General features: G+C 50.4%; 1 protein-coding gene across 1 annotated transcript; it reads left to right on the top strand.

Annotated features, from left to right (window-relative positions):
• Positions 1 to 51,745: 51,745 nt before the first annotated feature.
• LOC133339360 (uncharacterized) lies at positions 51,746 to 110,081 on the top strand. The gene is made up of 14 exons (XM_061547493.1): positions 51,746 to 51,885; positions 57,687 to 57,880; positions 63,392 to 63,485; positions 63,941 to 64,069; positions 65,199 to 65,312; positions 87,231 to 87,362; positions 89,330 to 89,397; positions 89,524 to 89,809; positions 90,167 to 90,442; positions 104,363 to 104,430; positions 104,575 to 104,848; positions 105,057 to 105,335; positions 106,089 to 106,267; positions 108,501 to 110,081. The coding sequence occupies exons 2-14, from the start codon at positions 57,782 to 57,784 to the stop codon at positions 108,663 to 108,665; spliced, it is 2,163 nt and encodes a 720-aa protein (XP_061403477.1). The 5' UTR covers positions 51,746 to 51,885; positions 57,687 to 57,781; the 3' UTR covers positions 108,666 to 110,081.
• Positions 110,082 to 127,661: the final 17,580 nt, after the last annotated feature.

Raw genomic sequence — 127,661 nt, 5'->3', positions numbered from 1 at the left:
CTGGTCCCCTTTTAAGTGTTGCACACTCTCATCTTTTCTTCAAAGGAATTTATATTGCCCCCTTACTCAAGGCGCTTTACGCACTATTAACAATTAGTAAGTATGGATGTGATAATGGTGGTTAGATTAGGTGAATGAAATAGATGTGAGGAAGCAATGGGTGGGTAATCTGTGGTGGTGGTGGTGGTGATGTGTGAATTCGGTGGAAGCGAAATTGATGGCGGTAAATGATTAATGGATTGAATGAATGGGGTTAATGAGTGATGGACATAATCAATTATTCAATCTAGATTTTAAGTTTTCATGACTACAGGGATCCATACTCTTTGGCTCTTTCGGTAAAGTCACGTAGGTATAAAATAAATTAAATTAAATCACGAAGTTACGATGGCAACACGAGCAATCATCAGGTGGGAAAAGCACAGCAATTATTTTTTTTGCCGGCTCCAACAAGGAGCCCAAAAACCGAGCAAAAATATGTCTTGCTGTGGTTTTCCCACCTGATGATGATTGCTTGTGTTGCGATCGAAACGTCGTGATTTATTTTATACCTACGTGACTTTACCGAAAGAAGAGTATGAGAATTATTATTCTGACAGTAAATGATGATGAATAGATTGCATGACTGGGAAATGTTAAGTGAAAAACTGGCTAGGTGTTTGGGCTCCTTGTTGGAGCCTATGAAGGTATTCGTTTTCTGTTTAGGTGGAGATCACCCCCCCCCCCCCCTTGTTCTGTCCTGTCTTGTTTGTTTTCCGTACTAGAGGTTTTTACTTTGGGGTTATATCTTCGCGTGAATATACAGTGGTGTTTCAGTTTTCAGTTTCATTTATTTGGTATAGCCCTGTGAGCCATTCTGCTCTTGAATCAGGTGCAACCGCAACAAACAAAAAACTAAAACACGAACAAAAAACATCTGAAAGTGACCATGCGCAAACAGAAAAATCCAGGAAAAAACTGAAAAGTCTTCCAGAAACAGAAGCGTCGTGCACCAACGCTGTGCAAAAATCCCAGTTTAAAAGACGATGCTTATGTATTATCAGAGCATGTTTGTTTGCTTTTTCACCACAAGTACTTTGTGTGGTTAATGCAGTACAGTAAAACCTTGGATTGCGAGTAACTTGTTCAGCGAGTGTTTTGCAAGACGAGCAAATTTTTTAAATAAATATAAATTTGATAAACGAGCGAGGTCTTGCAATACGAGCAGTACGTGTTTACGCTTTGTCTGCCGAGCGTCACGTGATCACAACTGATACGAGTCCTTTGATATACGAGTGCTTTGGATTGCAAACACGTTTCCGGAACGAATTATACTCGCAACCCAAGGTTTTACTTTACTTGATCCCTTGCCAAAGGTTAATCTATTTGGTGTTTGAACATCTTAACACAACTGCTGTTTTATTGCCAGAGAGGGTGAAAACGTAATCCTATTTTACATACTTTTGATACTGGCAAGAAAGGCATCCCATGATGTAGCTGCTCACGCGGAGCTATAAATGCTCTGATACTTGCATGGTCTTTGGACTGTTTGCCTTTTGGCGTTCTCTGATTTGACACTGGTGAGACATTGTGACAATATTCTTTGGGTCTTTCGGTAAAGTCACGTAGATAGATCGATGACGATCGCTTGTGTTGTGATCGAAACGTCGTAGTTTTTTGTTGATTTAACTTTTTTACTAATTTGAACCTCTCTACGTGACTTTACCGAAAGACCCAAAGAATATAAATTCCTGCAGAAACGAAAGCTTTAAGTCAAGATTTAACATAATATGTTACAATGGATCACAGTTAATCAACATAAGTAGAATGTCCGTAAGTAGACAAGTCCCTGCCAGTATCAAAGGTAAGAAAAATAGGAATATGTTTTAAATTTTAGAGCCATGCTTGTGACGTCTGGTTGTGTGCAGCCCATGGACTTGTAATTACCAACCATGCTGTTCCGTCAAGTTCATTTATTAGGTATAGCCCTGTGAGCCATTCAGCTCTTGAATCGGGTGCAACCGCAACAAACAAAAAACAAAAACATGAACAAAAAACATCTTAAAAGTGAATATGTGACTAAGTGCAAACAGAAAATCCAAGAAAAGACAGCAAAAATATTGGCGCATCATCCACAAAACATAGATGCATGCCCGGTCCAAGCAAGAACATCTGCTGGACTACATCGTGATGGAACAGGGGATGCAGGCCCATGCCCTTGACACCAGGACCTAACGTGGAGCTGATCTGCTCACTGGTCATTGGCTTGGCATCTGTAAGATGCACCTGCCATTCTTCCACGCCGGTGGTGGGTTTACATCGAGTACCCCCATTCAAACCCACAGCGGCGTGGTCTCAGCTAACGGATGAAAGTTGCAAGCGAGAATTTAATCATCGCTTGCAGCTGGGGTTGGCATCGACCCCCACTCTTGATGCCGAGGGGAAATGGGCGAGGTTTAGGACTGTGGCTCGTGTAGCTGCTTTGCGAGCACGGTCCAAACCTCCCCAGAGACCTTTGGTTGAAGGAGGTGTTCCGGCTGGCTGAGAAAAGCAACAGGCCCATTCCCAATATGTACAGCATCCCATGTCCATGAATGAGGAGGCTCAGAGGTGCGGAGCGCCTTGCGGCACTAAGTGCTGGTCGCAGGTTGCTGTGGAGATGGAATCTTCAATAGCCCGCGATGATTATAAAGTAACTCCCACACCGAGCACCATCCTGAGGTGAAAGAAAGGTGATCCAATATTTGACCCCAGCAACAGGTTTGAAGGTTTGCTGAGAATTTCTTGAGATCTTCGGGGAGGGGAAATCCCTCAGCCCAGAAAACATCGTGGGACAAAGTGGGCACGACCCTCCTGAGGCTGCCATGCCTCAAATATGGAAGAAGTAGCGACCCCCTGTGAGTGGCTGGCTGAAGTACGGAGGGAAGGTGGTGTTTGTGTGCAGACTGCCAAATATGGCAACAGTCTGGACTATTGGACAGATTCCGCAGAAATGGAACGACGGCCCTTTTTAAGAAGGGGGGCCGCACAGACTCGCAACTACAGGGGCTTCTCCCTCAGTGTTCCGGGAACATTCCTAGCAAGCATTATTCAATATCGCCTTGCCAGGTATGCTTAATAGAGGATTGTGGAGCCCCAATGTGGTTTCAGGCCAGGGCAGTCCTGCGCAGATGCTATAGTCGGAGCCTTTCCCTGCTCACCTTCGGGCGTGACAGGAATGTCCTCTGGCTCCTACATTTGTAATAAATCAGCTCGACGACAAGCGATTGTGTCTCCGTATGTATTCTTTTGTCTGCTGGACAGCTCGCGTTCCGCTCAGTTCCTCCAGTTCCTCCCCACCAACCGGCGACCCCCCCAGCATAAGGTCTCATTACATCACCCCCCCAGTGTAAAAGACGAGCCGTCCCGGCGAAATTAAGGAAAGTCTATAATGCGAGAGACCTAGTAACACAGTAACAGACAAGTGGAACAAGAGCAACACAACAAGGAAATGGTAATCAACGGAAGGGGTGGGATTTTGATCTGGTACGTGACGCCGGACCATCCCCTACATGACGCTTGTGCCAGGCTAGGTGCACTGAGGCCACGTGAAGTATCGAACGCCTGCTGGCAGGAGGTCACGGGGCAGACCCAGGTGCCACGGGTCGACTGACTGAGACGACTGGCCGATGCACCACCTGTGACCCCACTGCCAACTTGCTGTGCTTTAGCCACCCGGCGCTCCACTCGTTGTGAGCGTCGCTCCTCCGCCCTCTGCTGTTGTTGGAAGGCGACTGCCTCCAACTGCCCAGTAGCGTCCTTCAAGAGCCTCCTCCACAGAGGCCGATCTTGACACCGCTGGTACCGGTCATTGGCAAGTCCACTCAGCTTCACGTCCTCCTGTACCACATCACTCTATCTCTTCTCTAGCCCGTGCCGCGCCCGTTTAGCCCCCTCGATCCGGCTGAACAAAAGCTGTTTAGGCATGCACAAACACTAACACATACATTAATCATATAACGTTCTTAATTACACCAAACGCATATTTTTAGTTAATCACACTTAATTAACTGCATTAACATAATTGACCTAATTTAAAAAAAAAAAATTTCATCTTTCATTTTTACATTTTATTTGTTTTTTAGAACAATGAATACGTCACCCCCGTCACCCACCATTACCTAAAACCTCTGGCATACCAGGCGAGGCAGATAACATAGTTGTATATTGAGATGTCTCTGTAAAGGCTGCTGAATGACTCTCCATTGACGTTCCGTAGATTCCACTCTTTGTTGAATGTTATTTTTCTGTTAAACCTCAAAACACAAAAAAAATCAAAAGACTCACCACCACCACGTATCTATCACCTGGGTGGATAAGCGGGTGAATGGGTGAGTGAGGGAGTGGGCAGGTGAGTGTGTGAGTGAGTGGGTGGGTAAGTAGGTGGATGAGTGTGTGTGTGAATGAGTGAGTGGTTGAGAAAGTGGGTGGATGAGTGGATCGGTGAGCGGGTGAGATAACGGATGGGTGAGAGAGTGGGTGGGTGAGAGAGTGGGTGGGTGTGATAGTGAGTGAGTGAGTGGGTCGGTGAAAGAGTGGGTGGGTGTATGAGTGCGTGGTTCAGTGAGTGGGTGGGCGAGTTGGTTGGTAAGGGGGCGAACAGGTGAGTGAGCGAATAATGGTGTCACAGTTTGCATATCTTCATGTTCCCGTTGGCGTCGAGGACGATAAGGTTAGATTCGTGTATAGTGACGGTCAGGATGTTAACATCGGGCATTGGCTGAGTCCACGCCGTTTCATTCACAGCCCTGCGAGAAGAACAGAGACACCATAGACTCATCATTGCACCATAGACTTAGCACTGCCAAGCATAGTTTCAACACTGCCATCCATAGACTCAGCACTGCCACCCATACACTTGTAGTGGTGTTAACTACTCGCTGTTCGCAAACTGTGAGAGAGCGGATCGTAAACAAGGTTTTCCCGCTCAATCAAACGGGCAGGGTCAAATGGGGTGAGGTAGGATCCAAACGCCAGATTGGGAAGGACCAATCGGAGGGTCCCACAAGGTGGCCTGGGATTGGAGAACCCGGCCACGAACAGGTATAAAGCCAGAGCGCTGAGAGCTCTTGGCCAGTTCTGCTACACGAAGACCCAAGTCGGCCGAAGACATCTAGGACCCTGGACCAAGCCCTCCAGCCCTTATCAGGGCTCGGGCTCAGAGTAACCGGTGGTCGGGGAGAGATCCCCTAGGTCCAGCCAGAGGACGCTGGGATAGCAGGGAGATTAGACAGCCTGCAAGGTCCGGAGGCTGTGTCTCCTCAGGGTAACGGGTGAGGGGACCATATACCCCCTTTGTGTGATAGGGACTGTGTATTAAGATAATAAACAGTGTGTGCCATAAAGAAGTTTAGAAGTCCGTCCTTTACAACACTACACACTCAACACTGCCACCCATAGAGTCAGCACTGCTACCCATAGAGTCAGCAGACACCCATAGACTTAACACTGCCACTCAGACTCAACACTGCCACCCATAGACTCAACACTGCCACCCATAGACTCAGCACTGTCACCCATAGACTGCTACCCATAAACACAGCACTGCCACCCATAGACTCAGCATTGCCACCCATAGACTCAGCACTGCTACCCATACACTCAGCACTGCCACCCAAATAATCAACACTGCCACCCAAAGAATCAACACTGCCACCCATAGACTCAGCACTGTCACCCATTGACTCAGCACTGCTACCCAAAGACTCAGCATTGCATCACAGACTCAACACTGCCACCCATAGCGTCAGCACTGCCACCCATAGACTCAACACTGCCACTCATAGACTCAACACTGCCACCCATAGACTCAACACTGCCACCCATAGACTAGGGGTCGGCACGGTTTGGCTCAAACCACCAAACCGCGGTTTGAACCGAACCAAATCGGTTTGGTTTGGCTCTGTTTGAACTGGTTCGGTTTGGTTTGGGGCTACGAAAACCGACTCGGTTTGGCTCGGACAGGGTGGAACCGGCTCAAACTAGTTTGGTTGGTTGTAAAGGCGACACGAAAGGACATGCTGTAGTTGCCTTTGCCTGCGAATTCACTTTGCAATTGCATCTCCATGGCTCGAGCGGCTCAAGATGGCGCCATCCCCGGCGGCTCCAGCATCACAAGGTATCTCATCCACGACGTGGAAGAGACCAAACACGCCGGTAGCGACGAGGAGCCGATGGCGAGCGAACGTGAGAGCCCGGACGCCACGCGCGGCGACACTGCGTTCAAGGACATTGGGCGTGCCAAGCTTGAGGAGATGGCTGTGGACGACATCGTCGTCCAGTACTTGCTAGTGAATCTCAATATGAAGAAAGCCTGCGTAGAAATTAGCGATTAATACACTTGATATTTGTATTGAATGCGAATATTGTTTGCCGCGCATCTTTTCGGTTCAAGCCAACTCAAGAGGTTTGGTTTAGCTTAGTTTGGTTTGGTTTTGGTTTGGTTTGGTTCAGTCGTCGCTGGTTTGGTTTGGTTTGCTCAATTTGAAACCAGTTTGAGTCGGTTCAAACCGTGCCGACCCCTACCATAGACTCAACACTGCCACCCATAGACTCAACACTGCCACCCATAGAATTAACACTGCCAACTTTATACTCAACACTGCCACCCATAGACTCAACACTGCCACCCATAGACTCAACACTGCCACCCATAGACTCAACACTGCCACCCATAGAGTTAACATTGCCAACTTTATACTGAACACTGCCACCCATAGACTCAACACTGCCACTCATAGACTCAACACTGCCACCCATAGACTCAACACTGCCACCCATAGACTCAACACTGCCACCCATAGAATTAACACTGCCAACTTTATACTCAACACTGCCACCCATAGACTCAACACTGCCACCCATAGACTCAACACTGCCACTCATATACTCAACACTGCCACCCATAGACTCAACACTGCCACCCATAGACTCAACACTGCCACCCATAGAATTAACACTGCCAACTTTATACTCAACACTGCCACCCATATTCTCAACACTGCACCATAGAATCAGTATTGCCACCTAACACTGCCACCTACAGACTCATCACTTCCACCCATAGGCTCACCACTGCCGATAGACTCAACAATACCAATAGACCTCCTTAACCAGTGGCAAAATATAGTAGTAGGTTTTTACCCTTTAAACTGGTACAAAACTGACACCTTTTATACAAGGCATCATGTTTGCAATAACCGCAACACAAGCAGTCAAAATGCAAACAAAAATAAACTCTGATAATGGTAATGATATGCACTGTCCTTGAAGTTGATTGGTCCACACCTGAGACAGCTTTTCTTAGAGCCTAGTCCCCATTGGTGTTGGACCAGATGACGCCAAAAGGCATACAACTAAAAAACTGCACTATCTGATTATTGAGATCTCGGGGTAAGCATTTACACTATGAGACCTCCTTTACCAGTGGCTAGGCTCTAAGGAAAGCTGTCTCGGGTGTGGACCAATCAATTTCAAGGACAGTGCATATCATTACCATTATCAGAGTTCTTTATTTTTGTTTGCATTTTGACTGCTTGTGTTGCGGTTATTGCAAACATGATGCCTTGTATAAAGGTGTCAGCTTTGTACCAGTTTAAAGGGTAAAAACCTACTACTACAATACCAATAGACTCGACACTGGTACCCATAGACTCAACACTGCCCATAGATTCAGCACTGAGACCCATACACGTAACACTGCACCATATAATTAACAGCACTGCCCATAGACTCAACACTGCATAATAGACTCAGTAACTCACTCATAGACTCAGCACTGCCACCCATAGGCTCAACACTGCCGATAGACTCAACACTACCAATAGACTCGACACTGCTACCCATAGACAAGGCACTGCACCATAGACTCAGCACCGAGACCCATAGACTCAACATTTCCACCCATAGACTCAACACTGCCACCCATAGACTCAGCACTGCCACCCATAGACTCAGCACTGCACCATAGACTCAGCACTGAGACCCATATACTCAACATTGCCACACATAGACTTAACAACACAACTCCAACCTGTGGTAGAGTAGCCCATTGGTTCCTTTCAAGTAGAGTCCACCCTCGGAGTCCACCTCTATTTTATAATGATTCGTCGGAGCGTCTGGACCCCTCACCCACGTCGTGTCGGCGCAGTCAACGTTGGACTTATGCCACATCCGTAAATTGCCGTCGCCGACCCAGCATTCGTGGGGCGAGCAATCTATGCCATGCATGTGGGAGTCATTTCTCTGGAGACTTATCGAGGTCTTCAACCAGGATGGGCGCTCGCCGGGCGCAGACGCCTTGGCGCAGACGATGCCATAACGTGTGCCCGTGTAGACGTTGACGTAGATGTAGCCCGGGGCTCCGCCCGTGAATTCTCGTGCGCCATCTGCACACATCCGTTCATATATATATATTTGTTTAGAAAATTCAAGTATATATAGAGTGTACATCATTGGACCTCCTTTGCCAGTACCAAAATATGATAATAGGTTTTTCTCCTTTTTTCTGGCAACAAAACAGGTGTTAATTTGTTAAAAGTCCAAAACCGAAACCTTTTACAAGGAATCATGTCTGCATTAACCGCAATGCTTGTGGTCAGAATGCAAACACCGTTTGAGACGAGGCTAAAAAGAAAGCTGTCTCTGGTGTGGACCAATCAGTTTCAAGGACAATGCATATATTATCAGAGTATTTTTTTTTTGTATTCTGACCACAAGCATTGTGGTTCCTTGTACAAGGTTTCAGTTTGGTGCTTTAACATCTTAAACACCTGTTTTGTTGCCAGAAAAAGGGGAAAAACGTATTATCATATATATGTATACAGGGTGGTTCATATGTTAAGAAAGTTTCGTATGTACTTAATTGTGATAGAATATTACCCCAGGAACGTAACCTCCCCAATTAACATTTATTCCTATGGGAAAGTGGGTTTCACTTAGCGCTGCTTCACTTAAAGTCGCATTTTCAGGTTCATATACAAGGTGCAGCTCTGCCTGTGCATTGCTCCACTCCACTTGCACACATTCATTAATGTGTATATATACGATGTGGTTCAATGTATGTACACAAATATAAAAAAAAAACATTCCATCGTAAATTTCCCCAGGAATGTAACCTGCCCTATTAACATTGTTTCCTATTAGAAAGTGGGTTTCTACTTATAAAGGGTGGTTCGTATATAGGGTCGCCTAAAGTCAGGACGCATAGGAACTCTATGCATCTCTATTAATTCCATGAGTCTCTATGGATCTATATTCATCTCTAAGAGTCTCTATGTATCTCTATGAGTGGTTATGTATCTCTATGAGTGTTTATGTATATCTATGGATCTGAATGTATCTCTATTTATCTCTATGAGTCTGAGTATCTCTATGGGTCTCTGAGTATCTATATCGGTCTCTCTGGGTCTCTGAGTATATCTATGTATCTCAAAGGGTATCTGTTTATCTATATGGGTCTCTGAGTATATATTAGGGCCTCTGCGTATCTCTATGGGTTTCTGTATATCTCTGTGTATATATGTATCCCTGTGTATGTCTATCGGTATCTATGCATCTCTGTCTATCTCTATGGGTATCTGTGTATCTACGTGCATTTGAATGGGTCTCTGAGTATCTCTATGGGTCTTTTGGTATGTCTGTGTATCTTTATAGGTATCTGTGTGTCTCTATGGGTATACGAGTATCCCTGAGGTTATCTGTGTATCTTAATGGATCTCTGTATCTATATTTGTCTCTGAGTAACTATATGGGTATCTGTGTTTCTCTGTGTATATCTATGGATCTCTTTGTATCAACATGGGTATCTGTGTATCTCTATGGGTCTCTGTGCTTCTCTGTGGATCTCTGTGTATCACCATGGGTCTCTGTGTTTCTCTATTCATCTCTAAGAGTATATATCTACTTTTATGTGTCTATGTGTAATATGAGGATGCACCCGGGGGGTAACTGGGCCATGTTGATGGGCTCTGCAGCCCGCAGCCAATGGGACGTCGAGCCAGGGGCGTAGCCCTGTGGCTGCATAGCAACATCTGAAAGGTTCCAGGGGGCGAGGCTGATGCTTGGCTGCGTGGTATCACGTGGGCCAGGTGTTATAAGGGGTGGAGAGGGGCTGAGGATGGACCACGTCTGTGTCACCGGCACGCCAGTGGCCACGTGGCAGGCCGGACGCTGTCTCCCACACACGCCGTCAACCAGCGGTGTGAGGGAGCGAGGCAGCGAGCGAACGCCACGCTCGGGGAACGGAGTAACGGGGGAAAGAGGAACCCAGCTTGTGAGGGAGCTGTGGAATGAGGAACGAATAAAGAAAAGACACGATATCGTCCGGAGCGGATTTATTACATATGTACATCTATCAACGTGCATGTATCTCTATCAGTCGTTATGGGTCTCTATGTAGATTTATGGGTCTCAATGTGTCAATGAGTAGGATGATACAGCCAGGCTAACCCAACAAAAACAGCACTTGACTCCCACACTAACAATAGCAGTGGGATGTTTAGACGCAGATAGAAGATGATTGGTACAGCAGTCTTCTTGGTTCTTTCGGTAAAGTCACGTAGAAGGGAAATAATAAAATAATAAAAATTAAACATAATAAAATACAATTCTCACGACGTTTCATCCACAATGCAAGCAGCCGTCCTCAGGTGAAGAACAGGTCTGTCGGAAAGACAGCGTCTGAATGATCACCACCATGCTTGGCAGCGTATATTCAAGCTGGGTTGGAGGGGGAAGAGCGCCTTGACAAAGGAATTTGCATGTCAAGAGGAATTTAGCATACTTATGGGAAATGCAGATATGGGATTAGTCACTACTTGTGGAATGCGTAGGAGGTGGGGGGGGGGGGGTTTCAAAGTCATATTATGCTCGTGCATTATGTAGGATTAGCAGCATCAAAGGGAGGGAGTAGGGTTAGCAGTAATAGAGGGAAGGAATGTTAATAGTAAGGAGCTGCAGCAGCTAAACCACCACGTAAAAAATTCAAATATAAACTACATCAGTATCATCAATATACTAAATATCCTCTCCAATAAGCTGAGCTACTAACAGTAAGTCATACATTACAATTCTATGTCGCAAACAATATAATATGCCTCCAGCTAAATTTGGGTGAGTGGTTAAGTGAGTGGTTGGGTGAGTGGGTGGGTGAGTGGATGGGTGGGTGGGTGAGTGACTGAGTGGGTGAGTGACTGAGTGGGTGATTGAGTGAGTGGGTGAATAGGTGAGTGGGTAGGTGGGTGAGTAAATGAGTGGGTGAGTGGGTGGGGGAGTGGGTGGGTGGGTGAGTAGGTGGGTGGGTGAATGAGTGAATGGGTGAGCGGGTGGGTGGGTGAGTGGATTAGTGAGTGAGTGGATGATTGAGTGAGTGGATGATTGAGTGAGTGGATGAGTGAGTGAGTTGGTTAGTGCGTGAGTGAGTGGGTGAGTGGGTGAGTGAGTGAATGGGTGGATGAATGGATGGATGAGTGGTTAAGTGAGTGGGTGGGTGAGTAGCTGACTGAGTGGGTGAGTGGTTGGGGTGGTAGGCGAGTGGGTGGGTGAGTTAGTGCATGTGTGAGTGGGTGAGTGAGTGAGTGGGTGAGTGAGTGGGTTGGTGGGAGAATGGGTGAGTAGGTGGATAGGTGAATAAGCGAATTTTAAATAGTAAGGAGCTGCAGCAGCTAAACCACCACGTAAAAAACTAAAATATAAACTACATCAGTATCATCAATATACTAAATATACTCCCCAATAAGCTGAGCTACTAACAGTAAGTCATACATTACAATTCTATGTCGCAAACAATATAATATGCCTCCAGCTAAACTTGGGTGAGTGGTTAAGTGAGTGGTTGGGTGAGTGGGTGGGTGAGTGGGTGGGTGAGTGGATGGGTGGGTGAGTGAGTGGGTGGGTGGGTGAGTGGATGGGTGAGTGAGTAGGTGAGTAAGTGGGTTTGTGGGTGAATGGGTGAGTGGGTGAGTGAGTGATGGGTGAGTGAGTGGGTGGGTGAGTAGATGAGTGAGTGAATGGGTGAATGGTTTGAGTGGGTGAGTGCATGAGTGAGTGAGTGGATGAATGAGTGAGTGGGGGAGTGAGTGGGTGGGTGAATGGGTGTGTGAGTGGATGGGTGAGTGGATGAATGAGTGAATGGATGAGTGAGTAAGTGAGTGGATGTGTGAGTGAGTAGGTGAGTAAGTGGGTTTGTGGGTGAATGGGTGAGTGGGTGGGTGAATAGGTGAGTGACTGAGTGGATGAGTGAGTGAATGGGTGAATGGGTAAGTGGGTGGGTGTGTGAGTGGATTTGTGAGTGGGTGAGTGGAAGAGTGAGTGGGTGGGTGAGTGAGTGAGCGAGTGGTTGAGTGAGTGGGTGGGTAAATGGGTGTGTGGGTGGGTGGGTGGGTAAGTAGATGAGTGAGTGAGTGAGTGCATGAGTGAGTGGGTGAGTGGGTGAGTGAGTGAGTGGGTGAGTGAGTGGGTGGGTGGGAGAATGGGTGAGTAGGTAGGTGGGTGAATAAGCGAGTGACTGAATGGGTTAGTGAGTGAATGGGTGAATGGGTTAGTGGGTGGGAGGGTGAGTGAATGAGTGAGTGAGTGGATGAGTGAGTAAGTGGGTGAGGGGTGAGTGGGTGAGGGGTGAGTGGGTGAGTGGGTGAGTTGTTGGATGAATGGGTGAGTGGATGAGTGAGTGAGTGAGTGCGTGGGTGGGTGAGTGGGTAGGCGATTAGATAACTGAATGAGTGGGTGAGTGAGTGATCTGTGAATGGTTTGAGTGGGTGGGTGGGTGAGTGCATGAGTGAGTGAGTGGATGAGTGAGTGAATAAGTGGATGAGTGAGTGAGTGAGTATGTGGGTGAGTGAGTGAATGAGTGAATGGGTGAGTGGGTGGGTGTGTAAGTGGATGAGTGAGTGGGTGAGTGGACGAGTGAGTGAATGGGTGAGTGAATGGATGAATGATTGAGTGGGGGTGTGAGTAGGAGAGTGAGTGAGTGGGTGAGAGAGTGGGTGGGTGAATGGGTGAGTGGGTGGTGAGTGGTTGAGTGAGTGAGTGAGTAAGTGTGTGGTTGGGGGGTGGGTGAGTGGGTGGGTGGTTGAGTGAGTGAATGGGTGAATAGGTGAGTGGGTCAGTGGGTGGGTCGGTGGGTGAGCGGATGAGTGAGTGAGTGGGTGAGCAGGTGAGTGAGTTGGTGGATGAACGGGTGAGTGGGTGAGTGTGTGGGTGAGTGGGTGAGTGAGTGAATGGGTGAGTGGATGAGTGGGTGAGTGGATGAGTGAATTAGTGATTGGATGAATGATTGAATGGGGGGGATGAGTAGGAGGGTGACTGAGTGAGTGGGTGAGAGAGTGGGTGGGTGAATAGGTGAGTGGATGAGTGGGTGGGTGAGTAGTTGAGTGAGTGGGTGAGTAAGTGTGTGGTTGGGGGGGTGGATGAGTGGGTGGGTGAGTGAGTGAGTGAGTGAGCGAGTGGTTGAGTGAGTGGGTGGGTGAATGGGTGTGTGAGTGGATGGGTGAGTGGATGAATGAGTGAATGGATGAATGAGTAAGTGAGTGGATGAGTGAGTGAGTGGGTAAGTGGGTTTGTGGGTGAATGGGTGAGTGGGTGGGTGAATAGGTGAGTGACTGAGTGGATGAGTGAGTGAATGGGTGAATGGGTGAGTGGGTGGGTGTGTGAATGGATGAGTGAGTGGGTGAGTGGACGAGTGAGTGAGTTGGTGAGTGAGTGAATGGGTGAATGGGTGAGTGGGTGGGTGGGTGAGCGGATGAGTGAGTGAGTGGGTGATCAGGTGAGTGAGTTGGTGGATGAATGGTTGAGTGGGTGAGTGTGTGGGTGAGTGGGTGAGTGAGTGAATGAGTGAATGGGTGAGTGGGTGGGTGAGTGGATGAGTGATTGAATGGATAAGTGAATGAGTGAGTGAGTGGGGGAGTGAGTGATTGGGTTGGTGGGTGAATGTATAAGCGTGTGGGTGGGTGAATGAGTAGATGAGTGGATGGGTGAGTGGTTAAGTGAGTGGTTGGGTGAGTGGGTGGGTGAGTGGGTGGGTGGGTGAGTAGGTTGGTGGGTGAGTGGGTGAGTGACTGAGTGGGTGATTGAGTGAATGGGTGAATGGGTGAGTGGGTAGGTGGGTGAGTGGATGAGTGTGTGGGTTAGTGGGTGGGTGAGTGTGTGGGTGGGTGAGTAGGTGGGTGGGTGGGTGAGTGAGTGAGTGAATGGGTGAATGGGTGAGCGGGTGGGTGGGTGGGTGAGTGGATTAGTGAGTGAGTGGATGATTGAGTGAGTGGATGAGTGAGTGAGTTGGTTAGTGCGTGAGTGAGTGGGTGAGTGAGTGAATGGGTGGATGAATGGATGGATGAGTGGTTAAGTGAGTGGGTGAGTGAGTAGCTAAGTGACTGAGTGGGTGAGATAGGGAATGGGTGAATGGGTGAGTGCGTGGTTGGGTGAGTGGATGAGTGAGTGATTGAGTGGTTGAGTGAGTGATTGGGTGAGTGGGTGAGTGGGTGAGTGGGTGAGTGGATGAGTGAATGAGTGAGTGGATGAATGATTGAATGGGGGGGTGAGTAGGAGAGTGAGTGGGTGAGAGAGTGGGTGGGTGAATAGGTGAGTGGGTGAGTGGATGGGTGAGTGGTTGAGTGAGTGGGTGAGTAAGTGTGTGGTTGGGGGAGTGGGTGAGTGTGTGTGTGAGTGAGTGAGTGAGCGAGTGGTTGAGTGAGTGGGTGGGTAAATGGGTGTGTGGGTGGGTGATTGGATGAGTGAGTGAGTGAGTGCATGAGTGAGTGGGTGAGTGAGTGAGTGGGTGAGTGAGTGGGTGGGTAGGAGAATGGGTGAGTAGGTGGGTGGGTGAATAAGAGAGTGACTGAATGGGTTAGTGAGGGAATGGGTGAATAGGTTAGTGAGTGAGAGGGTGAGTGAATGAGTGAGTGAGTGGGTGAGAGGGTGAGTGGGTGAGTCGGTGAGTGGGTGAGTTGTTGCATGAATGGGTGAGTGGGTGAGTGAGTGAGTGAGTGCGTGGGTGAGTGGGTAGGTGAGTAGATGAGTGACTGAGTGGGTGAGTGAGTGAATGGGTGAATGGTTTGAGTGGGTGGGTGGGTGAGTGTATGAGTGAGTGAGTGAGTGGATGAGTGAGTGAATAAGTGGATGAGTGAGTGAGTAAGTGGGTTTGTGGGTGAATGGGTGAGTGGGTGGGTGAATAGGTTAGTGACTGAGTGGGTGAGTGAGTGAATGGGTGAGTGGGTGGGTGTGTAAGTGGATGAGTGAGTGGGTGAGTGGACGAGTGAGTGAGTGGGTGAATGAGTGAATGGGTGAGTGGGTGGGTGGGTGTATGAGTGAGTGGATGAATGATTGAGTGGGGGCGTGAGTAGGAGAGTGAGAGAGTGGGTGAATGGGTGAGTGGGTGAGTGGGTGATGAGTGGTTGAGTGAGTGGGTGAGTAAGTGTGTGGTTGGGGGGTGGGTGAGTGGGTGGGTGAGTGAGTGAATTGGTGAATAGGTTAGTGGGTGAGTGGGTGGGTCGGTGGGTGAGCGGATGAGTGATTGAGTGGGTGAGCAGGTGAGTGAGTGAATGGATGAGTGAGTAAGTGGATGAGTGAGTGAGTGGGTGAGTAAGTGGGTTTGTCGGTGAATGTGTGAGTGGGTGGGTGAAAGGGTGAGTGACTGAGTGGGTGAGTGAGTGAATGGGTGAGTGGGTGTGTGAGTGGATGAGTGAGTGGGTGAATGGACGAGTGAGTGAATGGGTGAGTGAGTGAGTGCGTGGGTGGATTAGTGGGTGAGTGTGTGAGTGAGTGAGTGAGTGAATGAGTGAATGGGTGAGTGGGTGGGTGAGTGAGTGGATAAGTGAGTGAGCGGATGATTGAGTGAGTGGATGAGTGAGTGAATTGGTTAGTGCGTGAGTGAGCGGGTGAGTGAGTGAATGGGTGGATGAATGGATGGATGAGTGGTTAAGTGAGTGGGTGAGTGAGTAGCTAAGTGACTGAGTGGGTGAGATAGGGAATGGGTGAATGGGTGAGTGCGTGGTTGGGTGAGTGGATGAGTGAGTGAGTGGTTGAGTGAGTGAATGGGTGAATGGGTGAATGGGTGAGTGGGTGAGTGGATGAGTGAGTGGATGAATGATTGAATGGGGGGGTGAGTAGGAGAGTTAGTGAGTGGGTGATAGAGTGGGTGGTTGAATAGGTGAGTGGGTGGGTGAGTGAGTGAGTGAGCGAGTGGTTGAGTGAGTGGGTGGGTGAATGGGTGTGTGGGTGGGTGGGTGAGTGGATGAGTGAGTGAGTGAATGCATGAGTGAGTGGGTGAGTGGGTGAGTGAGTGAGTGGGTGAGAGAGTGGGTGGGTGAATGGGTGAGTGGGTGAGTGGGTGATGAGTGGTTGAGTGAGTGGGTGAGTAAGTGTGTGGTTGAGGGGTGGGTGAGTGGGTGGGTGAGTGAGGGAATGGGTGAATAGGTTAGTGGGTGAGTGGGTGAGCAGGTGAGTGAGTGAATGGATGAGTGAGTAAGTGGATGAGTGAGTGAGTGGATGAGTGAGTGAGTGGGTGAGTAAGTGGGTTTGTCGGTGAATGTGTGAGTGGGTGGGTGAAAGGGTGAGTGACTGAGTGGGTGAGTGAGTGAATGGGTGAGTGGGTGTGTGAGTGGATGAGTGAGTGGGTGAATGGACGAGTGAGTGAATGGGTGAGTGAGTGAGTGCGTGGGTGGATTAGTGGGTGAGTGTGTGAGTGAGTGAGTGAGTGAATGAGTGAATGGGTGAGTGGGTGGGTGAGTGAGTGGATAAGTGAGTGAGCGGATGATTGAGTGAGTGGATGAGTGAGTGAATTGGTTAGTGCGTGAGTGAGCGGGTGAGTGAGTGAATGGGTGGATGAATGGATGGATGAGTGGTTAAGTGAGTAGGTGAATGAGTAGCTGAGTGACTGAGTGGGTGAGATAGGGAATGGGTGAATGGGTGAGTGCGTGGTTGGGTGAGTGGATGAGTGAGTGAGTGGTTGAGTGAGTGAATTGCGGAGTGGGTAAGTGGGTGAGTGGATGAGTGAATGAGTGAGTGGATGAATGATTGAATGGGGGGGGGGTGAGTAGGAGAGTGAGTGAGTGGGTGAGAGAGTGGGTGGGTGAATAGGTGAGTGGGTAGGTGTGTAAATGGATGAGTGAGTGAGTGGGTGAGTGAGTGAATGGGTGAATGGGTGAGTGGGTGAGTGGATGAGTGAGTGGATGAATGAGTGAGTGGGGGCGTGAAGAGGAGAGTGAGTGAGTGGGTGGGTGAGAGAGTGGGTGGGTGAATGTGTGAGTGGGTGAGTGGGTGATGAGTGGTTGAGTGATTGGGTGAATAAGTGTGTGGTTGGGGGGTGGGATGAGTGGGTGGGTGAGTGAGTGAATGGGTGAATAGGTGAGTGGGTGAGTGGGTGAGTCGGTGGGTGAGCGGATGAGTGAGTGAGTGGGTGAGCAGGTGAGTGAGTGAATGGATGAGTGAGTAAGTGGATGAGTGAGTGAGTGGGTGAATAAGTGGGTTTGTGGGTGAATGTGTGAGTGGGTGGGTGAAAGGGTGAGTGACTGAGTGGGTGAGTGAGTGAATGGGTGAATGGGTGAGTGCGTGGTTGGGTGAGTGGATGAGTGAGTGAGTGGTTGAGTGAGTGAATGGGTGAATGGGTGAGTGGGTGAGTGGATGAGTGAGTGGATGAATGATTGAATGGGGGGGTGAGTAGGAGAGTTAGTGAGTGGGTGATAGAGTGGGTGGTTGAATAGGTGAGTGGGTGGGTGAGTGAGTGAGTGAGCGAGTGGTTGAGTGAGTGGGTGGGTGAATGGGTGTGTGGGTGGGTGGGTGAGTGGATGAGTGAGTGAGTGAATGCATGAGTGAGTGGGTGAGTGGGTGAGTGAGTGAGTGGGTGAGAGAGTGGGTGGGTGAATGGGTGAGTGGGTGAGTGGGTGATGAGTGGTTGAGTGAGTGGGTGAGTAAGTGTGTGGTTGAGGGGTGGGTGAGTGGGTGGGTGAGTGAGTGAATGGGTGAATAGGTTAGTGGGTGAGTGGGTGAGCAGGTGAGTGAGTGAATGGATGAGTGAGTAAGTGGATGAGTGAGTGAGTGGGTGAGTAAGTGGGTTTGTGGGTGAATGTGTGAGTGGGTGGGTGAAGGGGTGAGTGACTGAGTGGGTGATTGAGTGAATGGGTGAGTGGGTGGGTGTGTGAGTGGATGAGTGAGTGGGTGAATGGACGAGTGCGTGAATGGGTGAGTGAGTGAGTGCGTGGGTGGATTAGTGGGTGAGTGTGTGAGTGAGTGAGTGAGTGAATGAGTGAATGGGAGTGGGTGGGTGAGTGAGTAGATAAGTGAGTGAGCGGATGATTGAGTGAGTGGATGAGTGAGTGAATTGGTTAGTGCGTGAGTGAGCGGGAGAGTGAGTGAATGGGTGGATGAATGGATGGATGAGTGGTTAAGTGAGTAGGTGAGTGAGCAGTTGAGTGACTGAGTGGGTGAGATAGGGAATGGGTGAATGGGTGAGTGCGTGGTTGGGTGAGTGAATGAGTGAGTGAGTGGTTGAGTGAGTGAATTGCGGAGTGGGTAAGTGGGTGAGTGGATGAGTGAATGAGTGAGTGGATGAATGATTGAATGGGGGGGGTGAGTAGGAAAGTGAGTGAGTGGGTGAGAGATTGGGTGGGTGAATAGGTGAGTGGGTGGGTGTGTAAGTAGATGAGTGAGTGAGTGGGTGAGTGAGTGAATGGGTGAATGGGTGAGTGGGTGAGTGGGTGAGTGAGTGGATGAATGATTGAATGGGGGGGTGAGTAGGAGAGTGAGTGATTGGGTGATAGAGTGGGTGGTTGAATAGGTGAGTGGGTGGGTGAGTGAGTGAGTGAGCGAGTGGTTGAGTGAGTGGGTGGGTAAATGGGTGTGTGGGTGGGTGGGTGAGTGGATGAGTGAGTGAGTGAATGCATGAGTGAGTGGGTGAGTGAGTGAGTGGGTGAGTGAGTGGGTGGGAGAATGGGTGAGTAGGTGGGTGGGTGAATAAGCGAGTGACTGAATGCGTTAGTGAGTGAATGTGTGAATGGGTTAGTGGGTAAGAGGGTGAGTGAATGAGTGAGTGAGTGGGTGAGAGGGTGAGTGAGTGAGTGAGTCGGTGAGTGGGTTAATGGGTGAGTTGTTGCATGAATGGGTGAGTGGGTGAGTGAGTAAGTGCGTGGGTGGGTGAGTGGGTAGGTGAGTAGATGAGTGACTGAGTGGGTGAGTGAGTAAATGGGTGAATGGTTTGAGTGGGTGGGTGGGTGCATGAGTGAGTGAGTGAGTGGATGAGTGAGTGAATGAGTGGATGAGTGAGTGAGTGAATGGGTGAATGGATGAGTGGGTGGGTGAGTGGATGAGTGAGTGGATGAAAGATTGAGTGGGGGCGTGAGTAGGAGAGTGAGTGAGTGGGTGAAATAGTGGGTGGGTGAATGGGTGAGTGGGTGAGTGGGTGAAGAGTGGTTGAGTGATTGGGTGAGTAAGTGTGTGGTTGGGGGGTGGGATGAGTGGGTGGGTGAGTGAGTGAATGGGTGAATAGGTGAGTGGGTGAGTGGGTGAGTCGGTGGGTCAGCGGATGAGTGAGTGAGTGGGTGAGCAGGTGAGTGAGTGAATGGATGAGTGAGTAAGTGGATGAGTGAGTGAGTGGGTGAATAAGTGGGTTTGTGGGTGAATGTGTGAGTGGGTGGGTGAAAGGGTGAGTGACTGAGTGGGTGAGTGAGTGAATGGGTGAGTGGGTGGGTGTGTGAGTGGATGAGTGAATGGGTGAATGGACGAGTGAGTGAATGGGTGAGTGAGTGAGTGGGTGGATGGGTGGGTGAGTGTGTGAGTGAGTGAGTGAATGAGTGAATGGGTGAGTGGGTGGGTGAGTGAGTGGATTAGTGAGTGAGTGGATGATTGGGTGAGTGGATGAGTGAGTGAATTGGTTAGTGCGTGAGTGAGCGGTTGAGTGAGTGAATGGCTGGATGAATGGATGGATGAGTGGTTAAGTGAGTAGGTGAGTGAGTAGCTGAGTGACTGAGTGGGTGAGATAGGGAATGGGTGAATGGGTGAGTGCGTGGTTGGGTGAGTGGATGAGTGAGTGAGTGGTTGAGTGAGTGAATGGGTGAATGGGTGAGTGGGTGAGTGGATGAGTGAGTGGATGAATGATTGAATGGGGGGGTGAGTAGGAGAGTGAGTGAGTGGGTGATAGAGTGGGTGGTTGAATAGGTGAGTGGGTGAGTGGGTGGGTGAGTGAGTGAGTGAGCGAGTGGTTGAGTGAGCGGGTGGGTGAATGGGTGTGTGGGTGGGTGGGTGAGTGGATGAGTGAGTGAGTGAATGCATGAGTTAGTGGGTGAGTGGGTGAGTGAGTGAGTGAGTGGGTGAGAGAGTGGGTGGGTGAATGGGTGAGTGGGTGAGTGGGTGAGTGGGTGATGAGTGGTTGAGTGAGTGGGTGAGTAAGTGTGTGGTTGGGGGGTGGGTGAGTGGGTGGGTGAGTGAGTGAATGGGTGAATAGGTTAGTGGGTGAGTGGGTGGGTCGGTGGGTGAGCAGATGAGTGAGTGAGTGGGTGAGCAGGTGAGTGAGTGAATGGATGAGTGAGTATGTGGATGAGTGAGTGAGTGGGTGAGTAAGTGGGTTTGTGGGTGAATGTGTGAGTGGGTGGGTGAAAGGGTGAGTGACTGAGTGTGTGAGTGAGTGAATGGGTGAGTGGGTGGGTGTGTGAGTGGATGAGTGAGTGGGTGAATGGACGAGTGAGTGAATGGGTGAGTGAGTGAGTGAATGGGTGAGTGGGTGGGTCAGTGAGTGGATTAGTGAGTGAGTGGATGATTGAGTGAGTGGATGAGTGATTGAATTGTTTAGTGCGTGAGTGAGCGGGTGAGTGAGTGAATGGGTGGATGAATGGATGGATGAGTGGTTAAGTGAGTAGGTGAGTGAGTAGCTGAGTGACTGAGTGGGTGAGATAGGGAATGGGTGAATGGGTGAGTGTGTGGTTGGGTGAGTGGATGAGTGAGTGAGTGGTTGAGTGAGTGACTGGGTGAATGGGTGAGTGGGTGAGTGGGTGAGTGGATGAGTGAATGAGTGAGTGGATGATTGATTGAATGGGGGGTGAGTAGGAGAGTGAGTGAGTGGGTGAGAGAGTGGGTGGGTGAATAGGTGAGTGGGTGAGTGGGTGGGTGAGTGAGTGAGTGAGCGAGTGGTTGAGTGAGTGGGTGGGTGAATGGGTGTGTGGGTGGGAGAGTGGATGAGTGAGTGAGTGAATGCATGAGTGAGTGGGTGAGTGGGTGAGTGAGTGAGTGAGTGGGTGAGTGAGTGGGTGGAGAGAATGGGTGAGTAGGTGGGTGGGTGAATAAGCGAGTGACTGAATGGGTTAGTGAGTGAATGGGTGAATGGGTTAGTGGGTGAGAGGGTGAGTGAATGAGTGAATGAGTGAGTGAGTGGGTGAGTGGGTGAGTCGGTGAATGGGTGAGTGGGTGAGTTGTTGCATGAATGGGTGAGTGGGTGAGTGAGTGAGTGAGTGCGTGGGTGGGTGAGTGGGTAGGTGAGTAGATGAGTGACTGAGTGGGTGAGTGAGTGAATGGGTGAATGGTTTTAGTGGGTGGGTGGGTGCATGAGTGAGTGAGTGAGTGGATGAGTGAGTGAATGAGTGGATGAGTGAGTGAGTGAGTGAATGGGTGAATGGGTGAGTGGGTGGGTGTGTAAGTGGATGAGTTAGTGGGTAAGTGGACGAGTGAGTGAGTGGGTGAGTGAGTGAATGGGTGAGTGGGTGGGTGAGTGGATGAGTGAGTGGATGAATGATTGAGTGGGGGCGTGAGTAGGAGAGTGAGTGAGTGGGTGGGTGAATGGGTGAGTGGGTGAGTGGGTGATGAGTGGTTGAGTGATTTGGTGAGTGAGTGTGTGGTTGGGGGGTGGGTGAGTGGGTGGGTGATTGAGTGAATGGGTGAATAGGTTAGTGGGTGAGTGGGTGGGTCTGTGGGTGAGCGGATGAGTGAGTGAGTGGGTGAGCAGGTGAGTGAGTGAATGGATGAGTGAGTAAGTGGATGAGTGAGTGAGTGGGTGAGTAAGTGGGTTTGTGGGTGAATGTGTGAGTGGGTGGGTGAAGGGGTGAGTGACTGAGTGGGTGAGTGAGTGAATGGGTGAGTGGGTGGGTGAGTGAGTGGATTAGTGAGTGAGTGGATGATTGAGTGAGTGAATGGGTGAGTGAGTGAGTGAGTGGGTGGATGGGTGGGTGAGTGTGTGAGTGAGTGAGTGAATGAGTGAATGGGTGAGTGGGTGGGTGGGTGAGTGGATGAGTGAGTGGGTGAGTGGACGAGTGAGTGAATGGATGAGTGAGTGAATAAATGAATGAGTGAGTGAGTGAGTGGGGGAGTGAGTGGGTGGCTGAATGGGTAAGCGTGTGGGTGGGTGAATGGGTGGATGACTGGATGGGTGAGTGGTTAAGTGAGTGGTTGGGTGAGTGGGTGGGTGAGTGGGTGAGTGGGTGAGTGGGTGAGTAGGTGGGTGGGTGAGTGGGTGAGTGACTGAGTGGGTGATTGAGTGAATGGGTGAATGGGTGAGTTGGTAGGTGGGTGAGTGGATGAGTGAGTGGGTGAGTGGGTGGGTGGGTGAGTGGGTGGGTGGGTGAGTAGGTGGGTGGGTGAGTGAGTGAGTGAATGGGTGAATGGGTGAGCGGGTGGGTGGGTGAGTGGATTATTGAGTGAGTGGATGATTGAGTGAGTGGATGAGTGAGTGAGTTGGTTCGTGCATGAGTGAGTGGGTGAGTGGGTGAGTGATTGAATGGGTGGATGAATTTATGGATGAGTGGTTAAGTGAGTCGGTGGGTGAGTAGCTGAGTGAGTGGGTAGATGAGTGAGTGAGTGGATGAGTGAGTGGGTGGGTGGGTGAGTGGGTGGGTGAGTAGGTGAATGACTGAGTGGGTGAGTGAGGGAATTGGTGAATGGGTGAGTGGGTGGTTGGGTGAGTGGATGAGTGAGTGAGTGAGTGGATGAGTGAGTGAGTGGATGAGTGAGTGGGTGGGTGGGTGAGTGGGTGGGTGGGTGAGTGGGTGGGTCGGTAAATGAGTGGGTGGATGGGTGGGTGAGTAGATGAGTGACTGACTGGGTGAGGGGGGGTGAGTGAATGGGTGAGTGGGTGGGTTGGTGGGTGAATGGGTGAGCGGTTGAGTGAGTGGTTGGGTGGGTGAGTGAGTTAATGGGTGAATGGGTGAGTGAGTGGGTGAGTGAATGGTTGAGTGGGTGAATGGGTTGATGAGAGGGTGAGTGAGTAAGTGGGTGAGTAATTGTGTGGGTGGATGGGTGAGTGAGTGGGTGAGTCGGTGAGTAATGGAGTGGGTGAGTAGGTGAGTGAGTGGGTGGGTGAGTAGGTGAGTGAATGAGTGAGAGGTTAAGTGAGTGAGTGAGTGAATGGATGGGTGAAGGAGTGATTGAGTGGTTGGGTGAGTTGCTGTTTAGAATATCATTGATACCGCGGCATACATTCAACAAAGAGTGAGTCGGGGAATGGGTGGGTGAGTGAATGGATGAGTGAGTGGATGGGTGAGTAAGTGGATGAGTGGGTTAGTGATTGAGTGGGTGGGTAAATGAGTGAGTGAGTTGATCAATGATTGAGTTGGTGGATGGATGGGTGAGTGGATGGGTGAGTAGGTGGGTGGGTGAGTGAGTGGGTGGGTAGGTGGGTGAGTCGGTGGGTGGGTGGGTGAGTGAGTGAGCGGGTGAGTGAGTGGGTGGGCGGGTGAGTGGGTGGGTGAGTGAGTGAATGGGTGAGTAGGTGGGTGAGTGAGTAGGTCAGTGAGTGGGCGAATAGGTCGTGGGGAACGGTGGTGTAGCGGTTCGCGCGCTGCGCTATGAACATTGCAACCCCGGTTCGATGCCCGCTCACGGCCACCACCAGTGACGATTATCTGATCCGGTCCTGGGCCTCCCCTACGTCGACTCATCTTTAAATGAGTACCTGGTGCGGTGTGTAAACATCACCACTGGAGATGCAAATGCGGTCGGGCGTGGTGCTGGTCACCCACCCCCTCATGTACCGTTCCTGCCTTCATAGGTGCTCGCTAACAGCACTTGCCCCTACAGTCTGCTAAGGCTATACGGGGGATCTTTGTCTTTTTGTAGGTAGGTGGGTGAGTGGGAAGGTGAGTGGGTGGGTGAGTGAGAGGGTGGGTGAATGAGTGGGCGTATTACTTTTAAATAATCTGCTTGCAGTATTGGTACTAATCATAGTAGCAGCGGCAGAATCAAATCATCATCTCACCCAACACATGGTACCACGCGTATCCGTGGTAGTAGTACAACTTTTCGTCGTTGGTTCTCGCCCATGCGTAGAGGTCTCCGCTCGACGTTGCGGCACCCCGACCTCGGCCACCGATCGATATCTGATCAAACATCGCCCCCATCGATCGCCAAGAGCAACCGGACCAGATTTTGACATCTCTGTCGCTCCCAACGCCGATGAGGATCCCGCCGGGGGACGCGGAAACGTCCTTGAACTTTTTGCTGAATGGAGTAGTGCAGACCAAGGCGGCTGTGGGGATACAACGATGGGTGGGCGGGTGGTTTGAGTGAGTGGATGGGTGAGTGACTAAGAGAGAGAGATGCGTGTGAGCATGGCGATTGCCTAGCCTCAGATATCGGAGGGAAGTAGCCAAACCCTGTGGGTGGGTGGGTGGATGAGTAAGTGGGTGATTGGATGGGTGAGTGAGTGGGTGAGTGGGTGGATGAGTGGGTCGGTGAGTGAGTGGGTGATGGGGTGGGGTGGGTGGGTGAGTGAGTGGATGGATGAGTGGGTGTGTGAGTGGGTGATGGGGTGGGTGAGTGAGTGGGTGATGGGGTGGGTGTGTGAGTGGGTGATGGGGTGGGTGAGTGAGTGGATGATGGGGTGGGTGAGTGAGTGGGTGACGGGGTGGGTGAGTGAGTGGGTGATGGGGTGGGTGAGTGAGTGGGTGATGGGGTGGGGTGGGTGGGTGAGTGGGTGAGTGAGTGGGTGGATGAGTGGGTGAGTGAGTGGGTGATGGGGTGGGTGAGTGAGTGGGTGAGTGGGTCGGTGAGTGGGTGGGTGAGTGAGTGGGTGAGTGGGTCGGTGAGTGGGTGGGTGAGTGAGTGGGTGATGGGGTGGGTGAGTGAGTGGGTGATGGGGTGGGGTGGGTGAGTGAGTGAGTGGGTGATGGGGTGGGTGAGTGAGTGGGTGATGGGGTGGGTGAGTGAGTGGGTGATGGGGTGGGGTGGGTGGGTGAGTGAGTGGGTGGATGAGTGGGTGGATGAGTGGGTGAGTGAGTGGGTGATGGGGTGGGTGAGTGAGTTGGTGATGGGGTGGGTGGGTGGGTGAGTGGGTGAGTGAGTGGGTGGATGAGTGGGTGAGTGAGTGGGTGATGGGGTGGGTGAGTGAGTGGGTGATGGGGTGGGTGAGTGAGTGGGTGATGGGGTGGGTGAGTGAGTGGGTGATGGGGTGGGGTGGGTGGGTGAGTGAGTGGGTGGATGAGTGGGTGGATGAGTGGGTGAGTGAGTGGGTGATGGGGTGGGTGAGTGAGTTGGTGATGGGGTGGGTGGGTGGGTGAGTGGGTGAGTGAGTGGGTGGATGAGTGGGTGAGTGAGTGGGTGATGGGGTGGGTGAGTGAGTGGGTGATGGGGTGGGTGAGTGAGTGGGTGATGGGGTGGGTGGGTGAGTGGGTGATGGGTGGGTGGGTGAGTGGGTGAGTGAGTGGGTGGATGAGTGGGTGAGTGGGTGAGTGAGTGGGTGATGGGGTGGGTGAGTGAGTGGGTGATGGGGTGGGTGGGTGAGTGGGTGAGTGAGTGGGTGGATGAGTGGGTGAGTGGGTGAGTGAGTGGGTGATGGGGTGGGTGAGTGAGTGGGTGATGGGGTGGGTGAGTGAGTGGGTGATGGGGTGGGTGAGTGAGTGGGTGATGGGGTGGGTGGGTGAGTGGGTGAGTGAGTGGGTGATGAGTGGGTGAGTGGGTGAGTGAGTGGGTGATGGGGTGGGTGAGTGAGTGGGTGAGTGAGTGGGTGATGGGGTGGGTGAGTGAGTGGGTGATGGGGTGGGTGGGTGAGTGGGTGAGTGAGTGGGTGATGGGGTGGGTGGGTGAGTGGGTGAGTGAGTGGGTGGATGAGTGGGTGAGTGGGTGAGTGAGTGGGTGATGGGGGTGGGTGAGTGAGTGGGTGATGGGGTGGGTGAGTGAGTGGGTGATGGGGTGGGTGAGTGAGTGGGTGATGGGGTGGGTGGGTGAGTGGGTGAGTGAGTGGGTGATGGGGTGGGTGGGTGAGTGGGTGAGTGAGTGGGTGGATGAGTGGGTGAGTGGGTGAGTGAGTGGGTGATGGGGGTGGGTGAGTGAGTGGGTGATGGGGTGGGTGAGTGAGTGGGTGATGGGGTGGGTGAGTGAGTGGGTGATGGGGTGGGTGGGTGAGTGGGTCAGTGAGTGGGTGGATGAGTGGGTGAGTGGGTGAGTGGGTGAGTGAGTGGGTGATGGGGTGGGTGAGTGAGTGGGTGATGGGGTGGGTGAGTGAGTGGGTGATGGGGTGGGTGAGTGAGTGGGTGATGGGGTGGGTGGGTGAGTGGGTGAGTGAGTGGGTGATGGGTGGGTGGGTGAGTGGGTGAGTGAGTGAGTGGGTGGATGAGTGGGTGAGTGGTGAGTGAGTGGTGAGGGGTGGGGTGGGTGAGTGAGTGGGTGATGGGGTGGGTGAGTGAGTGGGTGATGGGGTGGGTGAGTGAGTGGGTGATGGGGTGGGTGGGTGAGTGGGTGAGTGAGTGCGTGGATGAGTGGGTGAGTGGGTGAGTGAGTGGGTGATGGGGTGGATGAGTGAGTGGGTGATGGGGTGGGTGAGTGAGTGGGTGATGGGGTGGGTGGGTGAGTGGGTGATGGGGTGGGTGGGTGAGTGGGTGAGTGAGTGGGTGATGGGGTGGGTGAGTGAGTGGGTGATGGGGTGGGTGGGTGAGTGGGTGATGGGGTGGGTGGGTGAGTGGGTGATGGGGTGGGTGGGTGAGTGGGTGAGTGAGTGGGTGGATGAGTGGGTGAGTGGGTGAGTGAGTGGGTGATGGGGTGGGTGAGTGAGTGGGTGATGGGGTGGGTGAGTGAGTGGGTGATGGGGTGGGTGAGTGAGTGGGTGATGGGGTGGGTGAGTGAGTGGGTGATGGGGTGGGTGAGTGAGTGGGTGATGGGGTGGGTGAGTGAGTGGGTGATGGGGTGGGTGGGTGAGTGGGTGGATAAGTGGGTGAGTGGGTGAGTGAGTGGGTGATGGGGTGGGTGAGTGAGTGGGTGATGGGGTGGGTGAGTGAGTGGGTGATGGGGTGGGTGAGTGAGTGGGTGATGGGGTGGGTGAGTGAGTGGGTGATGGGGTGGGTGGGTGAGTGGGTGAGTGAGTGGGTGGATGAGTGGGTGAGTGGGTGAGTGAGTGGGTGATGGGGTGGGTGAGTGAGTGGGTGATGGGGTGGGTGAGTGAGTGGGTGATGGGGTGGGTGGGTGAGTGGGTGATGGGGTGGGTGGGTGAGTGGGTGAGTGAGTGGGTGATGGGTGGGTGAGTGAGTGGGTGATGGGGTGGGTGGGTGAGTGGGTGATGGGGTGGGTGGGTGAGTGGGTGATGGGGTGGGTGAGTGAGTGGGTGATGGGGTGGGTGGGTGAGTGGGTGATGGGGTGGGTGGGTGAGTGGGTGAGTGAGTGGGTGATGGGGTGGGTGGGTGAGTGGGTGAGTGAGTGGGTGGATGAGTGGGTGAGTGGGTGAGTGAGTGGGTGATGGGGTGGGTGAGTGAGTGGGTGATGGGGTGGGTGAGTGAGTGGGTGATGGGGTGGGTGAGTGAGTGGGTGATGGGGTGGGTGAGTGAGTGGGTGGCACCTTCACTTCCATCGCCACCACCATCGTCGTCACTACCACCACCAGCACACTCACCATCAACCTTTGTTGTAAAGATGAAGAGAGATCCCATCATCATCATCACCACCACCACCATCGCCACCATCATCACGACCTCAAGATGATGTTCCAGAAGGGGCTAGAGAGCTGAGTGATGAAAATGCTATCGATTTTCTAGAAGGGCGAGAGAAATATCCAGACTTATATAGATGCTTGCAATGAATGTAAATATATGATAACTGTTTCCATTCATACTGAGTAAACATTAACAATTGTCTTTTGTAAACGTGACACATTTTATACTGTTTGGCCGTGTCGGGTGATGGAGGGTTGCGACACGTGTATAAGTAACGCGATCTAACCCAAAAACATTTATTATGAATAATATTGTTGGCGAAAGCCTACGTGTTAAACTGAATCAAGGTGTCCAATAGCGCACGTACACATTGACATTTCAACGTATACATACACACACACGTACGTATACAAACAAAGACAAATATCCGCCGTATTGCCTTCACATACTAAAGGGTTAAGTGCTGCCTCTGAAGGCTACCGGCACTGTGGCACACACAGAGGGGGTGGGTGGCCAGCACCACACACGTCCGGCCAACTTCGTCTTCTCAGTGGCGATGTTTACTACACAACCACTGCACGGGGAGGGGGGGTACTCACTTGAAGCTGAGTCGACCTAGGGGAGGCCCGGTACCGGTTCAGATAAAACGGTGTAATTAAAAAAACGTGTTCCTGGGTAGAGTTATTTCCTAATTACTTATGCCTAAAAAGTATAGAAAATGGCTATTATTCTCCACAAATTAAAATAGGGTTTCTCCTTTTTCTGGCAACAAAACAGGTGTGAAGATGTTAAAACACCAAACTGAAACCTTTTACAAGGAATCATGTCTTCATTAACCACAATACTTGTGGTGAAAATACAAACAAAAAACATGCTCTGACAGTATATACTTTACTCGTTTTGATCGAGAAGAGACCTGATGGCTCGTTGGGACATGCGGTCTACAGGAAAGCCACCCACACGGATGCCTATCTAAAGCCGGACTCCCACCACCATCCAGCCCAGAAGAATCCCCTCATCAAAACACTACACCTTAATGCCCGTTGCATCTCCGACACGCACCACCTAGCCAGTGAATTGGAGCACGTACACCAAGCCCTCAGAATGAACGGATACTCGGACCGTACAATCCGCAAAGCTGTCTCCCTAGCCATGCGGAGACAACCTTCTGAGGATCAAACAAAAACCATCACTTTACCATACATAGTAGGGGTTACCAAAATATTTCCTAAATCTTCAACAAACACAAGATCCAGGTTGGTTTTAATACAGTACACAAAATCCGTGATTTAATCCCATCTGTAAAAGATGTGATTCCTGACATGCAATACCCTGGTGTCTACAAACTGAGCCATGGTTGCGGCAGCAGTTACATTGGAGAAACGAAACAACATGTCTCGGACCGCGTCCGTGAGCACAAGGCAGATCTGAAACACAGTAGGACCAATACCTCTGCCATTGCCGATCATTGATTTAACGCTGTGGGCTCACACGAAATTGAATTTTCCAAGACGGAGGTACTCTGCAAACCTACCGGCTACCTTCAGAGATGTGTTCATGAAGCCATCCAGATATATTAGCACAGACACAACTTCAACCGAGAGGATGGGTACAAACTGAGCAATCATTGGAAAGACGTTATTAACCAGGTAAAGTCTTAACTGACTGTGATGTTTCCATCCAACCTGCCTATGTCAGCTGTTATTTCGACTCTTTGTGTATCTCTCTCTATGCCTCTCTCTTAGATCTCTCATGCTCACATGTCCGTTGCATTGCACTCTCATGCCTCGTCGAGGAGGCCGCTCTTCTTCTCCTTCATTTTGACAGTTACATGCTAATCCCTCACATTAACATAGCCACTTCCATGCCCTCGTCGAGGAGGCCGTTCTCACATTATCATCACTAGCCCCGGCCACTTCTTTATGACCCTTGAGCTACACCCATTTCAAACCTTTCAAACAGTCTGCCTCAGCAGCAGACCATGCTTTCCCACCTGATGGCGGACGCTTGTGTTGTGCCCGAAGCGTCATGATTTATTTTATTCTATACCTACGTGACTTCACCGATAGAACAAAAGAGTATGGATTCCTGCAGTCACGAAAACTTCTAATCAAGTATATGCTTTGTCTTTGAAACTGATTGGTCCACACCAGAGACAGCTTTCTTTAGAGCCTAGTCTCAAACAGTGTTAAACCTATTATATTTTCAGACTGGCAAAGGAGGTCCCATGATGTAGCTGCTCACCACGAGCTCTCATCGTCCTGATAGTGGCATTTTCTTCGTGCTGTTTGCCTTTTGCCGTCCTCTGGTCTAACACTGTTTGAGACTAGATTTCTAAATCTTTTGTAGTGATTTTTTTATACTTTTAGGCATAGGCAATTACATAGTGTAATCATCAACGCCAGTGTTGGTTGTGATTGGGAATCAAACTCGAAGTCGCCGGATTCATAGCGCGGTGCAGCGCTAACCACTACTACACCACCGCTCCCCACGGTGAGTATGGTGAGTACAGTGGGTATGGTGAGTACAGTGGGTATGGTGAGTACAGTGGGTATGGTGAGTACAGTGGGTATGGTGAGTACAGTGGGTATGGTGAGTACAGTGGGTATGGTGAATACCGTGGGTATGGTGAGTACAGTGGGTATGGTGAGTACAGTGGGTATGGTGAGTACAGTGGGTATGGTGAGTACAGTGGGTATGGTGAGTACAGTGGGTATGGTGAGTACAGTGGGTATGGTGAGTACAGTGGGTATGGTGAGTACAGTGGGTATGGTGAGTACAGTGGGTATGGTGAGTACAGTGGGTATGGTGAGTACAGTGGGTATGGTGAGTACAGTGGGTATGGTGAGTACAGTGGGTATGGTGAATACCGTGGGTATGGTGAGTACCGTGAGAGGTGAGAACCGTGGGTATACACTACACTACTATGCACTACACTATACACTACACTATACACTACTATGCACTACACTACTATGCACTACACTACTATGCACTACACTATATACTTCACCACTATACACTACACTATACACTACACTATACACTACACTACTATGCACTACACTACTATGCACTACACTACTATGCACTACACTATATACTTCACCACTATACACTACACTATACACTACACTATAAACTACGCTACTATACACTACACTATTACACACTAAACTACTATACACTTCACTACTATACACTACACTATACACTACAATACACTACGCTCATCATGGGACCTCCTTTGCCGGTGTCAAAATACAAGAATAGTTTTTTACTATTTTGTCTGGTTCAGCAGTTCTACTGCTGGATTCTTTTTTCCGCCTGAGGACGATCACTTGTGTTGGGATCGAAACGTCGTGGAATTTTTTTATTATTATTTTATTTTAATTTGTCTACCTACGTAACTTTACCGAAAGACGCAAAGAGTAACAAAACAGGTGTCAAGATGTTAAAACACCAAACTGGAACCTTTTGCAAAGAATCGTGTCTGTGTAGAGGCGATACGTGCTGGCGGGGGGGGGATTGTGAGACAACGCGTGGTGGGTGGCTACATCGCGGTCCGCAGGCAGGTGTCTACATCGCGGTCCGCATAGGCCCCGCCCCCTGGAGCGGAGGGCTATGTAAGGCGATGCGCAGCAGCACTCGGGGAATTGTCAACCAGTGAAGACAGAAGACGGAGGAAGAGACAGGGCCCTGAGACCCCTAGCCCCGCTGCCCTTGTAAGGGCCGGGACCCTGTGTGGCTCAGAGGCGAGACCTTGGGATTCACGGCCTGACGTCCTTGTAAGGGCTGGGCTGTGGGACCCAGTGGTCGAGACCCATACCCCGGCTAGGGTGGGTCTGATATCTCCCCTTGGGAGGTACGGGGCTGGAGGGCCCGAGAGCGTAGCCGGGTTAGACACGCGTAGCGTAGGCTGTAGCTCGGCTGTACTCGTTACTGTTATATTAATGTTAATAAATGAGTGCTGCCCCGTCAACTCGTCTCCCGCCATAATTGACATATTACAACTGGCGTCAGAAGTGAAACTGTCTTCGAAAACTAATCGTACCCACGAGCGAGACCGGGAGGACGACCGCGACATACCGGGCCAGCAAGCTTCGGGAGGAGAGGAGGAGGAGATGCCGACACCGCAGCACCTTTCGGGGATGCCTGACGCTCCGCTCGGGTCCGACACCGGGCTCCAGGATGCGCACTCTCGCCTGGCGGAGCTGCTACTTGCCGCGGCTTCCATTTTGGCGGAAATCACCGCGTGTGGAGGAGGAAGGACGACGGCGAATGTGGAGGAGGGGAACCGGGCGCGGGCTCACGCCAGCGCTGCGCAGCACGCAGAAGATTCCCGCCAGAATACGTTTCGCGCCTCGAATTTTGAAAATGGCGCCATTTTTACAGATCGTCCGTCGATTGGCGGGAATCGCGAACACCATGTGACCGGGGACCTCCACTCTTCACAGCCCGCGTCATCGGCGCGCGCCAAAAGTCGTCACGAACCACCCGTGGACGGGGCCGCCAATTCTCACAACGACGGCGAGGCGCGGGAAAATCAGCTATCGGAAGACGACCAGGTGTTTCAACAGCGACTTCCCGCGTTGACGGCATTCAAGGCTGAGGGGGGTTACTGGGGAGCCTTCCAGCAGAGATTCCTCGCCCATCAGGAAATGTCGGGGTGGTCTGACGCTACGGCGCTACGTGCGCTACCAGCGACGCTTGACGACGACGCGCTCGCGGCCTTCAGATCCACCCCAAGATCGGGCCGTTCCACGCTCCAAGCTGCACTACGCCTCATGGCCAGGGTGTATGGGCCACCCTCGGCCTGCCGCCACCAATTCTACGACCGGCGGAAAGGTGACACGGAAACTCCACTCGCCTACCGCACGGCGCTGCTTGCCCTCGCGGACGCCGCCTTTCTCCGCATGGACGAGGAGGGGAAGGACGCCATGGTGACAGAACAGCTGCTGGCGTTGGCTCAGGACCTGGGGGTCCCTATCAACATGGCGGACGAGGTGGACATTTGTTCCTTGCGGGTTGCTATGAGTATCCATGCACACGAGGTCCTGAAACGGAAGCGGATGGTCGTCTGTGCATCGGCCGGGGTTGCAACACCTGCCTCGGCGGTCGTCGACCCCCAAGGCGTTCTACCTCGAGAGGAGGCCTTCGCCACAGCAAGACCGGGGATTGGAGATCTGGAGGTCGTTCGCCCCTGCGATCGACCCGGAAGCTGGAGTAACCGAAACCTGCGACGTCTCTCGCGATGTGTTACAACTGCGGCCTTCGCGGTCACGTTGCGTCCGGGTGCCGGGCTCCGCGTCAGCGCGCCACGGGACCACGTTTGGATGACGACCAAGGCCCCAAGTCATCCCAGCTACCCCCGGCAAGTCGCGGCACCACACATGCTCGGTCCACATACACGTCGCACGCGGGTCGCCGCTTCGCGGCGGAGGGAACGCGCATGGGGGCCGGGGATTCGGTTCGGCGAGGGGGGTTTGTACAGGGGCTGGGAGCGGTCAAATGGTCCGAGTTGGCCCACAGGATAGTGGCTGCATCGGCCGGGTCGTCCGTGGTTACGGGATTTATTGACGGTGTTGAGGTCCGAGTGCTGGTTGACACGGGTGCGTCGGCCACTATCATTTCTGACCTTATTTATAACATTCTCCCCGTCCAATGTCGACCCCTGCTCCCGGTGGACGTGCCATGTTATGCGGCGAACGGGGGTTCTTTGGGTATTGTCGGCCAGATTCGGGCGACCATTTGTATCGGGGATATTAAATTGGGGGGACCTGTTTTGGTCTCATCTTCCCTGGCGGTTCCATGTTTATTGGGCACAGACTTTTTGGCTAAAATGCCGATTAAAATTCTCGTCGATCAGAGCTGTATCGAGCTCCCATTGGGTCGCCGTATTACATTTTTAGCGAGCCCTACAAAACTGCGCATGGTTTGTGCAATGGTCCAGGCGCTGGCAACCCAGACGGTGCACGTGCCCCCGGGATCGCAGATGCTAGTACCCCTTCGGTTACGGAAACCCTTGGGGGTGGATACGGCGGGACAGGGTGTTCTGTTGGGTCCGTCGATCAAAGCTGTTGGGGGCCTGGACTTGGCGGTAGCTCAGACCATGGTACAGGTGGACAGGGATCCATTCGTTATGGTTTTGAACGCGGGGTCGCGGCCAGCCGTCATTCCACAGGGCACCGTGCTTGCTCACACGGCGCCGGTGCCCATGGATGAGCAGCTCATTGCACACGTTGATTCTGCTCTGGATCCGCATCCTCCATCGGGGGAAGATCAACAGTGGTTGGACTCGTTGTGTGCGGGCTCCAGTAACCTGTCCAGTGTGCAGTTGGGGGCGCTGTGTGGCCTGCTACTCGAATTTTCTGACGTATTCAGCAAACATAAATATGATATTGGCTGCACGGACCGGTTACGCCACCACATTGAGACGGGTGATGCGGCCCCAATTCGGCAGAATCCCTTCCGGTTAAGCCCGGCCGAGAAGGAACATGTGCAATCGGCTGTTAATGACATGCTGGATGCCGACATCATTTCACCCTCATCCAGTCCAAGGGGAGCTCCCATCGTGCTTGTTAAAAAGCAGGACGGGTCCTTGCGGTTTTGTGTAGATTTCCGCTGCCTTAATAAGATCTCGGTGGCTGACGCGTATCCGCTCCCCAGAATGGATGAATCTCTGGATGCCTTAGCGGGGGCAGGGTTTTTTTACAATGCTTGACCTGCTATCGGGATTCTGGCAATTGCCCCTCGATGAGGAGTCCAAACCGAAGACCGCTTTCCGGACACCGGTTAGGCCTATTTCAGTTTAATCGATTGCCCATGGGACTTAATTCTGCTCCCGCGACGTTCCAGAGGCTCATGGAATTGGTTTTGTCGGGCCTCCAATGGGATACCTGCTTGATTTACCTTGATGATAATCATCGTTTTCAGCCGAACTTTTGAGGAGCACCTCCAACGGTTGAGGGGGGTGTTCCTCAGAATGCGATCTGCTAAGTTAAAGTTTAAACCGGGGAAATGCCACCTACTTCGGGAATCGGTACGGTACTTGGGGCACATTGTGGGCCGTTCGGGGATCTCCACCGATCCCGCTAAGACACACTGTGTCAGCTCATGGCTGACGCCCACTTCAGTTACTGAGGTCTGCAGTTTCATCGGATTTGCCTCCTACTACCGCCGTTTCGTTGAGCATTTTGCCACCATAGCCAGACCCCTGCATGCTTTGACAGCGAAAGGGGTGAGGTTTCGCTGGGGGCCGGAGGAGGAGGCCGCGTTTTGCTCCCTTCAGAACGCCTTGGTGAGTGCTCCTCCATTGTGTTACCCTGATTTCGCCCAACCATTCCTGCTCGACACGGATGCCAGTAACACGGGTATTTGTTGGAGTACTCTCGCAGGTGGTCGGGGGAGTCGAACGGGTGGTCGCCTATGGTAGCAGGGTTTTGTCGCCAGCGGAACAGCGCTACTGTGTGACCCGTCACGAGTTGCTGGCTATCGTTTTTTTTATCCAGCAATTCAGACCGTATCTCTACGGCCGTCATTTTACTGTCCGTACGGACCACGCGGCGCTTCAATACGCGTTGCGTGTCGCCCAACCCTCGGGTCAATTATCCCGATGGTTGGAGGTCCTCCAGGACTATCAATTCACGACCACTTACCGTAAGGGATTGCGCCACACCAACGCGGATGCCTTGTCGCGGTTGTCGCCTCGCTCGGAATGCGCATGTCTTCTGGGATCGGCCCGTTGTAAACCCCCTGTCGCCGTCCCCGCGGGAGTGCTAGGTCACGCCACTTTTCCTGACTGGAGGGGAGAGGCGGTCCCGCCGGGTCACCTTGTCACAGCGTTCCCCTTCCGTCCGTTCTAATGTTCCGTTCAAGGGGCGAGCGGTGGTGAGGGGACGCTGTACAGGTCGTTCTTGTATATAGTTTATTGGTTTTACTCGTCGGTATGTACATATATTTGTTGTTATTACGGTTAAGTGTTCGGGTTTGTTGCGGGGTTCACGGAGTTCTCGTTGTGTTGTGTTGTGGTTGTTGTTGTTGTTGGTGTTACGGGGCGCACACGGGGTGAGTTTTTTTGCAGCCGAGCCGGCTGCGAGCTATGTGGTAGGGGGTGATGTAGAGGCGGTACGTGCTGGCGGGGGGGGGGATCGTGAGACAGCGCGTGGTGGGTGGCTACATCGCGGTCCGCAGGCAGGTGTCTACATCGCGGTCCGCATAGGCCCCGCCCCCTGGAGCGGAGGGCTATGTAAGGTGATGCGCAGCAGCACTCGGGGAATTGTCAACCAGTGAAGACAGAAGACGGAGGAAGAGACAGGGCCCTGAGACCCCTAGCCCCGCTGCTCTTGTAAGGGCCGGGACCCTGTGTGGCTCAGAGGTGAGACCTTGGGATTCACGGCCTGACGTCCTTGTAAGGGCCGGGCTGTGGGACCCAGTGGTCGAGACCCATACCCCGGCTAGGGTGGGTCTGATATCTCCCCTTGGGAGGTACGGGGCCGGAGGGCCCGAGAGCGTAGCCGGGTTAGACACGCGTAGCGTAGGCTGTAGCTCGGCTGTACTTGTTACTGTTATATTAATGTTAATAAATGAGTGCTGCCCCGTCAACTCGTCTCCCGCCATAATTGACATATTACATCTGCATTAACCACAGACACATGTGGTGAAAATACAAACAAACAAAACTGTTCTGATAATATATGCATTGTGTTTGAAACAGATTGGTCCACACCAGAGACAGCTTTCTTTAGAGCCCAGTCTCAAACTGTGTTAGACCAGAGGACGCCAAAGGCTCTAAACTCTAAAGAAAGCTGTCTCTGGTGTGGACCAATCAGTTTCAAAGACAATGCATATGTAGTGGCATTGCTGGGCGCGATCACCACGACTCATAGCCGGTAGTACCGGCACCGTGTCAACAGGGGGCGGAAGGGAAGCTGAGCCGACTAGGTATATGCAGTCGGGCCGTTGGGCCCATGTAATCCCCGGGGAGCATCGTGACCAGGGGTGCAGATGACGTCACACTCCAGGTCCCTCGGGAAGATTCCAGAAGGAAGGTGTGGCTAGGGGCGGGGTGAACTGGGACTGTGTATAAAAACGGGTCCCTGAACGGGCCCGTCAGTTGTCGTCCACTTGAAGACTCAAGAAGCCACCTGGAAGACCTGGTGCCGGGGGCCGGACCCGAGGACCTTGGCTGGGTCGGGTCAGGTTAGCCCCCCTCAGTCCCGCTAGCAGGAGGACCCTTAGTTGGCTGCTCTCTCAGTGTGTAGGGCACGCTAGGGATATCGGGTGGAAGGGGCCGTAACCCCTTTGTGTTAAGCTGTATCGTTATTGAATAATAAACGTGTTGCCGCCAGAGAAGCCTGCTTCCATTTGTAACTACACATATACTGTCAGAGCATATTTTTTTTTTCACCACAAGTATCTGTGGTTAATGCAGACATGATTCCTTGCAAAAGGTTTCAGTTTGGTGTTTTAACATCTTAACACCTGTTTTGTTGCCAGAAAAAAGGTAGCAATCCTATTCTATTATCTTGACACTGGCAAAAGAGGTCCCATGATGCAGCTGCTCACTCCGAGCTCTCATTGTCTTGTAATTGAATTGTTTTAGTGCTGTTTGCCTTTTGGCGTCCTCTGGTCTAACACTGTTTGATACTAGGCTCTAAAGAAAGGTGTCTCTGGTGTCGACCAATTCGTTTCAAAGACAATGCATATACTGTCAGATCATGTTTTTTGTTTGTATTTTCACAAGTTACTGTGGTTAATGCGGACATGAATCCTTGTAAAAGGTTCCAGTTTGGTGTTTTAACATCTTAACACCTGTTTTTTTTGCCAGAAAAAAGGGTAAAACCCTATTCTTTTAATACACTACGCTATATACTTCACTACCATACAATAAACTAGACACTACGCTACTATACACGCCACTATTACACACTACACTACTATACACTACACTATGCACTACAATACACTGCGCTATACACTACACTTTTGACTAGACATGGAACATAGATGGTCAGCGCATCGCGCGGCGCTTTCAGATGTACTTCTGCAGCCCTTTTGGAAGACTCTTCTGTTCCGGTATTAGGAAGCCAATGGAGGCTGTGCCCTTCTAAATTATCTACATTGAAAAACAAATTTACTTTATAGAGCTGCTTGTTGTTGTTGTTGTGATGAGTTTGTTTTTCTTCGCCCACACATCCGATTCGCACAGTTGGCTATGTAAGGTGTGAAAGAAGTTCAACGTGCATGCAGTAGCACGGTTGGCTACGTACGGTGCAGAAGAAGTTCAACATGCATACGTACAGAAAAAGCCAGTGATATTCAGCGCCACTTGCATTTTACGGTTCGTGAGTTCAAACCCAAAAAGGGGAAGTGTCTTTGTTGGAATAATTAATATTAGAAAAGTTGCCTTTGCGAAATGTCACTTCCCTAAAACTGTGAGAAAAAAAAAACCTACGAACAGCCACAGCCTTGAGACCCAGAGGTCAAACCGCCGAGTTTGCCGCAACCGGATATAAAAAAAGACGACACTTTTTAAACACTGAGCTATGTAATCTATTTTTTTTCCAAAGCTACCTGGTTATCACAAATTATAGCTCAAACGAAGTGGATTATCATCACGTGCTAATGTATAGCAGCAGCAGCAGCAAAATAATCTAAACGCACGTTTCTACAGACCCATAGCGACCCACAGGGACCTACAGAGAGAACCACAGAGACCCACACTCATAGAGAAGCATACAGACCCACCGAGGTCCACAATACTCTAAATGTGTGACGTTCATTCTAAATGTGGAGAGAGAAACCGGAGCACCTGAAGAAAAATCCACGCTACCACGGCAAAGAGACACGCAACCTCCAAATGTACAGCAGTCGTCAGGGTCGGAATCTAACCCATGACCTCCTGTATACCAGGCGAGCTAGTTAACATCTCCCTGCCACCGAGGTACAGACGAGTCGACTGTGAGCTCCATTAAAAAGTCTGCAAATGCAATCGTGGGAAGTGAATGAGTCTTCCCTGTTTCGCTCCGGATGATCGCTACAAAGTATGACCTGTGTTTTGATTTAGTGTGCTGATCTTAAAGGTGCATTGAAAAATTATAATACTCCTACTGATGCTTCTGCTGTTGTGGAGTGGCTCATGCAGCCAGCTATGGCTGCAAGGTTTTGGTAGTACATGTTTATGCCATTTATTGTGAAAATTCCGTCACAGTTCCTATGATTGCTTTTTCATTGCTTTCATGGCTTTATTTTGGTGATTTCGAAAAGTGTATTGGTTTAGCCATGTTTGTTGTAGTACAGAGTTAGACTGATGGCCTTAATCTAAGTTGTCTTATGGTTGTTGTTGTTGTTGTTTGACTTGCATCCCACTGGGATTTTTGCACACAGCGTTGGTGTACGGTTTTTTTTTCTGCAATATTTTGCTGTCTTTTCTTGGATTTTCTGTTTGCACTTAGTCACATATCCACTTTAAGATGTTTTTTGTTCATGTTTTTTGTTTGTTGCGGTTGCACCCGATTCAAGAGCCGAATGGCTCACAGGGCTATACCTAATAAATGAACTTGAACTGTCTTAGAGGACTGAATGTGACGTCATCACTGTGAGCCTATCAGGTGCCAAGACCAGAGGGCGGTTATAGTCGGCGTATATGTTGCAATGGACCGTGTTAATCTGGGAATATGCAGTAGCTACTATTAGTTGGGTTATGCACATTGTTCTTTATGATGGACTAGAATTCGAACTCCTGCGGTGGGATTCTCAGCGCCTCGCCCGTCACCCCCACTGATGTCCACTTCATCTCCCACCCGCCCCCACCCCCATGTGTGCAGATACTACAATAGAGTAAGCTGATACTACAATAAGTCAGTAGATACTCCTGACTATATTGTATTATGGGGGGGTTTTAGGTGCCTACAAAATGCTTTTCTTTATTGGGGGGTGGGGGTCGACAATTTTTGGAACCCTGTTTGATCAACTTTTTACCCCATCTGTGCTGGAGGGGGGGGGGGTCCACTTTCTATAACTTGTAGATTCAGGCCTTCTGAAAGGCTCTTATCATTTAGTTGATGGAGAAACGGACAAACGGACATACAGAATGATGGGCGTTCATAATAGAAGATTTCACATTTACTGTATTCAACGTTATTAAACATTTACCACTCCGCCCTTCCAATATACACTCGTACCAAGGCACATGACCCACATTTTTCCCCATTGCAACCGAGGTTTCTGCATCCGCCAATTCTGCACTCACGAGCGTTTTCAAGAAGGTAACCCCTCGTGGATAGAGAGAGACAGAGAGTTTTACTGTATACATACACCCAGTCTACCAGGGTCACGCTAAAATACGTGCCTATGCAGATTGACCTTTGCCCAGGCAATGTATGGAGCCACTTTTCATGACGTCGAATGCGACTTGAGGTCGAGACCTAGACAACGTGGGAGAAACACTTCCCAGGAAATGGAGGCGTCAAGCCAAATCCCCTAAAAAAATAACAACAGTCACTGCATTTCATCTTGATAATCGGGGCACTGTGACACGATAAAAGCTGACGTGAAAATGAAGAGCGGTGCTTAGCCCATCAAAGAAAGGGAAACAAGGGGGGCGTGCGTGCCCCATGTTGTATATATTGGGTCTTGAAACACTTCACCTGGAATGGTACTTTCTACAAACAAAATGAAGGTACCCCCATGGGTCCCCCCTTATCACGCTGCCTCCAAATGTAATGTCTATATTTTACTATAAATATAAACAGGAAGAGAATACGCTTATAATTGTGGAAATTTGTACCCAGAATGGTAGCAATTTAATACATTTTAATCAAAATATTATTTTACAACTGTCACAATCAGTTTCCAGGTCTCACAACCTAGCCACTCCCTTTCCTCTCCAGGCATCAATGCCCCAACTGCTATTTCACCCATTTTTAAATCGACTCTCCAACACCCTAAATTGCTCCAACTGACAGCCTCGTGACTGCTGCCCGTTAACTGCCCCAACTGACTGTCATGGCTGCCTGTTAACTGCCCCAACTGACAGCGTCATGGCTGCCTGTTAACTTCCCCAACTGATAGTGTCATCTTGATTCTTTCGGTAAAGTCACGTAGAAGGGAAGTAATAAAATAATAAAAATAAAACATAATAAGGTGAAGAAGATGGCTGCTTGCGTTGTAGCCGAAACGTCGTGAGAATTATTTTATTATGTTTTATTTTTATTATTTTATTACTTCCCTTCTACGTGACTTTACCGAAAGAACCAAGAAGATGAATCCCTGCAGTCACGAAAGCGTTAAATCGAAATTTGACAGTGTCATGGCTGCCCATTAACTGCCCCAACATATAGCGTCATGGCTGCCGGTTAACTGCCCCAACTGACAACGTCATGGCTGCCCGTTAACTGCCCCACACTCCACCTCGCACCCACGAGCTGCAGGAGCTGCGCTCTGTCCACTCAGTGGCGCCGACAACGCTCACACCCAGCACTGCAAGTCGGGAGTCCCATCCTCGCAGCTCCCCGCCATGGTGCCACCTCCCCGCCCCCCATCATATAGCCCCTCATACACAAGGATCGTGATTTACTACAGAAGCAAAGACGCATGGATAACTTAATGGAGAGTTCATTTGCCAGTAAAAATATGATAATTGGTTCTTTACCCTTCTATCTGGCAACAAAACTGACACCTTTTTGCAATGAGTCATGTTTGCATAGACCGCAATACCTGCAGTCATAATACAAACAAAAGAACATAACTCTGATAATGTGTGGCGTCATCTGGTCCAACCCATATGAGACTAGGCTCGAAGGAAAGCTGTCTCGGGTGTGGACCAATCAACTTCAAGGACAGTGCACATTATCAGAGTTATGTTCTTTTGTTTGTATTATGACTGCAGGTATTGCGGTCTATGCAAACATGACTCCTTGCAAAAAGGTGTCAGTTTTGTTGCCAGATAGAAGGGTAAAGAACCAATTATCTTAATGGAGAGTATTGTTACCTTAAAATATATATTTTTTTATAACTGTTATCGTGAGACTGTCTTCCTCTAAACCACAATGCACGGTGCAACTAATATGTCTGGTTATAGCCTAACATTATTGTATACGGGAATAAACAAAAATATCCGTAGCTATTTCAGTGAAAGTTATTCTGGAGAAAGGAGGGTTGGGCTCCACAGTCGTGTATCTTGCACAGACCCCCACCCTGTTGACAAAGGTCGTGGCAGCAGCCCCTGGTGTTCACGAACAGCACTTCAACCTAAGGGTCGTTGAAGCCTATACGGTGTCGTCCCTCGGTTCACGTTGTGTTAACAGTGACCATCGGGTTAACGTTTTTCAGTTAACGTTTCCCCTCCCATAGGATTCATCCATGGTGTCGACGAACGTTAAAGCACGCGGGCGCCATGAATAACAAATAAATAATAAAAGGCCATGGTGATAAAAAATATATATATTTAAATCCTGATCACGTTAAAGTTTATTCTGCACTGAGTTGGGCTGAATTCCATCTCTGAGAATTAAAAATCATGGATGCGGCTTCTACACAATGAACATTACCGGCGTATGCCCAGAGCGTGTGGAGACATCAACGGTGGCTAGGAGATGTTAACTACCTCGCCTGGTGTACAGGAAGGGTTCGATCCCAACCCTGACACCTGCTGCTGTATATTTTGAGTTTGTGTGTCTCTCTCTCTCCTTGGTCGTGGGGTTTTTCTCCGGGCTCCTCCGGTTTTTACCTCCACATTCAGGATCAACGTCACGCGTTGAGAGTATATTTGGCTGCTTTAATAAATGTCCACATGACGATGAGCCACTTTGTTGAGTTATAATTTGTGGTAGCCAGGTCGCGTCTGAAAAAGAGCTACGTAGCTCAGTGGGGCCTTACCTGGTAAAATAATACTAGTTTAGTTTATTTTGTAGTAACAGATGTCACTCAAAGGGATATGGGAGGTAGCTCTGTGCTATCCGTTCTCTAATACTTCTGAACTACCCATAGTCTAACACTAAACATAGATTCAACACTACCCATACACTAACACTTCCCATAGACTAACGCTACCCATAGACTCAATACTAATCATAGACTAACACTACCCATAGACTAACACTACCCATAGACTAATAATACCCATAGACTAAGAGTACCCATAGACTTCCACTACCCATAGACTAATGTAACGGGTTCCAGAGACACTTGTAGAGGTAACTTCTTTATTACTCTGTAACAGCACTCCAACAGTCCAACACTCCAACAGTCCTGATACTCTGTAACAACTCCCAGGTAGAAAGCCTAGGTACACAGCCTAGATACACAGCCTAGATACTCTACTCTGGCTACGCTCTGGAACTCGCCCTCACAAGGTCGTAGAGTCGGGAGTTCCAGAGTCCCACCACTGGCTCTTACAGCATCCCAGGGTCCTCAGATGGCTGGTCTTGGTTCTTGGGTCTTGAGCTACAACTGGCCCTGATCGTCCAGGGAGCTCCCCTTTTATGCCTAGTCCCCAACGAGGGGTGGGGCCGTGTGCGCCCCCAGATATCCCACAGAGCACACACAGCCCCCCCCGTTGGTGGCGCCAAGGGGCTTAAGCGCCTGGGCCACCCGGGAACCCAACGCCTGGCGCCAAGAGGCTTAAGCGTCTGACTCGCCTGGGAACCCAGCACCTGGCGCCAAGAGGCTTAAGCGCCTGGCTCGCCCAGGGTCCCAGAGCCCCCAGCAGTCCCTCCCTTCTTATGTCACTACATTACCCCCCTCTACGTAGCCTCCAGCCGACCCGGCTGTCAAAAAAAATACAATTGTACAATAAATTATTTGTTAACCATCAGAATGAGTGTGTGACAAATCAAGAAAAAAAAATGAGAAGAAAGCGCCTCTCCCCCTCCTGTGGTCACGCGTATATAAAAAAACTCCAGGCCACCGATGCAGAACAACACTGTATAAACACATATATGCAGGATGAACGCACGCCCCAATCGCCCACTATACATGATGGCAAGGTGAGTGGCGTTGCGTTGGGACGAGAGTTCGTGGGCGGGGGTCATGAAAATCGTTTGAGTTTGGAGTGAGTCCGAGTGGCAGGTCCATCGGTCGCGACGGAGGCGGGAGGGGACCGACGACCCGCTGTTGCGCTTGTGTCCTGGGTCGCTGATCCCGCGGGCAAGCGTGTTCCCGCTGGGTCGGCTGTGGCGGGTTTCATTCCCAAGGCACCTGAGGGCGGGACAGCGGGACCTGCCCGAGAGTTAGAAGCAGCATTATCGTGGCGCGGCTCGTCAGATATGTCGCGCTCTTTGCCCCGGAGAAGTGAAGGAGGTGTGTAGGGTTGAATGTAAGGTTTTAGACGTGACGGGTGCACGAACCAACGTCGCTTGCCATGCTGGATCCTGACACACTGCGGGTGGAGAACGCGAATAATAACAACCGGGCCTCTCCAAGGCTTAAGCAGTTTTGAGAAAGTAGCCAATGGTACCTACGGGCAGTGGAGCCAGGCGCGGTCCCCTTCTACCCAAACGTGGCGGGACGTGCGGAGATTCCGCAACCACTCGTTGGCAAGCTGATGGGCTTCTGAGTTATTTTGAGGAGCCTCCCGGGCATCCACGAGACGACGCACATTCACACGGATGTGGTCGGCAATCTTAGCCTTAGGTGCGGGCTGTTTAATGTGCAATTGTACGTCGATTGGGGGGCAAACCTCCCTACCATACATAAGATAGAATGGCGAGTACCCCGTGGCAGCATGGGGCGCCATTCTATAGGCGGCCAAGACACCAGGTATGTGGAGATCCCAATCAGTCTGTGACTCAGACACCTGGTGGCTTAGCATGGAGGTAAGTGTCCTATGTAATCGCTCGACCATACCGTCAGTCTGGGGGTGATATGGCGAGGTGCGAATTTTGTGTGTCCCTAGCAGGTTGCACACATCCCGCAACAGGGTGGAAGAGAAATTTTTCCCTTGGTCGGTCAGCAGGCGTTCGGGAGCACCCTTGTCCAGGACGTAGCCCTGGAAAAAGGCCTCCGTAATGGCTGCTGCAGACTGGTTGGGGAGTGGCCAGGCCATGGCCCATCGGGTAAAATATTCGACCCCAACCAAAAGGTACTTACTACCCCGAGGAGTAGCGGGAAACGGACCCAAAATATCCAATGCGACAATCTCATTGACCCGGGAAACTTTAATGGATTGGAGCGGCGGGCAGGACGGCCTAGCAGGTGGTTTCCGCCGTGCACATTCTGTGCAACCTTGCACAAGGTCAGCCACATCGTTTGCCATGCCCGGCCAGAAAAATTCCAATTGGATTTTAGCTAGTGTTTTCTGAACACCCAAGTGCAAGAGGCGACTGTGGGTTTCCCACACAAGTCGCCCCCGCAGGGAGGTGGGCACCACCAACGTGTGGGATTGGGACCCCCCATCCCAATGCATGAGGACGCCTTCCCGGATGACATATGATACGGGGCCCCCCTGCCCCCTGTGACCCTCGGCATCCCTAGCGCGGCGTCTCAATTTGAGGAGGGAGACGTCTTCCATCTGAAGACGTCCCCAGTCGTCCAACCCGAGGCCCAGCAATGCGTCCTGCGGAACTTGCGTGGAGGGAGCCCCGTGGTCCCCGACCCCATCCCCGGCCGCGGCCGCGAGGGCTGGGGGCGGTACCCCGTCAGGCTGCCTACAACGCCCCGCACCCAAAAAACAAGCACAGCGCCCATTGTTCGGCAGCCGCGACAACCCGTCGGCGTTCCCGTGTTGAATCCCCTTGCGGTAAATGACAGTGAACGCAAAGTCCTGGAGGATCTCGAGCCAATGTGAGAGCTGTCCAGATGGTTGGTCCACTCGCAAGGCGTATTGTAGCGCCACGTGGTCGGAGCGTACTGTGAAATGCCTGCCATACACGTATGGTCTGTACTGGTTTATGAAAAAAACGATAGCAAGCAATTCGCGGTGCGTCACGCAGTAACGTTGCTTCGCGGGCGACAGCACCCTGCTGCCATAGGCGATGACGCGCTCCACTCCATTGACAATTTGCGACAGCACCCCTCCAATTCCGGTGTTGCTGGCGTCTGTATCCAGAATGAATGGAGTGGTAAAATCTGGATAAGACAGGGTAGGAGCATCGACCAGTGCTTTTCGGACGGCATTGAAAGATGCCTGTTCTAACTCTCCCCAACGGAATTTTACCCCTTTGGCCGTTAATGCATGGAGGGGCTTCGCGATGGATGCGAATCCCGTAACAAATCGTCGATAATATGAGGCGAAGCCGATAAAACTCCGCACCTCCCCAACAGAGGTAGGAGTTGGCCATGAGCGCACGCAATTTGTCTTTTCGGGGTCTGTGGCAATTCCCGAGTGGCTGACAATATGGCCCAAGTAACGAACCGAATCCCTCATGAGGTGGCACTTTTGCGGTTTGAATTTGAGGTTAGCCACCCGCATTTTAAGGAAAACTGCCTTCAATCGCGTGAGGTGTTCATCAAAAGTTTTGCTGAACACGATTACATCGTCGAGGTAGATTAGGCAAGAATCCCACTGGAGCCCAGCGAGGACCAGCTCCATCAGGTGCTGGAACGTCGCCGGGGCCGAGTGAAGACCCATGGGAAGTCTGTTGAATTGGAACAGTCCCTGTGGCGTGCGAAAGGCCGTCATTGGTTTGGATGCGACATCAAGGTGTAGCTGCCAAAACCCCGAGAGGGGATCCAAGGTGGAGAAGTAGTGTGCACCTGCTAAGGCATCGAGTGACTCGTCTATCCTGGGAAGCGGGTAGGCGTCGGCCACAGAAATCATATTAAGTTTCCTGAATTTCGATTTAAAGCTTTCGTGACTGCAGGGATTCATCTTCTTGTTTCTTTCGGTAAAGTCACGTAGAAGGGAAGTAATAAAATAATAAAAATAAAACATAATAAAACAATTCTCACGACGTTTCGGCTACAACGCAAGCAGCCGTCTTCAGGTGAAGAATGAGACACTACCAAACTAGGAGCTTATATATAAGCTGCATTGGGGGTTGAAGAGCGCCTTAACAAAAAGAATGTGCATGTGAAGAGGAATTTAGCATATTCATGGAAAATGCGTAGGCGTTGGGCGCCCCCCCGCCCAACGCCTACGCATTTTCCATGAATATGCTAAATTCCTCTTCACATGCACATTCTTTTTGTTAAGGCGCTCTTCAACCCCCAATGCAGCTTATATATAAGCTCCTAGTTTGGTAGTGTCTCATTCTTCACCTGAAGACGGCTGCTTGCGTTGTAGCCGAAACGTCGTGAGAATTGTTTTATTATGTTTTATTTTTATTATTTTATTACTTCCCTTCTACGTGACTTTACCGAAAGAAACAAGAAGAAGTTTCCTGAAGTCAACACAAAAGCGGAGGCTCCCGTCGTGCTTCTAAACAAGAACGATCGTCGCCCCCCATGGGCTATTTGATGGCGCAATGACATCGGCCGCCAACATATCCTTGACGGCCACCCGTACATGTTCCTTTTCGGCCGGGCTCAACCGGAATGGGTCTTGACGAATTGGAGCGGCATCACCCGTGTCGATGTGGTGGCTTAGCAATTTAGTGCAGCCAATGTCGAATTTGCATTGACTGAAAACGTCGGCGAAATCGCTCAGCAGCGTGCGTAATTTAGCATGCTGTAATGGTGACATATCGGCAGAAGTGGAGCAAAGCGCGTTGAGCCATCCTGTGTCAGGACCTGGCTTGGCAACGGAAGAGGACTCGCCCCCTACGTGACCCACGATCACATCTTCTGACGGGGCTGGCGTCGCGTGAGCAAGCACCATTCCCTGACAGATAACGGCTGTTTCCAATCCCCCGTTAAGGACCTGGATAAAGGGGTCGTGGTCGCTTCGCACGAGCGTTTGTGCACACATGAGGTCCGACACCCGCTCAGCTGAACGCGAAGGCCCGATCACAGCACCCCCCATGAACGCGTCATAGTCAAGGGGTTTACGAAACCGGAGGGGAACTAACATCTGAGAGCCGGGAGGAATGTGAATTGTGCAGGCCACTAACGCCTGCACCGTCGTAGATGCGGAGTGCAACCGAGTGGGTGTGGGCAGGAAGGCCATGCGGCGGCCGGAGGGGAGCTCAATACACCCTTTGTTAATGAGAATTTTAATGGGCATCTTCCCCAAGAAATCTGTTCCGAGGAGGCACGGAACGGCGAGGGTTGATGAGACCAAAATGGCCCAACTAATTGGACGTCAGCAATGCGGATCTGAGCATTGATCTGTCCGGTGATGCCCAACGAACCCCCATTTGCGGCATAGCATGGCACATCAACTGGCTGCAAGGGACGGCATGTATCGGGCAGAATGTTATAAATTATGTCTGAAATGATGGTCGCCGACGCACCCGTATCGATCAACATACGAACATCAACGCCCTCGATGGAACCCACTACGGCAGAGGACCCTGCCGCCGCGGCAACGACCCTATGGGCCAACTCGGACCATTGACCTGGTCCGAGCGCCCGGTTGTTCAATGATGGGCCCGAATCCCCCTCCTCCGAAGCATGACCCCCCTGTGTGGTGTGAGGGTGCGTGCTTGTTGTAAGTGGGGGCCGAGAGTGCGAGGTGTCGTGACTCGCCTGGGTATGCCGAGGATACGGTGGTGGCCGAGGCGCCGGAGGTCCTGAAGTCCGGCGTCGGGGGACCCGGCAGCCGGACGCCACACATGGCCCCGAAGGCCACAGTTGTGGCAGACAATGGACGCCCCGTCCTGGCGCGAGATTGGCCGGTCCCGCTGATGGTGATCTCGCTGGGATCGCCAGTTGGACGATCCGCGATTTTCTGTTGCCGCGAAGGCCTGATGAGGCCCCGAATGCACGTCATAGGCTTGTGCATCAGGTGGGCCTGCGCAGGCGGCGATGGTCGTGTCCTCATCGCAATGTAGGTGTGCTTGGATGCACCTGGCAGCACGTAGCAACGTGAAGTCGTCGTCGTCGTCGGCTGTCGGCATGGCAACTCGAAGCTGGCGGGCCAAGCTCATGAGCTTCTGCAGCACGAGTGACTCCACAGCGTCTTCATCCATACGAGGGTAGGCAACCCGCTCCATGGCCAGCAGCGCGCTGCGGTACCCCATCGCCGACTCGGAGGCCTTCTTCCTCCTCGTATCGAAGCGGTGACGTGCTTCGGATGGGGGTCCATAAATCAGCCGCATCTGATGAAGGGCATCCGTGAGCGTGGCACGTTTCGCCCGTGGCACCGCAAGGAGTGCTGCGAGGGAGTCGTCGTCGAGCATGGCCGGGAGGCCCTGGAGCGCTTCATACTCCGACCAGCCGGATGTCTCTATAAGAGAGACGAACCGGCGTTCGAACGCCGCCCACTCACCTCCCTCTGAAGAAAACGCCTTGAGTGCCGGCAGGCGTTGGTGGACGTGAGCCCCGCGCTCGTTGCCTGGCAACCCGGCTGAAGCTGGCTTCGCGTTCCCAGCGCTGTCACTCGGCGGTGAGGGACGCAGCGCTGATGACGCGGAGTCGTCGGGTTGGCCCACGCTGGGCCAGGAAGCAGAGGTGGGACAAAGTCATTGTTATGCAAGTCCAAGTCGAGTCTGAAGTCATCAAATTCATGACTCGAGTCTGACTCGAGTCCAAGTCACATGACTCGAGTCCACACCTCAGAGGTGGGACAAAGTCATTGTTATGCAAGTCCAAGTCGAGTCTGAAGTCATCAAATTCATGACTCGAGTCTGACTCGAGTCCAAGTCACATGACTCGAGTCCACACCTCTGCCAGGAAGTGACGTCGCTCCCAGCGGTCATTGCTCCCCCGGCAGAAGTGACGACACACCCGGATGTATTTGCGGCGGGAATGGCTGCCATCTTTGTGTGGGAGCCGGCGGAATGGCGCGGCCGCTGCGCCGCCTCTCTCCCTCCTGTCTCCGCCTGTGAGCGACGCATGTCGTCCAGGATGGAGACGGTGGCGTGGAGCAGCTCGGTGAGGTGAAGCAGCGTTTCCTCCATTGCTGCTCCCGACGCTGGAGGAGGATCGGCAGGTGTGGTGGACGACTGCTCAGCCGGCGGTGCGGCGTCGTTGTCGGCCCGAGTTGGCTGCCCGGTCGCCGCTTGCTACTCAACATCACCGTCAGGACTGAAGGTACGTGGCTTACTTCTTGTCTCCATTGCCACTTCTGACGCCAAATGTAACGGGTTCCAGAGACACTTGTAGAGGTAACTTCTTTATTACAACACAACACTCCAACAGTCCTGATACTCTGTTACAGCCTAGGTACACAGCCTAGGTACACAGCCTAGATACTCTACTCTGGCTACGCTCTGGAACTCGCCCTCACAAGGTCGTAGAGTCGGGAGTTCCAGAGTCCCACCACTCGCTCTCACAACATCCCAGGGTCTTCAGATGGCTGGTCGTGGGTCTTGGGTCTTGAGTTACAACTGGCCCCGATCGTCTAGGGAGCTCCCCTTTTTATGCCTAGTCCAACGAGGGGTGGGGCCGTGTGCGCCACCAGACATCCCACAGAGCACACACAGCCCCCCCCCCCCCCGTTGGCGGCGCCAAAAGGCTTAAGCGCCTGGGAACCCAATGCCTGGCGCCCAGAGGCTTAAGCGTCTGGACCCCCTGGGAACCCAGCGCCTGGCGCCCAGAGGCTTAAGCGTCTGGACCCGCCCGGGAACCCAGAGCCCCCAGCAGCCCCTCCCTTCTTATGTCACTACACATATACTGGAGGGGAAGGGCCTTTGCTATTGATACCCCCAGGGTCTGGAATGCTATTGCCAATAAATTGCAACTTGAGTCACTACCTATGAGATCTTCACTCAAAACTGCTCTAGAGGAGTTGTACACCCCTAGCTGCCAGTGCTATTCAGTGGCCTAAAATAAAATGTTTTGCTCTAGATGATCGCTGCAAAGTATGACCTGTGTTTTGATTTAGTGTGCTGATCTTAAAGGTGCATTGAAACATTATAATACTCCGACTGATGCTCCTACTGTTGTGGAGTGACTCATGCAGCCAGAATGGCTGCAGGGTTTTGGTAGTACATGTTGTTTATGTCGTTTATTGTGAAAATTCTGTAACAGTTCCTATGATCACTGTTTCATTGCTTTCATGGCATTATTTTGGTGATTTCGAAAGGTTATTGGTTTGGCCATGTTTGTTTGTTGTAGTACGGAGTAAGACTGATGGCCTTCATCTAAGTTGTGTTATGGTTGTTGTTATTGTTATTTGACTTGCATCCCACTGGGATTTTTGCACAGCGTTGGTGTACGGTGTTTTTTATGCAATATTTTGCTGTCTTTTCTTGGATTTTCTGTTTGCACTTAGTCACATATTCACTTTAAAATGTTTTCTTGTTCATGTTTTTGTTTTTTGTTTGTTGCGGTTGCACCCGATTCAAGAGCCGAATGTCTCACAGGGCTATACCTAATACATTAACTTGAACTTGAAATATTTGCATTTATTTACGTGTATTGATTTTCTTACCTTTTCCATATTTTTTTCATTCCTATCCTTTTAACTTGCAATGTTTTTGTAACTTGCTGACCTGCCCCGACCGGACATCTATGATATAGGGCTTCATGGATTCCTCCTGCAATCTAAATACATAGTATGATTCTAAAGATGAAATGAACACACGAACAATAATTATTTTCAGCGTTGACCGTCTGTGAGTGAATACTTTCAGCAGACTGATTCACTACAAGCAAACTCTGGACCGGTTTAGACATTAATTGTCTCGTCAGCGGTCAGATGTTGCTTGGTGGACTGCCAGATGTTAAAGGAACCTCTGTGGAGATATAGATTAAAGTGACATGAAATCATACGTGAATCAAAATAGCCATGAGCTTCGGAGAATATTAATAAAAAAATATTTGCACACCCCATCGGTATTCGACGTCACCCGCATACAATGTGGGGCACAAGAACCCCACAGAACCGGTGTGGCCGTGAGAAGGGGAGAGGTTTCAGCCTCTCGACACAGCAGCAGCAGCGTTCTGCAATGCGAGGGTCTCTGAGTGGTCAGCGCCGTACAACTCCACAGTACGAGAAGTAACCAGGAACGGAACGCGTCTGAGAGGAGATGGAGCGATGAACTCATCAAGTATGCAGGTACTGGGAGGATTCTTGCGTCGCAGATTCGGGAGAGACGGTGACGGCTCTGGGAAGCCTTCATCCAGCAGTTGATCGCTCATGGCTGATGATGGTTAATGTTACGTTTTATATTCACAGTACGACAAGCGTTGGAGTGGCTTGGGGTCAGCACGTTATTAATTTGGATAGAAGCACATTTCAAGTGGATGAATAAAGGATGTGTTCATATGAATTACCACAATACCTTATCCACAGAAGTGGAGTGCGTGTAGTGGTAGAGCAGTGGAGTGGGTGTAGTGGTACAGCAGTGGAGAATGTGTAGTGGTACAGCGGTAGAGTGGGTGTAGTGGTACAGCAGTGGAGTGGGTGTAGTGGTAAAGCAGTGGAGGTGGTGTAGATATGAAGAGGGTTATGTACTGTGTGTGTATTAAGGATGTTTTTGGGGGATCCTTTTTGTCAGTCCACTGCTCTATGCGGACTTCCTCACTCCGTGTGCGCTGTGGGGAGTGATGTGACCTTACTTCACCGCGATGTCAGTGGGTGGTTGTAAATTCGGAGAGAGTAGACACGGGGGCATAGAATTACGGGACAGCAATGGATATTCATTACTTAGTTCAGAACCAAATGGTTCACCTTGTTTCACCTTGTTATGCCCATGTGTGGAAATGGCACTTGGTGTTGTTACTGTCAGTGTAGGATTGAATCTTATCAGCTTTTGCGCATAGCCAGGTGTCTTGCATGACTCTGAGTCTCCGCTCGACAACCCTGCGAATGTTGAGGAAGGAAGTTTTCTTTAAGCTTGAGCTGCTGTCATTCAGATATGCTTCATGCAGGCGATGTTTTTCGTCAAGGAGTGCTCGGATTTCTGCATAGTTCTCATCAAACCAATCTTGATGTGTACGTATGGGAACACCAAGTGTTTCAAGGGCTGTAGAATGCTACACGGTCTTGAGAGCAGTCCAGTCTGCCTCAGCGTCTGTATGCTCAAAGCTTAGTGACTCCAGGTGATGGTCAAGAGCCTCAACAAAGGCCAGTCTGGTGTGATCCTGTTGTAGGCAAGTGATGTTAAGATGCTTGACACGTCCTTTTCCTTGTGGGCGTCTGGGAGGCTTAATCTGAATGTTAAGTTTGGAGATGATGAGACGATGGTCAGTCCAACATTCAGCACCACACATTGCCTTGGTCACCCTGACATCGTGCCGGTCGCTCCTCCTCATGATGACGTAGTCAATCAAGTGCCAGTGGTGTGAACGAGGATGCATCCATGACGTTTTCTTGCGCTTTGGTAGTTAGAATATCGTGTTGGTGATGAGCAGGTCAAATTCAGAGCATGTTTTCAGCAGCAGAAGGCCATTGCTATTACATTTTCCAATGCCATGTGCACCTATGACTCCATTCCATGATTGATGGTCACTTCAAACTCTGGCATTGAAGTCACCAAGTATCAGGAGTTTGTCAGAGCAGGCTGTGGCAGCAATAATGACTTCCAGGTCATTATAAAACTTGTTTTTTTATCTCGTCAGAGTTGGTCATGATAGGGGCATAGGCATTGATGATGGTGGCCTCCTTTTTACCCAATAGGTGGAGCTTTAAGGTCATTAAACGGTCGATTATCCCCTTGGGCTTGGCTTGCCAGTTGGTTGACCAGGTGGTTTTTTACTGCAAAACCAACACCAGCATCACGTCTCTCCTCCTGGCCTCGTCCGCTCCAGAAGAATGTGTAACCTGCACCCACTTCATTCACCTGTCCAGTATTGGCCAGTCGGGTCTCACTAAGGGCAGCAACATCCACATTGTATCTGGCGAGCTCTCTGCCCACGAGGGCGGTGCGTCTCTCAGGTCTTTTTTTATCCAGATGTGTCCATCAAAGTCCACACATTTCAGGCGCCAACAGTGAGTGGTATCACTTTGGTCTTTTTCATTTTAATTGTTTTTATTTTAGTTTTTCGACTACAAGTATGGGATCCCGCCAGCTGCGGTAGGCTGGCCAGGATGTTTTGAAGCAGGCAATGTTTAGGGTACAATTTCTAACCTTTTCCTCACTACGGAGGTGAGCAGTGTGATTCTAAATAGGGCTGCTCAGTCACTCAGGGTGCTGCCGGACTTCACTGCTGCTTCGGTCCAGTGAAGGAACGACCAATATCCTGAGCCGCCTACGTGCAGGTTTGCGGCTACAGCTTCCAGCATATCCGTGCCTGCTGCTTCGACGCTCACCCATCGCCACAGGACTTGGATAATGACGATGGTAAAAAGTGCCATGACTTGCGCAGAGAACTTGGATTTAAGTGAGGGTGATGTGCGCAGCGTCAACCTCACTCTCTCGACCAGCCCCATCTGTACCCAGTGGCAAGACGTAGTCAAGACGACTGGAGATGGTCCTGGTTGCAGTGGAAGGTCCAAAGACCCTTTTGGTGGCATTTCCTCTACCAGGGGTTCCACATGCCCAGGCTCAGACAAGCTAAGGTTTCCGGGTTAATTAACCGCCACCCGGGGTTCGGCGTTGGCAGCTGCTGACTGCACCGACTCACCAGGGATGTTGAATCTGGTGTGCACCTACGGTAGCAGTTAGAGGGCCGGTCCCGATGGAACAAGCCTGAGGCACAACTAGCTGGTCAGACAACAAGGTGTAGTGGTACAGCAGTGGAGAAGGTGTAGTGGTACAGCAGTGGAGAAGGTGTAGTGGTACAGCAGGGGAGTGGGTGTATTGGTACAGCAGTAGAGTGGGTGTAGTGGTACAGCAGTAGTGGGTGTAGTGGTACAGCAGTGGATGTGGTGTAGATATGAAGAGGATTATGTACTGTGTGTATTAAGGATGTTTTAGTGGCATATTTTTTGTCAATCCACTGCTCTATGCGGACTTCTTCACGCCGTGTGAGTTGTGGGGAGTGATGTAACCATACTTCAACACGAGGTCAATGGGGGGTTGTAAATTCGGAGAGAGTAGACACGGGAGCATAGAATTACGGGACAGCAATGGATATTCATTTATTAGTTCTGAACAAAATGGTTCACCTTGTTTCACCTTGTTCTGCCCGTGCGTGGAAATGGCAGAACCCCGTGAACACTGACCTTCACGATGAGTTCCGTTTCCATCTGATACACAAATACCTCCACAGACAGGAATGTGACACGCACACACGCAAACATAAATGCTTGCACGCACCTGCACATACACAAAATACAAAGATCCACTGTATAGCCTAACATTGTTGAGGCAAGTGCTGTTAGCGCGTACCTATCAATGGGTGCTGTGGCCATGACAATTACCGTCTTTGTATCCCCTAATGATGTTTACACAGTGGAGGTGTATTGGTACAGCAGTGTAGAAGGTGTAGTGGTACAGCAGTGTAGAAGGTGTAGTGGTACAGCAGTGTAGAAGGTGTAGCGGTACAGCAGTAGAGAAGGTGTAGTGGTACAGCAGTGGAGAAGGTGTAGTGGTACAGCAGTGGAGAAGGTGTAGTGGTACAGCAGTAGAGAAGGTGTAGTGGTACAGCAGTGTAGAAGGTGCAGTGGTGCAGCAGTGGAGAAGGTGTAGTGGTACAGCAGTGTAGAAGGTGTAGTGGTACAGCAGTGGAGAAGGTGTAGTGGTACAGCAGTAGAGAAGGTGTAGTAGTACAGCAGTGGAGAAGGTGTAGTGGTACAGCAGTAGAGAAGGTGTAGTGGTACAGCAGTGGAGAAGGTGTAGTGGTACAGCAGTGGAGAAGGTGTAGTGGTACAGCAGTGGAGAAGGTGTAGTGGTACAGCAGTAGAGAAGGTGTAGTGGTACAGCAGTGAGAAGGTGTAGTGGTACAGCAGTAGAGAAGGTGTAGTGGTACAGCAGTGAGAAGGTGTAGTGGTACAGCAGTAGAGAAGGTGTAGTGGTACAGCAGTGAGAAGGTGTAGTGGTACAGCAGTAGAGAAGGTGTAGTGGTACCGCAGTGGAGAAGGTGTAGTGGTGCAGCAGTGGAGAAGGTGTAGTGGTACAGCAGTAGAGAAGGTGTAGTGGTACAACAGTAGAGAAGGTGTGGTGGTACAGCAGTGGAGAAGGTGTAGTGGTACAGCAGTAGAGAAGGTGTAGTGGTACCGCAGTGGAGAAGGTGGAGTGGTACAGCAGTAGAGAAGGTGTAGTGGTACAACAGTAGAGAAGGTGTGGTGGTACAGCAGTGGAGAAGGTGTAGTGGTACAGCAGTAGAGAAGGTGTAGTGGTACAGCAGTAGAGAAGGTGTAGTGGTACAGCAGTAGAGAAGGTGTGGTGGTACAGCAGTAGACAAGGTGTAGTGGTATAGCAGTAGAGAAGGTGTAGTGGTACAGCAGTAGATAAGGTGTAGTAGTACAGCAGTAGAGAAGGTGTGGTGGTACAGCAGTAGAGAAGGTGTAGTGGTACAGCAGTAGAGAAGGTGTGGTGGTACAGCAGTAGAGAAGGTGTGGTGGTACAGCAGTAGAGAAGGTGTAGTGGTACAGCAGTGGAGAAGGTGTAGTGGTACAGCAGTAGAGAAGGTGTAGTGGTACAGCAGTAGAGAAGTTGTAGTGATACAGCAGTAGATAAGGTGTAGTGGTACAGCAGTAGAGAAGGTGTAGTGGTACAGCAGTAGAGAAGGTGTAGTGGTACAGCAGTAGAGAAGGTGTGGTGGTACAGCAGTAGAGAAGGTGTAGTGGTACAGCAGTGGAGAAGGTGTAGTGGTACAGCAGTAGAGAAGTTGTAGTGATACAGCAGTAGATAAGGTGTAGTGGTACAGCAGTAGAGAAGGTGTAGTGGTACAGCAGTAGAGAAGGTGTGGTGTTACAGCAGCCTGCACGTGACTCTGCTCACACTCCTCGCCTCTCTCTACCTCTTACCATGTCAGGTTGAATTTTTTCCCCCCACGACTCACCCATTGACACGACGGTCAATGGTACAGTGTATAATAACAAATAGTATAACATTTATATGCTTAATACAATGTACAAAGTAATATATAGTATCGTAATTGTATAGTAAACATATAGCAGTGTGATACACATTAGGGTGGGTAGAATAATACATAGTGTTATATTAAAATGTATAAGGTATAGGGGTGGTTTATGGCAATACAGTATATAATTTAATGTTGGGTTTATCTATGGCAGTATATAGTACAGTGTATGCTCGTGTGATGTAAGAGAATAAAGTTTAGATGGAAGCATATTATATAATTTTTACGACGTAGAATTGTAATGTATTACTTGCTGTTAGTAACTCAGCTTATTGTAGAGTATAGTAAGTATACTGATGATGCTATGCAGTTTATACTTTAGTTTTTATGTAGTTTATACTTTAGTTTTCTACGTGGTTGGTTAGTAACTGCAGCTACATACTATTAACATTCCTTTCCTTTGTTAATGCTACTCCCTGCACCCTCCCTTGGTGCTGCCGATCCTGCATAATGCATGGGCATAATATGACTTTGAAACCCCCCCCGCCCACCTCCTACGCATTTCCCATGAATATGCTAAATTCCTCTTGATATGCACATTCTTTTTGTTAAGGCGCTCTTCCACCTCCAACCCATCGTATATATAAGCTCCTAGCTTGGCAGTGTCTCATTCTTCACCTGAAGACGGCTGCTTGCGTTGTAGCCGAAACGTCGTGAGAATTATTTTATTTTATTATGTTTTATTTGTATTATTTTATTACTTCCCTTCTATGTGACTTTACCGAAAAAACCAAGAGGATATTGTGTTGTTGGTAACCTTTTCGGACATTGGGCGTGTGCTCAACAGAATAATTTGTAACTACATCATTTGCAACCACCATCCAGCATTGTCTTGACAAGATCCAATAATTAGGAATACAAATCCAGAGTGTTGTTTATTTTCAACAGATGCTTGCCAAGAACAAAGCAAAACGTCGAGGCTGATAAATTAAGGTCACACTTTCTGGACTCACATTTTGAGATGGATAAGAGCTGGACATGGGATGGAGGAGTCTGAGCGTCTGCGCCGTGGAGAGCGGAGCATCATGACCTTGTGGAGGAACCCAGCGGGGCTCACGATGGGAGTAAAACTTCTGCTCATGGTGAGGATGCCCACTCACATTATCTCAGTCATTTGTCAGTGAAAGGGTTAACGTATTGCTGAGGTCCTGGGTTCGAATTCAAGTTTCAGCCATCTGCGGTTAAACCGGATCCTCAAGCCCGGTCACCAAAGACTTACATCGATATCTGTATTCCTATATCGAGATCCATATATTTGCACAGAGACACACATTTTCTCTATGTGGGCTCACACAGAGATGCATACACTCGCACGGAGACGCATACACACGCACGGAGACCCATACCCTCACATCGAGATCCATAGAGTCACAAACTCAAAGAGTGCAATGGATGGAAAACAATTACACAGACGCACAGACTCGAATAGAGACAAATATAGACTGAACTGTGGCTAAACCAGGTTCTCAACTCACCTCCATACACGACCACTCACTTCCACACAGCACCAATCACCTCTAAACCCCATCACTTATTAGCACACAGCAACACCCTCCTCCACACCTCACCAGTCACATCCACTCACCATCACAGCACCACTTACCTCCATTACGGTCCCCAAAATGTTCCCATCCTCACCCTACATCAACTTGTAGCACCACTCCTCTATCGACGCGTTGTACATTGCAACTGAGTGTTGATCGCATTAATAAAAAAAATGAATGGCACCACACAGCCACCTGTGAATGGCCAATAAGTTTCCATTACACCACAGCAGCTTCCTTCAATTCTCGGTTATAATTATTTTTCAAGACATTTAAGCGTTTGGTAATCCAATAAGTTTTTTAATCATCCAGTTACTGGTAATGCAAAAAAAACATTTCAATTAGGCTAATATGTAGAGAGCTGACGTACATCTCGGAGACGGTCTCCTGAGATGTATTACCTCTTGGCTTTTTCTTCTACCATATGGTAAGACGGTAAATTATACGTTCAGTTTAAAGTATTGAACTTCAGGAAGAGAGATGAGAGTGCAGAGGTAGGAGAGTGGATTGATGGGAGGTAGGAGACTGCATGGAGGGGGGAAATAGTGAGATGAGAGGGGGCGAGTAGGAGAGTGCGTGGAGACTAACAGAGTGAGATGAGAAGGGAGAGGTAAGAGACAGGGACAAGATCGTGACTGATAGAAAAACAGTCACTGCAATATTTCAGTGAATTTGAGACTTGGCAGAAAGCCAGTGGAGAGATTGCAGTACTGGAGTGATGTGATCACGTTTGTCTCTATGGGTGAGGAGCCTTGCAGCGGCATTCCGAATCATCTCTAATCTGAGATATACTATACTCTTAGTTCTTTCGGTAAAGTCACGTAGGTAAAAAAATGAAATAAAAATTAATAAAAATTAAATAATAAAATCACGACGTTTCGGAGGCAACACAAGTCTCCATCATCAGGTGGGACCGTCACAGCCAGATTTGCTGCATCAAGTGAGGCAGGGATTCAAGATGCAAGCTCTTAAATACAAGTTAAAGGGGAGGAGAGGTGGGGAGGAGCTTATCAGAATGTGGTAGCCAATGAATGTAACATATCGGGAGGGGGGTGGCGGGGCTAAAAGAGGGCACGGGGTGCTCGTGGGTGTCGTCGACGTGGACGTGTTTGTGCGCAAGTCACTGTTGAATCTGTGTGGGTGGCTTTCCTGTAGACAATGTCCCAAGGATCCGTCAAGTCTCCTCTCAAACAGAATATCTAAGAATGGTAGTTTGTCATCTTTCTCCACTTCCATGGTGAATCTGATGGATGGATGTCTGGAATTGATGTGGTCCAAGAAGTGGTTCAATGCTGGGAGGCCATGTGGCCAAATGATGAAAGTGTCATCCACATATCTCTTCCACAGGGAAGGACGCAGGGTGGATGTCTGGATGGCGTCTGATTCAAACTTTTCCATGAACATGTTGGCTATCACTGGTGGCAAGGGGGAGCCCATAGGGGTACCCTCATTCTGTTTGTAGAAGGTGCCATTCCAGGTAAAATAGGTGTTGGTGAGGCAATGCCTAACCAGTGCAGGTACATCCGCATTCAATCTATGTTGGACCAAGTCCTCAATTATTGTTAAGGTGTCAGGCACTGGAACTTTAGTAAACAGAGATACTACATCAAAACTGACGAGGATATCATCAGGAGATAGTACCATGTCCTTGACCATAGAGACTAATTGGGTTGAGTTGAGTACTGCCGAAGAGGTCTTGCCTGTGAAGGGGAGCAGAGTATCTGATAGAAAACGGGCTAGTTTGTAGGTAGGAGAGTTTATCGTCGACACGATGGGTCGTAGCGGGGTGCCTTCTTTATGGATCTTGGGAAGACCATAGAGTCTGGGAGGTCTTGCCGCCGAGGGTTTTAGAGAGGGACGTTTGCTTGGTTCGATTAGGGAAGTCGAACTCGTGATGATTTTGTTAGTTTTTGTCGTTAGGCTGTTAGTAGGATCGCTTTTAATTTTGGAGTAACTCCCATCATTAAGTAGGTCCAGGATTTTGTTGTTGTATGAATCTTTATCCATGATGACCGTGGCATTGCCCTTGTCTGTCGAGAGGATGACTATATCATCTCTCTTTTTTAAGTTCGCGAGTTCAGAGCGTTCGTTTTTGCTAATGTTATTAGTGGGTTTCTTAGCATTCTTTAGAATCGTGGCTATTTCAGCTCTTGCTACATCCGCATGGATGTGTCCTATGCCTCTGAGGGCAACATCAACCTGAGAAATCACATCCTCTACTGGTATATATTTAGGGGTGACAGCGAAATTTAGTCCTTTGGCCAGTACCGTTTTCAGATTGTCAGAAATTGGGATGTTACTCTGATTAATAACGGTCTTGTTGACATCCAGCTTTGTGATTTGTGGCTCTGATTTCTTCTTAGATAGGAGGTTGAATTTAGAAACCAGGTTGGCTTTGCATTTGGCTGACAGTGAGTCAGCAGAAGCAGAAGTCATGTTGTCAACGTGGTTCCAATCAGAAGGGGACATTTTTTGTGTTAACATTAAATGTGTTTGTAAGAGAGTCTTGTCTAAATGATGGAGTTCAACTCGGAGTAACCTTATTCTCTCCGAGATTAGTGATAGGCTAGCTTTAAGTAAAATCTGTTTAGAGTTCGGTGAGGACACAGCAGCAGATGTGAGTGTGAAAGCGATGCGTATTACCTTGTTATCGCGGCATCTCTTGATCTGAGATCATAGAAGAATGAGTCGCGGTAGTCCAAGCAAGAATAACGGCATGGATGGCGGTCTCAGCAGGTAGTGGATCTAGACAACGCTGCATAAGTGCAATGCTCAGTGGTCAGAAAAGATTGTGGCTCCTCAGAGCCTAGCAAGTTTTAATCTGTCAGCACACAACCATCTGTGTGATCCATCAACCATACTTGGTATGGAAAGCCACTAGGCCAATAGACTAATTCGTTATAATGTGTGCTTCTATGTGAAGACATTGTAGGATTGTTTATAGTTGCGTTTACCCACAATGTTCCATGCCAATGCATGATGACGGTATAGACTTAATTAGTTTTGGTGTTGATCAGGACCCAATAGTTTATATGGAATGTATTGCTCCATTTGTTTAACAAGCCTGACTGCTGATGAGAACCAGAAGTTCAAAACCGCTCCAGCGCGTTCTTGCTTGAACAAATACAACTGGATAGAATTTGTCTTAATATATTGGATCTTAATATATTCGCTGTATTTGTGTGTGGAGACACAGAATGGAGTTGCGCTTCTTCGCTCAGGTGGCAGGGTGATTAGCAGCGTCCCACACTGGTGAGACAGGGCGACTGGAGTGATCTTGTAAATGTCTGAGATGCTGCCAGTGAATTAGTGAAACAGGCATGGATTGTTGGGCGGTGTGTTTCACGGTTTAGTGTAAAAGCCACAGTCGAAATTAGCGTGTTTGTTGCATCCCTGGTAACTGCTAAAGCATAAAATAACTGATTGTCAGTTTTCAACAAAATATAGACATGTCAAGGACACGAACATTTGTACCTTGTTAACTGAGAAATTAAGGGGGCTGCCGTGGTGTAGTCGTGAGCACACTGAACATTCCATACAGGGGCCTCTGGCTCAATTTAAATCTACTCCACCACATCTGTCCACACAGCAGTGTAATTGAGTTCATCGCAGAATCTGATCGTCAGGTCTCAAGTTATTCATAAGACGATATATACACATCCCTGATAGGATAAGATGATGTGAGGAGTTGAATTGGGAGTTTCCCTACATCTTCCACGACGTTTGGTCAGCATGGAAGAGTCGACAAATATCCTCTGGAGCTCCCTGTAGTGGAGGCCCTTCCACCAGCTGTGACATGAGCAGGCGTGCAATTGCAAGTAATAGAAAAACACGACATGAGTGCAAATTATAGGCAACATAAACACATCACAAGGTAACTCAGCACCTGGCCTGCAAATGGGCATTAATTTGTCAGTCGGGGGCGATGATTGGTGCGTTCCCCAATTGAGTACAGTGGAACCTCGGTATACGGCGTTAATTCGTTCCAGAGGGTAGGACTTATACCGAAAATGACGTATACCAAACGAATTTTTACCATAAGAAATAAAGGGAAAAATCCGTTCCAGAGGAAAAGAAATTATATTTTATATGGCATATTATACATTCATGGGGTTGTATAAAATAATTTAGACACTAATTACTAAAATGCATACAGAAGCCACGTGACCGCGCTGCTACCAGCAGCGCTGGTCACGTGGCGTGCCTCAACCCCGCCCGTCGCGCGCGCCTCGACCCGGGGCTCCACCCTCCATGGGGGCAGCCCCCCACGCCCCCCGCCCCTCTCCCCCACGTGCCCCGCCCCTCTCCCCCACGCCCCCCGCCCCCCGCCCCCACGCGCCCCGCCCCTCTCCCCCACGCCCCCCGCCCCTCTCCCCCACGTGCCCCGCCCCTCTCCCCCCCCCGCCCCTCTCCCCCCCACGTGCCCCGCCCCTCTCCCCCACGTGCCCCGCCCCTCTCCCCCACGTGCCCCGCCCCTCTCCCCCACGTGCCCCGCCCCTCTCCCCCACGCCCCCCGCCCCTCTCCCCCACGCCCCCCGCCCCTCTCCCCCACGTGCCCCGCCCCTCTCCCCCACGTGCCCCGCCCCTCTCACTTTGTCTCAGTCATGAACGGGGCACACGCGGGTTCTGTACGCGGTGACTCATCCCGACCCACACAAGTTCTAGCAAACGCGTCGTATCCCAATCAAGACGTCGTATCCCAAAACATTTTTCTCTCGAAAAAACACGACGTATTCCAAATTCGACGTATTCCAACGCGATCGCATACCGAGGTTCCACTGTAATTGCAGGAATTTTTTTTATTCAGCAAATTTGGACTGTGACACGCATACAATGGCCGACTCCTTTCAAATTATGTATGTTGGTTGAATTTATTTCACACCCTAAGTAGCCAACCGAGCTAATTGAAGGTGCGAGTGCCAGGGTATATTGAATGACCACTGTGAGTGAAGCAGACCGTGCATATTTATTATTCGTTTAGCTGGGTCTTATTGCTATTCAGTTCCTCCCCATGATTGACCAACCTCTCCGTATCGATCCGTTTTGCAGATCTCTTTACTGCACAAGTTGTCTCTTGCCAAGGAGTGCGATGACGGATTCTACAAATCACAACGAGGCATCTGTTGTGAGCTGTGCCCTGCAGGTAAAGCAACACAGGCATGGCCATCCAGGCTCATAACACTTCCCTCCCCTTGCCATTCGATTGTAACGATAACATTCAAACCAGGAGAAGTCCATGGACAACTTCCCACGGCTTTGCGGACCACAAGTTGAGAACCATTGCCCTACACCTCCTGCTGTGTGAAACAAACAGCGTGGTACCCAGGTGCCTGTTTTCTGGCCAGGTTGACCCACTACAGATGCAGGAAAGAAATCCAATGGGTGTTGCTATTCCAAGTGGCCCACTATGGTTTAATTTGTAATAAAGAAAAAAACAGCAAAATGCTTAGGGTTGATGCATTGTTCCTAAAAGGCCCAATGTTTAAATATTGTTATCTCTATCTCCCAAATAATCAGATCCTGGTTGGACGTTTTGTCCAGCTCCCATTTCAAAGTGAAGTCTTATCTCTTGCCTGCTCACACTGCTTTGTCCTCCAGGGACGTACAAGGAGATCGACTGTTTAGCTGATAAAATGAGAGCGGTGTGCGATCTATGCCCTGAGGGCAGCTTCATGAACAGAGTCAACCATGAAGAGAAGTGTGCACAGTGCAGCAGCTGCAGAGCAGGTAAATGGCAGCACAGCAAGTAGGTTACTGCCATATCTGCATTGTGTGTTTTTGAGATTCATCTCTTTGTATGCATCATATTCCAATTGTGCCATCAGCATCTTGTAATAAGGTAGATAAGTTTTATTTGGAGTGTACAGCGAGAAAACAAAACAGGATATCAAGCAGACCAGGATCTGTCGTAATTAATAATGTCCTGCCAATGACAGTATCGGGAATGTGCCTGATCTCATCATATATCACAAGCTAAACAAGTTTCAGGCTGGAAAGGGTTTGAATTGGCGTCAACCATGCACATAACTCGTGGTATAGACCGCGACGGGGATATGTACTGATGAGTGCAGCAAAATCAATTGTACTGTACTAATCTCCGACATCTATGTTCCTCACCTTTACAAACCTGCTATGTGTGAAGTATGGCTAAACAACCTCAACAGGGGATGTTTTATCAGGAATATATACGATCATATGATTATAACCTCTCCAATTGGTCAAATCACAGTCGTCCGCGTTCCAACAAAGGTTCCAGTAGTTATTTTCGCAATTAATTACCGGACTTTAGGTCTACTCTTCCACAAAGACCAAATTTCTTGTAAGAGGTTAGCATACTATTTTGTTCTAGCCCACGACATCCCCTCTAGAGGGTGTTTGACCGACTCTGGCACATTGCTCAGACGCCTTGGAAGAGGTCTTCCACCTCTTAATTGTAACTCCAAGGGTGGCAGCATGAGACACCAGCCTATCAGTTTTACTCTTTTATGTGTTTTATTTTTTATGGGAAAAAAATGCTTAAGTTGAATGGTCAATGTGAGAATAGATTGATGTTTCACGATACATGACATTGTGCTGGGTGGACAGAGGCGTTTTGTTTTTACATTGATTAAATTATTAATGTAACCAGTGACCTATGGGTTGCAAGTACAGCGTGCTTACCTTACATTGCGGTGGTTCCTTTTGTTTCCCAGTCTTAAATGGTACGCTTATTGTTATAGACATTTCTATATGTGAGGCAAACTGGCAACCATTTTTTTCTCTCATTCAGTGACTGATGATGCAAAACAAAACTATTTAAGTAACTTTGGCTTGAATGGAGGGGTTGGTGGCTTGGTACGATGCTTTCTCATTACAGATGAGGAGGTGGCTCACGCCTGCTCCGTGGCCCAGGACACCGTGTGTCAGTGCATGGAGGGACTCAAGAGAGACCCTGGCTCAGGGATTTGTCTGTATGAAGAACACCACACAGGTGAGCTAACCAGCCACTCGAGCCGGTGACATCAGTTATGCAGTAGAGAAGTTGATTTGTTGGCTTGACAGTCAAAGCAACAACAGCCTAGTATTTAAATAGCATACTCTTGCTGCATAGGAATGAAGGCAAAATACAAACTCGTGTTTGAATGTGAATATCACCAAGGGTACTGTAAAATTATATTTCTAGCCTTGAAAGGTGAAATCCAAAACAGGGTTCATTGTTTTAGATTTGAAGCTTTCGTGATTCATACTCTTAGGTCATTTCGGTAAAGTCACGTAGGTAAAAAAAGTAATAATATTAAATATAATAAATGAAAATAACTCAATTAAATCACGACGTTTTGGAAGCAACAACAGCCTCCGTCATCAGATGTAACTGCTCCAGTAAAATAACTGTTGCGTGTGAAGAAAGCTATTCAAGACACGTGTTTTTTTATATAGGGTGCTGGGCAGGGAGGAGCCAATGAGTCGGGGGGGGGGGAGATAACCATCTCGGTGCTTGTACTGTACACTGCATGTACGGTGCTTGTACACTGCAAGTACGGTGCTTGTACACTGCATGTACGGTGCTTGTACACTGCATGTACGGTGCTTGTACAATGCATGTACGGTGCTTGTACAATGCATGTACGGTGCTTGTACACTGCATGTACGGTGCTTGTACAATGCATGTACGGTGCTTGTACAATGCATGTACGGTGCTTGTACACTGCAAGTACGGTGCTTGTACACTGCATGTACGGTGCTTGTACACTGCACGTACGGTGCTTGTACAATGCATGTACGGTACTTGTACAATGCATGTACGGTACTTGTATACTGCATGTACGGTACTTGTACAATGCATGTACGGTGCTTGTACAATGCATGTACGCTGCCTGGACGCTGAATGACGAATGGGAATGAAACACTGTTGTAAATCAGACTTTTTTCCTAAGTGATGGTGGTGTATCAGGCTGGATATGACTGTAAAATTATAAGAATCAATATGGATATGATTATGAGAGTAAATATAAACTGGCTGTTTAGCAGTAAAATGCACGGCAGCTAAAGTTTAAACTTGGTTAATTACATCCTTCTTCAGGTGGGGACTGCGAAGCGTAAGCACAACAGCTCAAGTGTGTCTAAGAGGTGGATTTGCCGAGGAGTTCAATCTTTGTTACATGGTTAATAACATCTTTCCAATGATTGCTCAATTTGTACCCATCATCACGGTTGAAGTTATGTCTATGTCTGTATATCAGGATGGCTTCATGCACAAACCTTTGATGGTAGCCAGAAGGTTTTCAGAGCACCTTGGTCTCGGAAAACACAATATCATGAGAGCCCACATCGTTGTAACAATGATCGGCAATAGCAGAAGACTCAATTTTGCTTTGTTTCAGATCTGACTTGTGCTCGCGGACACGATCGGAGACATGACGTTTCGTTTCCCCAATGTAACAATAACCACAGATGCAACTCAGTTTATAGACTCCAGGGTATTGCAAGTCAGGAATAACATCTTTCACAGATGGGATTAGATCACGGATTGTATGTACTGTACTGAATCGGACCTGAATCTTATGTTTGTTTAGAATTTTGGAGATCTTTTTGGTCACGCCTGCTATGTATGGTAACGTGATGGTTTTGATCGGAGTTTCAGGTGGTTGTTTCTGTATGGTGGGAGAAACAGCTTGGCGGATAGTACGGTCAGAGTATCCGTTCATCTTGAGGGCCAGATGAACATGTTTTAATTCACTGGTCAGGTGGTGTTGGTCAGATATGCAATGAGCTCTGTGGTATAGTGTTTTGATGAGATAATTATTTTGAGATGGGTGGTGGTGGGAATCGGGTTTCGAGTAGGAATCTGTGTGGGTGGCCTTCCTGTAAACAGAATGTCCCAAGGAGCCATCAGGTCTCCTCTCAAACAGAACATCCAAGAATGGTAGTTTTCCATATTTCTCCACTTCCATGGTGAATCTGATGGATGGGTGTCTGGAATTGATGTGGTCCAGGAAATAGTTCAATGCTGAGAGGCCATGTGGCCAAATGACGAAGGTGTCATCCACATATCTCTTCCACAGGGAAGGGTGCAGGGTAGATGTCTGGATGGCGTCTGATTCAAACTTCTCCATGAAAACATTGGCTATCACTGGTGACAAGGGGGAGCCCATAGGGGTACCCTCATTCTGTTTGTAGAAGGTGCCATTCCAGGTAAAGTAAGTATTGGTGAGGCAATGCCTAACCAACGCAGGTACAGTAAGGGAAAAAAGTATTTGATCCCCTGCTGATTTTGTACGTTTGCCCACTGACAAAGAAATTATCAGTCTATAATTTTAATGGTAGGTTTATTTGAACAGTGAGAGATAGAATAACAACCACAAAATCCAGAAAAACGCATGTCAAAAATGTTATAAATTGATTTGCATTTTAATGAGGGAAATAAGTATTTGACCCCCTCTCAATCAGAACGATTTCTGGCTCCCAGGTGTCTTTAATACAGGTAACGAGCTGAGATTAGGAGCACACTCTTAAAGGGAGTGCTCCTAATCTCAGCTTGTTACCTGTATAAAAGACACCTGTTCACAGAAGCAATCAATCAGATTCCAAACTTTCACCATGGCCAAGACCAAAGAGATCTCCAAGGATGTCAGGGACAAGATTGTAGACCTACACAAGGCTGGAATGGGCTACAAGACCATGGCCAAGCAGGTTGGTGAGAAGGTGACAACAGTTGTTGCGATTATTCACAAATGGAAGAAACACAAATTAACTGTCAATCTCCCTCGGCCTGGGGCTCCATGCAAGATCTCACCTCGTAGAGTTGCAATGATCATGAGAATGGTGAGGAATCAGCCAAGAACTACACGGGAGGATCTTGTCAATGATCTCAAGGCAGCTGGGACCATAGTCACCAAGAAAACAGTTGGTAACACACTACGCCGTGAAGGACTGAAATCCTGCAGTGCCCACAAGGTCCCCCTGCTCAAGAAAGCACATATACATGCCCGTCTGAAGTTTTCCAATGAACATCTGAATGATTCAGAGGACAACTGGGTGAAAGTGTTGTGGTCAGATGAGATCAAAATGGAGCTCTTTGGCATCAACTCACCTTGCCGTGTTTGGAGAAGGAGGAATGCTGCCTATGACCCCAAGAACACCATCCCCACCGTCAAACATGGAGGGGGAAACATTATGCTTTGGGGGTGTTTTTCTGCTAAGGGGGCAGGACAACTTCACCGCATCAAAGGGACGATGGACGGGGCCATGTACCGTCAAATCTTTGGTGAAAACCTCCTTCCCTCAGCCAGGGCATTGAAAATGGGTCGTGGATGGGTATTCCAGCATGACAATGACCCAAAACACACGGCCAAGGCAACAAAGGAGTGGCTCAAGAAGAAGCATATTAAGGTCCTGGAGTGGCCTAGCCAGTCTCCAGACCTTAATCCCATAGAAAATCTGTGGAGGGAGCTGAAGGTTCGAGTTGCCAAACGTCAGCCTCGAAACCTTAATGACTTGGAGAAGATCTGCAAAGAGGAGTGGGACAAAATCCCTCCTGAGATGTGTGCAAACCTGGTGGCCAACTTCAAGAAACGTCTGACCTCTGTGATTGCCAACAAGGGTTTTGCCACCAAGTACTAAGTCATGTTTTGCAGAGGGGTCAAATATTTATTTCCCTCATTAAAATTCAAATCAATTTATAACATTTTTGACATGCGTTTTTCTGGATTTTGCTGATGTTATTCTGTCTCTCACTGTTCAAATAAACCTACTACTAAAATTATAGACTGATCATTTATTTGTCAGTGGGCAAACGTACAAAATCAGCAGGGGATCAAATACTTCATTCCCTCACTGTACATCCGAGTTCAGTCCATGTTGGACCAAGTCTTCAATTATTGTTAAGGTGTCAGGCACTGGGACTTTGGTAAACTAAGAAACCACATCAAAACTGATGAGGATATCGCAGGAGACAGTTTATATGGTCAAGGACATGGTACTGTCTCCTGATGATATCCTCGTCAAGACTTGGTCCAACATGGACTGAACTCGGATGTACCTGCGTTGGTTAGGCATTGCCTCACCAACACTTACTTTACCTGGAATGGCACCTTCTACAAATAGAATGAGGGTACCCCTATGGGCTCCCCCCCCTGATGGCTCCTTGAGACATTCTGTTTACAGGAAGGCCACCCACACAGATTCCTACTTGAAACCTGATTCCTACCACCACCCGGCTCAAAATAATTATCTCATCAAAACACTATACCACAGAGCTCATTGCATCTCTGACCAACACCACCTGACCAGTGAATTAAAACATGTTCATCTGGCCCTCAAGATGAACGGATACTCTTGTAGAGGTGATACGCGCTGGGATTAAGGATCGTATGCACAGTGTGTGATGATTGGCTGTGTAGGTGGTGACGCGCGCTGACGGTGGAGGATCAGGGGTCAGCGCGGGGTCGTGGGTTACGGGGTACCGAGTGGCTGTGGGCGGTGACGCGCTGAGAGGGAGTGATTAGGTGGCAGCGCAGTGTGATTGGTGGGGTAATGTTAACACGCGCTGGGGAGAGCGGATCGTAGAGAGAGTGCGTCGTGATTGGGTCATTAAGGAACGACGCACACGTCGACGCCGCATCAGCTCCGTCCCTCGTGAGCAGGGGCTATAAAAGGGGATGCACACAGGCGTAAGGGCAGTGTGTAACCAGCGAAGAATGAAGACGGGGATGAAGACCTAGAGCCCTGCGGTACCTAGCCCCGCTGTCCTAAGGGGACCGGGACTCTGTGTAACCCAGAGGCGAGTGTAGTGGGTGTAGCCATAGGGCTTACACGAGTCGAGTGTATTGTGTAGCCAGAGGCATAGGGCTTACACGAGTCGAGTGTATTGTGTAGCCAGAGGCATAGGGCTTACACGAGTCGAGTGTATTGTGTAGCCAGAGGCATAGGGCTTACACGAGTCGAGTATATGGTGTGTAGCCAGAGGCCTAGAGCTTACACGAGATTAGTGGAGTGTGTCGGAGGAAGAAGGAAGACCACACGTTGTATTGTGATACCTAAAGGATTTAATAAAAGTGTGTTACCCGTCAAGAAGTTCCTGCCGTCAATTCCCATACTTCAACTGGTGTCAGAAGTGAAACGGTCCTCCAAGCATGGATACAAGGAGGAACCGTCGGACCCACGGGATTGACCACGAGGACAACCTCGACGACGCGGGCCAGCGGGCATCAGGGGGTGAGGAAGAGGAGCTGCCCACGGGGCAGGATCCACCGACGGCGCCGGACGAGAGACGGGGGACTGACACCGTGCTTCGCGAGGCACACTCCCGTCTGGCGGAGCTGCTGCTCGCCGCCGCGTCCATCTTGGCGGAGATCAGCTCGTCGGGGGGAGCGGGGACGGCGGCCGACGTGCTACAGGGTCGCCCTGCAGATTCCCGCCAAAACGATTTGGCGATTCCCGCCATTTCATCCGCTCCAACTTTTGGCGGGAACGGCCATCACCACGTGGCAGCGGTTCTCCATGCGCGGCCGCTGACGTCACCAACGCGCGCGGCGGACCGCCATCACACACCCGCCACTGGGGCCGCCATCTTACACACCGACGGCGGGGCAGAGAGGAAGCACGAGGAGGAGGACGACTTTATCTTTCAGCAGCGCCTTCCCACGTTGTCAGCATTCAAGGCGGAAGGCGGGGATTGGAGCCTATTTCAGCGCAGATTTTTGGCGCATCAAGAGATGTCCGCCTGGTCCGACGCTACGGCACTGCGGGCACTGCCTGCCATGCTGGACGACAACGCGCTCGCGGCCTTCACGTCCGCACGCAGGTCGGACCGCTCCACGCTCAAGGATGCGCTGGCTCTCATGGCAAAAGTCTACGGTCCTCCCTCGGCGTGCCGCCATCATTTCTACGCAAGACGGAAGGCGGACACGGAGACCGTGCTCGCCTACCGCACGGCGTTGCTCGCTCTCGCTGACGCCGCGTTCCCTCGTATGGACGAGGAGGGCCAAGATGCGATGGTTTTGGAGCAGCTGCTCAAGTTGGCGCAGGACCTGGGGGTCCCCATCAACACGGCCGACGACACCGATATTTCTTCATTACGGGTCGCCACGAGCATGCAAGCGCACGAGGTCCTTCAACGAAAGCAGGGGGTCGTCTGCAACGCTGCTGTGGCCTCAACTCCGGGTCCGGTTGACACTGTGCCCCAAGTCGTTAGCCCACGAGAGGACGCGTTCATCGCGGGACGAGCGGGGGACTGGAGGTCGGGGGGTCGTTCGCCTCTGCGAGCGGCCCGCAAGCTGGAGCAACCGAGATCTCCGACTACTGTCATCACCTGCTATAACTGCGGCCTTCGTGGCCACGTGGCCTCCGGTTGCCGTGCCCCACGTCAGCGCGCCATGGGACCTCGGCTGGACGACGACCAAGGCCCCAAGTCATCACTGCAAACCCCGGCAAGTCGCGGCACCTCACATGCTTGGCCCGCATACTCGACACGTATGGGTCGTCGCGTTGCGACGAGGGAGAGCCGAGTAGAGTTCGGGGATTCGGTTCGGAGAGGGGGGTTCGGCCGGGACCGGGGAGACATTAAATGGTCGGAATTGGGGCACAGAATTGTGGCTGCCTCAGCGGGTTCATCCGTCGTTACCGGATCGATTGATGGGGTCGAGGTCAGGGTGTTAGTGGACACGGGGGCATCGGCGACTATTATTTCGGATCTCATTTATAATATTCTCCCGGTACAATGTCGTCCGCTTCTTCCGGTGGATGTGCCATTTTACGCCGCTAACGGGGGATCGTTGGGCATTATCGGTCAGATTAGGGCGTCCATTTGCATTGGTGATATCAAATTGTCGGGACCCGTTTTCGTTTCATCTTCCCTGGCGGTTCCTTGCCTATTGGGCACTGATTTTTTGGCGAAAATGCCCATCAAAATTCTCATTGATCAGCGTTGCATTGAACTACCATCGGGTCGCCGTATTTCATTTTTGACGAGCCCTAATGTAATTCGGACGGCGTGCGCTACCATTCAGGCGTTAGCAACACAGACCGTGCACGTGCCCCCGGGTTCACAAATGTTGATTCCCCTCCGGTTACGGAAGCCATGGGGGAAGGAGGCCTCGGAACAGGCCATGCTTTTGGGTCCTTCTAATAGGGCTGTTGGAGGTCTCGATTTATCGGTGGCTCACACTTTGGTTGGGGCAGACAGGGATCCGTTTGTCATGGTTTTAAACGCTGGGGCGCGGCCGGCCGTCATTCAGCAGGGCACCGTGCTGGCTCACGCGGCACGGGTCCGTGCGGAGGAGAGGCTGGTTGCGCAGGTTGATCCGAGCCCCACGAATAGCGTACCATCAAAGGAGGACCTAGATTGGATTGATATGCTGTGCGCGGACTCTGACGATTTGTCAGCGGTACAGTTGGGCGCGTTGCGCGGGTTGCTGATTGAATTTTCGGATGTCTTCAGTAAACATAAGTATGATATCGGATGCACGGACCTGCTACGCCACCACATTGAAACGGGCGATGCGGCACCGGTCAGGCAAAATCCCTTCCGACTGAGTCCTGCTGAGAAGGAACATGTTCAGTCGGCAGTTAACGATATGCTGGAAGCCGACATTATTTCGCCTTCTTCCAGTCCTTGGGGAGCACCTATTGTGCTCGTTAAAAAGCAGGACGGGTCCCTGCGATTTTGCGTCGATTTCCGCCGCCTGAATAAGATCTCGGTGGCCGACGCGTATCCGCTCCCCAGGATGGACGAGTCTCTCGACGCATTGTCCGGTGCGCGATACTTTTCGACTCTTGATTTATTGTCCGGATTTTGGCAGTTGCCACTCGACGAGGAGTCTAAGCCTAAGACTGCATTCCGGACTCCAGGGGGCCTGTTTCAGTTTAACCGGTTACCCATGGGACTTCACTCCTCTCCTGCGACGTTTCAGCGTCTTATGGAATTGGTTTTGTCGGGCTTGCAGTGGGAAACGTGCCTCATTTACCTTGACGATGTCATTGTTTTCGGTAAAACGTTCGAAGAACACCTCCAGCGATTGAGAGGGGTGTTCTCGCGAATGCGATCGGCTAAATTAAAGTTTAAACCGGCCAAATGCCATCTTTTTCGTAAATCCGTGAGGTACTTGGGTCACATTGTCGACTCTTCGGGGATTTCTACCGATCCTGCGAAGACGGACTGTGTCAGTTCGTGGCCGACGCCCACGTCAGTGTCAGACGTGCGCAGTTTCATCGGTTTTGCTTCGTATTATCGCCGATTCGTTGAGCACTTCGCCACCATTGCAAAGCCCTTGCACGCTTTAACGGCAAAAGGAGTGAAGTTCCGGTGGGGACCGGAGGAGGAGGCTGCATTCTGCTCCCTCCGGGACGCCTTGGTAAGGGCCCCACCCTTGCGCTATCCGGACTTTGAGAGTCCCTTCTTGCTAGACACGGATGCTAGCAACACGGGCATTGGGGGGGTGCTGTCCCAAGTCATTGGAGGGGTCGAACGGGTGGTCGCCTATGGTAGCAGGGTGTTGTCGCCGGCAGAGCAGCGCTACTGCGTCACCCGTCGTGAACTACTTGCCATTGTTTTTTTTGTACAACAATTCAGGCCATATCTCTATGGTCGTCATTTCACGGTCCGGACGGACCATGCGGCGCTCCAGTATTCATTACGGGTTGCCCAGCCCTCGGGCCAATTGTCGCGGTGGTTGGAAGTCCTCCAGGACTATCAGTTCACGACTACGTACCGTAAAGGGTTGCGACACACGAATGCCGATGCCCTGTCGCGGTTGTTGCCTTGTCACAAATGTGCGTGCTTATCGGGATCGGCGCGCTGTAAACCTCCGGTTACGGAAGGTAGGGAGGCGTTGGTTGCGACCGCGAGCACACCAATTGGGGATGGTCCCGCTACCCCAGGGGGTCAGGACTCGATGCTCTCACTGTCGTTGATTGAGTGGGGCCGTCTCCAAATGGCGGACAGCTCCCTGCTGGCATTGCGCCGAAAGACGGAGGGTTCCGAAGGTAGCCACGACCGAACTGGCTCCTACGAGCTTAAGCAGGGCCTGTTGATGAGATGGGACAGTTTGTCCCGGCGGCATTCGATTGTGGTGCCTTCTGCTGTGAGGGGGAAGGTTGTCTTGGCCGCACACGAACGCCTCTTGCATTTGGGAGTTAACAAAACGCTTGCCCTGCTTCAGCGTGACTATTATTGGCCGGGAATGGGGGGTGACGTGGTGAATATTCTGAAGGGTTGTGTTGAGTGCGCCAGACGGAAACCACCGCCCGTGGCAGCTAATCCACCGCTGCAATCTATTCAGGTCTCGCGCATTAACGAGCTCGTTGCACTCGATATTCTGGGGCCCTTTCCGGTCACGCCTAGGGGTAATAAGTACCTATTGGTGGGGGTCGAATATTTTACCCGGTGGCCTATGGCGTGGCCACTCGCCAACCAGTCGGCGGCGGCTGTGACGGACGCCTTTGTCCAGGGCTACGTCCTGGACAAGGGGGCTCCCGAACGCTTGCTGACTGACCAAGGGAAAAATTTTTCGAGTAAATTACTGCAGGAGGTGTGCGACCTGTTGGGTACCAAAAAGGTGCGTACCTCCCCGTACCACCCGCAGACAGACGGGATGGTGGAGAGGCTTAACAGGACATTGACCTCTATGCTGTGCCAGCAGGTGTGTGAGTCGCATGTTGATTGGGACCTGCAGGTCCCTGGGGTCCTTGCCGCGTATAGAATGGCCCCCCACGCAGCTACGGGGTTTTCCCCGTTTTTTCTAATGTACGGCCGGGAAGCCGACCCGCCCATGGAAACGCAGCTGGGTCTGCCCGCACCACGAACTAATTCTAAATTGGCAGAGCATATTAAATTTAATATTCATAAACTGACAGAGGCAAGGGAGGCCGCACGGCTTAATTCGCGGGCTCGCCAAATTGCGAACGAGCGGTTGCGGGCACGGAAGGTATCCGTGCACAATTGGGAACCAGGTGACAAGGCCTGGCTGCATTGCCCTCAGGCACCTTTGGCCACGTCGCCTAAATTGTTGAAGCCGTGGCGAGGACCCGTGGAGGTCGTGCGGGTTGCGCGCCCCCAGTGCGTTCAGATAAAATGGGGGAAACGCCGTTGGTACGTCCACCCCTCCCGACTGAAACCGTTCTCGCCTCCGTATGGCCTCCCCTTGTGTCGTGAGGGCCGAGCATGTGACGTGACCGACGACCCTGAGGGGGAATTGTCCTTGCCTGCTCCTCACATGTCTCCGCCTGACCCGCTCCCAGGTGTCTCGGAACTGACTGCTGCCGACCACCGGCGGCCGGATCTCCACGGCGGGGCCGGTCCTTCCAGGCCCGATCCGTGCCGTCTAGAGCTGCCGGAGACACCGGACGGTCGCCAACGTCCCGTTCCGTACGACGGACCGGCCAGATGGACTCGCGCTAGGTCGCGCTACTTTGTGTAATCTACCCCGTGCGGAGTCGAGGCAGCCGGAGCGCCTCGGCACTGCGTGGGTCACGGTGACACTTGGCGCGTTCGTTTTACGGTGTTCGCTTTTATTGTGTTGTTCGTCGGGCTGTATATTGCTTCGTATTTAAGGTTGTGTTATGTTGTTGTTGTTGTTGTTGTGTTACGGGGCACACTGGGATGTGGAGTTCTTTATTACTGCGTTGCGTTATGTTGTGTTGTAGGTTAACAGCCGGGCCGGCTGCAAGCTATGTGGGAGGGGGTGATGTAGAGGTGATACGCGCTGGGATTAAGGATCGTATGCACAGTGTGTGATGATTGGCTGTGTAGGTGGTGACGCGCGCTGACGGTGGAGGATCAGGGGTCAGCGCGGGGTCGTGGGTTACGGGGTACCGAGTGGCTGTGGGCGGTGACGCGCTGAGAGGGAGTGATTAGGTGGCAGCGCAGTGTGATTGGTGGGGTAATGTTAACACGCGCTGGGGAGAGCGGATCGTAGAGAGAGTGCGTCGTGATTGGGTCATTAAGGAACGACGCACACGTCGACGCCGCATCAGCTCCGTCCCTCGTGAGCAGGGGCTATAAAAGGGGATGCACACAGGCGTAAGGGCAGTGTGTAACCAGCGAAGAATGAAGACGGGGATGAAGACCTAGAGCCCTGCGGTACCTAGCCCCGCTGTCCTAAGGGGACCGGGACTCTGTGTAACCCAGAGGCGAGTGTAGTGGGTGTAGCCATAGGGCTTACACGAGTCGAGTGTATTGTGTAGCCAGAGGCATAGGGCTTACACGAGTCGAGTGTATTGTGTAGCCAGAGGCATAGGGCTTACACGAGTCGAGTGTATTGTGTAGCCAGAGGCATAGGGCTTACACGAGTCGAGTATATGGTGTGTAGCCAGAGGCCTAGAGCTTACACGAGATTAGTGGAGTGTGTCGGAGGAAGAAGGAAGACCACACGTTGTATTGTGATACCTAAAGGATTTAATAAAAGTGTGTTACCCGTCAAGAAGTTCCTGCCGTCAATTCCCATACTTCACTCTGATAGTACTATCCGCCAAGCTGTTTCTCCCACCATACAGAAACAACCACCTGCCACTCCGATCAAAACCATCACGTTACCATACATAGCAGGCGTGACCAAAAAGATCTCCAAAATTCTAAACAAACATAAGATTCAGGTCCGATTCAGTACAGTACATAAAATCCGTGATCTAATCCCATCTGTGAAAGATGTCATTCCTGACTTGCAATACCCTGGAGTCTATAAACTGAGTTGCATCTGTGGTGATTGTTACATTGCGGAAACAAAACGTCATGTCTCCGATCGTGTCCGCTAGCACAAGTCAGATCTGAAACACAGCAAAATTTAGTCTTCCACCGTTGCCGATCATTGTTACAACGATGTGGGCTCTCATGATATTGTCTTTTCCGAGACCAAGGTGCTCTGTAAATATTTTGGCTACCATCAAAGGTTTGTGCATGAAGCCATCCAGATATACAAACATATACATAACTTCAACCGTGATGATGGGTACAAATTGAGCAATTATTGGAAAGATGTTATTAACCATGTTAAAAAGATTGAACTCCTCGTCAAAGCCACCTCTTAGACACACTTGAGCTGTTGTGCTTACGCTTCGCAGTCCCCACCTGAAGAAGGATGTAATTAACCAAGTTTAAACTTTAGCTGCCGTGCATTTTACTGCTAAACAGCCAGTTAATATTTACTCTCATAATCATATCCATGTTGATTCCTATAATATTACAGTCATATCCAGCCTGATACACCACCATCACTAAGGAAAAAAGTCTGATTTACAACAGTGTTTCATTCCCATTCGCCATTCAGCGTCCATATGTAGTGGTGATACGCGCTGGGGTGGGAATCGTGTGCCAGCGCGTAGTGATTGGCTGTGTGTGTTGGTGACGCGCGCTGACGGTGAAGGATCAGGGGTCAGCGCGGGGTCGGGGGTTATGAGGCAGTGATTGGCTGGGTATCGGTGACGCACGCTGACAGCGATGGGATCCTGGGACAAGCGCACGGGGATTGGTCAACTAAGGGGGATGCTCACGTCGAGGTCCGCATACGCTCCGTCTCCCGAGAGCGGGGGCTATATAAGGTGGTGCGCACAGGCGCACGGGGAGTTGGTGACCAGCGAAGACTGAAGACAGAGGAGGAAGAGATAGGGCCCTGATGCACCTAGTCCCGCTGTCCTTGTAAGGACCGGGGCCCTGTGTGGCACAGAGGTGGGACCCTGGGACCCGGGGCCGAACGTCCGTGTGAGGGCCGGCCCTCGGGACCCAGAGGTTGTGACCCACGCCCAAGCTGGGGTGGGCCTGGAGGCTCCACGGACGTTACGGGGCTGGAGTGCAGTGTGAGCATGCAGTGTGAGCATGCAGCGTGAGCCATAGTAACTATGCGTGTCAAGTGGAGTGTGTAGTGGGAAAGGTAGTGACCACACGTGTCAAGTGAAGTGTGTATAGTGTGAGGAATAGTGACCACACGTGTCAAGTGAAGTGTGTGTAGTGTGAGGAATAGTGACCACACGTTGTATCGTGACAAGTCAAGGTTTAATAAAAAGTGTGCTACCCGTCAAGTGGTTTCCTGCCGTCATTCCGGATACTTCAACTGGCGTCAGAAGTGAAACAGTCTTCCAGGCATGGATACAAGGAAGACCCGTCGGACTCACGGGATTGACCGCGAGGATAACCTTGACGACTCGGGCCAACTGGCATCGGGGGGAGAGGACGAGGAAATGCCGACGCCGCAGGACCCGCCGAGGGCGCCGGACGAGCGACTGGGGACCGATGCCGTACTCCGCGAGGCGCACTCCCGTCTGGCAGAGCTGCTGCTCGCCACCGCGTCCATCCTGGCAGAAATCAACTCGTCGGGAGGAGCGGGGACGTCGGCGGACATTCAACAGGGTCGCCCCGCAGATTCCCGCCAAAATGACTTGGCGATTCCCGCCATTTCAACTGCGCGGACATCTTTTGGCGGGAACGGCGAGCAACACGTGGCGGCGGTTCTCCAAGCGCGCCCGCTTACGTCATCAACGCGCGCTGCAGACCGCCATCAGCCACCCGCCATTGGGGCCGCCATCTTGCAGACCGACGGTGCGGCGGAGAGGAACCACGTGGCAGAGGACGACTTCATCTTCCAGCAGCGCCTTCCCACATTGTCAGCCTTCAAGGCGGAAGGCGGGGACTGGGGCGCATTCCAGCGCAGGTTTCTGGCGCATCAGGAAATGTCGGCCTGGTCCGACGCTACGGCGCTGCGGGCACTGCCTGCCATGTTGGACGACGACGCGCTCGCGGCCTTCAGGTCCGCACAGAGGTCGGACCGCTCCACGCTTAAGGCTGCGCTGGGTCTCATGGCCAAAGTCTACGGACCTCCCTCGGCGTGTCGCCATCACTTTTACGCCCGACGGAAGGCGGACACGGAGACCGCGCTCGCCTACCGCACGGCGTTGTTGGCTCTCGCCGACGCCGCGTTCCCTCGTATGGACGAGGAGGGCCAGGACGCGATGGTCTTGGAGCAACTTCTCAAGTTGGCGCAGGACCTGGGGGTCCCCATCAACACGGCCGACGAGGTCGATATTTCCTCTTTGCGGGTCGCAACAAGTATACAGGCGCACGAGGTCCTCCAGCGTAAACAGGGGGTCGTCTGCACTGCTGCCGTGGCCTCAGCTCCGGGCCCGGTGGTCACCGAGCCCCAAGTCGTCAGCCCACGAGAGGAGGCGTTCACCGCGGGACGACCGGGGGACTGGAGATCGGGGGGTCGTTCGCCTCTGCGATCGGCCTGCAAGCTGGAGCAACCGAGACCTCTGACGTCCCTCATCACGTGTTACAACTGCGGCCTCCGGGGCCACGTGGCGTCCGGTTACCGCGCTCCACGTCAGCGCGCCATGGGACCTCGGCTGGACGACGACCAAGGCCCCAAGTCATCCCTACTACCCCCGGCAAGTCGCGGCACTTCACATGCTCGGCCTACATGCACGACACACATGGGCCGTCGCGTTGCGGCGGAGGAAGGCCGGTTAGGGATTGGGGATTCGGTTCGGCGAGGGGGGTTCGTGCGGGACCGAGGGGACATTAAATGGTCTGAGTTGGGGCACAGGATAGTGGCTGCGTCGGCGGGATCATCGGTCGTTACGGGATCCATTGACGGGGTCGAGGTCAGGGTGTTAGTGGACACAGGGGCGTCGGCGACAACATTCTCCCCGTCCAATGTCGACCTCTGCTCCCGGTGGACGTGCCATTTTACGCGGCAAATGGGGGCTCGTTGGGCATTGTCGGCCAGATTAGGGCGTCCATTTGCATTGGAGATATTAAATTGTCGGGACCCGTTTTCGTTTCTTCTTCCTTAGCGGTTCCTTGTCTGTTGGGCACAGATTTTTTGGCTAAAATGCCCATTAAAATTCTCATCGATCAGCGTTGCATTGAGCTACCATCGGGTCGCCGTATTTCATTCTTGACGAATCCTACCGAAATTCGGACGGCGTGCGCTACGATACAAGCGCTGGCGACACAGACCGTGCACGTGCCCCCGGGTTCACAGATGTTAATTCCCCTCCGGTTGAGGAAACCATTGGTTGGGGAGACCTCGGAACGGGGCATGCTTTTGGGTCCTTCAAATAGGGCTGTCGGGGGTCTCGATTTGTCGGTGGCTCACACTTTGGTTCGGGCTGACAAGGACCCGTTCGTGATGGTTTTAAATGCTGGTTAGCGGCCGGCCGTTATTCAGCAGGGTACTGTGCTAGCTCACGCGGCACGGGTCCCTGCGGAAGAGCGCCTGGTTGCGCATGTTGATCCAAGCCCGACGCAGAACAATCCATCGAGGGAGGACCTTGAATGGGTCGATTCGCTGTGCGCGGACTCGAACGATTTGTCAACGGTACAGTTGGGTGCGCTGCGTGCGTTGCTGATAGAATTTTCCGATGTGTTTAGTAAGCATAAATATGACATTGGGTGCACGGACTTGTTGCGCCACCATATTGAAACAGGCGATGCGGCACCGGTCAGGCTAAACCCTTTCCGGCTGAGTCCGGCTGAGAAGGAACACGTTCAGTCGGCCGTCAACGATATGCTGGCGGCCGACATTATTTCGCCTTCTTCCAGTCCTTGGGGAGCACCTATTGTGCTGGTTAAAAAGCAAGACGGGTCCTTGCGATTTTGCGTAGATTTCCGTCGCCTGAATAAAATATCCGTGGCTGACGCGTATCCGCTCCCCAGAATGGACGAGTCCCTCGATGCATTGTCCGGTGCGTGATATTTTTCTACTCTTGATTTATTATCGGGATTCTGGCAGCTGCCACTCGACGACGAGTCTAGACCTAAGACAGCATTTCGGACTCCAGGGGGCCTGTTCCAGTTTAACCGGTTACCCATGGGACTTCACTCCGCTCCCGCGACGTTTCAGCGCCTTATGGAGTTGGTTTTGTCGGGCTTGCAATGGGATACTTGCTTGATTTACCTAGACGATGTCATTGTTTTCAGTAAAATGTTTGAGGAACACCTCCAGCGGTTGAGGGGGGTGTTCTTGCGGATGCGATCGGCTAAATTAAAGTTTAAACCGGCCAAATGCCACCTTCTTCGTAAGTCCGTGAGATACTTGGGCCACATTGTCGATTCTTCGGGGATCTCCACCGATCCCGCGAAGACGAACTGTGTCAGTTCATGGCCAACGCCCACGTCAGTTTCGGACGTGCGCAGTTTCATCGGTTTTGCTTCTTACTACCGCCGATTCGTTGAGCATTTCGCCACCATTGCAAAACCCTTGCACGCTCTAACGGCAAAAGGAGTCAAGTTCCGATGGGGACCGGAGGAGGAGGCCGCGTTCTGCTCCCTCCGGGACGCCCTGGTGGGCTCCCCGCCCTTGCGTTATCCTGACTTTACAAGTCCCTTCTTGCTAGACACGGATTCTAGCAACACAGGCATTGGGGGGGTGCTCTCACAGGTCGTTGGGGGAGTCGAAAGGGTGGTCGCCTATGGTAGCAGGGTTTTGTCGCTGGCGGAGCAGCGCTACTGCGTCACCCGTCGCGAGTTGCTGGCTATTTTTTTTGTACAGCAATTTAGACCGTATCTCTATGGCCGTCACTTTACGGTCCGGACGGACCACGCGGCGCTTCAGTATTCATTGAGGGTCGCCCAACCCTCGGGCCAATTGTCACGGTGGTTGGAAGTCCTCCAGGACTATCAGTTCACGACCACATACCGTAAGGGGTTGCGCCACACTAACGCCGATGCCCTGTCGCGATTGTCGCCTTGTCACAAATGTGCGTGCTTAATGGGATCGGCGCGCTGTAAACCGCCAGCTGCGGAAAGTATGGGGGCGTTGGCCGTGACCGCGGATGCACCGATCGGTGATGTTCCCGCTACCCCTGAGGGAGAGGACTCGCTGCTCTCACTGTCGCTGATTGAGTGGGGCCGTCTCCAAATGGCTGACAGCTCCCTGCTAGCGTTGCGTCGCAGGGCGGGGGGTCCCGAGGAGGGCCGGGAGCGAACTGGCTCCTGGGTACTCAAGCAGGGCCTGTTAATGAGATGGGACAATTTGTCCCGGCGGTACGCACTCGTGGTGCCTTCCGCTGTGTGGGGTAAAGTTGTCCTGGCCGCACATGACCGCCTCTTGCATTTGGGAGTAAACAAAACGCTTTCTCTGCTTCAGCGTGACTATTATTGTCCGGGGATGGGGAGTGATGTGGTGAATATTCTAAAGGGGTGTGTTGATTGCGCCAGACGAAAACCGCCGCCCGTGGCGTCAAATCCACCGCTGCAGTCTATTCAGGTCTCGCGCATTAACGAGCTCGTTGCGCTCGATATTTTGGGGCCTTTTCCAGTCACGCCTAGAGGAAATAAGTACCTGTTGGTTGGTGTCGAATACTTTACCCGGTGGCCTATGGCGTGGCCACTCGCCAACCAGTCGGCGGCGGCTGTGACGGACGCCTTTGTCCAGGGCTACGTTCTGGACAAGGGGGCTCCCGAACGCTTGCTGACCGACTAAGGGAAACATTTTTCTAGTAAATTGCTGCAAGAGGTGTGCGACCTATTGGGTACTAAGAAGGTGCGTACCTCCCCGTACCACCCACAGACAGACGGGATGGTGGAGCGACTCCACAGGACTTTGACTTCTATGCTGTGCCAGCAGGTGTGTGAGGCACATGTTGACTGGGACCTGCAGGTCCCGGGGGTCCTCGCTGCGTATAGAATGGCCCCCCATGCAGCAACGGGATTTTCCCCATTCTATCTGATGTATGGTCGGGAAGCCGACCCGCCCATGGAAACGCAGCTGGGACTGTCCGCGCCACGAACGAATTCGAAATTGGCTGAACATATTAAATTTAACATTCATAAGCTGACCGAGGCACGGGAGGCCGCACGGCTTAATTCGCGGGCTCGCCAAATTGCCAACGAGCGTTTGCGTGCACGGAAGGTGTCCGTGCACAACTGGAAACCAGGCGATAGGGCCTGGCTGCACTGCCCTCAGGCACCTTTGGCTACGTCGCCTAAATTGTTGAAGCCATGGCGGGGACCCGTGGAGGTCGTGCGGGTTGCACGCCCCCAGTGTGTTCAGATAAAATGGGGAAAGCGCCGTTGGTACGTCCACCCCTCCCGACTGAAACCGTTCTCGCCTCCATATGGCCTCCCTTTGTGTCGTGAGGGCCGAGCAGGTGATGTGACCGATGACCCAAGGGGGGAAATGTCTCCGCCTGATCCTCACATGTCTCCGCCTGATCCGCTCCCAGGTGTCTCGGAACTGACAGCTGCCGACCACCGGCGGCCGGATCCCCGCGGCGCGGCCGGTCCTTCCAGGCCCGATCCGCGCCTTCCAGGGCTGCCGGAGCCACCAGACGGTCGTCAGCGTCCCGTCCCATACGATGGACCGGCCAGGCGGACTCGCGTTAAGTCGCGCAACTTTTCATGACCAACTGAATGAGGGGCCGATGCGGCCGGAGCGCCTCGTCACTGCGTTCCTCATCCGCTCGACCGCTCTATCATCCCGGTGGAGGGGCGAGCGGAGGGGGGGGGATCGATAGTCACAGAGACACTGGACACGTTCTTTTTCTTGTCGGGTTGTACATAGCTTGTTGTCTAGGTGTTGTGTGTTGTTGTTGACTTTTATTGTGTTGGTTGTCGGTTTGTACATAGGTTGTTGTCGGGTGTTGTGTCGTTTTGTTGTTGTTGTTGCGTTACGGGGCACACTGGGGGGGTGGGGTTTTGTTGTATTGTGTTGTTTAGCAGCCGGGCCGGCTGCGAGCTATGTGGGAGGGGGTGATGTAGTGGTGATACGCGCTGAGGTGGGAATCGTGTGCCAGCGCGTAGTGATTGGCTGTGTGTGTTGGTGACGCGCGCTGACGGTGAAGGATCAGGGGTCAGCGCGGGGTCGGGGGTTATGAGGCAGTGATTGGCTGGGTATCGGTGACGCGCGCTGACAGCGATGGGATCCTGGGACAAGCACGCGGGGATTGGTCAACTAAGGGGGATGCTCACGTCGAGGTCCGCATACGCTCCGTCTCCCGAGAGCGGGGGCTATATAAGGTGGTGCGCACAGGCGCACGGGGAGTTGGTGACCAGCGAAGACTGAAGACGGAGGAGGAAGAGATAGGGCCCTGCGGCACTTAGTCCCGCTGTCCTTGTAAGGGCCGGGGCTCTGTGTGACCCAGAGGCGGGACCCTGGGACCCGGGGCCGAACGTCCGTGTGAGGGCCGGCCCTCGGGACCCAGAGGTTGTGACCCACGCCCAAGCTGGGGTGGGCCTGGAGGCTCCACGGACGTTACGGGGCTGGAGTGCAGTGTGAGCATGCAGTGTGAGCATGCAGCGTGAGCCATAGTAACTATGCGTGTCAAGTGGAGTGTGTAGTGGGAAAGGTAGTGACCACACGTGTCAAGTGAAGTGTGTGTAGTGTGAGGAATAGTGACCACACGTGTCAAGTGAAGTGTGTGTAGTGTGAGGAATAGTGACCACACGTTGTATCGTGACAAGTCAAGGTTTAATAAAAAGTGTGCTACCCGTCAAGTGGTTTCCTGCCGTCATTCCGGATACTTCACATGCACCGTACATGCATTGTACAAGCACCGTACTTGCAGTGTACAAGAACCGTACTTGCAGTGTACAAGCACCGTACTTGTAGTGTACAAACACCGTACTTGCAGTGTACAAACACCGTACTTGCAGTGTACAAGCACCGTACATGCAGTGTACAAGCACCGTACTTGCAGTGTACAAGCACCGTACAAGCACCGAGATGGTTATCCCCCCCCCCCGACTCATTGGCTCCTCCCTGCCCAGCACCCTATATAAAAAAACACGTGTCTTGAATAGCTTTCTTCACACGCTACAGTAATTTTACTGGAGCACTTACACCTTCCGAAACGTCGTGATTTAATTTAGTTATTTTCATTTTTTTGTATTATTTTACCTACGTGACTTTACCGAAATAACCTAAGAGTAGGGTTCATTGTGCACGTTTCATTTACAACTCACAACTTCGAGACAGCATCATCATACCTAGCATCGTCTGTATCACTATCAGTAGCAGCATCAGTGGAAGCAATATGCAGCAACAGCTGCCTTCATATCCCCTCTGTGGCTTTTACAGCCCCATTACATAGCAAGAGTGTAGCCTATTCCCCAGGCACACCCTGGGTATTGAATGCCTTCTTTCAATCAGGTGAGCATTGCTATTATTTAACTAATTCTAGATTTGAAGTTTTCGTGACTGCAAGGATCCACTCTGTTTTTTTCGGTAAGTCACGGAGGTGAAAATAGATTTTTTTGTTGTTTTCATTTTATTTTATTATTACTTAACTATTAGGAATCCGCATAACGTCCATGTTAAGAGGATGGCACATATTTACAGACTCTGATGATTTCGTAAACTGATGATTTCATACAGAAATATAGATTTTCCATCTCTATATACAGTATGAGGATTATAAATTACAATTACTCACCCCCTCTTCGTGCCACACCCAAATCCCGCGTGGCGTCATGAACCCCTCTCCTCAACACCCCGACGTCTCATGACGTCACCGTCTCTCCTCACCAACTCAACCCAATCTTAATTTAATGGCTAAGCGGTAGTGCGTCGTTGTCGAAGTTCAGGGTTCGAAACCAGCAACCACACTAATTAATAGTATGGGTATATATCCATAAAAACTACGTGGCATCCGCTTCACACTTAACATTAGAGATCCTGTGATATTGTTCTTAAAGATTGTGGCACGTATGTTGGCTTCCAAATTATGCAAAATTTTAAGTACATGGTAAACCCTTTCTCTATCCGCCAGGGTTACGTTCTTGAAAACGGTCACGATTACAGAATTCACCCATGCAGAAACCTCGTTCCAGTTGGTAAATTGGGGTGACATTCCTGGTACGAGTGGACATAGGGGGGAGATGGCAAATGTTTAATAACAATTATAACAATAAAAGGCCGACCGATGATGCCTTGCTGGTATACAGTAGGTTTTGGGTTCGATCCCCACCCAGACACCTGTATATTTGGAGTTTGCATGTTCTCACCGTGGTCACATGGAATTTCTTCAGGTCCTCCGGTTTTTCCCTCCACATTTATAAACATGCATTTAGAGGATTTGGCTGCTATATAAATTTACACGTGATAAGCCACTTCGTTGAGTGATCATTTGTGGCCAGGTCATTTCTGAAAAAGAGCTATAGTGGGCCTTTCCTGGAAAAATAAATGGTTTAGTTTAATAATAAACAATGTGTTTTTTGTAACTACCTTTGACGATGATGATTTCACGACGATGGAGGTGGTGGTGATGTTGAGGAGCTCAGGAGGATGACTCCTCAGAAGATGCAGGTGTTTGATAGCAATCCACAGTTATAATTTGGAGAATACGAGCCACAACACTTTCCCGCACTCTTTTAAATGCATCTCACAGTTGATTCGGTTATAAACGAATGTATAAACGAGTGGACTGTGAGAACATATTAAGTAAGCATGCACAATAGCGAGTTCCGAGTGGGATCACTGCAAGACTTGAGGACTAAGCGGGCAGCCGAGGAGGCATGCCTAATCTTCGCAGACTGTTTCAAATATACAAGTCTGTGCACCCCTCACCGGTGTTGGTGGTCTGGTACTGCGTATACTCGCAAATACTGAAGTCCAGTGGGTCACGAATAAGGAATTAGTTTGCATTTAGTTACTCGCGAAACTCACGAATCTAGAACTCGCGTATAGCGAGGGTTTACTGTACCCACAAATTACTTAAGTACATGAAGCCACATACCAGCATCGCTCCCTAATGAGAACCCATTGCAGACAATGGCTATGAAACACAGCACTTTCCTTCGTGATAGTATTTCACCATGAGAATGGTGCAAATACTGAATGTACCAATTATTTGATCTGATACGGGTTATGACCTTAAAACGTAATTGATTAACATGCAGTTTGATTTATCAATTCTGACAAGTAGGTGTAGATTAGACTGTAAACATTCTGGTTTTGACAGCTTGTTGTTTCTCATCCTTTAGGAAACTACACTGCAGCTACAGCAGCTATCGTATTGGGATGTGTCCTTGCACTGGTACTGTCTGCATTGATTCTCTCTCGACTTATCAGAAAAGGGAAATGGCTTACTTTGAAAAAAACATTGGAGCATTGTGGTAGGTATAGTGTTCCTTTATTAAGTAACAAAAAGGGATGAATCTATCAAATTGTATCCTTATGCTACCATGGCGACACCGCTGGAGATATTCCAGGTGCATTCTCTAAGTAATGGTATTCAGAGACTAACTGTTACATATTCTGATCATTGTTTATTGATATTTCTCACCATACATATTTTGGCACAAAAGAGTAAGTGTTCCCTATATTTGATTGTGAAAGTACACCGTACTCCATGTACTTTACTATCTCATACCGCAGACAGATAATCTCGAGACCAGAACTTAATGAGCCGTCTTGCATATGTTTCATTGTTGTATATTTTCAGCTACTGCAACGTCAATCTCAATGATACCTTGCATGACTCCAAATCATAAGTTCGTAATGCGTGCATATTCATGATCAGTAGTTTAGTCAACTGCATGAATTTCACTCCCAACTTTGCCAAAGAACTACCAGATGTTTTTAACAATGTGAATCGCTTTCACAACAAATGCAGACAACTCTTGATCAACCTCTAGTTCATCGCAGCTCACCTTGAGGGAAATGTTCATCACTCCAACAGACAAGGGCACCTCTACCAAACAGCCTCAGTGATTATGGTGAACAAGATAAAGTATAAATAGTAACATGATGCAGAATCTGCTGCAGAATCTGATACAAACTGACTCCAATAATGACTAAGAATATGTAGGTGAGAGAGCACTTCATGTATTGGAGACTATTAGATGAGAGTACAATTTGACTAATGTTTCCAATTGAAAACTTTTTAAAATGTTACTAACTTGCAAATCCAGATATTATGAAAATTTTAATTGTCTATCGTTCTGCCACTATCTACGACAGGTGTGTACTGGACATAAAATGTCTGTGACCCCCAATATATTTTGACATTTATATTTTACTTCAATAAATAATGTTTTTATAGGAAATGAATCCCTTGACCCTCAATATAAACATTTTGGCAGCACGTAGGCTTTCCCGACCAATATGAATATTATAAGATCTAATGTATCCTAATCGTAGGTGCGGGGAGGGACAACAAAATAAACATAAAAGCATTCCACTGAATGTTACTTGTGAATGACCCAACGAATAATGGGTACTGCATATTCTCTTAACATGATCCATTGTAATTTATATTACTACATTAAACCCCCTATGGTCTTGGCACCTGAAATGCTCACAATGATGACTTCATAATTACTCTTTTTAAGACTGAAACAGGAATACTTCTTCACAAATTTGTCTGATCACCTGATGAAGCTGGTTGTAATCACCAGCAAAACCTCATACTCAAATTGTAAATTTTGTGGGTTTAATCTCCAACATACCAGTGTGCTGGATTAGTAACCAATTGGCATGTTTTGTTTACGTGACAAACCTTGCTAATTGGTTGTGTCAGGTGGGGGGTTTAACGACACATTTATATATGCGCAATCTAACTCAAAATCATTTTATATGGACAGCTATATTTGACGACTATGAGCTGAGATTTTCCCACCTTTGACAAAAGATTTTAGAGGTTTCCCAAGGCCATATTTTTCAGCAACCTTTCTTCATTTAAAAACCACCTTCAAACATGTTCTCCCATGAACCGGTTAGACTTCTTACATGAGATTATATTTATTGTCTTCAGCACAATGCAGGCAACGACTTTGCTGCTTTCTTGGTCTGCAGGCTCACAGCACTCCGCCACACTTCTATTTTAGTCCTGTTTCCTACTGCTTACTTCTGGTTTAACACTAACGTTCAATAATACTTTTCATTCTGCAACTCTGCAACCAAATATTTGTTACATCTTCATAACAGTTGGAAAATGTTTGCAATATAGATGGCCTCTTTGAATTGAATATGGGTTCCAATGATTGAATGTTTTGCTCTGCTACCAGAAGTAAATTATCAACCATATCAACTGTTACACGTGAATCAGTGGTAACTTAATTTTATTGGATACATTTCACAGGCATTACCTATGGAAGGGATAATGATGAAAACGAAAAACTTGTTTCTGTTCGGTCAAATGGAGTTCAGGTAAAATCAACACAGCATGTTTTCACATTGACTCCAACCTTCATAATTAATCAGTGTGTAGGCTTACTCACAAGTATGCTGTGGGCTTCACCCCTCATTAATCAGATCCCGTGTTCTTCACCACAGGGGAGCCAAGAGAGTGGGACAATGCATCTCATCCGAGAGAACAAAGAGAATCTCAAGGCCTGGATCGGAGTAGATCCCTCACACCTCCTGGAGCATCTCAAGGACTATAAGTGGATTCCTCACCACGTTTACAACGCGGCCAGGAAGAGGCATGGAGATGAGTGTGTGAAGCTCATACTGGACCACTTCTTTAACAAAGGAGAGCCAGACTGTAAGATACTGTGGGAAGCACTCTACTTTGTGAGGAAGCACTATTTGCAGCTGTGGAGGTGGCTTCAGCACCAAGGTATGACCCACGTTAATTACAACAAGAGTTGTGTACTGGCAGTGAATTTATTTTGCATTTATTTTGTTACAATAAGCAAGGAATAAAATGAATTCATATGCTTGTATGCTGTACAGCTTTGCAGCATGTGATTGCCCTTGCAAATAATTAATCGGTGTTATGTTCCGTGCCGCAAAACAAGATGGCACACACCATGTGGCGTGTGACTGAACAACTTAATGTTAAACGCCATAATGCTTGAGCACAATTATAAACCCATCTCTGCTTCGCCTCTTTATTCTTTTAGCACAATTGTGGTAAAAGTGAATAGCAATTGAAAAAATACCCGTGACATTTATTCAAAGCTGTTAATCACAGGCGATGCAATGCAGTGCGTTCGAGAGAATAAGTCAGCTCTGAAGTTGTGGATCGGTAAGAACCCACAGCCTCTCCTACAGCATCTGAAGAGACAAAAATGTATCCCTAATGAACGCTTCACTAAAGCCATGGACATGAATGGCAGCGAGAAGTGTGCAGAGCTACTGCTCGACTACTTCATCAAGAGAGGCAATGATGATTGCCTCCAGCTGCTGATTTCTCTGCAAGCCGTGCAATATGAGTATCCTGAAGTCAAACAGTTCCTGAGCTCTCTTGGTAAGAAATTATTTTATATAAAATGCCTTATACCTTGATTTGAAGCTTTCGTGACTGCAGGAATCCATACTCTTTGGTTCTTACCGAAAGAACCAAAGAGTATGCCTTATACCTCTTTCATGTGAACTTTTGGAAATATAAACATTTGGAGTACAAGTGGACAGTCGTAACTCTGCCACAGCAACCCTGTAATCTTAACACATAGCTTTTCGCAGCAAACATTATGATTCATAATTGAATTGTGTTAGGCCACGGAATAATATCACCAAATCTGTGTCGTAAAGACTCGTGTACTCGCGATTAATACGCCAATCATTATTGATTAACCTCACTAATGAGTTGCAGAACAATCCTTAAGACCAAACTTATCAATTCGATTAACTTAATTAAAAATAGCAAACATCATCAAGACAAGATCCTAGAAGTTATACTCACAATGTCACCTTACACAGCTTTTTAAATAGGCACTAGCTGTACTACCCGGCTTCGCCCGGGACTTGTATCCACCACGGCCGGCCGCCTTTGTCTCCCCAGTGGCGATGTTAATACGCCACACCAGTTACTCGTTTGAGGCTGAGTCGACCTATGGGAGGTTCAAATAATCTTGACCGGTGGTGGCCATGAGCGGGAATCGAACTCGGTTCGCCGGGTTGGTAGCGCAGCGTAGCGTTAACCACTACACCCACCGCTCCTCACACACACAGACGCACAGACACACACACAGACACACGCAGACACACACAGACAGACACAGACAGACACACAGACACACAGACAGCACGCTAACCACTACACTACCGCTCCCCACACACCACACACGCACACACACAGACACACACACACAGACACACACACAGACACACACACACAGACACACACACACACAGACACACACACAGGCAGCACGCTAAGCACTACACTACCGTTCCCCCTACACACCACACACGCACACACACAGACACACACACAGACACACACACACAGACACACACAGAGACACACACACACAGACACACACACACAGACACACAGACACACACACACACAGACACACACACACAGACACACACACACAGACACACACACACAGATACACAGACACACACACACAGGCAGCACGCTAAGCACTACACTACCGTTCCCCCTACACACCACACACGCACACACACAGACACACACACACACAGACACACACACACAGACACAGGCAGCACGCTAAGCACTACACTACCGTTCCCCCTACACAACACACGCGCACACACACAGACACACACACACAGACACACAGACAGACACACACACACAGACACACACACAGACACACAGACACACACACACAGACACACACACACAGACACACAGACAGCACGCTAACCACTACACTTCCGCTCTCCACACACCACACACGCACACACACAGACACACACACAGACACATGCTAAGCACTACACTACCGTTCCCCCTACACAACACACGCGCACACACACAGACACACACACAGACACACACACACACAGACACACAGACAGACACACACACACAGACAGCACGCTAACCACTACACTACCGCTCCCCACACACCACACACGCACACACACAGACACACACACAGACACACACACACACACAGGCAGCACGCTAAGCACTACACTACCGTTCCCCCTACACAACACACGCGCACACACACAGACACACACACAGACACACACACACAGACACACAGACAGACACACACACACACAGACACACACACACAGATACACAGACACACACACACAGGCAGCACGCTAAGCACTACACTACCGTTCCCCCTACACACCACACACAACAACAACAACAACCGCCATTCGCCACTAAGTGGCGGTGACGTCACCACGATGCTTGTGCCAGGCCAAGTGCACCTTGAGGCCACGTGAAGTGTCGAAAGCCCGCTGGCAGGAGGTCACGGGGCAGACCCAGGTGCCACTGGTCGACTGACCGAGATGACCGAGATGACTGGCTGATGCACCACCTGTGCCCCCTACTGTGCCAACTTGCTGTGCTTTAGCCACCCGGCGCTCCGCTCGTTGTTGTGAGCGTCGCTCCTCCGCCCTCCGTTGTTGTTGGAGGGCGACTGCCTCCAACTGCCCAGTAGCGTCCTTCACGAGCCTCCTCCACTGAGGCCGATCTTGACACCGCTGGTACCAGTCATCGGCAAGTCCACTCAGCTCCACGTCCTCCTGTACCACATCACTCCATCTCTTCTCCAGCCCGTGCCGCGCCCGTCTAGCCCCCTCGATCCGGCCGAACAAAAGCTGTTTAGGCATGCGGTGGCTGGGCATGCGGGCTACATGACCCAGCCAACGCAGCCTTGCCTGCCGGAGGAGCTCACTGATGGGACTTTGCCCAGATCTTTCAAGGATTTGTGAGCTCCTCACACAATCCAGCCTGGTTAAACCCAGGATGGATCGTAGGCAGGCCAGCCTAAATGTTTCCAACCGGCGAAGATGCTCCACCAGGGGGGTCCACGTCTCGCAAGCGTAGAGAAGGGAGGGAATGACCGTGGCCGAGAAGACCTGAAGCTTCGTGCGGAGCGACAGACCAGGTAGCTTCCACACAGCGTTACGCAACCGATGAAAAGATATTGCCGCTCGACTGATTCGGAGTGAGACCTCTGCTGATAGACTGGAGCCGGTCATAAGCACACTGCCCAGGTATGGGAAACTCTCCACTCTCTCCACAACTGCCCCATCACCAATTGGGAGTTGTGGGGGTGGAGTGTCCGATGGTACAAAATACCCAGGCAGGTGCTTGGTTTTGGTGGGGCTGATGGTAAGGCCCCACCTCTTAGTGGCACGCTCCAGTCTCAGCAGCAGCGCCTCCAACTCCTCTTCTGAATGAGCAGCTATTACCAAATCATCGGCATACATAACGTGGTTGACCAATAGGGAGCCATCCCTTGATCGCACCCGGGCGTCGATCAGCCTCCCATTATATCTGTACCAAACGGAAATTCCCCCGGTACAGCTATTGAAGGCTTCACGAACTACGCGGTCAAAATAGATGTTAAATAATGTGGGAGCCAGAGGACATCCCTGTCGCACCCCAAGGTGTACAGGGAAAGGCTCCGACTCCCGGCCACGTAGTTTTACCCGGGCCCGCTCACCATCATGAAGGTCCTTAATGATCGTGAGCAGAGGGTCAGGGACTCCGAAAGCACGAAGAACAACCCAGAGTCCAGTCCTACTGATGGTATCATAGGCCTTGACCAGGTCAATAAAGCAGAGATGTAGGTCTTTTTGGAATTCCCTACACCTCTGCTGTAGCAGACGGACAGAAAATATGGCATCTGTGCAGGACCGCCCTTTCCTGAAACCGCATTGGGGCTCCGCAAGCCCCTCCTCAGCGTGCCTAGCAAGGCGATGTTGAATAATCCTTGCCAGGACCTTACCCGGCACACTGAGGAGTGAGATGCCCCTGTAGTTGTTACAGTCTGTGCGGTCCCCCTTCTTAAAGAGGGGGACCACCAGGGCATCCTTCCAGTCCTGCGGAACCCGTCCAGTGGTCCAGACTGTTGTTATGATGTCATATAGGGCAGTCTGTGCACAAACGCCACCCTCCCTCAGCATTTCGCTTGGGAGATCATCTCTGCCCGGTGCCTTCCCTGGTCTCAGACTCCGGATCGCCCTCAGTACTTCCTCAACAGCTGGAACCTCAGCCAGCCACTCACAGGGGGTGACCTCTTCCAATATTTGAGGCACCGCAGCCTCAGCAGGGTTATCCCCACTTTGTGCCATGATGTTTTCCTGGCTGAGAGAATTTCCCTCCCCCAGGACCTCACAGAAATGCTCAGCAAATCTGCAAACCTGTTCCTGGGGGTCGGAGATTGGATCACCGTTTTTTCCTCTAATGATGGTAATAGGTGTGGCGCTGCAGGTTACTTTTTTGATGGAGTTAAATAGTGATTTGTGATCACGGGCCACTGAGGCAGACTCCATCTCCTCAGCAACCCGCGACCACCACCCATCCTTACAACGCCTTACGGCTCTCCGAACTTCCGAGCGAAGGCTGCGGTAAACCTCCTCATTCTCTGACGTGGGATGCTGTAGGCGATGAGAGTGGGCCTGTCGCTTTTTCTCAATTAACCTGAACACCTCCTCTGTCAGCCAGGGTTTCTGGGGAGGTCTGGACCGCGTACCCAAAGCAGCCATTGCAGCTGCATGAGTCACAGTCCTAAACCTCGCCCATTTACCCTCGACATCAGGTGGAGTGGGGGACGATGCCAACCCCAGCTGCAAGCGATGATGAAATTCTCGCTTGCAACTTTCATCAGCTAACTGAGACCAGGCCACTTTTGGTTGGAATGGGATCCTGGGTGTACACCCACCACCGGAGTGGAAGAAAGGCAGGCGCATCTTACAGATGACTAGTCGATGGTCAGAGGACAGATCAGCTCCACGGTAGGTCCTGGTGTCAAGGACATGGGTTCGCATCCGCTGGTCCGTCACTATGTAGTCCAGCAGATGTTCTTGCTTGGACCCGGCATGTATCCATGATGTTGTGTGGATGCGCCGATGCCGGAAGAGCGTGTTGGTAATTACAAGCCCATGGGCTGCACAAAAATCTAGCAGCCTCCTACCGTTATTATTGAGCTGATCTGGCCCATGCCTTCCAATCACTCCAGACCAGGTGTCAGCATCATGACCAACTCGGGCATTGAAGTCACCCAACAAGATGACTCTGTCCCGAGTGGCCACTTTAGCCAGCACCTGTGACAGGAGGTCATAGAAAGCGTCTGACTCATCGGCTTTGCTTGCATCCCTCCACGGATGTTCGTCTTCGGTGGGGGCATAAGTAACCACGACCACCACTCCTCGCCTCTGGTTGATGGGAAGGCGAGCCCAAAGTATCCTGGGGCTTACAGCTTCCCACACCTCACCGCCACGCTCCCACGCCCCCTTCATTCTTTTGTTCAGAAGAAGAGCCACACCCTGTTGTTTGGCAGTCTCCTGCCCCGAGTAGAGGACTGTCCACCCCTCATGGTGGCAGGAGCCAGAACCGGTCCACCGGACCTCCTGAATGCCACAGAGATCCAGGCGGTACCGGTCCAGCTCCCGACAGAGGAGTGGCAGCCTCTCCTCCGCAGTGAGCGTTCGAACATTCCACGTGGCCATCCGCAATGGTTTTTTGTTGTTTCTGGAGGAGCCCCGAGGGTGAAAATTCAATCTCCTGGCTCCGCCAAATGGGGTTTGGCCAGGAGACGTCATAAAAGCCTGACCCCCCGGGGCCTCCGGCACAAGCTTATTTGTTACAGATTTATGTTTAATTCGTGGTTTAGTGGTAATGAATTGAAGGTGGAGGGGTTACCAGCCCCTCACACCCGTCCAGAGCCCCCGTTTAGCCACTGTGGTGGTCACAGACGCCATGAGGGGAGAGGCCAATGGGCATTGGCCCTCCCCCCACAGCACTGCCCACGACAGTGTTGCCCGTCCGGCACCGCGAGGAGGTAGGAGGTTGTTTTGCCGGACACACCACACACGCACACACACAGACACACACACACACAGACACACACACACAGACACAGGCAGCACGCTAAGCACTACACTACCGTTCCCCCTACACAACACACGCGCACACACACAGACACACACACACAGACACACAGACAGACACACACACACAGACACACACACAGACACACAGACACACACACACAGACACACACACACAGACACACAGACAGCACGCTAACCACTACACTACCGCTCCCCACACACCACACACGCACACACACAGACACACACACAGACACACACACACACACAGGCAGCACGCTAAGCACTACACTACCGTTCCCCCTACACAACACACGCGCACACACACAGACACACACACAGACACACACACACAGACACACAGACAGACACACACACACAGACACACACACACAGACACACAGACACAGGCAGCACGCTAAGCACTACACTACCGTTCCCCCTACACAACACACGCGCACACACACAGACACACACACACACAGACACACAGACAGACACACACAGACACACACACACAGACACACACACACAGACACACAGACACAGGCAGCACGCTAAGCACTACACTACCGTTCCCCCTACACAACACACGCGCACACACACAGACACACACACAGACACACACACACAGACACACAGACAGACACACACACACAGACACACACACACAGACACACAGACACAGGCAGCACGCTAAGCACTACACTACCGTTCCCCCTACACAACACACGCGCGCGCGTCCATAGGTACACATACACGCGCTTGCTGCAGACACACACATACACACACATACATACACGCACATACACACAAACACATACACACACATGCATACACACAGACATACACATACATACAAACACACACATACATACACACAAACACATACACAATACACACACACATACATACAGACACACACATACATACACACAAACACATACAGACACATACATACACACATACACACAGACAGCACGCTAACCACTACACTACGGCTCCCCACACACGCACACACACAGACACACACACAGACACACACACAGACACACACACACAGACACAAACACACAGACACACACACAGGCAGCACGCTAAGCACTACACTACCGTTCCCCCTACACACCACACACGCACACACACAGACACACACACGCACACACACAGACACACACACACAGACACACAGACAGACACACACACAGACACACACACAGACACACACACACAGACACACACACACAGACACACAGACAGCACGCTAACCACTACACTACCGCTCCCCACACACCACACACGCACACACACAGACACACACACAGACACACACACACAGACACAGACAGCACGCTAACCACTACACTACCGCTCCCCACACACCACACACACACACACAGACACACACACAGACACACACACACAGACACACAGACACACACACACAGACACACACACAGGCAGCACGCTAAGCACTACACTACCGTTCCCCCTACACAACACACGCGCACACACACAGACACACACACAGACACACACACACAGACACACAGACAGACACACACACACAGACACACAGACAGCACGCTAACCACTACACTACCGCTCCCCACACACCACACACGCACACACACAGACACACACACAGACACACACACACAGGCAGCACGCTAAGCACTACACTACCGTTCCCCCTACACAACACACGCGCACACACACAGACACACACACAGACACACACACACAGACACACAGACAGACACACACACACAGACACACACACAGACACACAGACACAGGCAGCACGCTAAGCACTACACTACCGTTCCCCCTACACAACACACGCGCACACACACAGACACACACACAGACACACACACACAGACACACACACAGACACACACACACAGACACACAGACAGACACACACACACAGACACACACACACAGACACACAGACACACAGACACAGGCAGCACGCTAAGCACTACACTACCGTTCCCCCTACACGTCCATAGGTACACATACACGCGCTTGCTGCAGACACACACATACACACACATACATACACGCACATACACATACACACAAACACATACACACACATACACACACATGCATACACACAGACATACACATACATACAAACACACACATACATACACACAAACACATACACAATACACAACAACAACAACAACAACCGCCATTCGCCACTAAGTGGCGGTGACGTCACCACGATGCTTGTGCCAGGCCAAGTGCACCTTGAGGCCACGTGAAGTGTCGAAAGCCCGCTGGCAGGAGGTCACGGGGCAGACCCAGGTGCCACTGGTCGACTGACCGAGATGACCGAGATGACTGGCTGATGCACCACCTGTGCCCCCTACTGTGCCAACTTGCTGTGCTTTAGCCACCCGGCGCTCCGCTCGTTGTTGTGAGCGTCGCTCCTCCGCCCTCCGTTGTTGTTGGAGGGCGACTGCCTCCAACTGCCCAGTAGCGTCCTTCACGAGCCTCCTCCACTGAGGCCGATCTTGACACCGCTGGTACCAGTCATCGGCAAGTCCACTCAGCTCCACGTCCTCCTGTACCACATCACTCCATCTCTTCTCCAGCCCGTGCCGCGCCCGTCTAGCCCCCTCGATCCGGCCGAACAAAAGCTGTTTAGGCATGCGGTGGCTGGGCATGCGGGCTACATGACCCAGCCAACGCAGCCTTGCCTGCCGGAGGAGCTCACTGATGGGACTTTGCCCAGATCTTTCAAGGATTTGTGAGCTCCTCACACAATCCAGCCTGGTTAAACCCAGGATGGATCGTAGGCAGGCCAGCCTAAATGTTTCCAACCGGCGAAGATGCTCCACCAGGGGGGTCCACGTCTCGCAAGCGTAGAGAAGGGAGGGAATGACCGTGGCCGAGAAGACCTGAAGCTTCGTGCGGAGCGACAGACCAGGTAGCTTCCACACAGCGTTACGCAACCGATGAAAAGATATTGCCGCTCGACTGATTCGGAGTGAGACCTCTGCTGATAGACTGGAGCCGGTCATAAGCACACTGCCCAGGTATGGGAAACTCTCCACTCTCTCCACAACTGCCCCATCACCAATTGGGAGTTGTGGGGGTGGAGTGTCCGATGGTACAAAATACCCAGGCAGGTGCTTGGTTTTGGTGGGACTGATGGTAAGGCCCCACCTCTTAGTGGCACGCTCCAGTCTCAGCAGCAGCGCCTCCAACTCCTCTTCTGAATGAGCAGCTATTACCAAATCATCGGCATACATAACGTGGTTGACCAATAGGGAGCCATCCCTTGATCGCACCCGGGCGTCGATCAGCCTCCCATTATATCTGTACCAAACGGAAATTCCCCCGGTACAGCTATTGAAGGCTTCACGAACTACGCGGTCAAAATAGATGTTAAATAATGTGGGAGCCAGAGGACATCCCTGTCGCACCCCAAGGTGTACAGGGAAAGGCTCCGACTCCCGGCCACGTAGTTTTACCCGGGCCCGCTCACCATCATGAAGGTCCTTAATGATCGTGAGCAGAGGGTCAGGGACTCCGAAAGCACGAAGAACAACCCAGAGTCCAGTCCTACTGATGGTATCATAGGCCTTGACCAGGTCAATAAAGCAGAGATGTAGGTCTTTTTGGAATTCCCTACACCTCTGCTGTAGCAGACGGACAGAAAATATGGCATCTGTGCAGGACCGCCCTTTCCTGAAACCGCATTGGGGCTCCGCAAGCCCCTCCTCAGCGTGCCTAGCAAGGCGATGTTGAATAATCCTTGCCAGGACCTTACCCGGCACACTGAGGAGTGAGATGCCCCTGTAGTTGTTACAGTCTGTGCGGTCCCCCTTCTTAAAGAGGGGGACCACCAGGGCATCCTTCCAGTCCTGCGGAACCCGTCCAGTAGTCCAGACTGTTGTTATGATGTCATATAGGGCAGTCTGTGCACAAACGCCACCCTCCCTCAGCATTTCGCTTGGGAGATCATCTCTGCCCGGTGCCTTCCCTGGTCTCAGACTCCGGATCGCCCTCAGTACTTCCTCAACAGCTGGAACCTCAGCCAGCCACTCACAGGGGGTGACCTCTTCCAATATTTGAGGCACCGCAGCCTCAGCAGGGTTATCCCCACTTTGTGCCATGATGTTTTCGTGGCTGAGAGAATTTCCCTCCCCCAGGACCTCACAGAAATGCTCAGCAAATCTGCAAACCTGTTCCTGGGGGTCGGAGATTGGATCACCGTTTTTTCCTCTAATGATGGTAATAGGTGTGGCGCTGCAGGTTACTTTTTTGATGGAGTTAAATAGTGATTTGTGATCACGGGCCACTGAGGCAGACTCCATCTCCTCAGCAACCCGCGACCACCACCCATCCTTACAACGCCTTACGGCTCTCCGAACTTCCGAGCGAAGGCTGCGGTAAACCTCCTCATTCTCTGACGTGGGATGCTGTAGGCGATGAGAGTGGGCCTGTCGCTTTTTCTCAATTAACCTGAACACCTCCTCTGTCAGCCAGGGTTTCTGGGGAGGTCTGGACCGCGTACCCAAAGCAGCCATTGCAGCTGCATGAGTCACAGTCCTAAACCTCGCCCATTTACCCTCGACATCAGGTGGAGTGGGGGACGATGCCAACCCCAGCTGCAAGCGATGATGAAATTCTCGCTTGCAACTTTCATCAGCTAACTGAGACCAGGCCACTTTTGGTTGGAATGGGATCCTGGGTGTACACCCACCACCGGAGTGGAAGAAAGGCAGGCGCATCTTACAGATGACTAGTCGATGGTCAGAGGACAGATCAGCTCCACGGTAGGTCCTGGTGTCAAGGACATGGGTTCGCATCCGCTGGTCCGTCACTATGTAGTCCAGCAGATGTTCTTGCTTGGACCCGGCATGTATCCATGATGTTGTGTGGATGCGCCGATGCCGGAAGAGCGTGTTGGTAATTACAAGCCCATGGGCTGCACAAAAATCTAGCAGCCTCCTACCGTTATTATTGAGCTGATCTGGCCCATGCCTTCCAATCACTCCAGACCAGGTGTCAGCATCATGACCAACTCGGGCATTGAAGTCACCCAACAAGATGACTCTGTCCCGAGTGGCCACTTTAGCCAGCACCTGTGACAGGAGGTCATAGAAAGCGTCTGACTCATCGGCTTTGCTTGCATCCCTCCACGGATGTTCGTCTTCGGTGGGGGCATAAGTAACCACGACCACCACTCCTCGCCTCTGGTTGATGGGAAGGCGAGCCCAAAGTATCCTGGGGCTTACAGCTTCCCACACCTCACCGCCACGCTCCCACGCCCCCTTCATTCTTTTGTTCAGAAGAAGAGCCACACCCTGTTGTTTGGCAGTCTCCTGCCCCGAGTAGAGGACTGTCCACCCCTCATGGTGGCAGGAGCCAGAACCGGTCCACCGGACCTCCTGAATGCCACAGAGATCCAGGCGGTACCGGTCCAGCTCCCGACAGAGGAGTGGCAGCCTCTCCTCCGCAGTGAGCGTTCGAACATTCCACGTGGCCATCCGCAATGGTTTTTTGTTGTTTCTGGAGGAGCCCCGAGGGTGAAAATTCAATCTCCTGGCTCCGCCAAATGGGGTTTGGCCAGGAGACGTCATAAAAGCCTGACCCCCCGGGGCCTCCGGCACAAGCTTATTTGTTACAGGTTTATGTTTAATTCGTGGTTTAGTGGTAATGAATTGAAGGTGGAGGGGTTACCAGCCCCTCACACCCGTCCAGAGCCCCCGTTTAGCCACTGTGGTGGTCACAGACGCCATGAGGGGAGAGGCCAATGGGCATTGGCCCTCCCCCCACAGCACTGCCCACGACAGTGTTGCCCGTCCGGCACCGCGAGGAGGTAGGAGGTTGTTTTGCCGGACACACAATACACACACACATACATACAGACACACACATACATACACACAAACACATACAGACACATACATACACACATACATACAGACACACAGACATACACATAAACACATACACACATAGTCATGACCCGGCTTTGCCCGGGACTTGTATCCACCACGCCCGGCCGCCTTTGTCTCCCCAGTGGCGATGTTGATACGCCACACCAGTTACTCGTTTTGAGGCTGAGTCCCTCCCTCGCCACTCTCCCTCCCTCGCCACTCTGCCTCCCTCGCCACTCTGTAGAGGACGTGAAATTTGTATGAATTTACCTCAGAGTGGCGTGTTGGGTGTCGAGGCCTAGCACCGTGCAGAGCCTCCCGCCTTGCCTGATTTTCCCACCCGGCGAACGCTGGGTACGGGTGCCGGCCCCCCCCCCCCCCCCCGCGCTATTAAAAATGGCGTCCACCCCGCGGCGAAAAGTTGCTACTCGTTGCCAGGGGCAACCGCCGTCCAATGAAAGCGGCGAAGGCGTCGTTAGCTGTTGCCAGGGGCAACCGCCGTCCAATGAAAGTGCGTATGGTCCGAAATCCACACACACATACACAGACAGACAGACATGCACGATTTTATATATATAGATAATGACCATAAGAGGTTTTTGGGTTAGATCACGTAAATATAAATGTGCTGTTAAACCCACCACCTTTAAATTTCGATTTAAAGCTTTCGTGACTGCAAGGATTCATCTTCTTGGTTCTTTCGGTAAAGTCACGTAGAAGGGAAGTAATAAAATAATAAAAATAAAACATAATAAAATCAAATAATTCGGCTACAACGCAAGCAGCCGTCTTCAGGTGAAGGCTTCACCTGAAGACGGCTGCTTGCGTTGTAGCCGAAACGTCGTGAGAATTATTTGATTTTATTATGTTTTATTTTTATTATTTTATTACCACCACCACCTGATACAGCCAATTTAGTAAGGTTTGTCACGTAAACAAAACATGCCAATTCGTAACAAGTTCAGCACACCGGTGTGTTGAAGGATAAACCCACAACATTATACGTATTATGCAGTACAGTACTGTTTGTGGATGTTTGGTTATCCATAGATCCTCGGCAGTTTTGATTATTTGGTTGAATAATGGAGCAATGCCACAAAGTTTACTTTAAGAACGTGGCAGTGTTATCTAAACTATTTATTTTATTTGCTAAAATAACTGATGGGCTCTCTGAGATTGAGAAAATGTACATAATACATATTTGAGCTAATAAGTTAAGTGCGGCTTGAAAGTATATACATGTGTAAATCCGGTGTAATATTCAACAAAAACTGTTATACCAAATTTAACACTTAGTTTCAAGCGTTAGTGACCATATAATGCTATCCTACTGCAGGCTAGTATATTATTGAGTAAATATTAACCTCCATAATAGATGTGTTTTAGTGTTAGATCGCATAAATATATAAATGTGTCATTAAACCTGCCACCTCCCGACACAGCCAAGCTTTTAACCTGTTGAGACAGTGCTTAGCTACACATTTATTTTAGTTCTGTTTTGCTTCTGTTTAGCACAAACTTGCTGTAACTGTCTAGAGGTGAGGTTCCCTTGTTCGTTGAGAATGCTCTACTCTCCAGAAAAACAATTCCCTGTCCTTGTTGTGGAAGATGGACAACGTCATGAGTCTTTCTGGAAGTGATGGCTACAGATATCGATTTCATGAGTGTGGGACATTTGGTATAGTCCTAACATACAGACAATGATCACAAGAGACAATAGCGTCCACAACAGGGCATTGGGAGCCTTGGTAATGTGGGTTACTCGAGGCAGATGAGACTCAGAGACCAATAGAACCTGAACAAAATGGAAAAGGAGCAGTTACCATATGATGCCGTGTTCCAGCAACCACACCATGATAGTGACGACAAACATTACTTCTAGTTTGAAAATAAGATGATGTTGGCATTTGATCACAAATGTATGAAAATTATTCTAGAAATGTAATGACAAGATAGCATAAGCAATGCATAAGTTCGGAAGAGAACATGACCGGTAAGCAGTTTAGATATCGTTAAATACGTTTGTGCTGGGTGGGACGTGTGTACACAATGGGTCATGGCCAATCGTTGAGACAGGCATTGGAGTGGTCTCCAGAAGTGCAACAACAAAGGGGGAGACCTAAGAGTAGATAGTGAGCAGATCTTGAGGTCAGGTAACAATTGTACAGCAACTGCATGATCTGGCAGAATGTAGAATGTACTGGGGATGCGAGGTAGCATGATGAAGACATATTGATCTTTACTGCAATTGTTCAACCTCAATTCCTGTTCATGTCTGTAGAGTATGTTATCAAGTTTGTAATGTAAATGTCCTCCTTCACTCTCATCTCAGTGTCTTACATTCTGTGTCTAGCATCATTATTATTCGGTTCTAATAATGTAATTTGCTGCTATAAAATGAGAAAATACTATTTAACCACACCAACTGTCCACTTGAATCAATGGTAAGCTAGTACTATTATATGTATTCACAGGTAGTACCAAAACAAAGAGCAATGGAATCAGTGTGCCACGTGTTGATGTGGTGTCCAATGGAGTTCAGGTAAACTAGATGCAGTTTGCATGCACATTGAACATACTCTTCATTTGTTTAGTATCTATGCTTAGGATGAAATATGCTTTGGGATCCATTGCACATAGAAAAAAAACGTAACTCCCTTGTTCTCTAATTCATGACCTCCATCAGAGTGACACATTGAAACTCATCAAAGAAAACAAGGAGAATTTCAAGGAATGGATTGGAGCGGATATATCGCACTTCCTGAAATATGTTGACGACTCACATTCTATTCCACACGAAGTTTACCAAGCAGCCAAAAACAAACATTGGGAGGAATGTGTGGAGGTCCTACTAGATCACTTCTTTAATCAAGAAGAGACGGCGTTGTGGGAACTGTGGACAGTTCTCTACCATGTGAAGAGGAACTACGAGCCACTAAGGAGCTGGTTTCAGAAGCACGGTATGACCCACATTAATAATACATCCTGCATATGCACAGGTACTGTACAACATTCCAATGTTAATTTTAAAAATGGTTGAATGCCGTAATTAACATATGTTGCGTGTTCCTTTATTCTGTTGGCACATTTTGGAATAGCAGGATAGTAAAACTAAAATACAATGCATTTGAAAAGAGAAATCTAAATGCATTCAAAACTCTGTCACAGGTGAGTCTGTACGGTCCATTGAAGAGAAAAAGTTGGATCTGAAGTTGTGGGTCGCTAGAGACCCCCGACATCTGCTGCTGCAGCTGATGAGTCAAGGACGAATTCTTCCTAATAGGATCTTCGCTCAAACCAAGGGCATGGATGCCGATGAGAAGTCTGCAGAGGCACTGCTCAACTACTTCATATACAGAGGCAATGACGACTGCCTCCAGCTGCTGTTTGCTCTGCAAGCCGTGCAGGACGAGTATCCTGAAGTCACGCAGTGGCTGGGCTCTCTTGGTGAGAAATTACTACATTTCAAAGCTTTCTTGCTTTTTTATGTAAAGAACTGCCAATATGAACACTGGGTGACCAAGTGGTCAGCACACTCACGAAGGAGTCGGGTTGCAATGAGTTGACAGTTTTAACCCTGCTACTATAGCCCTGTAATCGATTTCTATGAGGCATCATCAGCTATATTCTATCCACTGCTGAATGAAGGCATCCCCAAGCCGCTGTTAATCCACATAGTATTTTTTTACAATCCATATAGCTCCAGAACCTTAGCCAATTTAACTCTTCCAACTCGACGGTGTGCACACCCTTCGGTGTATACCCTCCTCTGTCTGCCAATCCATCACTCGTCTCCACCACCGGGCTCCCAATCCTCCTAGCGACCTGTCCCAACAAAGCCCAATTAATTTTCTTAGCAGTCAAAGACATCACATTTTCAATGATTGGCTACTTATGGTCCGAAAGAAGTTCAACATACATGCATACATGTGTGCCACTTTCTGTCTATCACTCTAATTCCAAATGTGCACTTTTCCATTTTTCTTTGGACATTTTCCAGTGTTTGTTCCTTATTCCTTGTCAACCTCCATGTATATTATCCATGCCATGTCAGGTAATGTACAATTAATTAAATTGTTATTCTTCAGGAAAATGAGTGCTACTTTTCATGATCAAGTTCAGTTTTCCAAAAGCACTCCAACCTCCTCTTGTCCACCTCTAAGGCTGAAACAGCATTGACTTTGTCTCTTTTTACTGCAGTGTTTTTCCAAAGGCTTTGCAAGAAGACCACTTTGTTTCTGAACAAGTATACCAACTTTTCGCTGATAGAAAAAATCCAATCCCACAAATTGGAGCTGATCGATGCACTGCACTCCAACGTGATACCCCTGCTGTCGCAACTACAGAGCCGAAAGATATTCACTGACATCAATCTGCAGGTATGGCCCTGGTCTGGTGTAGTAATTGAAGGGTGATCAAGATCAAATTGAAAATGTTAAATTACAAGGTGCGAGAGAGTAGGATGGTGTGCAGTCTGTCCTTAACATGAAGATACGACGGCCCTCATTAACATGTTCCATGTAGGTGATCCAAGTATTCTATGAAAATGTCTAACTTTTGTCCTCGGAAGTATTTCAATATAAAAAATAACATCACATTCCTATCTAGAGAATAAAAATACCTCACACAGCACATGATGTGTAACGTCCTGAGATAAACCATCGCATGATAACGTTATTGGGAGCAATGGGGAGGTGCACGCGCATTGGCCACGAGGCCAGATGCAAGGTTAAGCCGTTTGGCACTAGCTGCCTGCAACCTTATGGTGACTCTTTAATCAATTTGGCCAACATCCTTCAAGACGAGTCCATAATAGCAGCAAAACTTTGTACTAAACTCATGTTCACATTGAGTCATCTTGCTGAAAGTTTTTGTGCCCCCACTTTACAAGACGAACAGAATCAATAAATTTCGATTTAAAGCTTTCGTGACTGCAGGGATTCATCTTCTTGGTTCTTTCGGTAAAGTCACGTAGAAGGGAAGTAATAAAATAATAAAAATAAAACATAATAAAATAATTCTCACGACGTTTCGGCCACAACGCAAGCAGCCGTCCTCAGGTGAAGACCAGGTCTGTCGGGGAGACAGCGTCTGAATGAAACACCACCACGCTTGGAGCGTCTATTTAAGCTGGGTTGGAAGGGGGGAAGTGCGCCTTGACAAAATAATTTGCATATCAAGAGGAATTTAGCATATTTATGGGAAATGCAGGAATGTGAATAGTACTACTTGTGAAATGCGTAGGTGGGCGGGGGGTTTTCAAAGTCATATTATGCCCGTGCATTATGCAGGATTAGCAGCATCAAAGGGAGGGGATAGGGGTAGCATTAATAAAGGGAAGGAATGTTAATAGTATGTAGCTGCAGTAACTAAACAACCACGTAAAAAACTAAAGTATAAACTACATAGTATCATCAGTATACTAAATATACTCTCAATAAGCTGAGCTACTAACAGTAAGTAATGCATTACAATTCTATGTCGCAAAAAATATAATATGCTTCCAGCTAAACTTTTTTCCCTTACATCACACGGGTCTATCCCGTACTATATGCTGCCATAGATAAACCCAACATTAAATTACACACTGTATTACTATATACCATCCTATACCTTAGAATAATACATAGTGTAATATTACACTATGTATTATTCTGTCCACCCTACTGTATATCACACTGCTGTATATTCACTATACAATTATGATACTATATATTGCCTTATACATTGTATTAAACATTACAATTTTATACTATTTATTATTATACAATCTGCTATACACTATACCATTGACCGTCGAGTGAAAGATACTAAGAGGAAGCAACGAAATATGTCAATGGAAGAGTGGTAGTAGGAGACTTGCAGCGGAGCAAAGAATCCATTCCCTGCGGAGAACACAAGATATATGGTCATGCCAGTGAGTGGACTGCAGTCTGAAAGTCACCGTAAACGTGAACACAATCAGTTAAGATCCGGATCTTAACTGATTGTGTTCACGTTTACGGTCAATGGTATAGTGTATAGCGGTGTATAGCGGTGTATAGCGGTGTGTGTATAGTGTATAGCAGATTGTATAATAATAAATAGTATAAAATTGTAATGTACTAATCACATTCCTGCATTTCCCATAAATATGCAAAATTCCTCTTGATATGCAAATGATTTTGTCAAGGCGCACTTTCCCCCCTTCCAACCCAGCTTAAATAGACGCTCCAAGCGTGGTGGTGTTTCATTCAGACGCTGTCTCCCCGACAGACCTGGTCTTCACCTGAGGACGGCTGCTTGCGTTGTGGCCGAAATGTCGTGAGAATTATTATATTATGTTTTATTTTTATTATTTTATTACTTCCCTTCTACGTGACTTTACCGAAAGAACCAAGAAGACAGAATCAATAAGTTAAAGCTTTACACCTTTAGTTGGATAATGTTAACATCATCAACAGATTGTGTTATCGATGCACAAGCATCAAGCGAAGTCAAACCTTTGCCATTTAACTGAAACACACACAGAGTAGACTGGCAGTGGGTCTAAACAGTGGGTCTGAAAATGTACCAAATGCCTGGAACATCGCTCTGTTCTAAGCAACACGCTTTGTGACTGTGTCTGTGTAGGAAGCGAAAGAAAGGGAGCAATGGCAAGGCAGCAAGAAGGCGACTGAATACCTGCTGGAGCTTGTTTTGGTGAAAAGACAACAAAAGGTCAAGCAGTTCTGGGTGGTGCTGTGGGAACTCAGGACAACCTGCCCACACCTGGAGGGCATTTTTGAGCAATTCTAATTATGGAGCAGGGAAAGGTGGTGCAGTAGTTAGAGCACCTCGATACCCACGGAATTTTTGAACCCAATGTTGTTCAAATCTTTTTTCTCGCATGACCTGTCTGTGGAATTCCCCACCATCTTCTATTGTCTCAAGTTGTTGTAAAAACCTTGATCAATCCATCATGAGAGTTTTTGTACCCTCACATTACAAAAAGACCAATCACATCTTATTAACTCCAATCTATTGCACCTTCAGCAGTGCAGTGTGTTGCTGGCCAATTGTCTTTTCAGAGAATTCTTATCTTTTTGTGCCTTTTGTGTTGTCTTTTAATTTTAAAATGATGGTTGTCAATTAGATTTTTGATCAAATGGAGCATTAGGTAAGATGAAACATAAGTTAACATTGCACATTTGGAATGTTCAGCTTTGCATTTCCAATGCATTTTGTTTAACCAGGTGAGAACTTACGAGACCAGAATGAGTCTCATTTGCAAGAGTGACTTCGGTCACCAAAATGGCAAACACAATAAAATAAAACAACCACAACAGTGAAGCAAACATAAATTCGTGCAAAAAGAAATGTGTTACAGAAAAGAAAATGCATAAATATAAATTGATATTGAATTAAAAACATTTCCAATCATAAAATTAGCTCAGATAAATCACTGTTAAAACCAAATTGTAAAGTTAAGTTACAAAAACATTGATTTAGGATGTAATCAGATCTGTATCAATTATATTTACAAGTGAAGTTTTCATACAGAATCGACAGCTCCAAATCAAATTGTGCTTGAGATAGACAAATAACCAATTACATTTTGAAGCAGTGGAATTCATAACATTGACTAATATTAACTGTCCTATCACTATGGGATGGAGTGTTGCCCCTTGCAAGTGTGAATTTTCTCCAGGTACTCCAGTTTCCCACCACATGCATGAACATTCATTAATTCTCTAAAAACATTCATCTTTGTCCCTGTATTTGTGAAATATACAGCATTGTGGGATGCAGTTGCATAAAGGATGCTATTTGTATAATCATTATTACTAGTAATTCCATGAATTTAGGGCATTACATTTTTGTCATATGTTTAACTTCGGTGTTGTGGGGCACCTTTGACTTTGATCTTCTGATTATTCATGGTGGGAGGAAGTGACTATTAAGTCTGGTTCACAACTGCTTCTACAACTATTGCGACTTAATGATTGTAACAGTCCTTGTAAAATAATCACAAAACGCCTTTGTCCTCACCATATCGACCATTAATATTAAACAATTACAGATCGTTTGTGGGAGGGCGGGCAAAAACCCCACATCGCCGTGCTTATGGTGATGGTGCATGGCTTGGAGGCGTACTAGGTGTAAATATCCCGGGTTGTTGAATATGTAGTTTTTGAAACCAGCTTTATTGGGGTGTAACTCATTCTGAGTCCTTTAAAGCTTCAACGCAAAACACGCCTCAGCTTTTGCTGTGAGCAGGTTCTGAGCATTTACTCCTAGTAGAAACATTCGTTTAGATCATTTATATTATTTTGCTGCTAACAGGACCCTGCGGGGTGGGCTGGTAGGAATAATACTAATACCGGTACAGGGATATCGACCGGGTATAGAGGAGTTAAAAAGAAAATGATTTGTGCATGGGGGGTGAGCGATGACGTCCACACCCCCCTCCCCACTGACTCGCGCGCCCACAGAGCAATGACGTCAACACCCCCCTCCCCACTGACTCGCGAGCCCACAGAGCAATGACGTCAACACCCCCCTCCCCACTGACTCGCGAGCCCACGGAGCAATGACGTCAACACCCCCCTCCCCACTGACTCGCGCGCCCACAGAGCGATGACGTCAACACCCCCCTCCCCACTGACTCGCGCGCCCACAGAGCAAAGGATTGCAACAGGCGATGTCATTGGCTGCGCCGGATGCGGCGGCCATCTTGTTTAGTTCATTTAGTTCACGGATCGCAGGGGGAGCGGGCGGCCATCTTGTTTAGTTCATTTAGTTCACGGATCGCAGGGGGAGCGGGCGGCCATCTTGTCAGACAGAGGGACGGCCTCGCTAAGCCTGTCGCAGTAGGCCTCGCGAAGCCTTCTGCACTAGGCCTCGCGAAGCCTCCTGCAGTAGGCCTCGCGAAGCCTTCCCTGCAATAGGCCTCGCGAAGCCTTCCCTGCAGTAGGCCTCGCGAAGCCTTCTCTGCAGTAGGCCTCGCGAAGCCTTCTCTGCAATAGGCCTCGCAAAGCCTGCCGCACTAGGCCTCGCGAAGCCTGCCGCACTAGGCCTCGCGCCGTGCTTTTCGTGCACAAATAAGGCGATTAAATGTATCTTGTCTCTGTGTTAATAAATGTATCTTGTCTCTGTGTTAAAAAAAAAACGTGCTGCGTTTCAGTAAAGTAAATTTGAAGCGAAGTTTATTATTACACTTGTTAAGCCAGGAAAGCCCCACTGAGTCAAAAGGTTTTTGTAGGGTCCTGCCAAGTGTTTGCAGTAGGGGGCGATGTTGCTACACCAAATCGGACCATACGAAGGGAGAGATTGAGGCCTAGTTCTAGGCTTTAGGACTAGCTGTAGGCTTTAGGGCGCTGTGAGTTAAATTTTTAATTTAAATGTTTTAATGATTTATGTAAAAGCTTTAAATTTAAATGTTTCTATTTAAAGACATGAGGGAATGTAACATTGTTAAACATAACTCCCTTTCACACACGCGGGGGTACGATACGAAGGGAGAGTTTCAGGCCTAGTTCTAGGCTTTAGGCCTAGCTGTAGGCTTTAGGGCGCTGTGAGTTTGTTTTATTTAATTTCAAAGTTTTAATTAAAAGCTATCTCAGGGAATAAGGGAATGTTACACGTGTCATCCTAAGTGTTTGCAGTAGGGGGCGATGTTGCTACCAGGATAGCGTCACTGAGTCTAAAGGTTTTTGTAGGGTCATGCCAAGTGTTTGCAGTAGGGGGCGATGTTGATACACGGACGGACGGACGGACAGTCGGATGGACGGACACATTAATCTATTGGTGGTCTGGTCCACTTCGTTCCTACCAGTATAAATGTCCATGTGATAAGCCACTTCCTTAAGCTATCATTTGTGACCAGTTCGCTTTGGGAAATAAAGCTAATAGCTCAGTGAGCTTTACTTTGCAAGAAAAAAATACGTAGTATTATTTGTATATATATTTTTCAGTGATGTTTTACCTTTACTATACTTTGCAGTCCTATCGTGTTTTTGTATTGGCCAGAGACGCTGCGTGCCACAGTCTCCTGCTGTCCACATTCGCACTGCGGGCTGTCACGAAGTAGGACCCATCAATGTTAAAAGGCTGCACCCACCCTCTGGTCAGTGGGAGGAGTTCTACTGGACCCTCTTAGGGGCCATTGATTTAGTACGTATGCATGGAGGGGGGGAGGGGGGGGTGAAGCCTCGACAATAATGCAGCCGGTGGTGGACTGTTTGCTTTAGAGGCCGACCGAAACTGAATTTCTGGTTTCGTCAGAAACCAGACCGAAAGTTCAAAATTTACTTTCGGCCGAAATGGAAGCCAAAAACGAAAGTTTAACGGTACGGGTATCTGTTCCCTACCCGTACCCGTACCCTAACGATTACTCACCAGTGACTCACGGCCTACCCGTACCCGGCCGCACCAGGGTCGCAAACGGGTACGGGTAGCCGGGTATCGGGTACCCGATTGCGACCTCTGCCTAGCACCGACTGACCGGCCGATAGGCAGAGTGATAGACGGAGCATTAGCGTTATATCCTAAAAATAGATCTTCAGTTCACGAATGACGACCAAAATTCAATATCAGTTTCGGCTGAAACCAAAACCAGACCGAAAGTAAAAATTTACTTTCGGCCGAAACCGAAAGTATGCCGAAAGAGGCCATTTGCCAACTTTCGGCGCCGAAACCGAAACTGAATTTCGGTCGGCCTCTAGTTTGCTTAAACACTTTATTATTAATCCTTGATCGTTTTTGTGTGGATTAAACATCGACCGTTCTATAGGATTCAGGGGGGGGGGTGCATCAAGCGTACATACGCAGGTGGAGGGGGGGTGTAAAAAGTACGTGTGCGTACAGGGAGGGGGGAGAGTTCAAGTTTTGACAGATTTTTGCGTACGTACCAAATGGATAGCCCCTTATGCCTTAGGATGTTGGAAGCTACGCACCTATACAGACGGGTCACCAATGAAGTTCTCGTTACGCAGACCGATGTGTCTCCAGTCCGCGCCCGAGGGACTGGACATCACGCATCCTCAGGTGTAGGGGTTGTGGTGACACCCAAACTGGTTATCGGGACTTCAGAGGTACAAATGGAGGCTTGAAAATATCAACGTGGAGAGGTAACTCCAGTGCTGCATGCACCTTGTTCAGCATCTTGGTTACTGCTGCTTGATGACGAACTGGCAGCCACGGTAGTGGGGCTGTCGTCATTGCACCAGAGATTGTTCCCATGCTGACCTTCAGATGAATGTCTGCCAATTGTCTGTGTGCCAATCAAGTGCATAGGGGTGGCCCTTATTTTGCTGCAGAGCGAGACCTGCCCTACGTAGTGTATGGGTGACAGTGCCCAAGGTTGAGGCGGCCAGCCGTGCTGGAAGACCATGCCGTGAGCACAACTTTCTGTATACCTTAAGCTGTTGAAGGAATGGCAGACTCCTCTCCAACATAACTCCAAGGAAGAAAGGCTCTGCATCATACATTTGCAACCGGGCATTTAGATGCACTTTGAGCTCGTAGTTGTCTTCAACGTTGTGTAATCTACGTACATAAATCGGCATGACTTTGCAGAGGTAATCCATTATTTTGCATTGGCAAACTGCTGACCTTGTTCATGGACACTCAGAAGCAGCCATCTTGAGAGGCTCAATGCTGCCCACTTCTGAACTTGGCAGGACTGGGGACAATATTCTTTGGGTCTTTGGGTGAAGTCACGTAGATAGGTTCAAATAAAAAATGACAAAAAACTACGGCGTTTCGATTGCAACACAAGCGACCCAAAGAATATGAATTCCTGCAGTCACTAAAGCTTTAAGTCAATATTTGACTGGGGATAAGTTGAGCGGAAGTAATTTAGTACACTTGTTCATGCACACATCACGACTATCACAAAGACAATAAGTTTCACAGACACAGGTTGCAATATTTTTACAGCAGGGGGTGATGTTACTGCGTAATTTTTAGGTAATTTTTTGACTTCGAAAATGTGAACAATACAGTCGGCACAAAATTACCTGCTCCTGATTGATACCAGGGGATATTTAATATCCAGTGAAGCAGACGGCACAGAGTCGTATTTTATGGTTGACAAACACTGCAGCTATGCTGGCTGATCGCCCGGCTCCTGCAATCCTCTAACAAGGCCATGAACTACTACCACTGGGCCACGTCTCTGCCTACTGGCAGTTCATCGCAGCTACATTGAGTAAATGAAGTTGCTGTCAGGATGCTACTGTTGTGGTGCAATGGTTCGTACACTAGACTTGCAATCCAAGGGTCATCGGTTCTATTCCATTCCTAGATAAAATAGTGTTTTCAAATATCAGCAGTATAAACAGCTGCACCACAGTCGATCAGCAAGTCACGTGCAGTGGGGTCAACATGGAAGAGTTTGTGAACAATACACCCAAGTTGGAACGCTGAATATTTCCCTCGTGAAGGTTTTTTGACAATACATTTGAGATCTGCAAATTTACCTATTATTGTGGTAGGGCCATTGAAATGCCCTCACTTCTACAGTCGACCCTTCCACATCGCGGGGGTTAGGGGCGCAGGCCCCCCGCAATCTAGAAAAAACGCGTACAATTTGTTGGTCCCCTTGGCGAGTGAAGAGAGCACTTCCAGCCGGGGTTTTAAGTTATGTCTACATATCCAGCCTTTGCGTGTCGTCTGCTGGCTTTCGCGTTCTTTTTGCAAACTTTAACTTTTACAAAATCTTTCTTTAAAAAATTGGGTATATTTATGGTATTAAAAGATAAAATAGATGAATATTATACGGTACTTTAAATGTTTTATTCAGTTATGAGTTACTAAACTTTGTGTGTCGTCTGCTGGCCTTCGCGTGTCGTCTGCGGTCTTCGCAAAACTCCCAAAAAAATTCCCATTTTATTTTCTTATGCCGACCCCGCGATATATCGAAACCGTGATGGGGAAAGTCGCGATGCAGAAGGGTCGACTGTATTACATTGTCCTTAAATTACACGACACAATGGCTGGCTCGTTTCTAATGACGTCCGGGATCTTTGACATCCACTCTGAATCAGACGGGGCGTAATATTGCATACACCCGCAGTGATGACCAGGACGGCCTGCCGGTTCAAACCGCCAACCTCAACAAGTGGTGAACGCGCTGCTGCTGGGCCCAGTCACCTTCACGATGATCCCCTGTGACATCCCTTGATTGATGTTTACGTGGCCATTAAGGTACGTCACATGCCCCAAGCCAGTGTTCCTAACCCGTGCTTCAATCAGTATGGAAAGCAAACTCAGACAAATATTATACATTTGTCTTTTTAGTCTTGAGGAACTCGATCTACTTTTAAATTATGAATGCACTTCACGCCAACGCAAATATTTTAATAAAGTTAGGTATTGAACAATACAACTATATTAAAGCAGCAGTACAGAGTGTGACAAGTAATATCGAAGGGCAGTGCAATTCATGGTACATTAAACAGGTGATATTTTTCAATTTAAGTTTGTTTTAATGTACGTGAGATATGGGGAACAGTATTTTCTGACAAGCTGAAAAGGCCGCAAAAAACATGGAAAGGTGCACATTGACAATCACCACTGAGAGACAGACAGGAACACGTAGAGTAGAGAACACACACAGGGTAGATTCATCACATTGATCTCCATCCTCCAGTGGATAGACCATGATTATGAGTACAGTGAAAAACAGGAACACGTGGATTAGATTACAAATGCAGGGTAAAGACAAAGGAGTGGATAGACCACAATTATGATGAAAGCATGGAGAGGTGCATGTTTGGGATCACAGCGAGGAACACGTGGATTAGAGAACTCACACAGGTAGGGCCAGATAAAAGTTATGAGGGGGCTAAGGCTGATAGGGGGTTAGGGCCTAAGTATGCATTACATATGTAGTAAGTTCGAGGAGACGATGTCGTAGTTGAGGCACACTCTGTTTATTAACCCAGGGACAGGTACAATAGTTGAAGGGGTATCGGCCCCTTCACCCGTACTATGGGAACCCACCCTAGTACTAAGCCCTCTGTCCTGTCCCCCAGTCCTCCTCTACTGGGCTACGGGAGGCTGACTGATCTGGCCCTGGCAAGCACAGATCTCGGCACCAGCTAACCAGCCTTGCCCTGAGAAGGGCAGCGGTCTGGAAGCTCTTGGGCCGCGCCACTGGCTTACCCGGCTCGGCCCTTATAAGGACGGCGAGACCGGGGAGTCCCAGGGCCTAGTCTCCGAGTCTTGGATCTTCACTGGTCAGCTTCGTGTCGAACTGCCTCGAGCTCTTTGGGTCTCCACCTTTTATAGGGATCGCCTCCGAGGGCTGGGGGCGTGGGCAATAACTGATGCGGACGTCGGTGTGACCACCCGTGTATGTGAGTGCCGACAGCCCTGTGTTTGTTGTCCGCCGTTTCTCCCGTAATAATCCCTACATCACCCCCCCCCTGTACAGCTCGCAGCCGTCCCGGCTGCAACAATCCCTCAACCCCCAAGAATAAAGATTAACACAGTCAACACACGTGTGCCTCGTAACAGTAACAATAACAAGAACAAGCGTAACAACAACCGATGGTTCCCTATAAAAACCCCCTCCCCAAAAATGCAACACATATACAGAGCGCGGTTCGCCATCCCCACGCACAAGAAGCATCCATACACACACACACAAACAACAAAAAAAACATATATACAATGAGCGGGTTCCGCAGCAACGGAACACGCGCGGAAAGCTATTCATAACAACCGGCGCGTTTTGGCGCGAGTCCGTGCAGCGGGCCCGTCACAAGGGGCCGGCTTGGTAGAGTCGGTGGCAGGTGTCGCATCTGCAGGTGCCTGGTCGTCCGGCTTCCCGGACGTGCCAGCGCCGACCCCCACGGGGGAGGCTGGCAGCCAAGAGGGCTTCAGTCCTGGGGCTCCTGAAGACGGGACAGTCATTAACGGATCAGAGGCTAGCAGTGACCCCGCCCTCCCGGAGTCAGTGGACTCCCCACATGTTCGGCCATTTTCGTGAGAGGAAGCGTGCGGAGCAAAAAATGGCTTAAACCGTGAAGGGTGCACAAACCACCGACGCTTCCCCCACTTAATGCGCACACATTGAGGCCGCACAACCTGCACAATTTCTACGGGGCCCCTCCATGGTCGCAACAACTTAGCCGAGGTGGCCAATGGCACCTGGGGGCAGTGCAACCATGCTCGGTCGCCCGGGTGCCATTCGTGCGTGTGTGTCCGGCGCGATCGCAATCTCTCGTTTTGTTTCTGGCGAGAGTCAGAGTTTTGCATGGCCGCCTGCCGTGCCTCCGCCAAGCGAAGGATGTTAAATTTAACATGGTCCGCGATTTTGGACTTAGCATGAGGCGCGGCAATCGTCAGCTGAGTCGCGACAGGCGGGTCAACCTCGCGGCCATACATAAAAAAAATGGCGAGAAACCGGTCGCCGCGTGAGGAGCCATCCTGTATGCTGCCAGGACTCCCCCGATCCGTAGATCCCAATCGTTTTGGGACTCAGATACCTGGTGGGATAGCATGGACGTAAGAGTCCTATGCAGGCGTTCCACCATCCCATCCGTTTGTGGATGGTAAGGTGAGGTACGAATTTTCTTTGTACCCAGAAGGCCACATACCTCGTGTAAAAGGGTACTAGTGAAATTCTTTCCCTGATCGGTCAACAACCGTTCCGGAGCGCCCTTGTCGAGGACGTAGCCCTGAACAAAAGCCTCCGCAACGGCTGCTGCGGACTGGTTGGTGAGGGGCCAAGCCATAGGCCATCGCGTGAAATATTCCACGCCAACCAGCAGGTACTTATTACCCCTCGGCGTGGAAGGAAACGGTCCCAAAATATCAAGGGCGACCAGCTCATTAACCCGGGTGACCGAAATGGACTGGAGCGGTGGACTGGCTCCCTTTGCTGGCGGCTTCCGTTGTGCACACTGGGTACAGGACCGCAGCAGATCGTCCACGTCTCTTGCCATGCCCGGCCAAAAGTAATTAAGCTGGAGCATGGCAAGTGTTTTGAGGGTACCCAGGTGCAGGAGCCGTTCATGAGCAGCCCATACAGCCCTACCCCTCAACGTGGAAGGCACCACCAGCCTGTGATGGCGGATCGTCCCGTCCCAATGCATGAGTAGGCCCTGGCACCACCCCCATGAGTCAACGCCCGACTCCCCTTGACCTGATCCTTCCGCGCGACGTCGTAGCGCCAGGAGGGTCGCATCCTCCATTTGGAGGCGACCCCACTCAGCACTTGACAAGCCTAGTAGGGAATCTCTCCCTCCCCCCGAAATCGGACCAGCGTCTGAAGGAGTATCAACTGCGGCCGCAAGAACCCGATCCCGGCCGTCACTTGCCGATTTGCAACGGCCCGAACCCAAGAAACAAGTGCAATCCGGAGCGATCGGCAGGCGTGATAGGGCATCGGCATTGGTGTGGCGAATCCCCTTTCGGTAAGTTGTCTCGAAATCGAAATCCTGCATGATCTCGAGCCATCGGGACAACTGCCCCGATGGCTGGTTAATTCGTAGGGCATACTGCAATGCCGCATGATCTGTACGGACGGTGAAATGCCGGCCGTACAGATATGGCCGGTACTGTTGGATAAAGAACACGATAGCCAACAGTTCGCGGCGGGTGACGCAGTACCGCTGCTCGGCCGGAGACAATACTCTACTACCATAAGCCACAACTTGCTCCACGCCACCCACAATTTGTGACAGCACGCCTCCAATCCCGGTATTGCTTGCGTCCGTGTTGAGCACGAAGGGCATGGAAAAATCGGGGTAGCTTAACGGCGGGGCCCCCACCAGGGCATCCCGAAGAGAGACAAAAGCGGCGTCCTCCACCGGCCCCCAATGAAATTTGACCCCTTTTGACGTTAAGGCATGTAGTGGCTTAGCGATGGAAGCAAAGTCCGCGACAAAACCGGCGGTAATACGAAGCAAAGCCGATGAAGCTTCTAACCTCCCCCACCGAGGTGGGAGTAGGCCAGGAGCTGACACAACGCGTTTTGGCGGGATCGGTTGAGATGCCTGACCGGCCGACGATGTGACCCAAATATTTAACAGATTCGCGCAGCAAATGGCACTTTTGTGGCTTGAATTTCAAATTAGCAGCGCGCATCTTGAGAAAGACGGCCCGAAGCCTATCAAGATGTTCCTCGAACGTCTTACTGAATACGATAACGTCATCCAGGTAAATCAAACACACCTCCCATTGCAAGCCAGCGAGGACCAATTCCATCAGGCGCTGGAACGTCGCGGGAGCAGAGTGTAATCCCATGGGTAAACGATTGAATTGGAAGAGGCCGTGTGGCGTTCGGAAAGCTGTTTTGGGCTTAGATTCGTCGTCCAAGGGAAGTTGCCAAAATCCTGAGAGCAAATCCAAAGTGGAAAAGAATCGCGATCCCGCGAGGGCATCCAGCGATTCGTCCATTCGAGGAAGCGGATAAGCATCGGCCACCGAGATCTTATTTAATCGCCGGAAATCAACGCAGAACCTTAGGGACCCGTCGTGCTTTTTAACCAACACTATGGGTGCACCCCAAGGGCTGGTCGAGGGAGAAATGATGTCAGATTTCAACATGTCATCTACAGCCGATTTGACATGATCCTTTTCGGCGGGACTTAACCGAAAGGATTTTGGCGGATAGGAGCGTTGTCACCGGTGTCAATATGGTGGCGTAGCAATTTGGTACATCCGATATCGTATTTATGTTTACTGAAGACGTCGGAAAATTCTCGCAATAAGGCGCGTAATTTAGCACGTTGTGCGTCGGACAGGTCAGGTGACTCAGCACACAATGCCTCCAACCAACCCTCGTCAGTGTCTGAGGCTAATCGCGTTTGAGAATCGGTGGCCACCTGGCCAATGATCGGCGTTTCCGCAGGTACCGGAACCGCATGTGCGAACACGGTACCCTGCGAAACCACTGCCGTCCGTGTCCCGACATTGAGGACCGCGATAAACGGGTCCCCATCCCCTTTAACAATAGTCTGGGCCGTCACCAGATCTGGCCCACTCACCCCGGCTCTAGATGGTCCCAACATAATGCCCCGGTCAGAGACCCCTTTATCGAACGGTCGACGCAACCGCAGGGGTACTAACATCTGTGCCCCCGGGGGTACACGCACCGTCCGAGCAACGAGCGCCTGTACCGTAGCACAGGCAGTATGCAAGGCAGGGGTGGCAGGCAGGAACGTAATACGTCGGCCCGATGGAAGCTCGATGCATCGCTGGTCAATCAGAATTTTGATGGGCAATTTGGCCAAAAAGTCTGTCCCCAACAGGCACGGAATAGCCAGCGAGGAGGAGACGAACACCGGGCCAGATAGTTTAATGTCCCCTATAGAAATTTGCGCTCGAATTTGGCCGATAATACCCAACGAGCCCCCATTCGCAGCGTAAAACGGTATGTCGACAGGGAGCAACGGGCGACTCTGAACGGGCAGGATATTATAAATCAAATCCGAAATGATAGTTGCCGAAGCTCCCGTATCGACCAGTAGCCGTACCTCCACCCCGTCAATATGCCCCGTGACAACGGACGACCCCGCCGATGCAGCCACAACCCGGTGAGCCAACTCGGACCATTGGCCCGGTTGGAGCGCGCTCCCCGACATGCCGCGACCCGACGCACCAGCACCCAAACCCCGAGAATCGTGTGTCGGACCTTGTGAGAGGAAAGTGGGTGTGTGTGCAGGCCGAACATGTGGGGTGCCATGACTTGCCCGAGGATGTTGCGAAGGCTTGTGGGGAGGGCCGTCCGCAGCTCCAGGTCTCGCTCCGCGCTGTCGAGGAGCCCGGCATCCGGACGCCACGTGGCCCCGGAGGCCACAATTATAGCAGACGACGAGCGCTCCAGAGGACTTGGGCTGATCTCGGTTGCTCGGAACGTCCCGAGCCGGTCGCTCGGCAGATCGCCATCCTGCAGAACGATCCGCAGCGAAGGCCCCCTCCATTCCGGAAGAGGTCGCCGCCACGGTGTGTCGTGCAGCTGCTTTGTTTGCCTTCCTCCGCTGGGAGATGAAATTGGCGTGAATGTGCCTTGCAGCCCGCAATGATGACATATCCGCATCATCCTGTGCTAGGATGATGAAGTCCAAATCGTCGGCCAGCAGCAAAATTTTCTCGGCCACCATCGCATCGATCCCTTCTTCGTCCATACGCGGGAAAGCGTCTTTCGCCAATGACAGCAGGGCCGTGCGATAAGCAAGTGGCGATTCCTTGTCGCCCTTCTGCCGTTCATAGAAGAGCTGGCGACAATCGGAGGGCGGCCCATAAACGGTGGCCAGCAGCTGCAGCGCCGACTGAATCGTGGAGCGTGCCGACTTGGGTGCAGCGGTGAGGGTGCCCAGGGCGTCGCCGTCCAGCATCGCCGGGAGAGCACACAGCGCCTCGTTGTCCGACCAGCCCGCCATTTCTTGGTGGGCCAGGAACCGGCGCTGGAACCCCCCCCAATCGCCGTCGCTTGCCACAAATACCTGCAGGGCCAGCAGGCGTTGCTGGAATGTCGGCTCCGTCTCTGATCCTCTTGCAGCATCCGTATCGCGTCCCCGTACTGTACGAGTAATGGCGGACTCTAATGGGTGTCGCGCCGTCAGTGACGTGTTGGTCGGGGCTTGGTCGGTGCTGGCGTCCGATGGTGGTGACGTTGCAACCCCTGATAGGCCGCCACTGCGACCCGCCTCCACCGATGACGTGGCGGCTGCTGGCTGGGCTCCGTCCCCCGCGTGACGAGCTGGGGCTCCTCCCTCTGCCCCTACTGTCTTCGTGGCGGGAATTTCGAGTCTCCCCGCTGTTGTAAAGGCGGGAGTTTCTGGCGGGCGTTGTCCATCTTCCCGCCGCGTCGCTCCTCCCGGCCCCAGGCGAGTTATTTGTTCCAGCATGGCGGCCGCTGCATACAGGAGCTCCGCCAGCCGCGAGTGAGCCAACGCCAACTCGTCAGTCGACGTCCCGGCCCTCTCCGACGACCCCGCCGATGTCGGAGCCGGCAGCAGTTGTGCAGGTACGTCGGCGGTGATGTCTTGCACCACCCCTCCCTCGTCATCATCCTCTCCTGGGTCTTGGGCACGAGTCTTCCGTCTCGTATCCATGCTTGGACCACTTCCAACACCAGATGTAGTAAGTTCGAGGAGACGATGTCGTAGTTGAGGCACACTCTGTTTATTAACCCAGGGACAGGTACAATAGTTGAAGGGGTATCGGCCCCTTCACCCGTACTATGGGAACCCACCCTAGTACTAAGCCCTCTGTCCTGTCCCCCAGTCCTCCTCTACTGGGCTACGGGAGGCTGACTGATCTGGCCCTGGCAAGCACAGATCTCGGCACCAGCTAACCAGCCTTGCCCTGATAAGGGCAGCGGTCTGGAAGCTCTTGGGCCGCGCCACTGGCTTACCCGGCTCGGCCCTTATAAGGACGGCGAGACCGGGGAGTCCCAGGGCCTAGTCTCCGAGTCTTGGATCTTCACTGGTCAGCTTCGTGTCGAACTGCCTCGAGCTCTTTGGGTCTCCACCTTTTATAGGGATCGCCTCCGAGGGCTGGGGGCGTGGGCAATAACTGATGCGGACGTCGGTGTGACCACCCGTGTATGTGAGTGCCGACAGCCCTGTGTTTGTTGTCCGCCGTTTCTCCCGTAATAATCCCTACACATATTAAAAACAACCCGAAGTAATCAAATATATTTATTTATATGGCAATGTTAGAATTAACACATTTATTCGACTCCAGGTAAATTAACATCCATTTCTTCAAACAAACAAAACAAGTTGACCTCATAGTCGTAGCAAAGTCGTGCGTGAGTGATGCCATCGTAACGCGAGGGCCTCACGAGCCTCTGGGCCAACCCGGCCCTGCACGCAGCTTAGACACAACATCACCACCATCACCACCGCACTGACACACACACATGTACTTACACACATACATAGACTGACACACACATTGCCCTACACACACATACACATATGGACTGTGACACACAGACATCTACTTTAGATACACACACATAGATTAACACACACATATCGACTCACACACACGCATTGACTTACAAACACACATCGAGTGACACACAGACATGTATGGACTTACACACACATATGGACTAACACACACACATATGGACTGACGCACACATACACATCGACATACACGGACACATCGACTGACACACATAGACACACAAACGCACATTGACTTACACACTCAGATGGAGCCATGCACACACATCGACTAACACACACACATGGACTAACACACACACAGCGAATGATACGTACACAAATAGACTGACACGCACACTTGGACTGACACACACACAAACACTTCGACGTAGACACACACATCGGGCGTTGTCCGTTCGAAAAAGACAGACACACACATGGACATAAACACACGCATGGACCTACACGAACACACATATGGACTCAAACACACACACATCGACTCACACACACACATCAACGTACACAGCAATCCCCGATGATGGCACAGCTATCAGTGTCGCAGTACTACGTATGATTAAATAGCGTGACGTGAGCTATGTAAACAATAGAAATGCATAGAAGAAATTAGCTGAAATAACACCATTGGAACCTCATTTGCCAGTAAAAATATGATAATTGGTTTTTTACCCTTCTATCTGGCAACAAAACTGACACCTTTTTACAAGGAGTCATGTTTGCATAGACCACAATACCTGCAGTCATAATGCAAACAAAAAACACAACTCTGATAATATGCACTGTCCTTGAAGTTGATTGGTCCACACCCGAGACAGCTTTCCTTAGAGCCTAGTCTCACATGGGTTGGACCAGATGACGCCAAAAGGCGCACAACTCAAAGACAATGCACCATCAGAGTATGAGAGCTCGGGGTAAGCATTTACACCATTGGAATCTCATTTGCCAGTAAAAATGATAATTGTTTTTTTACCCTTCTATCTGGCAACAAAACTGACACCTTTTTACAAGTGTAATAAAAGACTCGGACGCTTCTCTCTGACTCCGTGTCCTTTATTTGGGTTCTTGTCTTTTCCCTCACGGCACTCTCTTAGAGACCCTCTGCTTGCAGCCCCTGGCTGCTGTCACTATTGTAGCCTCCTTCCTCTCCTTGCAGACTCGCTGCTAACTCCGTGTGCAGACCCCCGCTGCCAACTCCGTGTGCAGACCCCCGCTGCCACCTGCAGCCTCCTCGCTGCTCCTGCTGCTCCGGGGTCGGTCACCGTTGGCCGACGGTGCCGAACCTCGTTCCCCGTGTACGTGGCGATCTCGCCACTCTCCCACTCTCGCCCTACGTGGCCTCACTCGTTCCTAGTCTCCAATCACTCTCCCTCCTCTTCCGGTTTCTCTCCCTATAGACCTGACCCCTCTCCCCCACGTGACTTAACTCCTCCCCTCATGACGTCACATCCGGAAGGTCGTTTACGCCCGCATTACACCACCCTCCCCCGTAGAGAAAATCCAGCCGACCTCGGCTGAACAACAACTTAACAAGTAATGCGAGTGTAAAAGACCAATACGTTAAAGGACACGAAGCATACAACAACAATATAAACAAGAACACACACAAAGTTAACGAAATGTGAGGGATTTCGAGCGAGTGCGGGTAGCCGGGCCGTCCCGGACGGTCGGCGGCCCACCCGCCGAGCGGGAACGTGGCAGGGTTTTTAAGGGCGACAGGATCAAGTTCGTCCGTCGCCATTGGAGGCCTGCCACCGTCCCGGTCCCGTTCAGAGGCGTCCCGTAATCGCGTCCGTGGCGGAGTAGGAAGGGCTGCAGGTCCCGGAGATTCCGCAGCCCTGGTCGGCACCCCGCGAGCGGAGCGTCCTCCCTCCTGCGGCGTCACGGCCGGCTTGTCTGTAAGGGGTACGACAGGCGCTCTTGCAAGGTCAGCAGGCACAGGCAAGGGCGAGTCGGCAGCAACAGACCCCGGCAAGGCAACCTCAGGAGATGACGCATCAGGTCGCGGGGCAACGTATGGTTTCAACCGAGATGTGTGTACGAACCAACGCCGCGATCCAACCCGAACACGCGCCGACTGTGGGTTGGGAACCTCGATGAGGCGGACCGGTCCTTGCCATGGTTTATGTAATTTAGGAGAGGTACCTGGCCGCACCTGTGGGCAATGAAGCCAGGCCAGGTCCCCCGTTTTCCAGGGGCACTCCCCCTTTGAACGTCGAGTACACCGCTCGTTCCGGGCCTGGGCTTTGGCCGTAGCCATGCGGGCTCCTTCCCTCGCCTCAGTGACACGGCGAACGTTGTCCTGAATGTAATCAGGAAGAGGTTTAGCAGGTCCCCTCGCTCCGGTTCCCAACTGCTCATTGATTGGCGGCACGTTTTCACGGCCGTACATAAGAAAGAACGGCGAATATCCAGTAGCCGCGTGCGGCGTCATGCGATACGCCGAAAACACCCCAGGGATATGAAAATCCCAATCTGATTGTTTTTCACTGACCGTGTGACACAGCATGGCGGACAGGGTCCGATTTAACCTGTTCCACCATACCATCCGTTTGTGGGTGGTAGGGGGATGTCCGTATCTTTTTAGTTTCAAGAGCCGCACACACCTCCCCCAACAATTTAGACGAAAAATTCCGGCCTTGGTCTGTAAGGAGCCTCTCCGGCACCCCCTTGTCCATAACATACCCAAATAGAAAGGCGTCTGTGATAGACGCCGCTGACTGGTCAGGCAAAGGCCAGGCCATCGGCCAGCGGGAGAGGTACTCCACCCCCACTAGCAAATACTTATTTCCCCTAGCGGATGGCGGAAAGGGTCCTAAAATATCTAACGCCACCAATTCATTAACTCGAGATACCTGAATAGATTGTATCGGCGGCACATATGGATGTTTAGGTGGCTTCCGGCGGGCACAATCGGGACACGCGCGAACGTGACCGACGACATCTGTCGTCATGCCGTGCCAATAGTAATCTCGCTGCAGCGTCAATAGGGTCTTCTGCACCCCCAGATGTAAAAGTGTGTCACAATGCAGAGTCCTAATCAATTCGTACCGCAATGATGCCGGTACAACAAGACGCCAGCGTTCCTGTATCCCTTCCCTCCACATCAGCAATCCATCTCGGAGAGCGGTTTCCGGCACACCCCCCGCACCGAGTCCCCTACTTGCCTTCCCCGGTCGCTTACGTAACGTTACCAAGGAATCGTCCAACATTTGTTCCCGAATCCACACAGACCTCGGGAGACGCAAAATCCCATCAGCCGGTCCCCCATCAACCGGTCCCGGCTTAAGCGGAGCTCCAGGCACTTCAACTGCCAGCGCAACAGGTTGAGGGGGGTGCTGAATCGGTCCACACCTATGCGTCCCCGACGCACACGCGCAAGGGGATCGCTGCGGCAACCTGGAAAGCGCGTCCGCATTAGCGTGACGCACACCCTTCCGATGGTGAATTTGGAAGTAAAATTCTTGCAGCGTGTCCAGCCACCTTGCCAATTGGCCGGATGGTTGGTCCATCTTAAGAGCATACTGCAAGGCCGCATGGTCCGTGCGGACAATAAACGACCGACCGTACAGATACGGTCGAAATTGGCGGAGAAAAAAAACAATAGCCAAAAGTTCCCTGCGAGTGACGCAGTAGCGGGTTTCCGCGGGAGACAAAACCCGACTACCATACGCCACCACGCGTTCAACCCCACCTTTTGACTGAGACAACACCGCCCCAATGCCAGTGTCACTCGCATCCGTATCCAGAATGAAGGGATGTTCAAAATCCGGATAATCCAACGTCGGTGCCGTAGCCAATAGATCGCGCAGGCTTCGAAACGCCGCCTCCTCCGGCGGTCCCCAAGCAAATTTGTGTCCTTTCCCCGTAAGGAGATGCAAAGGCCTCGAGATCGTAGCAAAATTTGGAACAAACCTCCGATAATAAGAGGCGAGCCCCAAAAACCGACGCACATCACCCACCGTGGCCGGGGTTGGCCAATCACGGACACACGCTGTTTTCTCCGGATCTGTGGCCACCCCGTCCGCACTAACAATGTGCCCCAAGTATCGAACGGAGTGTTGCAGTAGGTGACATTTTTTTGGCTTGAATTTCAAATTAGCAGAACGCATCCTGGTGAATACAGCCTCCAACCGCAGTAAATGCTCATCAAATGTGCGGCTAAAGACGATAATATCGTCTAAATATATCAGACATGTCTCCCACTGCAACCCCGTTAATACCAACTCCATCAACCTCTGAAAAGTGGCAGGGGCCACATTCAACCCCTTCGGAAGACAGTTAAATTGGAATAACCCCTGCGGCGTACGGAAAGCAGTCTTTTCTCGCAAGGGCTCGTCAAGGGGGAGCTGCCAGAAGCCCGAAGAGAGATCTAGCGTTGAAAAGAACTTCGCCCCCGACAAGGCGTCGAGAGAATCGTCCATACGCGGCAGGGGGTACGCATCTGCTACCGACACTTTATTCAACTTACGAAAATCTACACAAAATCGCAATTTGCCATCCTTCTTTTTAACCAACACAACAGGCGCGCCCCATGGGCTGTTAGACGGAGATATTATGTCCGCATTCAACATGTCATCCACTGCCCCTCGAACATGCTCTCGCTCAGCCGGACTCATCCAACGCGAGTTTAAGCGAATAGGGGCAGCGTCCCCTGTGTCGATATGATGATAAAGCAGCGAGGTGCGTCCCAAGTCCAAATCGTCGGAGCTAAACACATCCGAATAACTCGATAATAATTTACGAATCGCACAACGTTGTTCGCCGGAAAGGGCCGAATTCTCCCCACACAATTCAGCGATCCAGCGATCATCCACCGCTCCATCGTGTGAAACACCCCCAACCAGCCCCCCGCTGGACAGATCACCCTGAG

Source organism: Lethenteron reissneri, unplaced genomic scaffold, assembly GCF_015708825.2.
Source record: "Lethenteron reissneri isolate LAM-NWPU_2019-01 unplaced genomic scaffold, ASM1570882v1 scaffold_1846, whole genome shotgun sequence".
Lineage (NCBI taxonomy): Eukaryota > Metazoa > Chordata > Hyperoartia > Petromyzontiformes > Petromyzontidae > Lethenteron > Lethenteron reissneri.
This window is presented reverse-complemented; position numbering and strand designations above follow the sequence as displayed.

Coding starts and splice junctions, on each gene's coding strand:
- LOC133339360 (XM_061547493.1), top strand. CDS start 57,782: ATGGAGGAGTCTGAGCGTCTGCGCCGTGGAGAGCGGAGCATCATGACC. Junction 89,810..90,166: donor GAGGTGGCTTCAGCACCAAG/GTATGACCCACG, acceptor TGTTAATCACAG/GCGATGCAATGCAGTGCGTT. Junction 106,268..108,500: donor TCACTGACATCAATCTGCAG/GTATGGCCCTGG, acceptor GTGTCTGTGTAG/GAAGCGAAAGAAAGGGAGCA.